Source organism: Callospermophilus lateralis, chromosome 17 (assembly GCF_048772815.1).
Source record: "Callospermophilus lateralis isolate mCalLat2 chromosome 17, mCalLat2.hap1, whole genome shotgun sequence".
In the NCBI taxonomy this organism is placed as follows: Eukaryota; Metazoa; Chordata; class Mammalia; order Rodentia; family Sciuridae; genus Callospermophilus; species Callospermophilus lateralis.
Genome location: NC_135321.1, coordinates 10520645 through 10664823, shown reverse-complemented (window position 1 = coordinate 10664823; position 144179 = coordinate 10520645). Strand labels below are relative to the sequence as shown.

At 35.5% G+C, this 144179-nt stretch overlaps 1 protein-coding gene across 1 annotated transcript; it reads left to right on the top strand.

Moving 5' to 3' along the window:
* Nucleotides 1-22917: 22917 nt before the first annotated feature.
* Cdh7 (cadherin 7) lies at nucleotides 22918-129344 on the top strand. The gene is made up of 11 exons (XM_076836762.2): nucleotides 22918-23127; nucleotides 59656-59950; nucleotides 63714-63833; nucleotides 71187-71354; nucleotides 73684-73871; nucleotides 92091-92344; nucleotides 108627-108763; nucleotides 109977-110098; nucleotides 110750-110867; nucleotides 114315-114566; nucleotides 128851-129344. The coding sequence occupies exons 1-11, from the start codon at nucleotides 22918-22920 to the stop codon at nucleotides 129342-129344; spliced, it is 2358 nt and encodes a 785-aa protein (XP_076692877.2).
* The last annotated feature ends 14835 nt before the right edge of the window (nucleotides 129345-144179 follow it).

Genomic DNA, 144179 nt, shown 5'->3' with positions numbered 1-144179 from the left:
TCTCTCACTATTTAGACGTATTCTCTTTTACTGGTTGTTTCTAGTATAAATGTAGCTTATTAATTTTAAACTGATCTAGGCTTAAATCAGAAAAAAAAAATCTATCAAGCTTTGCCTAACCCTCACTTAGCTTAAACTCACCTCTTGCTTTCCTGATGGTTTTCCTCTATAAATGTCTTCAGCTGACCCTTCCCTGAGTGCCACATCTGGAGTTACGTGTCTCAGTGCCCCTGAGAATTCCTCAGGTGCTATGAGGATACACACACAGCCTATAGGGCATTTGATAATTAGGTGTAACTTAATAAAGACCCAATCACTATTTTTCCCATTGTCTTTCATATAACCATCTTGTAGTCCCTTTTGTCATTATAGCCTGCTTTTCAAAATGACCATGTCTTAATATCGAGTGTATCCAATCTAATCCTCCGGTTTATTGTGGGTAACCCCAATCACTTTGCTCTAAGCTTTTTCCTTCCTTCCCAGTGAATGGAAGTTATACTTATGCCCTGCTGGTGGCTTGAATCACCTCAATTTGTTCTGGCAATCAGAGGCAGCTGCTTCATGTGAAAAGTGTGAGGACCACTGAACATCACATTACGATTGACCTCAAGCTGAATGTAAAAGGCTCAGCCCTTTCTGCCAGGCCAGCAGAGCATGTGCAAACAGATTTGCTGAAGTGTAAAACGGTCCAATGATTTAAAGCAAGGCTTGGTCTCTTCTCCCTCCCTCTCTCTCTTTCTTCCTTTAAAAATGAAAGGGGATAGTGGACAGGCTTGTATAATCTTAGCAGCATCTGTTGCCTTTCACAAGGGTCTTGGCTAAGGACAATACCTTTTCAAAAGGGGCAAAATAAATGATCTCAAGTGAGGGAAGCATGGCCCCGGAGTCCAGCACACAGTGGAGTTCTTTTGTGTGTTCTCTCAGGATGGGTGAAAAGAAAGTGTTTTCTTCTTTTTCTTTAAAGAAATTTCCAGAAAAAGATGTTTTCCCAATTAATGACTAATGAACTCAAGAATTATAGAAGAGTTACATTTCACTCCTCCTTGCTATTATTCTTAAGAGGTAGATCTTAGACTTGGTTAATCAGAAGTGTGAAGGAATTTAAGCTTCATTTTCATTATTCAGTTATTCAGTTATACTATAGCCAGAAATGATAAAAAGCAATTGTTAGTTTCTTTTGTTTAGTTTTTTTATTTTTTTCTTCACATTATTTTCCTTCCTTCCATCCTTTATTATTTCTTTCTTTTCTTTTTTTTCTTTTTTTTTTGTAAAATGAACATATCACATTGATTAATTTTTCCATGAATTTGGTCTGTTTCTCTTACCCTACTTATATGTAAGATAGGATACAAAATACTTAGATATTTATATAGGACTAATTACTTTTTTTTCAAGAAGTGTTTTGTGAGCAGTTTTGTTCGCTCCAACCATGACTTTATTTGCATGAATGAGAGATGATGCATCTCTGTGTGTGTGTGCTTGTGCATGTGCCTGCATTTCATGTTGGCGTTTGGAGACAAACAAAACAGACAGACAAAAGTCCACTGCAATATCCATATTTCTATTGGCGTTTTACATTTATGTAGTTTCATAATTCTTCATGTAATATAGAAATAGATGTAGAGAGGGATGGGGTTGTGTGGGTCAGTAGTAGAGCACTTGCCTCACATGCATGAGGCACTGGGTTCGATTCTCAGCACTACATATAAATAAATCTTCCATCAACAAAGAAATTTTTTTAATTTATATTTAAAAATGTGTAGAGAGAAAATCTGAGGGTATGCGTTTATATATCAGGAGCCTGACAGGTTTGTATAGATTTTTAATACTCATGGCCCTCATCCTATTATAAAAAAGACATATAAAAGCTCTGAAAATATTTTAAGTTTATACAATTTTCTTTAAAAAGCATAAATGGATCTACCCACATTGTATATTAACACATGTTTAAGAATTAATTTTGATTCCCTTTACATTTATTAAAGTGCATATAATGAATTTTATTCCAAAATTCAAATCACAATGCCTTAAAGTATAAAAATATTTCTTTTACTTTAACTGCATTATTACATCTCCAGTGCTAATTAAATATATGCAATTAAAAATATAAAATTTCAATATTATATATATATATATATATATATATATATATATATATATATATTCATTCCTGTGGTTTTCATTAGTGATTTTCAAGCTTTCAAGTATTTAAACTAAAAGTAGCAATATCAAACCAACTCAGTTATAAGATAAGAAGTGGAGAAATACAACAAGATCTTGTGCGATAAACATGGAAGAATATTCTGAGCCTAATTGAAAAAAATTGTATTCTTTAAAGAAATAAATCCTTCCAAACTGGTATTGATTAACCTCTAGATCATCCTATTAGGACTTGGGAGGCTAGAATTAATAGTTTCACAACTAGTTTTCGTAAAATGAGGGGATTCTTGTTTTTGTTTTTCTTGCTTCTAATAAATTTATGAAATGTTGAGTCACTTTGCAAATCCATAGAAATGCCAATCCTGGAAGACTTTAATGGCAAAAGTAAAATGGGGAAATGATCTCGTTTTAAACTCACCTATAATAAAGTAGATGTGTCCCCCTGAATGGGATTAAGAGCTCCAGGTATGGAGAGATGCACAAAGGCCAGTGCTAGGGCTCTAGTCACTTCAGATATATGGTGCAGACACTACTGTGCACAAGAATGATGAGATTAATTATTTCTGATAGTTAAGTAAAAATAAACAAATCCTTAGACGTTGGAATCTGCCTACTTGAATATCTTACCTTCAATATTAGAGATTCTAAACTCACATGACTACAGTAACCTGATAGGTAAATTAAAAAGGAAGGTGACTGCAGTGAGCAGGAGCTTATCTGACCCATCTCCAGGGAATAAACAATCTGCAAGTTCAGTCCTTCTGTACATTAGGAAAATGAGGCCTCTGTGTGGTCACATATTCACCACACTTTACAGATGTTAGAAGGAGAATCTTGTCTGCATCATCTTTAATAATAAAGAATGGAAGCCACTTAAAACATTAAAAAAATAAAAGCAAACAATCAAGTGCCCCAAGACACCTTGTGGGCTAAATTTATCTGCAGGTTGGGAATAACCAAAGAAGGTATTGGCACCTCTTGATTAAATCAGACTAAAACCCTCACAGACCTTATTTGCCATATTCCTCTTAGTATTCACTCAAGCCAAAGATCTAAGCACATTTTCAAGATCAGTTAATGAGCTGGCTTTGAGCAATTACAAAAGATATAATTTAATGCTCTTAATCTATCGGGAAATAACGAGGTGTTGAAGGGAATCAAAATTTTTCTAGCGATAATACAGCAATTTTTCAGTGCTATGTTTTAATAAACACAGTTTTATTAAGTATTTAACTTCTGGATAGAAATTAGATATTTCATACTAGAAATGAACTGAATTGTGAATCAATATGGATTCTAGTACCAGCTGACGTTCTTGTTCTTGTTGTGTATTCTTTAGATTTTATAGTACTCCAATGTTTATAATGTTTACTCCATAGAAGATGACTCATACAATTCTTATTTCCCCAATAATACAAATTATGATCTATTTGGGTATTTCAATTAAAATTTTAGGTGTGATGGAAAGCCATGTTTACAGAATTATTTATAAAAATATGTTCAATTGTTACATTTATGTATTCATTATAGAACAAGCTATAAGGTATATCAAATTAAAGATCAGAAGACCTTAATCAGATTCATATTCTAATTCCTAGAGAAGTTAGGAAATGTAGACAAAAGTCTTTCTGTATTTGAAATGCAAAATAATTATATCTGAATATCTAGATCTGTTGGAATCCTGCTTTGAATTTTGCAGTATGGACACACCTGGCTTTTATAGCTGGGGTTTGTTTCTTACTTGCATACATGAAGTTTTTCATGAGATTAAGAATCAATCCCTTTACCTTTTTCTGAACCTCGGTTTTATCACTGATAAAATGAGAGAACACGCTTAAGTATCTTCAAAGATGTCTTATTTAGGTCAATTCATGCATAAGGCATTGAGCCCAATTATCCTCAGTGTCTGTGGCTTCCTGCAAATTTAGTTTCTTAATGAAGCTCATTAACCCTTTTGGACCATTATTTGTACTCACAATTATGTTTTGAAAGAAATCTTTACACTACGCATTATAACTTGTTTCTGACATTGTTAAATGTCCAAACTGAATAAACATGGCATGAGGATTATTCATTTCTACCAAAACTTATTCTCACACAAATACATTAGGAAATATTATGTTTTATTTTGTTAATGAGCCCTATTTGCTTATGATGTCCCTTATACAGCATCAGTCTGAATTGTGTTCATTTTTATTTAGCCTTTTATAAGGAGGAGACCTACACACACACACACACACACACACACACACACACAGGACTATAGGATTAGAATGACTGTTTTCTGGGTGGGAATGGCATGAAGGAGATGTGCTTGTTATACATTCCTTTCCAATCTTTCATATCTCAAAGTGGAAAGTGGAGACACTTATAATTCACAAGGATAATGACTGCTTCAGAATTCACCTTTGTGCATGAAGTAGTTCAAGTTCATAAAAAGAGGACTGCTCTTCTTCACCATAAGTATCTTCCAGGACAGTGAGAGTTAAATATTTTATTAAGCTTGCTTATCTTTCTAAAAAATTCACCTTCGAAGAAACTTGCTCATTTCATCAAAGCTTTCTTCCAAAGGTAGACAGTTACCTCTCACATTTTCTCCTTCTGGAATTTCCGTTTGAATATGAGTTTAGCCCCAAAGTTGCATACACCAGGGAGCTGTACTCTTGGCTCCATGCAGCTGCTGGAAGTAGGGTCATTCCTACATGCACATTTTATGTGTGTTAGGAGACCACTAAATATAATTGAGTGGCACTGGCTATAAAACCTGCAGAACCCATGGCCAGCCAACTCTCTAGATCTACATGCAGGGAGCAATCAGGTTAGTACTGCTGAGAGCAATGCAGTGGGGGTGGGGGAAGGGGAAAGTATGTCCCAAATACAAACTCAAGTGGAGTAAGTGAGCGCAAGCTTAGGGAGCCCTCTTTCTGTTTAGGTGAGTAGAGAATTATATGAGAATCTCCCTTTGCTTTTAATTTTTTATTAAATAGTTATTTCTTCTTGGAAATTAAAGTTATACAAATATTTTCCTGATTTTCTGCTGCCTCCTCCTATCTACATCCTATTCATGTCCCAAGGTGCACAATAAATGTCCTGTTGGTTGATGCTTTTAGGACTCTCCAATAGTAAATCCTGAACCTCCCTGCCTGCTATTCTCTTACTGATTGTAACCTGATTGCTCTCTTTTACATAGTTACAGATGCACAAACACTTCCCTGAGGTCTTAACCTTGCTTTCCTTTGAAGCTCCTTCAATGTGTGGCATTAAACCTGCCATAGAGCACGCACTCAATATATGTTTGGAGATAAGTTGCATTATTGTAAAATTCCACTTTTTTTCAAAAGATTCTATGACTTATCACAAAGTGATAGATAGAGCAATGTGTAGCAGAAATTTGCATTATTGCTTTTCTCTTTGAAGGTTTTAGAAGGCTTTTATAGAACAACTATAATTCAATAGACAGCATCAGCCTAGCTGTATTATTTCTGACAATTTTGATTTGAGTTGCTTTTTAAAAAGTAATTTGTGTTCCAACTATTCTGGATTCAGAGATACAATTGCACATCAGTAGTATCATATGCTATTTAAATAAGTAAGTGTTCTCTTGCTTTGGCATTTAATACCAAATCCAAATCAAATGTTTATCTGTTTGAGTTTGTTCTTCAGAAAGAAAATGTTGAGGAATTTGATATGTCGCAGCAGAAAATTAAATTTCTATTTTAAAATGTTAACCAATGACCCTCAACATCTGAGAATATTCAAGCCCAGGGAAGAGCCCTGAATGTATGGAGGAGATTGGGATATTAGGAGCAGCCTCATTTGCTGGGCAGAGCTAAAATGGATTCTTTACCTCTGATTCCCATCTCTACCCTGTACTATTTCATTTCTTTGGTATTTTTATAAGTGGTTCAGGGAAGAATATGTTACTTGCAAACTCAGAGCTGAAACAGCATCTTTGACAACACAGACCAAAAGCCTCTGAGAGATCTTCCCTGAGGGTTTCCACTTACCTTTCTTCATGAGTGTGTCCAGTGCTCTTAAGCACTGGGACTCCTTAAAAGGCCTGTTGTCCCCTTCTTTATGTTACAAGACATGAACTGGCTCTCTTAGAGCTGAGGCAGCCACATCTGTCCTTTCTCACCAGTTCTTGCCATCATGCCATCAGACATGTTGCCAGTGTAACAATGTGAGGATATTAGAAGAGATAGAAAAGGGGGAAAGGGCACACTCTCAAAGGAGAGAGCCTCAGGAGAAGGATGGTACACCCTCCTGCCTACCAGTTTTGTTGGGGGTCCCAGGGATGTTCCCAAAGGGTCCTGACTAAGTCAACCTCTTGACCTCTGACTGACAGCAGGAGGATACCAGACTTTCAAGTCTGCACTATGTATAACAAGTCCTGGTCACTTTGATCCATGTTGGCTGATTCTAACTGGATCCTGTTCTTAGAGATTTTATAGTTAGGATGGATTACCCTTACTTCCCTGAGTTCCAGGACCTAATCTGTATAAGGGTCAGAAAAGCAACCCCCCTCCTTGAGGGTAACTTATGTTCTTTATATGGGCCTTTCAGGTGTGCATCTCTTCTGCAGGTAATGTAACGTATCCTATTGAGGAAAGCCAGGCAGAGTTGCAGTTAATCACTTTTTAAAAATGAAAATATGTGGGGGTTAGTACAGTGAGCCCAGTTTAGAGAATTATCCCATTAACCCCATGTTCTCACCACTCATATGTGGGCATTATCTATTACTTACCCAGAGGAACTTTTAAGGAAAATATATTTTTTTAAATTTTGTTAAGTATCCTGCATTTTAAAAATACTTGTGTTTGTTTAATCTGTCCCTTTATTTTGTGTATATTTTTCTTTAAGTATGTTATCCTCTCCAAGTAATTATTCATTTTTTGTACAAAGTTTAGATTTTTAGATAATAAAAGAGGAGTCCTTAATTACACCTAAGAAGCAAAGCTGTGTTAGTTTAGATGTTGGATTCTTCTAATTAAGAATTCTAGGTAGGACCATGGTGACCAGTGAGATCCTGTTGAAAGCAGATTCCATGATGCTACATTGGTAACTCTCATCAAGAAATCTTTGAACCTGATTAATTTTTCTAATTATACACAAGGGATTTTCATATACTGTCAAAGCCACAAACAGAGAATTTTTTAACCCTTATTTCTGAAATATTCTTAACATTTCCCTCACCAAGCTAGACTTAACGGAGCAGCTAGGGGGTTCTTATTCTAATGGAAACATGATCATTTTCCTTGATAAAACACCTCATAGGAGCATTACACATGTGCCTTCAAGACCTTTTATCATGTGTTCCCTATTTGTGCTCCCACACTTGACATTGTGTAGGTGAGGCAATGACAGGTGTGTGGAAATGTATCAGACTTTTGTGTTTTCAAGATAGATTAGGAGGTTCCAGAAGAACTTCACGGTATCCATACCTTCTTTTTTCAAGATCATATAGCAAGGGGGCAGGAAAGTTTATCAAGTTAATGAATAGCTGTGTTGAGTGAGAACCTTAATCTTTTTGAGAGTTTTTTTTTTTTTGTTTTCCTGCCACATCTAAGTTTTCCTGCCTATGGCCCCAGAAAATTTTTGAATACTAATCTCTTTTCTGTTCATAGCTATCAAATACTTGATTGGTATCTTTGGTATTAAAGGAAGATCGGGATCTAGTGAATATGATTTTAATCTAATAAATAATCACATCAGAAACTTCTAACTTGCATCAGATCTTCTTTGGAAGATAAATTATCTATGGAAATGTTTTCTACACTCAGAAAAGCATGAGAGAATAGCATCTATAAGCTTATAGATGGCAGATGGCACAGAAAAAATAGTCTTCAACTGACCACCATATATATATTATAAAATTAATTTTATAAGGAAACATGGATTTTATAAATATCCATTTGCAATAATGGCTTACATTTGTGTATTTGGATTGGATTCCCAAACAATAGGAAGCATCTTTGAAATTATCTGATAACTGTAAAACTTTCCTTTTTCTCATAAAATCAGGTTTTTCTAATCAACCAAAATCATGGGGAAAGCAGAACAGAGATAACCTAATAAAGCTCATCTTCACCCTCACCTGACCACACCTTAAATCTATGGAGCTCTTCCTTTATTTGTTGTTGTTAATGTGTGGCTTCCTGCTAAGAATAAAATATGAATGTCTCCCAGGTGCTAAAAGGCCCTGCAAGATCGGGCTTATGGCAATCACCACAGTAATGTGCATCTCTGTTTTTCTCACTTTGTGTGCTACTTATGCTTTCCACACATAGCTTACCCTTTCCTTTTGCAAACCTGTACCTTGCTCACTCTTCATCAACCACTGTTCCTTCAGATCTGCACAAAGTTTACTCATCCTCATTAATGCTATTTCAGTGAAAGTGCCATCCTCTCATATAGGGACCATTCTTGGCCAACCCATAGAAAGGGTGTCTCTCAGGAACTGCCTGTATTATTCCCCGTCCCTACCATGACCCTATAAGTTGCATCTTTTTGCCAAGAGAAACCCAGAACTTCCTCAATCTTGGACAATTGGATGACAGCTGGTCAGTGTGAGAACCAGAGTCAGCATTTTGGTTAATGAGCTTTCCTCATGCCTTTTAGAAACTGTAGAAAGTATTGTTTAAGGAAACTGTTTAAAACAGAAAGACAGAGGAATGGAGATGCATGGTTCAGGATGAAATTCTGAATTGGAGTTGAACTGTTACATAGAATCATTAAATTAAAGAAAACTTGAGGAAAGGCACCACTGAAATACCTTTTAATGGTATCCAAATATTTTCTTTAAAATAAGCTTGTAAACAAAGATGGTATGAGATTATCCATCACATTATCATCTTCTCCAGTGGGAGTGGCCCAGTCAATGAGCAGTTTACAAACACCCTGCCCAGAGGGTAATGCTGGCTGGCTGGAATGCCAGCTTTCACTTCTTTATTCAAAAACATTTACTATGGGCCAAACACATTGTGTCTTGGTCATCCTGAATACTAGTCTTTATGCTCCTGAGATTTTTAGTACAGAACAATCATAAGAACAGTTCTCATTCCAGAGACCAGCCCATCAGGCAAAAACAGAAAAATGTATTTAATTTTTTTTTAAATGACATGCTATGATCTAGTGTGGCTGAGGATTTTCACACAAATACTTCAAAGAACTCAGGAATAAAGCCAAAATTTAATACTTGGGTATCTGGAGAAAGATAGTGCCCCTGGCAGAGAAGTACATACTTGGGAAAACCAAGCCATTGTTGGCTGTAAGCATCCTGATACTGGATGATCCCTGAGAGTTGGATGGGAGAAGACCATGCAGGCAGGCCAGAATCAAGGGAAGTTTGGAGTTGGAAATGTAAATTTTTAAATGAAGCATTACTGTTAAGTAAGTAGATTAGGATGATAGCTGGAATTCACATGGAGTTTAAAATATGTGGTGTTGGAATTACTAGCATGGAATTCAATACTGAGTAGGTGGGGGGTAGGGTAGAGAATGCAATTAAATGACCAGGAGAAGCTGGATTGGGTGAAGAGCAAACGTGTTTGAGTGCACAAGAAACCTGAGATGCTGACGCAAACAAGCCTGTGCCCTTATAACCAGTATCCAAGGAATCACAATTAAGGGAAGAGGAGGGCAAGTTCCATTGTCAGTGAGCGAAAAAATGAAAAGGAACATACTTGGAAATGATCTATTCACCTTTCCAACCCCTATGACAGAACACCTAGTCGTGGGGTTAAACCAAGTGCCAGAGCAGAGGAAAACAAAGCCTGCTCTACTCAACTGGCCGCGGCGCATTGTAAATAAAATATCAGGCACTCTTCTTTCTTTCCTGGCCTCACGCGGGTCCTCTGTCCCACCCTGGGTGTAAATCATACATCTTGCAAGTTTTGCATTAGAGAGCCCAGCAGGGAAGGACGTTTTCCGCAAGTAAAGAAAGTAGAACTAGGGCAGTCCGAAGAGATTGAAAGGGCAAAACTATCAAGCAAGAAAACTGTAAGTTCTGATTAGTTTTATGACTTCGCCTTCATGCCTCGGGAGCTCAATTGATCAAGGGCTTCCACGACAGGCAAAGCGGAGTGGGAGGGATGAAGCTTGGAAAAAAAATTCTCAAAACTCTCTCCAGCTTCGTGTTTTCAGATGCAAATAATTCGCAGAGAGATGGATGGGCTTCAGCCCCTCCTACTTTCATCCCTCTTCTTTATTTTCCTGCGAAGGAATCCATCTGTACGGATGTGTCAGGAGGGAGGTGGAGGAGGGTGCCCGAGTGTGCGCGCGTGTGTGTGTGTGTGAGTGTGTTTGTGCGCGCGCGTGCCGGCTGAGCGGCTGGCTTCCTCTTCGCCTTCTTTGCCAACAGCCCTCACTGGGTCTCCAGGAGGTACCGAAGTCTCAGTGGCTCCCCGAGCCGGCCTTGGACTGTTCTGACAGCCGGCGCCCGACTGGATCAGCATCACCCTCTTCCGCTCCCCTCCCGGCCCGGGTCCCGCGCGCTCTCTCCTCTCCCGCGCTGCCCTCTCGCCCTCTCCAGGGACGCGCGCTCCCGTGTCGGCTCCGGACCTGGAGTCTGAGCCGCCTGGGCTAACAACCCGCGGAGCCGCTCGCAACCGGCTGAGGCAGACGCACCCGGGAACCCGAGGCCGGGGCAGGGTCCCCGCGCCCTGCGGAGTGGCCTGTGATTGGAGGAAGAGCCTGTGCCGGTGCGGCCCGTGCAGGTGCCAAACGGGTGGCTCCGGTCTGCCCCGCGCGCGGAGCTGCGCGCACTGGGTCCCGAAGCGCCCGCGGGCGCCGGGCCACCGAGCGCGTGTCCTTTCGGATGCAAACGCCCAGGTTCCTGGCGCCTGACGCCGCCGCGAGGTCAGCGAGGCCCCAGGTGAGTGTGTTTGCTGCCAGGGGCTGGGAGAGGCGCCTCTGGGCATATATACGCCTTTGCCGTGAGCGTTTGGAAGCGGGACTAATCAGTGAGCAGAAAGCGGGAGGGGGCATCCATATGGAGTTTTCCCTGGCGTTCCCAAGTTACTGCGTGTTGCCGTGAGACGCTGTTCTGCAAGGCAGGACAGGCGTGTGGACCGAGCTGGGGGCGCTCGGCCTTGAAAGCGTTGTTGACAGACACCAGGTGCGACGCGAGAAGTAGTTCAGGGTAATAGCAAATCCCGTCACTCTCCGGACGCAGAGGCAAAGGCAGGCAGTCTGGACCGCTGTCCTCAAAGAGGAACCCAAACGGGCCTCTCCCTTGACCTCGGACTGATGGGGGCACAACTCCGCGCTGCTTATGCCGCCAGATTCTGCAGAGGTCTGAGGCTGGAAGGGGGTGTGTGCCTTCGATTTCAGGAGTCCTTTGAATCATCTGCGCTAGACACCTACTGCTTTTTGTGAAGGTGGAACTCACCTAAAGGTTGCTTTTCTTTTTCCTGTAATTAGTATTCTGCTGATATGGTGCATCTGCAGGTTTTGCCTTGGCTTCGCATCCGGCTTCCCTTAAGCCTGGCTGTGCCTTAGGTGTGCGCTGGGAAAAGGGTGCCCTGCTCCTCTGAATGCATGGTGGATTTCTTCTTGGGTGCACATGGTTCACGGCTAATTGTTGGTATTCAACCTTCCAATGTGGATTAATGCAAAAGGACCTTTGTTCTGTATTTCTTCATGCCTTAGATCCTTAACCCCTACGGATTTCTTAGATGTCATAGTTCAGGTGAGTAAAGACTAGTAATGAGTTCATTCAGTACTGGGAGAATGAGGAACTGTTGAGAAACCATCAAGGATTGAGTGTCTCAAGATTTTGGAGATATGCATTCTGAAACATGGATATTCTTAAAAGCTGTTTTATTTTCCAAGAATTATTTTGTCTTTTTTAGTTCATTTATTAAGGGTAATATCTATAAGGAAGATTCTTCCTTTCATTATTTCTGTAACCAGACAGGTGTCCAGATCATTTTCATACAGAAGTAGATGAACACAACTTTATATTAAAGGAAAAAGAAAAAGAAAATGTATCATCAATATATGGTCCCTGCTAAATGACACTATGCATTTTTTGCATTTTAAAACATATTAACAGATAAACAGCAGTATATATCTATACCTATACCAAGAGTTTAGGATCAGTGGCAACCTCTTTTTTTAAAAGGAAAGTTTTCATACATATACTGCCAGCAGTATCAAAATAATTTTAAGCATATCTTTATAAATACAGGTTGTTAAGTGGTAAAAAAAGATTTAAGGAAAAAAATAGTTGCATACAAAGATTTCAGTTACTCCTCAAAATCATTTCTTTCTGAAAGAACTAGTTTGACTTGTGTTGACCAAAGCTCTTTTCTTGTTTCTCTATGTAAAGGAGAAATTCACTAAGATTCATTTTCTTTATTTCGAGTTCTATTTGGAAAAGTATGAATTAAACTGGGAAGGCATGAAGGCAGGTAGTCAAGCTGGCAACTTTATAGAAGTCTTGCTTATATGTTACTATTTAATATGGACTGGTTGCTGGAGGCAATTAGGTGGCATTCACTGTTAATAGTTTTATCTGGTAGAGCTAGCTGAAAGTCTGTCTGTGGAAAGAAAAATAAAGAAAACAATAATCAGTAGTACAGCCCATCACCCTGCTAAAAGCCATTAAGGTTTGCAGCTTTAATAAAAGGGCATTGTGCATTTACAACGTGAGATACTATTGTAATTAAGGACTGCAATAGGTTATTAGAATTGTGTTAACAATCAGTTGACAGACTCACAACTCTTCTTAAGTCTACTTTTATTGATTTAATAGCACAGAGCTTTTCCCTTTCTTATAAAAAAAGGTTCTTGTAAAGCACCTATATTACTGCAATTTACCCTTGAATTGACTCTAGATTTTAGTATCCAATGAGGATCAGAGGGTTGGGAGCATGCTGACTTGGCCACTGTTCAGCCTTCCTTGGTTAAAAAATCAAACCACTGTCTCTTCTTAGGCATGATTTCTTTGCCAGTCTCCCCATTATTCAGCATTTTGGGCTTTTAATGTCAAATCTGCTATAAACTTCTCAGAATGCATTCAGATATAAAGAAGTAAATACATCTTTGTGTTGAGTTAAAGACTTTATCAAACCTTTTGGAAATCTTTATTATAAAGTACTAAGCCCCCAAATTGTTTGGTGTTGTGAATATTTATTGCTGAATGATTCCTATCTTCCTGAATTTTGCAATGTTTTATACTTCTTGCTTTAACAGCTTATATCACATCATAGTTCTCTTATCAGAAAAAAAAAATGTTTTTACTTGATTTGAAGGCTTCAAAGGCTTAGCTTAATTTGGGAGTTTCAGAAACTTCTAAATGACTAGCTTGCATTAGTTAATCGCAGAGGGACTGTGGTGAAAGCTTTTCTTCGTTGGATGAAGGAATCAGATCTGTCTTCATGGGATGATAAAGGGGAGCTAAGGACAAGGAAAGAAGACATGTGACCAGATAGTCCTGTGTGTGACCATCTCCCAGCCTCTGACAAGCAAAGCAGATTTAGCTATAACCAGCAATACACGAGTGCCTCCTCTGGGAATTTGCTGGTTCTGCAGAAAGATACCCCTGCAAACACTTCCCCTCATCATTCTGCAAACCTCCTCTCTGATAAAATTACCAGTGCAAATGAATATGCAGACATCTGTCCATACATTCATTTCAGATAATAGTATAGATTTTCATTCTGGTAGAATTTATTTTCTGCTATTTTGCATAGTGTTTATTGTAACATGATGCCTTTTATTGACTCACATAAATCACACCTGACACAAGGTAAATATGAGGGCAAATTAAAATTTAAAATGGATACAGCTAAGATTTCTTGAAAGAACAAAGTATACAGAAAAAGCCCTTTAAATACAATTTTGCCATTTTGCTGTTATATGAATAATTTAGTATTGCTCTTTGTCACTTTGTTTACTTCACAATTTACATTTAATGGTAAAACATTGTTCCCTTCCTCTTTTGTTTTTTCTCTACTCTCTTCACTCATGGCAGAGGTTGTTTGTGCTTGGTTGATATTGATCTGTGATCCAGGTAGAGAAGTTTTCTTTCCATGTTTGTAACCAGATGCACACAACAGGCTATCTGGTTCATTTCCGGGCCCCTGCCTGCATGTTTAGGCCAGTTAACTATGGGAGGTTGTGGTCTGTGATTGTAATGTTATCTGGCCCAGGGAGCTAATGATTTTGATCACAGTTTCTTTACATGAGAAGTCACACATCACAGAGAGTCCCAAGTCTCACTAATTAAAATGTAAAAAATTAAACATTTTAAGTACAAAGGAGAGGGCTTTCATCAGCATTAAAATTATTAAATGTTTGCCTAGCATGTGTGAGGCCTTGGGTTCTATCCTCAGTGCCACAAAAGAACAAAAACAATAAAAACAACTGAAGTGATGAAATCTTTAAATGTTATGCAGATGCCATAGATTAAATAGTAGTATATTGCTATGCTGGAAACTGAAGGTGGCAAAATTAAATCTAGAACAATTATAATGACAATATTAGGTAGAGGCAATCATCTCAAAAGTTAGGATTTACAGTACCAACCCAAATAGCACAAATGGTATGATAGTTACTATTTTGTTGAACAAAATGGCCCTAGAAATCCACTGTATATTCTCAGATCTATTTTCTTTAGTTGACCTATTTCTGAAACATTCACTGGGATATTGTTTAATTTTCAGTGGAAATAGTTAACTTCTTGGGGTCGTATGTAGTTGCAAGTTATTTTTAATTGACAGTGTAAATAAGAATGGAGTAGAAAATTTTAAATTTGGATACTGCTCATTCTTCAATTTTTGTAATAAAAGGAAAAATAAGTCCCCAGATAGTAGATCTTTCCACTCTTTATTTTTACTCTGAACCCCTTGTCCTCTTGAGTGGAATCATGATGAGTTCCTACTTTGAAAATTAAAACTCATGGTCTTCTAAAAATTCAAATATCACATCTACTTTTTTTGGTTTGGGGAAAAGATGATACAATCTAAACCTCACACATTGAAAAGAGATCCATTACCAGAATAAGTAACTTTTAACACTTCACTTATTACATCCAACTATTGATCAACTGCATCAGTAAATCACTGTGTGACCTTGGACATATCATTAGAATTCTGCAGATTTCTTTTTTTTTTCTTTTAAAGAAGGAAGGGGACAGATTAGGTTTTTAATAAAGTCTTTCTCCACTTAAATTTTTTATTCATCTTTTGTTTCACTTCAGAAATGTTCAAACATAGCAGCAGAAGTAAGCAGTTCTTTGTGTGTTTTCTCTAACATGAACATTTATGGGAACCAAACTATTTCATTCTTCAGAGTTCTTTTTACCTATTTCATAGACAATATCTTTAATAGCTTGGCTTGTAATGTCATAGTTGGAAATAAAGTGTGGGTACAGTTCTTAAAAGTCTCCTTGTTCTGGTCCAGTCTTCTCCAGAATTGAAATATGACATATCCTGTCATGCATAGAAGGAGATTAGAATATATCATTTTGGTGTTTCCAAAATTTTAAGTAGTTCTACTTAAAGAGTATGTGAAAGCAAGATCAATTGAGGAACATCAATTCTTCAAAGCTCCCTACTCTGCTTTTTCAAGAGGTTATTCACAGTGAGGATCTCAGTGGTCACAAGTTGCTGCTGCCCAGGGGAAACAAAGGCAAAAGAAGTTCTTTAAAGAAGACATTAGATGAACTAGGAGACAATCTCTGCTGAATTTAGGTAGAGGCACTGAATACCCAAGGAATATTAAAAAAGGTAAAGACTTTTCTTAGACCATACCAAGAACTAGTGAGAAGGTTGCTCTCAGGTAATGACAATATTTTGCAAAGTGCCCTCTAAACTCTACTGAGGAATAGGTCCCTTCCATCTTTACACAAATGTGTTGTTCACCCTTCACACAGATTCATTAATACCATGCTGCTTGTTGAAATGTTGTTCAACCTCAACACAGTCTTGGAAATGACAGTTTCTTCCCAATAGGCCAACAATGAGAATTTTTCCCCCCATTTTGTGGTTATTTTTATGACCATGGTTTCTTGTACTATTGTATCTCATAACTGAGCCAACAAAATATGTCTGAGAGTATCAGTTAGGTTCTGCAAGTGTTCAGCAGTCAGCTACTATAGATTTTTCTGATTCTCATTGCTTCTTCTATTAAATACACTGACAGCCCTCAAATGTCATTCCTGTAATTGCTTTCCTAGAAAATGCAGATTGTTAAATTTGTTTTTGGACATTCCAACTAATCGTGAACTGTAAGCACTTTTAAAAGAAAGATATAACTTCTTTAAATCCATATTACCAATGGAAAATAAGCTATGTGTTAGTGTGGTATAATCTAAGTGTATCTTAAGCAGTTTTATATCTACATCTGATGCAATATTCAGGCAGCTTCTTGTCTAGAATTTAGAGAAACTTTGAGGGTATAAGGTTTTCAATTGTGATAAGGCATTACATATTTAGAGTGAATTGAAATAAAAATAATCCCAACTATTAGTGTCACAAAATCAAAATAGTAATATACCCTCCTTTTAACATAATTAGTAGTTATATATTATAACACAGATTATGTCTACATAGCATATACCACTGTGTGCCTTTTTAAAAAGCAGTCTAGCAAATGAAAATTAATTGTCAATTAGGCATGTTTTAAAAACTACTCCTTTGGCTATGTGTTAATATGTAGTGGCTGAATGTGATACATTTATACTATTGTCATTTTTTATCATGCTGTCTTTAATTTAGATAGAACAGGTTCTAGAAGATTTGCACTTCAGCTGATTAACAGTTGATATACTGATGCATAAAAATTTCTTTTTGTAACTAAGAAACTTTCAGTCATTCCTTTTAAATTTGAAAAAGCACTTAATTAAGAGAATGATGATGACTTGATATGATTTTTAAAAGAGGTTTCATAGACATGTTTAGGGAACTAGAAAATTCAGAAAAATTCTCTAAAACTGATTTTATTTTGATAAATAATATTACCTATTAAGGTTAAATGAATAATAAATAACCTAAAATTACTCTTTGCTACTTTGTTGAACAAAAATAATTGAAACAAAGTGGTAGTATTATAAGTGATTTTATCTCAGATAAATGATGTTGATTTAGCAAATAATGCCTAATTCTTACTACTTTCTGATTTCCTTTTTACTTCAATACACTTAAAATCTCCTGTTTAAGGTTCTGTTTTGTATGCTTCTAGATTAAGGTGCCTTTTGCTGTTCACAGGATTACTTGCACTGATTTTCATTTAATTTTAATTTGGAAAAAATCTGGAAGATATTATAAATTTAAAAAGTACAAGTCTTAGCCTTATAATGTCACAGCAAAAAAAAAATCATTTTAAATCTTCCTTTGATCATTTTTTATGTTAGGTTAGTCTGTAGTCCAGTAGCCCTCACCAGTACTTTTGCAAACATCTTTGGTTGACCCCTATTCAGTTCTCTGTTCAGATATAACCAATTCTTCTTCTCTGTCTTCCCAGGGTTCTAATGTTCACCATTTGTAACTGTCCAGAGGTTGACAGAGATCAGGGGGAGTTACCTCAGCTGTATACCAACACATACTTTTGCAAATTTTTTCTGAACTAGCCATGGTGAGGAGGTCAGCATCCATGTCTCCTGCAGGTCATTCCGCTAAGCCTTCCTACAGTGATGGCTAACACAACACAGCACAGCACAGGGGTCTCTGCCATTTCTGATGTGTCTCCTGTTTTTAACTCCTCTATGTGAAGCTCAGGCACAGAAGAAAGAGAGGAGATGAGCTCCTGTTGAAGTCCAAGGCCAGACGCAGGGCTTTGTCTTTAGAATATGGATTTGTGAGGGAATATTTAACCCATTGTACAATACTGCTGATTGTGACTGGCTCTGTGGCCACATTTCATTTACAAGTAAAATAATGTTTTTATGGTCTCTTATGTATGTTGGCATCTATAAAGGGATAGGAAACCTGTTTGGAGAGGTTATGCAACACATGAGGAAAATTCAAATTCAAGTTTTAGCTACTTCTGGTTAACAACCACACACAAAGAATGTGAAGGTTTTAATAATTCTTCAGGGATTTCCTTATGTGATAACCCAGCTCAGGGAAGGATGAGTTGGGTTGACCTGTTCTACTGACCTTTACCTTGAGAATCAGAGGTTATTTAAAAGGAATCAGGGGTTTGAGGAAGAGTGAAGAAAGAGGACTGCTCTCCTGAGGCCAGACAATTGTTACCATACTGAGTGGGGTGTACATTCCAGGCAGAGTTGGTAACTACCACAAATATTGGTGAACATGTTATCAGATGCACTCACTGCATATCACAATTGTACAGACACATTTTCTAGTTCCCCAAAGTAAAGGGTATCACAGAGGCATTCAATTTTTTTGTTTTGGTTTGTTTGTTTTTTAATCATGTACACAGAGTTATTTAAAATTTCCTGATACAATCTTGTAGACCTTGAAGCAAAATGAAGAAACTTTGGCTCATAAACCTGGCAAATATTTCCTTCAAATGCTACAGAGAAGTTCAATAGGACTATTTTCAAATTACTTGTGAGTCATAAGCGTGGTAGAGTTTCAAAGGAATTAATACATTGATTTATGATGTGGCTAATTTTCCATTTAAGTGTAGTAGATCATAATGAATACAAATATATTTCAAATATTTCCTAAATGTCAATTAAGAGCCTACCTTTTTTCTAGGTGCTATAGATACAAAGGTAGAGTTGGTGCATCTATTCATGGAGGTTTATGTTCATCCTAGTTGAAGGATTTAAATGGCATAATACAGGATTCTCAGTTATATCGCCTTCAAAATTATCATCTCAAAAGATGTCACCCATGGAACCTTCTGCAACTCCTTTCTTTTTATACATCCTAATTAATTTAACGTATCTACAGTCCTGTTATTCGGAAGAGAAATAATCTTCATGAGGCAAGAAAAGTAAATTAAACATCTCTTAATAAAGAGTATGCTACATTTCACAGGCAGGCCAAACTCCTCTTTTACATTCCTATCGCATTCTTGAACTTCTCCACCCTTAATTCTTAGCAATACTCACTTCATCACAGCTTTAAGAGAGCCAACAAAGTCAGTTTTATATAATTGTAAAAATCCCAGAAATATGACATGGAAAAAATCCAGAATTCATAAGATGATTTATTACAGCTCTGTAGTTTTGTAAAAGTGGAAAATGAAATCCCAGAGGGTTCCAAGGTCATGGTTAGCTAGTGATCGAGGTTATAGGATGAAGACCCCTATGATCTTATCCCCTGCCCCAGGTTTTTCTTTGGTTTCCCAACAGTGGATGCTATGAGGGAACTCAAACAAACTTTTCCAATTCAGATACTTTGTGTACCAAAAATAAATTACACAGGACATGCCTTTAAGGAAGAGTCATATTGTTTTTAAAAATATTTTGGTGCCCCTCTGTGTATCCATGTGAGCCTTTAAATTCATAAACATATAATTCTCTGGCATCAAATAGATCTATCTATCAAGAATGTTTTCATTTACAGTAAGAATTTTCTAAAACATTTTATTGATAACATTAGCACAAAGCCCAACTTCACTTAACAAACCAACTTTTATTTTATCCTAACCAGATAGAAGTTCAGAAATATGATGAGAGTAATAATCTCAACAACTCTGTTCAACTGCCTGGGGATGTGCCAAGCCCTGTGGGTGTTCCAGGTGTTCTTGTTTAATCCTGTGAGGTAGATGTCATCATTGTTCTTTCTATTTCCAAGGGGACAGGCTTGAGGTTTCATCCTGGAATTTCACTTCTTGGGACTTTTCATATCCAAGATTGTAGCACAGTTAAGACATTACAGACTCAGAAATTGAATCTCCACTTGGTGCAAATAAAAAGTCTGCATCAATACATGATTATACGACCTTCCCCAATTTTGAATTCCAAAAGCTTATTTGCTGTTTAGTTGTTTTATTAGATACATGTACACAATGAGAAATGGTACGAAGTCTATTGCTCCATACAGTAGCCTAGGTCATATAGTTTGGCATATTGCATTTTCACAAATCTTAGGAACCAAAGCATTTATGTCATTATTTTTAACCAAAATGAAAGTGGTAAAACTGGAACTATATGTGGCTGACATTTTTCTTGAGCTCATTCCAGTCTTCTAATCACAATTCTGAATACCCCGACCTCATCCCCAGGAGCCTGGCTTGCCATATGGTGAAAGGAGCTACATTAACTTACCCTACCCATGCTGACAGCCACACCACCTCATGGCATGAGACACTCCTCAGGACTCCTGTCCCATCACTGGACTAATCCATATGCTAGTGTACAGGTTCTTAGCTTAATTGCCTGCTTGTCTTCTGTAATAGGCCCAGCCTATTTCTCAGACTTCCCCATTATTAGCTTCCAACTTAATTAAGGGCCTGTGAAGCACCCTTAAGGCATGACCCCAAGTTATTTGTTCTTTATAATTCTAATTCTAGAACAACCAGCACTTTTAGAATCATTTCTATAAAGAACAACTTCCTTTTATCCTCTCTTAAAATTTTTTACCTGATGCATAATAACTGTACATATTCATGAAGTACAGCCAGATATTTGCATGCATGTATATATTGTGTAATGATGGAATTACCATGATTAACATATTATCACCTTAAACTTTTATCATTCCTTTGTATTTAGAATACTCAAAACCTTCTCTTCCAGCTATTTTGCAGTATACAATAAATTATTAAGTAGAGTCATTCTACTGTGGTTGGGTGCCAGAATATAATCTTCCCTGACTGCATTTTGTACCTATTATTCAATCCTCTCTGTCCACTTCTCCCCTTCACTTTACATACCTGTAAATGTATGTGTTCATTTTCATGGAGTGCAAAGCCAATGCAGTCTGTTTCTTCCACTTGTGTGGACTATTTATCATGTTTAATAAATGTGTATATATATATATATATATATATATTTTTTTTTTTCTTTCACATTTCTCCTATATGCAGGATTTTATTAATCAGACTACCAGAATTATTTGTTCACTAAGTAACAGTGAAGTTACAAGGAAGTGAGGTTGAGATGTGGAAAACTTACAATGTTAGGCTAGACTATTTTCTGCTGTAAGAGGAAGATACCTTTTGGCTTCATATTCATTTTTTCTAAATGGGGAAGAAAGGCTACTGGGGATTGAATCCAATGGCAGTTTACCATTGAGCTACATCTCCATCCCTTTTGATTGTTTTAAGACAGTGTCTCACTAATCTGATGAGAGCCTTGCTATATTATTGAGGCTGGCCTTGAATTTGCAATTCTCTTGCCTCAGCCTTCCTATTTTATGGGATTGTAGGCATGTGCTACTGCATCCTGTTGGCTTCATTTTCCTAAGACTGTATTTTCTCTCTCAAACCATGCATGCCTATGTGTGCGCGCGCGCATGCACACACACACACACACACACACACACACACACATACACACACGTGATATTCCTTTGCTTTCATCACCTCACTGTGGGCTTATTTTTGGAAAGTAAAATGAGTTCACAAACCAAGGTGAAACATAATGATTTAATTTGTGTAATGATGGAATTATCATGATTAACATAGTACCAACTTAAACTTTTATCATTCCTTTGTATTTTGAATATTCAAAACCCTCTCTTCCAGCTATTTTGCAGTATACAATAAATAAATAAAGTGTGTTGTATTTTGAGGGAATGTATGGAAGTTTATAAGTGATTTTGTGTCCCTTACATAATCAGCATTCTGTGACTGTAATTCATACACATCAGAATGAACAGACTTTTCCAGGCCCACTGTGGAACCTTCTGGGTGCAAGGCAGTGATGGATGGGGCTCACAGTACAGTTGGGTTTTCTAAAACATCCATTGATGAATACGATGAGATCCATAAATGATTATGGAGAAGGCCCTACTGTGCACGTAGCATGCTGCCCAATGTTCAATAAATATGTGTATAATTGCAGATGACTACAGCGAGGCTGCCTCACTTCATATGCTCTGCAGCATACATGACAATGGGTCTGAGGGTGGAAAATGGAAACTGCTGAGTTTTTCAGCTGATCACAATCAAATCAGAACACATCAAAACAGCTGGTGTTCTGTGACTCAGAATCAATCAACCAGTTTCGAATCACCTCATCTTCCTTTATTTCTCTTTACAGTTTCACTGAGAGGTTTAAACCAGCATATGTCCTTCCCATTTGGTTAGATCCCTGTTCTGAGCCTCTTTGCTTTCACATTCTAATACTGAAACTGACTGCAGTATTAGAAAAAAAAAGAAGAAAAGGCTAATGTTAAAATGATTTCTAAAATGATGCTGCTACTACATTTGTGTAAATCAAACCATATGCTCAAGTAAAATGCCCTAGAATAAACATGAAATTTTAAGGTCGTGTTTTGGAATGAAGATAATTCTGCATCGGCAATATTTATGTGACAGATATGGCAACAGTCATAATAATTTTCTAAGCATCCAGTTAATATTTTAATATTCTACACATGATAATATCATGGGACTTCAATATTGAGTTAGTGAATGAAAGTTCAATGTTTCTTGGTTTTGACACAGACTCTTCTCTTTGTTCCGATAGGTACCTATTACACCATTCCTTGGCAAAGACTTTTCAGCAGTGGTGACCTCTTCCAATCCAACACTCTACAAATTATTATCTCTGGACTCCCAGCTGACACCCTGCCGGAGGCAAGAGCTACTAAGCCAACTGGAACTGTGCCTCTTCTCTTGTCAAGGTTTTTTTCTTACACAGGAAAAAGAAAGAAAAAAAAAAAGATGAAGTTGGGTAAAGTGGAGTTCTGCCATTTCCTGCAGCTCATAGCTCTTTTCCTGTGTTTTTCTGGGATGAGTCAAGCAGAACTCTCAAGGTCAAGATCCAAACCCTACTTCCAATCAGGGCGCTCCAGGACCAAGCGCAGCTGGGTGTGGAATCAGTTCTTTGTGCTGGAAGAGTATATGGGTTCGGACCCTCTCTATGTAGGAAAGGTAGGGTATCTAACTTTCAAAATTGTAAATGATTATGGTTAATGTCTATGGTTTGAGTAATAACTTCTAGTTTTTTGATTTGGGAAAGGACCACACAAATCATTACTTCTATGAGAGAGCTTATGAAGTTTTGTTATTAGCAACTATGAGGTGTAATCAGGGTTATCAGGTTCAGTGAAGCCATGATTTAAGGATTGATGCTCTGTTCCTAAATACAGATGAGAAGTGCCAGAGGCCTGGTTTACCCTGATGCTAAACTCATTGCCAACATCAGAACAAGAACGTTCAGTATTCAATGAAGAGCACTGTGTTCTTTTCCAAGTAATTTTCTAGCTGCTTCTTTTGGGATTCTGTGTAAATATTGCTCATACTTGCATTAATGCTTCTCTCGAATTCCTGGTACCTGCAGTTCAGAAACTGAAAAGTACAATTATCAAACCTGGTTACTCCAAATTATGAGCAACTCAAGGCCATTTTCATTAACAATCTTGTTTTCATGGTTCTAGGATTTTTTTCTCCACAGCTTCCTTCCATCTTAATTTTAGTTAGGAGACTTTTCTTTGGGGACCTACTGAACTGGAAAGAACTTCAAGAGAGCATGACCTTTCCCTAACCATCCTCAGATCATAGTTTCCAATCTTTTGAAGTTTGTCAAGATTTCTGAATTTGATGTTTAGCACTGATGAAAGGCTTCTAAGTAGGGCATATCAGCAAGAAATCTATACCTCTGTTTCTACTCTTCACTTTGTCAGTTATATGATTCTGTTCCTCATAAAAGGAAGCACAGATGATGGTTGAACTTTTCTATAAATCAATTTCTCAACTTTAAAAGATTGAGGAGGAATCTTGGTTATTTATTTTGTGGGTTATTTTCCATTTGTGTATACCTTAAGAAAGGGTTAAAATATTTTTATTGATGGCCATCTACAAAAATTAAAGGTATTCCTTATTTTAGGCGCACGCACACACACACACACACACACACACACACACACAAATTTTTCTTGCAGTGCCTTTGTATTACCAATACTGACTGGTACACATTGTAAGCAGAAGGATTTAAATAGATTAATGGTTTCTAGGTTTGTGGATTAGGATTATTTAGGATCAGCAGTAACGTTTTCCTATGCTATGAAAGCATGTGTAAATGCACTTATCTTTTTTTTGTATCCATTCTCCTTTATCAATGGCAGTGTCAACTATATTGTATATGTGCTAAGTTTCCTCACTCTATTATCTTTTAACTCGTTTTATTATTTAAAATGAGAGAGAAGTTATAATGCCATGTGACTGACAAAGAATCCAGATCTTAATCTCATTCACTTTAATGGAATTTAACCAATTCATCAAACTTTTGTCAATAGATAGATATGAAATATTTAGCTAATTTATAAAGTGTCAGTAGCTAGGTGAATGAAGCCATGTTTTGTGACAATATAAGAATTTTAAAACAGCAAAAGTATGTCCATTAATTTGGTTTAAATGGAGTTGTTTGGGCTAGGCCAACATTTAAAAATCAACACAATTTTTAAAATTTTAAAGTCTCTTTTTAAATTTTGCATTTACGCATAATAATTCAGAGTGTTTATATCCAAATAATATCTAGAAGCCAATTTTATAAACATCTTGGTTTAAGTTCCAAATGTACATGAAGTTATGGAGCAATTCATTTGTTATTTTTTAAAAAGAAATTGTATGATTCTTTAGTTAGGTAATCAGAGAAGATACCTCAACAGATTTTTTTTTTTTTTTTTTGTATAAAGAGAGAGAGAGAGAGAGAGATAGAGAGAGAATTTTTTTAATATTTATTTTTTCAGTTTTCGGTGGACACAACATCTTTATTTTACTTTATGTGGTGCTGAGGATCGAACCCAGCGCCCTATGCATTCCAGGTGAGCGCATTACCACTTGAGCCACATCCCCAGCCCAACCTTAACAGATTTTATCTGACAGAAAATTAAGATTGTGTTTACGCTGTGTATGGGGAGTTCAGTACTGCCATTCACAGTGAAATGTTTAGGATGGAAATGGGCAAAATAAAAACAACTTTCTTCATTGACTAAAATGCAGAAAAAGGGAAACAGAATAATTGGGGATGGAGAGAGGTTTTATAGACCAGTGAGACGAATACAGGGCCTTACAGTGATGGTTTCTATTTTCTTATAAAATGGTAACATAGAACTTGAGTACTTTAGAAGCATTAATGCAAGTATGAGCAATACTTACACAGTATCCCAAAAGAAGCAGCTAAGAAAATAAAGGAATTCTTTTTAGGTTGGTGGTCTGAATCATCAGAGGGACAGCTCTGATCACTTGTTTATATAAAATGGGTATGTTTCTGTTGTTTGTTTGGCTGAGGGAAATGATGGCTATGACCACAAGTGTTTATAGGACAGAAAACTAAGTATTGCAGATCAAGATGTAGAGCAGGAGCCAGGGAGAGCATCATGGAAACTAAAGAAGAAACCTAAGTGGTACTTTCCACAGATGTACATTTAACCTAAGTTAATTAGATGGCCCCCCACTTGGTCATCCAGGCAAGATCTATCTATTTAGGTGCTTTGGATGATGTTAGTACTAACTTTAATAAGACATATCAACTATATGTCTTATAGTTCAATTTGATGAAATTACATATATTTAAAATGAATATTGAATTGATAAAGTGTTATTGCTGACTCTGCCACTTCCTACTATTGTATAACTTTGCCTAAGTTGCCTAATGTTACTGAATTTTAATTTCCTCAGTTCTAAAGTGGAGATGTTCATATCTACTATTCAATTGTTACTTAATAACTGAAGTAAAATATTTGAAATATGCATCCAACTAATCTAGATATTATATTTTCTATTTTACTAAATATTGATTATAAATTAACAGTTATGGATAATTCAGTCTGTCATATGTCATTTGTTAAATGTGTGATCCCTTCAGTGAATGCAGGCATGATTTGAGGTATTAAGTAGCATTTGTACTTATTCCAGCTAATTAGAAGAATGATCTGTTTTGGTTGTGCTAAGGAATGCAGTAATCAAGTGTTTATTTATTTATTTATTTATGTATTTTTAGATCTTCAAATTTGGAGACATTAATAGCTGTGGCAAACAAGATCAGTTAAATGACTGTAAAGTTAATAAAGGTGGGCCATTAAGGTATTGAGGTCAATGAGATCACAATATGTATTTTGAGCTTATTATTTTATCTAATATCCTGGGTTGGCATGACATGTGATAACCCAAGCCCAAAGCAGAACAATCCGTTGAATGGGGCCAGAAATACAAAGTGAGAACCAGCCTTGGCAGAGACTTATGGACTGTGTTAGACTCTATGATGTGACCTTTTCTTTAGCTTTCCACCCTTTCTTTTGCTATAGCCTGGTAAACTGCTGACCCTAAATGTACAGACTGAAGGAAAGAGTTTTACACGTGCCCGTGGTTCCCATGATTGAGTTCTGTTTGAATGATTAGTAGAGCCTCATTTGCTCAATTCTTAATGACTGTCTTGCTTGTTCTCCTGTTTTTATGTCAGGATAGGGAACCAAGGTGCCTCTTCTCTGGCTGGGAGTGTGTCCATTGTCTCTGATCTGCTATTTGCAGTACAAGAGGCCACAGTTTCCACCCACCTCATTGCATGAGTGTGCCCTTTCCCACCCCAGTCTTTTCCTCATTTTGGCATTTCTCACTTAGCGTCCCCTAACCATCTGACACAACTATCTATCTCCAAAACCACCCAGCCTCTGTTCCAGGTATGAAGTAGTTTTCGTCTTTGTTCACCGTAATGGGCTTCCAGCCCATGGCTGCGCCCGAGGCCATTACTTTCACTGAGATGTGTACTCTGTGCGTCTTCCGCAGTCTGCTTTCCTCACCATTAATATCATTCTTGCCTTTTTTTTTTTTTTTTTGCTATTTCCCTTTCTTCCCTACTCATTCAAGGAGAATTTATATCTATTACTACAGCAGAAATCAAATACATAGAAATGCAATGTTCAGGGTTTACTTTCTTTTAAATCGAAGCTTGCCTGAAAACGTTGGTGAGCGTTTTCAATGCATTTCATTACAAGCCAGCAGTATCTCTCACCAAGAGGTTCTCTATCTCCTGATATCTGAAGCTGTGTTCAGTGTTCCGGAAAAGAAATCTTCATCATGAAAATAGACTGTGTTAAAAAATTGAATTACAGATTAGATTCCTTAGCTGGCAAATGTTATATTAGATGCATAAAAAGAAAATAATAAATCCCAAGTATTAATTACTTAGGGAAAAACAAATTTGTCATAATAAAATCTACATTTTATGCATTCTGGTGGAAAACAAACAAACAAAATGAAACAAGTGTCCTGCAAATATGTGTATTGCCTACAGTCAGATCAGATCTGAAGAAGAGACAAAGCCAGGCTGTGTGTGCATGTGTGTTTAAGGAAAGTATAGAAAACCCACACCCATAATATCTTTATAACTTGAGTTAATTTGCCAAGGTCCTTGTTCTTACCTTCTTGTTAGCTTGCTGATAGAAGTGTGGAACTCCTGGTGGTTTCAAAAGGAATTTGGACATGGATCAGCTCTGTGGGATGCAAATAAGTTCAGCTTTTTAGACATACTTTCTGGCAGTTATTTTTAGCTCTTAGAATAGTCCAGTGTAACTGTAGGTATTAAACGCATTTTCTCCAGCAAATAATTCAAGATTTTTGTTTTGTTTCCTTTTATCCATATAGAAGGTAGAATATGTCACACAGTACCTATAAAATGAAAGAACCCACACTTATTTCAAGTTTAATATAGCTAAATACATTCTGTGTTATCTTAAAATTACAAATAAAAATTATAATTCCCAAAGACTTCATCAGGCTGAGCCACATAGTGAAGTTGGAGGAAGTGGGGAACTTAGAGTTACATGCCTAATTGTAGCCAAGCTAGATAGTTTAGATTAGGCTCTAAATTTCCAGTTGTATTTGTGTTGATAAAAGTCACTTAAAAACTACCTTTTTTTCATGTTGATGCTAATATATATGCTCCAAAAATAGAGAATAAACTCCAGTATGTACCAATTATATTTTTACATTATATTGATGTTAAATGTGTAGCTATAAAACCAAGACAAACTGTACTGATGACTTAGGATTTGCCCTAGGAAGTGAAGTAGAATTGCTTTGACAAGTTTTATGTGCAGGACCCAATGATACAGAGCCTGAGAACCTGGTGCAGTCCTTGTGACTCCCCAAGGAAAATCACAGAATTAGATAACAGCTGGACAATTGCCCAGTCTTTGTTGGCTTAAGCACATGTAGGCAAGAAATATATTGAGAGAGAATTTTTGTCTTCATCACTTTGCATGATTTATATTATTTATACATCTTAGGATCATTACCAGGGAGAAATACTAGTTTGCATAAATATGCTTAACATTTCATCAAAAAAAAAAAAAAATTCTTGGCATGCTGTTAAACCTGCCTTTGTGTTTTCTTTCTTCTACTTTCCCTCTTTTCTTTCTTCTTCAAATAATTGTGAAATACCTACTTTATGGATATTTTGTGCCATAGTGAAAAGTTAGAAATAAAGATACTTTTTATAGAATTTGTAGTCCAGTTGATAAGTCAAGCAGGCAACCAGAGGGCAAAGAAGAGCAGTAAATTTTGATGCTAAACTACAGCTGTGAGGTGGGTAAAAACAGAGGGATCCACTCGTGGGTCTGTGAGCAAATGTGAGCCTGAGGGTATCTACCTCTGTGATTCCTTTTTATCTCTTATATACAGTCTTTGAATAAAAGAAAAGGAAAGGAGGGGGAGGGAGAGGAAGAGAGGGGAAGGGAGGGAGATTATCTTCTTAGAAAAGTAGGGCAGAGTCTTCTAAAACTTCTCTCAGGAAAGCTTCATATTGCAGGGTGGTCAGTTAACAGAAACCCTTCGATTACGGTCACAGTTTTCTCATTATTTTGAGCAGAGCTCTGGGAGGGTGAGTCTTGATTTTCTTATCTGTCAAATGAAGATCAAATAGGTAAAACTCTAAAACATTTCATTTTCGTGACTTCAGACTTACAAAAAGGAAAATACTATTCCTAGATTTATGTTCCCCAAATGTTGACAATCATATGTGACAATGGCAATAATTGAAACTAGAAAATTGACATTGGTATAATGCCGTTTACTTCACAGTAGGTTGTATTCAAATTTTCCAGTTTTCCCAGTACTGTACTTATCCTGCTGGGAGCCAGACCAACATCACAGCTTTTCATTGTCTTTTCTCCTTAGACTTTTCGAAATTAGAAGAGTTCTTTTGTCTTTCTTGTAGTTCTTGGTGAGTAATTTGTTAGAATATCTCACAGTATGGGTCTGTCTTATGTCTCCTTAATGAACACATTTTACCTGTATTCCTGGTAAGAATATTGCAGAAGTACTGCTCTTCCCTTCTCACCCTGGGGTTTGGCGAGATACTGGATATTGACTCACTTGTAACAATGTTGACTTGGATCACTTGGATAAGGTGATCACTTGGATCACTTGCTAATTTTCTCCACTGAAAAAAGCATAATCTAGAGGTTTTGAAATATTGAAAAGGGTATAAAATTACCCAAGTTGTCCTTACAGATGGGAATAAACACTACCATTTAACCTGATGGAAGTACAGGATGGTTCAAAACTGTCTCTCATCCAGGTTTAGGATGGGAAATGGGTTCATCTGAAATATGGGCCAAATTTAAATCTGTAATGTTGTTAGGAATGTCCATGACTTTCTGTATAAATTGATACTGTTTCTCTAAAGCACATCAATGTAGGATGTCTCAGGGAAATTGATTTGGTTTTTGATTTTTTCTGAACTGTACAGTAATATTCTTTATAGTCCAGGATTACAAGAACATTTTCTACTGATCTAGAATTTAAAAGAAGAGCTTTCCCCCAATTATTTATAACATATAAAAACTGTAATGCATTGTAATGTTGGGTCCCAAATACGTAACCATTATAATTATAAATAAAGCATTATTAAACAATAGGCATTTTATTTATTTTATTTATTTATTTTACTTTATTTATTTTATTAAATAATAGGCATTTAGGATTCTATAAGTTAGAGGAAGTAACAGAAGAAAATACAACCTAAAGTCTCAAACTCAGTATATTCACAGAGTTGAATCAGAACAGCAAATACGATTACATTTCATGTTGAAAAGATTTAGTAATGACAGTTTCTTCTAGTGATTCTTTTTCAGAGACTATGATATTTCTGTTTCATTGTCAATATTAAATAGATCTTCAGAAAGCTTTATGAGTTAGGAAAAAAAGGTGTTTTTTATTAGAGATGAAGTAATAGATACTTTTAAAATAAAAAATAGGTAATAGATACATGTGGAATAAGATGAGTAGGAACGATCATTAAAACTATCATTGAGAAGAGCTAGTGAGCCTATCAGGATGTTTATACCAAATAATTCCCTTATCTTCAAATACTACAATTTTCTAACAATTCAAATTAAAATTAACTCTAATTTGTCTAAAACCCAACCATATTTTGAAGAAAGCTGATAGAATAATGGTGCTACGTTGGTTTCCTTAGCCTGCTGTGACAAAATGGCATAAATCACAATGATTCATTTCTTCCATTTCTGGATGCTGGGCAGGTGCCAGAAGGGTCAGACTCTGGAGAGAGCTCTTTGCCTGGCTTGCAGGCAGCCCCGTTTCTCCACGTGTCCTCACATGGCATGGGGGAGTCTCTTCCTCTTCCCAAAAGGCTGCCAGAGCTATGGGATTAGGGCCTCGATGTCAGGACCTCCTTCAAGCTTGATCACCTCCTGGAGTCCCTGTTCACAGATTCAGTGACTTTTGCAGTTTGGCCTGCAGCATGTGAATAGTAAGGAGAGTCACAAGTCTGTCCAAGTTATACAAACTTATTTCACACACACAAAAAAAAGAGAAATGAAGAGAAAGTCACATTTGACAATAGTTAATTTATTTGGCCCTCTGTATCTGTGGGTTGGGCATCTGCAGAGTTAACCCACCACGAATCAAAGCTATTAGCTACATCTGTACTGAACAAATACAGACCTTTTTGACATCATTCCCTAAGCAATATAGTCTAACCCTGTCTTATATAACATTTCCATGTTATTAGGTATTATAAGTAATGTAGAGATGATTTAAAGTATTTGGAGGTTTGTTTATATGTAAAAACCTTGTCACTTTTTATAAGGAATTTGAGGATCCACTGATTTTGGTGTCTATAGGATTCCTACGATCAAATTTCCCTTGAATACAATTTAACCAGAATACTATTATTTTACATATTACAGGGATAACTACCTATTCCATAGTTCATTTGTAGTAAATAGATGTTCACACCACATTTTCAAAATAGATGATGGAAAATGTCTTCACTGGGGGTTTGAAATTTTTATTCAAGTTTGCTTCACCCAGTTGTAGGTGTCAGTCCAAGAGCCAGAGAATTATCTTCTGCCCTGTCACCACATGAAGGAAAGGGAGAGCCAAGCATATGGAGGATTAAACACACACAAGTGCTGAGGCCATTTATGTTGCCAGTTAGGTTGGAATCCTTGCCTTCTGTGAGATAAATGCACAAGGGTAATTTCTCAAGATGGGGCTGCATTATGGGAATGGTAATTATAGCACCAAAACCGAAATGATGAGAATCATTGCAGCAAGTTGTGTGTGTAAACAGTGCACAATTATCTGATAAGAATGCTTCCCTTAGAATGTTTACTTATCTCCTTAGTTAAAATGCTGACATGTTTTAAGGTATTTAGCTGAAAACACACAAACAAAATTTGGCCAACACATACATAATGTTCAACAGATGTGAGTTTGAAAGATTTGTGATGATCACTAGTGAAATTAGTCAAACCATGCTTAAATTAGATTTTTTCTGATTTGTGAGTCATTTAAGGGTCCACATTGGAGCCGAATATGTATGGAAAGGGAAAGATTACACATTCTGCACTTGGTTCTTTGGAATGAAGAAGAAATAAGATAAAAACTGGCATTTTCTTTCCCATAACATATCTAAGAAACTCTGTTCTGTATCTCACATCTACTCTATTACCAACATAGTTTACATAATTTTGTCGACTGAATCATAACAGAGCTGATTTTAGGTATTTAACTCCTATATCTTACTTGTTCAGGAGAAGCAGATACTGGTGAGCTCTAGTCTTTGGGATTCAATTTATGGAATTCACTTTCATATACCTAAGAAAGTGAAGCCCATAAAAATTTGCAATTCGTATCAGTCAATTAAAAATGATTATTAAAGAAATGAGAATTATCACATTGCTACAGCAGGCAGCATGAGCTTATTTGTACAGAGTGAGTCTTGCACAGAGTCTATAAAGAAATAGAGAGCCATGTCTTCAATAAAAAGTAAGACTCCATTGCAGGCCACATGTACAATGTGGGGGAAGTAGTTTTATGAGGTTGGTATCGGAAGGATGGAATACAGTTTCAACTTGACAATGAAATTAAAAACAAACTTTATTACAGAGGAGAAGTGATCTCTCTCATCATGATAACTCCTGAAAACAGACTTTTACCTGTGGCATAGCAGCTCTGTTCAATGACTGTGGTACAACAGTTGTGGGATGTAATGACCTGAAACAAGACTGTTTTCCCCATTGATTAGATCATTTGTGTGAAACCTGAGCACAATTTATGATGAAAAATAGTCACAAGTGAGTCGGATTGTAGGCCAGGGTCAGAGGAGGGAGAGCATTCCATTCTGTTTCTGATCGAATGTAAATGTCCCTGTGGATAGTTATGATGAAAACAAATATTTGAATGATTACTGTCTTGTTGTGTGTGTGTGTGTGTGTGTGTGTCTCTACATATATATAAATTATATATTATATATTTTCTGAGTGCTGCTTTCTTCACACTCTCTGTGGATTTTGATTGAAGTTGAACTTTGGTTTCCTTGTAAACTCTGAGCACATTAATAACATCAGTACTTCTAAGAAGAAGGAGTAACTTTTAAGGAGTCAAGCATCTTAACTTCTTCAAAGACTTCAATCACTGTTCAGTTCCTTTTCATATTATTTTTCCAAGCAATGTGCTATCTTAGAATTTAGCAAAAGATACAATGCGTATTATATTATTTTTGTCATAAAATGCTCATAAATAACATAATGATTTTATAAAATTATAGAAGTTCCTCTAATATTGAATCTGAATGTTATACTATTATCAAGTGGTAGATAATGTAATCTCATTATTTTATTTTTATATTAGAACCTCTTTGGCTTTAAATTTCATTTGCTCTAGTTTCTTGAAATCAATAACATTTTGCACAATATTCTGGGTGGGTGATAAGGCAGCCTCAGGTCCAGGTCTTAGTGGGGCAGGAGTTCATCTCACAGTTACATGATCTGGGATTCCATGTTGATTCCACCACTTACAAATGATGGGATTTCAATAAATAGCTAACTTTCCAATTTTATCCACCTATAAAATAGGAACAACAACATAAGCTCACAAGGTTGCTGTAAACACAAAGGAAAGAATGAATGAGCATGAAAACCTAAAATGAAGTGTAAAGGGGCAGGAATGTATTTCTGAAAGACAGGGGGCCCCAGGTGGACAGGAATGATGTTCACTCAAGTGCCTGTGTGGACTCTGTGGTGGGGACTAAATGCACCAGGAGCTCACAGAGCTTTGAGCACCATGAATGGTCTTGTGAGGGCATATGAAGCTTTAGGACAACTCCCTCCCATTTTGAGGAATTTGAGTTATACGTATTTGTGAAAATGCTAGAAGGCAGCAATTTGGCACCCCTGCAATTTTAAATGATTTCTTGTAAAGTGGAAGCAATTCATGATCTCAAGCATTTTATATAGGACGTGATTTCCAGAACTGTCCACATATGCTTGTTTCTCAATGTCCTAAAATATGACAATCAGGAGTAAATTTCCACAATTTAAATCTATAGAAGTTAAAAATACAAAAATAAAAATCTAGTATTTTTTTGTTTCTCTTGATATTTGATGTAAATTCCATATTCCTATTCATACCACAAGACATGATTGCATAACTAAAATTATTATCATGTCTAAAGAAAAACAACACAGCCAAATGAAAAATTAGGGTGTGAGGCTAGTTATACAGAATCATAAGTAAAAGGAAGCTATAATGAAATTAAGTATTAATTATGAAAGTCAAAATCAATTTCTCCAAAAATTATTTTCTCCAGAAAAATATTAAACATAGAATCTAGAGTGTCTTCTTTCATAGCACACTTCGAAAACTCCTCTGTATTAGCTACTGTTTGCATTTGTTGACTTTCTCTTCAGGTTTTTGAGCCTTCTCCGTTTTGTGTTGCAAGTTAAAAAATATTTTTTTCATGAATGGTCTGCTCTCCCCTCCAGGCAGAGAGGGCCCATTGTACTGCTGACACCTTGGACCTCTGTAGGGCCAGGAAAGACATTTCCCATGTTACTGCATCTCAACTGAGCCTGATGGGTCAGGGCTGTCACTAGGGTTCCAGCAGCTGATCCACATCTCCAGTCATGTTGGGTCTGTAGGTCCAGAATAGTCCAGTCAAATTGAAAGATGTGGGTTCAAGAGCCAGAGAGGTCTTGACTGAAGGGTGACACCACCCAGACAATGCAGCGAAACAAAATTTAGCTTCCCGATAATTGCTGTGATGTTTCTGGCCATGTTTTAAAGTCATCACTATGAAAGCAGAGGGAAATAAAAGGAAAAAAGATGGGGAAAGGAGTAGGGCCTCTGTTGTGCTTCATGGGAAAGTCAATGCATTAATCACCCACTTCCCTCAAAGCAAAAGATAGTGAGAAGACTTCAGCTGGGTGGTTGATAAATATCAAAGTTACGAGGAAATAGAGGTTGGCCCTAAGGAAGTAAGAGCTTTAGAAAAGTAAAATGAAAGCTTAGTTTTATTTTCTCATAGGGAATTGGAAACAATGTAGCAATTTCCATGTCATCGGACAGTCTTTGGATGGTTACCTAATTCAGAGGCTATAGATAGCAATGAGTTAATAGGTTATGCAGTGAATTAAGAAGAATTTTAGCTTCATTGTTAACTTCCAAGTCAATTTTTTAAATCAGGGAGACCATTATGAATCTCAGCATGATCAGTTACTTTGAAATGACTTAAGTTTTAGTTTAATCTCTGTAAAATGGGTTGAACAACAAGTCTTATACAACAGAGTTCTTATTAGGATAAATATAATAGTACTTGTAAAGCCTCTCATGTTTGATTGATAGAAAGCATATATTAAAAAATTTACTGTTATCATTAATAATAGTGGTCTATATTTTTGCACTGTCTTCACGGCCAGTTTCCATAACTGAACTGATTTAGGTGTTTTCTTTTTAAAGCATATTTTTAAAAACAACCTGAAGTCTAAGGAGAACACAAGCGAGATTCATCACATTGGCACACTTCCTGAGCACAGACAAGTTCTTTACATTACCTTTCCTTGTTCACTCATCTATCACAAAGGGGCAAAATACCACATTTCCCTCATCCACAAAGTTAGAGTCAAACCACAATCAGATAATATTTGCTGAAGTGCTTTGCAATGTATAAGTGTTAAATAGGTTGTTATTCATGGGAAGATCAGATAATAGTTATATTTGTAAAATATTAGGTTAGAAAGAGATTTTGCCCTATATAATTCTTTTTGTAATTATCGATGAAGAATACTTGTACAATATACTTTGGGAATTATAGATGAGTAACATGTATGTATATATATCACAACTGATATATATTTGCATGTATGTCAGAAACATTTCCAGGATTTACCTGCCATGTATTAGCTTATATATTCAGACTTATCAGATTTAAAATCACCCAGGACAGTTTTTCAAACCACAACACTTGAAGAAAGGACCACACACACACACACACACAAATAAAACAAACAAAAAACAACATACAGGACTGTTCCCTTTTCAGATTTTCAGATACTTTTCAAATCTGAAAAGATAGTGAACTATTTGAGAGTTCCCCAGGAGGCACCAGATGCCTGTGCCATTAGGAATCCACTGAAGAAATGTGATGCTGAATGAAACTAGATAAATGGGCTTGCTTTATAATCTCTGTTTCTCAGGTAATTTTTTTTAAGACTATGCCTTAGGTCATAACTTATTTAGTCTGAAGTTTGACTCAAATGTATTGGTATAGTTGGCTGATCCTGTACTTCATTAAATTCTGAACTCAGAACTGAGTTTGACCTATTCATATTTGAGTTTTACAAATGATAGGTAGCATTTAAACCTCTTCAGCTTAAGTATTCAAAATCAATACTGATAGCATTTTAGAATAATGAAATTCAGACTTTTTGAGGGGAAGAAGGTTCAACATATCTTGATAAAATTTAAGTATTTGAATAAGTAGGACTTGTTTTCCGTGTTTTCAAAAAGTTAAATAGAAACCAAATATTTTAAAACTTCAGTAGCCACATCAAAATATTGAAGGAGAGGCCTAAGGTCTTCAAAAGGGGGAATATTGTCAGGTTTCTAAGAATTGCCATTGCAAAGGCCAGTTTGGGTGAGCAGGTTTTCTACAATATAATCAGCAACAAATAGGGAGAATGAAAATCAGAAGTAATTTTTCTCATTTTCTCAAAATTTAAGTAAAATGAAAGACATGACACTGAAATTAATTATCTGGATATGGAGTGGGTGAGGACTCCTTGAAATGAAATTCTACAGGATTAAAAATGAAGGTAATTCTGAGTATTTGTTGTTTTATATATATAACACAACATATATATATATATATATATATATATATATATATACACATATATATATTAAATATATATATTAACATATGTATTCCCACATTACTACATATATATATATATATATATATATATATATGTATATGTATATGTTGTAGATGGATACTATACCTTTATTTTATTTTTGTATGGGGCTGAGGATCAAACTCAGTGCCTTGCACATGCAAGACAAGTATTCTAACACTGTGCTACAACCCCAGGCCTTTTGTTTATGTAGAAAAATAATCATGTTAACGGATTGTATCCATATGAAAACCTCATGAGTTTAGGGCAAGTTCTTTATATTTTTTTTTTCATGAAAATCTTCAAGGTTGTTTGAAGAAAGGAATGTTTGTCCCACTCAAAGTTTAGTAAACTTGTTATATGATCTCTGTAGTAGGGCCATCCTACAAGAACCAAGCAGAGTTCTTTGTCTTTGCAGCCATTATTGCCATCCAAATGATGCATTTGTGTTTTAGCATCTAAATAGAAACATTGGGTTGAGTGGAGAAAATGTATATTCCCACATTACAAGACATTCACCACCAATTCACGTGATTCCCTTTTCCCGTACACTCTGCTGTCTCCAGAGTGAGAATGCTAGTGAGTGTGTGGTTCTCTCCTACATCACTAGTATTTACCAAAGTGTAACTAAAGCATATATTACAATATAGTCATTGCAACTGTCACCTTGGCTGGCCTTTGTGACAAAGTCTACTTAGAGAAGCTGAATTCTGGCCTCACACTTGTCTCAGCCCTCATTATTCCTTATTGAGTGGCATAATGAGCCAGTGAGTAACGCTAATGTGTATTTTTCAAGAACTCAATGGGTTTTGCTTTGTTTTACTTTATGCTAATCTACAACAAAATGACAATTGTACCTAAGGGTCTTTTTCATAATTTCTTATCAAGAACTAGGACCACAATATTTCTCAAAAGCATATGACCCTGAGTTGACAAAGAATTATATGAAATGATGGGCTAACTTACAAAACCAAAACATGAAAAACTGCACAGATGAAACTGAATTCATTATTTCCTCAGGGATAAACACAATTGTTCTTTTTTTTCCCATCAAAACTGGTATGAATCTGAGAAGGAGACCCTAGAGTTTTATACCCTAGGAAACTCAAGCACAGGACTGACACAAGGCACAAGCACAGGACTGACACTGAGTTATGGAGTTTCTCCTCATATTCTGCTCCCTAAACTGCCTTATTTGCCCCACTCTCACCCTGGCTTTTTGGCAGAGGAGTGGTAAGAGGATTTTCCTCCCCAGCCCCTGACTCAGATTTCCTTTAAATTTTACATTTTAAAGAGCACAAATATAGGGGCTGTAGCTCAGCGGCAGAGCGCTTACCTAGTACGTTTAAGGCGATGGATTCGATCCTCAGCAACACATAAAAATAAATAGATAAAATAAAGGTATACTGGCCATCTAGAACTAAAAAAAAAAATTAAAAAGAGCACAAATATAATGTGACCATACAATACAGATACATTATATACCAATATGTGAAAATGTATAAAACTCTTTTTATTCTGAACATTTTATGTATTTAAATGTGACTTTTTAGTGCAAACCGGGGGCCATTTTACCTGAGGAAAGAAATGATGTTGTGCTTATAAGTCAACATTTTAGACAATTTTAAAAGATGATGTTATCAGAAAGCAAGAAACAAAGCAGAATATATTCAATTCAAACTCATTTTCAATTGCCCTTCCATACTTCCTTTTTCTTCCATCTATCTTTTTTTTCCTGGCTGTTCTTTAATCACACCTAAGTAGTTAGCTAACAAATAGTGCAAATGGGTTTGCTGTCTTTTGCCCTGTGGGTTGATTTTTTAATTTTAGCAGAGGGGAATAGGGCTAACACTAGTGTTAAATTTGATCTGAATTTTCTGTTGGGTGAGGGAGTGGTAATGTGGTGTTGACTCCCATTGTATATGGAATTATTCTGTGAAGACACTGTGCACCCTAAAGTGGGTCTTATTAAATCTGAAATTCCAGGAAAGTACAGGGTTAGATTCCCATGAGCCTCCAGTCCCAAGGTTTCAGTGAACTCACCAACCCTTAGCCTCTTCTATTCTCATTTCTGCTTAAAGATGCCTGATTTAGTATAGATTGTTCCTTCATCAATATTGAAGTCACAAAGCTGATTTAGCACTGTGTTTTCTCCCCAAGGTGTATCACAGCCTTTTTGTGCTGAAGTGCAATCGACAGAATTTTGGGGTACACCTGGGGGCCATTTAACACAGCAAAACCAAGAACAAAAAGCAAATAAAAAGAAAAATGTGTCACTGAGACTTCAAAAAGGATAATTGTGTATGGTGTGAGAGCTGAAACAAGAGCCTTGCTCACTTTACCTGGGAATGTGTGAAGCAGGATGCTCATTTCCTACTCTGAGGACGTTCTCAAATGGCCATGGACAAATGCATTTTATTGAACAGGTGATTCTTCAAATAGAGAATCCAAGAGTAATGAAGATTAACTGTATCTGTCTAGCAAACAGAGTAGTCATGAGTCACATTTGGACCATGAGCACTTTAACATCCAGGTATTAGGAAATCAATCCCCCAAATTAAAAATAAAAGATAAAAACAAACAAGATGAAAGAAAACTCGAAATGATGAAAATGAATTATCAGGAAGATAATTTTGAGCCAATTATATTGATAGCTGAAAATTCTGCAGAATTCTAAAACATGACTGATAATCCAGCACATTTACTAAAAACAAATCAAGGTTTTCAACTTATTGCAGGTACAATATGAAGCGCAGTTGCGGGGGAACCATGTTTCTCGTAGAAGTTGAGTTAGGCTTTGTCATTGGTCATTATGACAAAGTTAAGCTAATTCAGTCAGGTACTTGCAGTAACAAATCCCCAAGTGCCCAGTCTTTTCTGTGGAAAATTCAGTGATGCAAGAATGTCTTTGGAAATTGTGAGGACCTTGATGGGACTGGAGAAGCATTTTGAGGAGCACTGATTTTGCAGTGTTCACAAGTGCCTGATGCCATTTATTGACAGTCTGGCTTTGCTGATGGACACCCTGACTAGGGCCAGTTGAGGATCAGCCATCATAGTTGAAACCGATGAAGAATAGGGACTCCAAGGATGTAAAGAATTTGACATTTAGTGGGAGACACGGTTGAAAACAAATAAAAACCAAGGGAGTAATAAATACTTGTACATCTTGTAATGAAGAGTACACAAAAATCCCGGTAAGCTCACTTCAAATGGTAGTTTTAAGAAGTCTAGAGGGAGGTGCAGACCTGAAGAGAGTTGGCACAGGGAAATGGGAATTCTAGGCAGAGGAAATGGACACTCTAAGGCAGGAATTGCCTATTATGTTTGAGGAAATCGAAGATCAATGAGTCTGGTTTGAAGTGAGGAGTGGTTGAGAGTTGGGAGGCAAAGATCAATAAGCAGGTGAATTTTATGACCCATTATAATTCCCATTAATGAAGTGCCATTCAAATATGCTGTAAGTGCTATCAAAATATGCTATAAGAAAATGAAGTAAATAACATACATTTATGTGTGTGCCGTAGAGGTGTTACCAATAGCCTCGTCGATTCCATTCCACGGTATTATTTTATGAGTTTGTTCGTAAAAGTAGTCAGGCAATCAATTTCAGGAATTATTGTTCTAAATCTTAATGTTTAGTCTTTATATCTTCAAAATTCTGTTGTTATTCTTGTTTTTAACCAGAATGCTTAGAACTTAATGTATTGTAACATCATCAATATGTAACAATATGTAACAACATCAACAACATGTGTAAAGAAGTCCTGTGTAGCATCTTTTGACTTCTTATTACTAAATTCTGTCTGGATTTGCTTTTCTAATGTACCCTTACTGTACTCTCTTGTTTTGAGTAATAGTCTTATAAGCCATCATTACTCCCCTCTGGAAAAAAAGTGCTCAGTAGATAGGGGAAAATTGTGCAACAACTGCAAGTTTGATCAGTGGTTTTAGATTGATCATCATTTAACTAGATCTTGGTTAATTTATTGTAACAGCCCACTTGGAAAGCAATACATTTAATTAAGATTCGGTTGAATCCAGTATGTGGCTTCCAATGTAATTTTTATGAAACTGATTGTTAGAGAACCATGCTGTAAATGAAGCAAGCATATGTGACGTGGCATGTAAAATATGCATTTTATGATTAACTGCTCACATAAATAAATATAGTCTTCTATAAAAGAAAGAATGAAACCTAGGTCATATCCTTAGAATATTCTGATAATATGATAGAGAAGATAATTTTTGTGTAAAAGTATGTCTTTTTTAAATGGAAGCATGGAATTAATTGGGCCATAGTTGAGGCAAAATCTTTTCATTCAACAATCATATTCTCTAACTCAGATCATTCATTGGTAGAGGTATATTAGGGATGAATTCTTAGCCAGCAATATAAAACAACTTTATATAAGATAGCAGACAATCCAAAATTCTTGGGGAGAAAAAGAACCGAAATGACAAAGTCAATGGAAAAAAACTATCTAATGATGTTTAGGAACCAACATTAGATACTTTTTTTCCAAACTATTATGTGTTATTTTTCTAGTGGCATTAAAATTTTATACCTCATTGAATACATTGTGTTGGAAGTACATATTAACTATATTCTGGTTTTGATGTTGTTTAAGAAAAAAGTGTGAACATTTTGTAAAATACTTTCATTTAGAAGGAGTTTCTTTCTATACAGAGAATAAAACAAAATTACTACAAAATTAAACTTTTCAATATAGGAAATAAAGTTTGTAATCATAAGTATAGTGACACAATTTTTAAGAAATATGTTATCCTACTAGACTAAATCTTAAATTATATTAAGTATATTATATTAAGTATATTATAAACACCTGTAGTGTTCACTGCACCATTGTGTTTCTTGTATGTTGATTGGTATGTAGAGTCCCTGCCATGGCCCTGAGATGTCACTTAAGTAGGGGTCATGGTGGCAGTTCAGCAGAGTTAAAGCTGTCTATTAGTGTAGGTATAACACAAATTGGTAATGTGCAGTTTCCACTGTAACATTTAACACATATTCAGCTACAGTTTCTACAGTGAATTGCCTTATTTTTTTAATGGAAAATAAGGAAATACTTTAAGCCAGTCTGTTTGACATATGAAATCAGAAGCGTACCTAACATATAAAGTGATAATCAGAGACAGAGATGCGTTTGTGAGGCCCCTGACTGATGTAAAATGTGTGGTTTCTATAGATTTGAATATATAAAAATTCTTTTGAATATTTTATAAAATCATGATTATACTGCTTAAGCCTACCACCTCCCCCTTAGTTTCTGGGTCTTAGAAATGACCCATTAAAGTATGAGGCTCTACATCATAAACTGCATTAGCTTCAGAATAAATCCATCTCTGCCTAGAAAGTCATAAATCTACCCTGAAAATGTTTAATTGAATATATTAATATAATGTCCGTGATGGGATTGGGTTCTTGTTCAAATGATCTTGTAAAATGAGAGTTTAAGGGTGATAACTCTCTGGGTCAGATGATTTCTTTGGTTTCATGACCATCGATGAAAACTCATTATTTCTGACAAAGATTATCACATTTTTATGTGTTTGTACCAAAACGAATTAAGGGTCATAATAATTAGCAACATTTACTGACACATGCAGGCTGAAAGTCAGGCATGAAGCACTTGAAAAATGTAAAAATTGTGTATTTTAAAATTTTTAGTAGAGATTTTACATATGTATAAAGAGCTTTTTTCTGGTAAAATATTTTATCTAATGTCTTAAATTTATTTAATTATACAACATGCATTTAGAAATTCATAGGTGTAAGAAGGATTATTAAACTGTGATGGAAGCAGGTTATCAGCTGCTTTAAAATGTTGCTTTTATTGATCCTACAGCTGCTGCTGAGGGCCATACAGGCGACTAGGGCATCAGTTCAATGAAGAAAACAGGAAGAATGAGGTTTGTGTGGACGAAAGGGGAAAGGAGGAGAGAAGGGGAATGGAGGAAAGAAGGAAAGCCTAACTGTCAGGTTATGTGTAATGTTCATGATGGTAGCTGAAGCAGGCTGGGTAGTGTGAGCAGATATGTTTTGGGTAACATTTGCAGCTTAGAGGTTATGGGGACCATCTGCTGGTTTATTTCAACTAATAAACAAAGCTCCAGTCAGTGGTTACTCGTAGCCTTCTGAAGCCACCACATCAAGAGCCAGATAGACCTTTTGTGCCATGCCACTTCCCAGACAACCCAGAGCATAGAATCCTGAATGCTACTTCTCTGTGTCCTAGATGGGCAGAAAGGGGAGTGGAGATGTCCCTACTTTCACAAGTTGGAAGCCCCCAGATTTTTAGCCAGTTAGTGAGAGTCCAAGTTCTCACTAATGATATGCACTGGATAGTTCTTCCCTATTCATGTTTAGATTTGACCTGTACCTAACTCAGTTTGCCTGGTTGAATCAAACATAGGATAAAGGAAGTACAAGAAAGACACCAATTAGTATCTGTAGTGGTATGGAAGTATGGTATTATGATGCCATAATTTATGATGACATATCATGAATTCTAAGCAAAGAGATGTTCTTGTTCTTCCAAAACAATGAGAAAACACAAATAATCCTCACATTGCCTGATATGGATTTTATAAATGTACAGTGTGTGATTAAGAAAAGAGCATCAAGCCGGGTTTGGGGACATGGGGGGATACTTTAAAGAAAAGATGATATTTCAGTGATCCTTGAAGGATGAACAAGTGTCCCCTCAACACATAGGACAGGAGGTAGGAGTATTCTTATCTCAGAAAGAAGCTCATGTAAAGCTATGGAGACATAGAAATATAATTTGTTTAGTGGTCTGTAAGGATTCAGGTAACAAAGAATATACAAAAGAGGATCAGAAGGAGCCATGAGGCAAGGCCCTGCCTGTCATGAGAGTTCAGGGTGCATGCCAGGTTTCACGTGACTTCTGGTATTGAAGGGGTATGACTAGGTGCTGAAACCCAATTCTCCATGAAATACGGTAATGGGATGAGGATAAAAGGATAAGAAGAATTAAAATTATTTGAAAACTGGAGTAGTTGTGAGATGTTTAACAATTAAATGTGGATGTGAGTATGTTGGGAGAGACTGTGGAGGGGGAAGGAGGTTGTCTCTTGTTACTTGTTGTGATCACAGGGTCAGCCAAGGTAACCTCCACACAGCCAATGATAAAGCCAATGTTTGTGGCTCTGGAGAGGAGACATTGTTTGACTGGCAGTTTGATCCTGTTGAATTTGAAGTGTCCTGAGGGATATCCATACAGAGACGTACATCCATGGACTATTCAAACCTCTAAATATGGGAGGAGGTGGGAAAACAAGTAATCGAACCTGGTTGGTGGTGAGCATGTAATATTTGACGCCTCTCCATGGAGAACTGGCATCTTAGGTGTGGGAGTGAAAAATAAGAGCAAATTCCCTACCATATACTGGTTTGTATGTTCTCTCTCTCTTCTTTCTTCTCTTTTCCTGTCCACTCGAGCAGTCAGAAATGCCGTTTTAGAAACTTGCATTAAATAGTCTTAGGAGTGTGTAGGAAACTTACTGCTATGGGCTGTTTCTGAGAGGGCATCGGTGAGTTGAACAGGCACCAATGAGGTATGGAGTATGGACTGTCAGTCACTGTGCATGTTACAGTATATTATTTAGACATACGGACATAAGAAATTCCAATTATTTGACTAAAGGACTTTCATTTATGGTCTCATGAAATGACTTTTCTTTACATTTTTAATATTTTAAAAAGGATTTAATCTGAATACTATGAATGACACTTGTACATATTTGAAACATGAAACGTTTAAGTGTGCATGCATGGGTGTTTGTATATGTGTCTGTATATATGTACATATGCATATTTGTATATATATTTCAATATTATGAATCTAAAAAGCTACATCTTTTCATGTATTTCTGTGTACAAATTAGTAAAATAGTTTGATCTGGAAGCACTCCTTTTTATATGATGTTCTTCATCTAATAGAACCAACATTATGAAAATCACCTCTTATTTACTATTATGTGGTTTGCAAGCCATGTTCTCTTAAAGTCTCTTAATCTCTGAAGTTGAAGGGACCTTATTATCATGAGTTTGCTCTACATATGAAATAGTAAGCTGAGAGAAAGCTTAACTAACAAGCCCCCAAGCACCCTGGCTCCAGACCATGTTCTCCCTCCCTGGGCCACTCTCTGTTCAGTCTGGTGACAAACATCCTGTGCCTCTCACTGCTTGAATCACACTGGTAACATGGCAGTGCAGTAGGAGCTATGTAAAGAACTGCTTTCTGTTCTTCACAGATGTGGAAAATGTCTTAAGGAATTCTTAACAGCCACATTACATGATAGGATGGATATAGTAGTTTGATGTTTGTTCTGGAATCTGCTCAATAAATCACATCTCTAGTTTCCTAATGTATTTGTAATATGACTGAATGATTGGAAAATCAGCACAACTAGTTCAGCTCCCTTCCACCCTCGTAGTTATATTCTCCAATCCCCCTAGTCCTTCATCTATTTCTCTTCGAGTTTTTGTTTTAAAATGTTGCTCTGACTTTTAATCACATGACATTCGACTGAATAAGTTTATCCTTCCTAGCATGCTAATTTGTTTATACTCCATTTAGATATTAAACTTTGAAAACTATTCCACCTGCAACACAACTCACCCCCTGGATTTCCATAAGAAAAATCCAATCACATCAAGCATTTTGCAATATTTTAAAAAGCATTATTAAATATAAGGACAGCATCCGAGAATGCAATATATTGTTTCCCTTAGCAAAAGCCTATTTTGTCCTTGGCCATTCCACCTCTGATATGCTACCTTGAAGATTTAAAGGTTGCTTTTCCTTTACCCTTCCTCTAGAGCACCCGTTTCATGTCTGTCTTGTCTGTCTGTCTGTCTCTCTCTCTCTCACTGGTATGAGATCATTGGCTGTAATGTGCACCATATTATTACATGCTACAGTAAAAGAAAGAACACAGCCCTTTACTTGTGCTGAAGGATTTTTTTTACAATTTTTTTAACTTTATTATTTATTTATTTTTATGATTTGTATGTGATGCTGAGGATCAAACTCATGGCCTTGCGCATACGAGGTGAGCCCTCTACCGCTGAACCACAACCCCAGCCCCTGCTGAAGGATTTAACAATCATCTTCTATGAGCTGAGTATTCGTTTGACATGTGTGGGTGTCTCACTCTCCATTACACAAACATTTCTTCTACAGAAATAGACCTATAAAGAATATCAAGGAATACACTTACTTACATTTCATTAAAAACAGAAATATTTCTCATTGCACAAAAAGCCTGTAAAATACAGTGTTGCAACCCAGGCTATAAGTAGCCAAGGTTTTTTGTTTTTATTCACGGTGATAATGATAAATGGCTTACAACTCATCACATTATACTTACAACCAAAGTAGTTATGACTCAGTGTGATTGCAACGGAGATAAGATTTTGTAAAGAAAATAAGAAGATAATCTGAAAAGATGTTCTGAAGAAAACACATGCAGTCATGGTGCTAAACAAAATGCTAGTATTTATTGAAACAATTCTCATGTTTCTTTGAGCAACGTGTAATATTTATTGCTCTGTATATTCTTTAAACTTTTATTTCTTCTTCATTTTTATTTTAGATAAATATGAAGCATGAACAATTACAGTAAGGAATCTGTTAGATGTGATTGTGGGAAAGTCCTGGGCATTGTGTTGTCACTTTGCCATACCTGTTGAATTCTTGGGGCAAAAGGGGGAATGTGGGAGAGTAGAGAAGTACTAGGGACAGAAATAGGAGATAAGAACCAAAAAAAAAAAATAGCACATTCTATCAGTTATGCATTGCATCTTTTACCACACTTTACCCTAAGTAAGCAGGATAGCTGTTTGAATGACATTTCAAATTATAATACACAGGACTGTGTTCTTTTTTTCACTGCAGTATATAATAATATGGTGCACATTATAGCCAATGAGCTCATACCATTGGGTGCATGAAATACCAAGCTGCTCTTTAGTATGGAATATAGTAAGGAGCAGTCCATGATTTTGAGCTTTAGAGGGATAGAATTATTGTGGTTGTGTAAGAGAAGTGTATGAAAAGCTTGTGACACTGTGTGTTACAGATGTTCCTGATGGAACACCCATTAAAGAACTCCAAGTTTCTTGTGAAGCACACATTGCTATGCTGCCAGTCTATGTCTGAAATAAATAAACGTTGATTCAGGTCAGTGATAGGTGAAGGGAAGACAGAGAGTCATGGAGTTGGTGGACAGTGGAACATTGAGAATTGGCAAATGATTGGGGTGGAGGTCAAAGAAGCATCAGACACAAACCCCTGAAAATTTGGTAGCTCTCAGATCATGCTTTGCTTTACTAACTGTTGAGTATCTTTATATGGAGGAGCAAGAATGCAAGATCTTCCAGGTTATCTTTTAGGAGACATGGTGGGAGAGGGAATGGGAACACCCAGGTTAATATGGTGAAAAATACAGCCTTGTTGGCAAGACCTAAATTGAGGTCTTAGAAGTTATTAAGAGATTGGGGAAAAACACAATTCCTCTTAAATCCTAATTTTTCCGTGTACAATATAAGGACAGTAATGCCTACCTCAGAAGTTGATTAGAAGAATAAGAAGCCTCTTCATCACAGTGCCTGACATGTATTTATAGTCAATAATTATTAGATGTTACTATTAACCAGTCACATAAAAGTGATATGAACATTAGACAAGCATTGTCAATATACAGAAAAGAACTATGAAGTTAAAGAAAGGAATAGAGGAACTCCATTTTTTAATCAGTAGGGGTCATATTTCAATTCAGACTTGATCAAGTAGGCAGGGAAATTTTCTATGATAATTTCATACAGTATTATATCCAGGGTTAAACAGCTATAATGATTATTACATTGTATATGTGACATATTATAACACATGCTCATTTAGTAACAGTTTTTTTTTATAATCATAAGCAATGTAAAAAATAGATGAATTAGTTGACACCTTTTTTGTCCACAGCAAATGATGTTTTACTTAATGGAAGCAACACTTATAACAGCAGTGGAAGCACCTGCCCCTACTCATGCCCTCCAGGAAAATTTCTCTGTATTAATAGCCTTCTATGGCAGGACTCTACCAGGAAACCATTACCATCCCACACTACTAAAAAGGAGTTTGGGGTAGTTCAAATTGAAATAGAATAGTATATCTAAACCACCTATCCATAAAGCGATAGGATTAAGTAGAGAGAAAATGTATGTTATTGTAAATTTCAGAGAAAGAATATGGGTTTTCTTAGTGTGTACTTTTGTAAGTGGTCCTAATTAGATTTCTGTGTAAGATATGAGCTAAATTATAAGTAAGTACCTTTCATAATATGGCCTTTTCAGTAGGTGTACTTGTCCTGACTCTTGTGTGTTTAGGTAACATATTATATTGACATGCCCTTTAAAGATATTTTGTTCTTGACCTAGATTTTTAAATCAGAAGCTAATTTCTTCTGTTGAATTATGTTAACCAAATTGCAAACACAGATCCTCATTTCCAAAGGCCCAGAAATAAATGCCTTTCTTTCCCAAGTCATTATGAAGCCGACATTTTGAAATCAAGAAAGGAATCTTACAACATGCATCTTTAGGATTTCCTGAGGATAGAACATTCTGAACATTTTCTAAGACACTCATGATTTTCCCAAGCTGTCATGACTATGCAAATCCTGTACTATAATTTTAGAAGTTATTTTATACTAAATCAATACCATAAACTGGAACTTAGCACCCCACCCACGGCCTGTGTCCTATGCAGTTCCCATAACCCACAGTATGTGTGAGGATCTGAGCATGTGTTTACCAACTGAGTGGATAATTACCATTCACCTGTGTTTGTGGGTGACAGCCTTAGGCATGGATAGCATGGGGCACAAGACCTCAATTTTTTGGCTCTCATAGTGTGTCACATTATATAATATAGACATGATGCTTTCATGATTATTCTGTCTTCTAAGTGACTGTGATTATGTTTGTTTTACTCACCTTGAATCCCAGTATTGTGGATTAAAGGAAAGCAGATTAGAGCTCTAATGTTTGGTACTCATTTAGAAAGAAGGGGTAAGGGCCTTACAATTAAATAAATATGGCTATTACGAAAATAATCAAAAACTCTATTACATTTTCAGAATCTGACAGAACTTCATCAGTTGAAAAGTTAAATGCAATTTTGCAAAACTCAATCTTAATCAACAACAATGTTTTTCATTCTCCCTCAACCTGTTCCTCTGTACTGTGATGCAGCCACTTCTCTAGTGGGTACTAGTGGACTTCTGTTAATGTCCAGAAGTATGTATGCAAAGGCAGAAAACCCATAGCCAATTTCTCCCAGGAAACCCAATAGTATCATCCCATGTCTATTATAACAATTTTATTTTTACAATATCCATGCTTGCACTGACTTAATTGTTGACTTTGTTCCATGGTGGTTGTTGCCTAAACATTCCACCCCACTATCTTTCTCCTTTTTTCTTCCTGTTGCTTTAGTACATTTATTCCATTGGTTTATAGAAAATCCTATCCTTAGGGAATGAAAGACCACTATCAAAATTGTTTATGTGCAAAAAATCAGGAAGTTGAGGTCAGAATAGTTGCAGAAATTTGGGGCTAAAAGGGTTCAGGAAAGACTGTTGCCATTTATTCTTATAATTTGCTTAGAGTAAAAGCACCTCTCAGGTCTTCCTGGGTCACCTTGGATGACCTAGGAAGTCTGGTCTTACTACACCTGCCATCTTTTAGATGAGACCCCCACCAAGGGTCCCTGGCATGTGAACCAGGTTTACATTTCATTTAGGAAGCTTTGATGTTCATTGAAGTTATGCCAGAGATTTTCTGAAATATGCTTTTAAAGATTTGCACCTTCTCAGCACGTTGTTGCCAGAAGTCAGAAGACATGTACATTTTCTGTCCTTTGTACCGCGTTAATAAACCTACTTCTCTGATTTTCAAAATGATCTTACCAGTACAGTGGAGGAACATTTCCTGAGATACCCTGTGTTTTTTTTTTCTTTCTTTTAAGTCAGAAGTTCTTATCTTGAGTATATCATGGTTTGACCCAGGGAACTTTTACATATTAAAAATATTCAGAACTTATTATTTCCAAAGGCCCAGAAATAATCTGAGCATCATTCCCTGAAACATAAAATGCTCAGCCTGGGGGTATAGACCTGAGGGGGAATTCATGAAGGTGAATCCCTGGGTTCACTGAGCTAAGGCAATTTTGCTTTTTCCTCTTTCTGAATGATAAACACCACAGAGAATCCTCCTCAACTCTTGGGATGGGTTCCTTTACAGGGTGAAGTTTCTCTATAAGAAAACATTCGGGAACATGTGTAAAATTGCAATATATCAGGTGTCTACTGAAAGGAATATCAGCAGTCTGCCTGGGGTAGTGACTGTTATGAGTTTTGCCACCCTGCGGTGCCTATGTTATCTGCTGCTGCTCTGATCCACACACCTCTAACCAAATTATATAAATGTTGCTCTCAGTCATCATCCTCTGAAAGAGGGAGTTTGGTGTGTGTGAGCACAAGTGTGCCCAGAGAGACTCTGAACTAATCAGTCACTCAGTGTGTGCACATTGCTGGGCAATTTCCACAGGAAACTGACTCCAAGGCAAGGATTTGCCTTTGGGAATTTATCGGGGTGCATTCTGGAACAAGCACTTGTGAGGGAGAAGAGGAGGAGGTAAGAATGGGCAGGTGAGGAAGTCCAGCAGGCAGCAGAGGGCGTGGCTGATCTTCTGTGGAGCTACAGAGTTGAGAAGGCTCTTCAGGACCTTTGCCCACATGTTGGCATCAATTCGGTCAGATTGGACCAGTTTATCCTTATGGTAGAATTGAAAGTTCCTTGAGAGAATTCTTTCTTTAGATTACACAAGTGTTTAAGTTTTTCTTCCCGAAATTCAGACTCCAAAATTATGTTTCCATTGCACTATTACCATTTCCATTTTCTAACGCACAAGAAAAAGTGATGTAAAAGACAGGAAATATACTGCAAGCACATTGTTCCACTGCTTCTGCAAGATGGGAGTGTCTGTCTTCTCCACAGGGTCAGGTAGGAGACCTCTGTGAAGGTCTTACACATGCCCTCTGCAGACTATCTTCTGCTTCCTGTGTCAAGCGTCTTCTAGTTTATTTCTGATGCTATGACAGGAAAAGAGTATTAGAGGATTATTGCCTAGAAGATCCAAATTAATTTTCAGATAAGGTTTATGCAGTGGCCCAATGCTGCTCATTGATTTTTGAGAAAGGGTCAAATTTTCTGTTGTTGGTAGATTTTTATTTTTTTTTCATGTTTACATTTTTTTGAGAATACAGAGGACACTTCATCATGACCTTCTAATAATATCAAATGCAATGAAAATGAATTGCTAAGATAAAAAAAAATCAATCCCTGTGATTTTCATTATTGGTTTGGGGTTTAGCAGACCTTGAGTTCTTTGAAATTGCTCTAACAGGTGCTAAGCCACTCCCTTCAATTTCTGATCATTTCCACTTAGGCAAATGATGCTGTCCTCAGACAGCACTTTCAGTGGTGCTGCGTAGCCTTTCAATGAAGGTTTTCTGCTCCACCTGCCCATTTTCAAAGATAAAATTAACAGTTATTCTCTTGGGCGGGGGCGGGGAGGTGACTTAGATGTTCCCGGGACTTGATTTGGGTGCATTTCTTGGAATTTATCACTAAGGTCAGGTGCTGCCTAGGAGCTCTGAAGTAGCAAGGTAGAGTTTCCCAATCACATGGTGTGAGCAGGAGGCCTAGGCTCTATTTTGTCCTTTGGGATTTGACTCCAGGCAGACTTTTGAGGCCAGGTGGACGTGCTGCATATGGCTTGTAGACAGGAGGCAGAGATCGGGTGAGATCAGTGCTATAGAGTTTCCTTCAGGGAGGTAAATGCTTTTCTGAGTTTCTGTCTCTTGGTCTGAATGTGCCGCCCTGAGCAAGCCTGCCAGGGGCACAGATGTGCAACCTTTTCAGACAAAAGCAAGATCGTTTTCTGTAAGGAATCCAGATAAATCTATTGTACCACTATGTGTAAGCTTATAAATATGGATAGAAAGTTTCATTTCACAAAGGTACTTCCAAAGGCATTATTTCATTTTATCCTCACTTCAGTATTCAAGCTCAAGTGTACATTTACAGATATGGATCTATAACAGGTGAATATATTGGGATTTGAGGATGATCAAGGCAGCACAGGAAGGAGCAGAGTGTAGTGTCAAGTTATATCTGCCGCTCCTTGGTAAGTGACCTTGAAGTTGTACTGTTCTGCTACATGAATGACTGCTACCCCAGTCTGAATACCTACCACAACTGAATTACTATGAACTTTTTTTCTGAGAATGAGAACAATTTGAATAGTTCTTCCTTTTTATTTATTGTTGGTTTTGAAAAAAAGAAGGGGTGAATGAGATTTTCTTGACAATTTTTAATTACCAATGCATTTCCTCAATCATACTTCTGTTCTTTTTTATGCTGTATAATAATTAATATCTAAGCTTCTGAAACCATACATCTTCATCAAAGATGCTTCACAAGTAAATGGTGTTCCATTATCCTGGACCACAATGATGATTATAAATTAGGAACACTTCAGCCGGAAACAAATGCTTCCTACACTTGTTTTCATCTGCATTATTTTCTCAGCAGCTTGATAATTACAAGGCATCCAGTGGCATGTGGAAAATATTTATTAAAGGCATAATGAGAAAAGAAAACTGGTATGTAATGTGTATATTTGAGCAATTTCATTTCTGCCAATTATTCTTCATATCCACCTTCTTTGCTTGTGATGATAATCTTGTAAAAGTTTGAAAAAAGTAAGTTAAACAGGTTTTAACATGTGGAGTACACTTTTAAACTTTAAGGATCAATAACCTGTAATCAGCGAACATATGGCAGAACTTTCAATTTAGATGCCTTGGCTGATATGTTTAATATAAACCTTTCTCAGACTGCTCAAGTTATTGCTCAGTGGACTAATTTTTGTTCTGACATTATTACTCAATTTTTGTCCACAAATACACCAGAAGTGCAAAGCTTTATTTATATAGCGTGTATTTTTCTTATTCCAATGCTCACTTAAAGAAAAAATGAATGCAAAACTAATTATTGCCACCCTTGTCATCCATAGGTCATAGAGGAGAATGACAAAGGCTACAGTCTAATGTAGTTTTATTTTTAGTGTCAAAAATGTTTTAAGTATGATCCTTTTCCAATACTTTCATCTTATGACCAGGATTGTTCTTTGTGACATGAAAATTGAGAATGTTTTCAAAAGACAAAAATATTTTAAAAATTTTAAAATTTCAATATTATAATAATTTATTTTTATGAATTACATTCTGTCATACTATCTTAAGTAGTAGTCACAATTGTTTAGTGGAAGTTCAACGGTAAATGTATTTACCTCTTTCTCTGAAGAGAAGGAGACTAAGAGTAAAGACTCAAATAATTGCTGGAAACCTTGGTGCACACGTGGAATCCCAGTAACTTAGGAGCCTAAAGCAGGAGGATGGCAGTTTTGAGGCTAGATTTTGCAAGTTCCAAGTGAGTCTGGGCAAGTTAGCAAGACGCTGTATTAATTTATTCAATTGATGTTTTACCTCAGTCTGGTAACTGAGGAATATTTCCCATTTTCAGATTTTCTTTAGCAAATGGACTAAAAAGTGTTATGCCAGGTCATTTATATCAGCCTATATTTGATTAAAGAGATATAAGAAAATAATGAGAGCAGCAGTGCAGTGCTGTATTTTTTGGTGTTGGTTTTATAATCATAAATTCCAAAATAAACGTTGGGTAAAATTGTAATGAAGGGCATGGAGAGTCTGGCATCCAAGGACATGCATGCATCTTTCAATGTCTTTGTATATAGGGTGTGTGTGTGTGTGTGTGTGTGTGTGTGTTGTATAAGAGCTGGAAAAACAGAGGAATGAGAACACAAGTCTTTCTCCATGAGGGCTCTGCCTCCTGGGGAATGTAGCCTTGTAAAAGTGAAACGCAGCACACAAGTGTGACTATGAGCATACAGCACCAGGTCTCTGAGCTCCATCTAGGCAGTTTAGAGGATTAAGGGGAACAATTTAGAGATATAGGATGTTTTGATTTTACTTATTTATATATTTATTTATTTTTGCTTTGTTTTACCTAGCAGTATTAAAACACTAAATGTTAGAAATTGAAATAAATCAACAATTACCATCTTACAAAGTGGATTATAGACTTACCAGATTTCATACCAGCACACTGTTTATGGAGAAGGTGGAATATGATGATAAAAAGGATAATTCTTAAGGAGTTTATAAATTATGGAAGGAATTTGCTATGAAAACAACTAAAGTTAAGACTTGCTATACGAAGCATAATTAAATGAATTCTGTCACAGAAATTCAAACGAGGTGCTATAAAAAGATTGGATTGTAAAGCTTCAGTGAGAAGGAACTTGTATTTGGCTGAATTGGATATCAGCGAGTGGGCCAGACGACGAGGGGCATGTGTTGGAAAGGATGCACATGGTTGATATGCTCAGGTCGTGGGGACTAGTCCAAGAGGCTTGGAGCAAAGAATGCACTGTGAGATGTGGTGGACAAGCCAGGCTAGAGAGATGGTGTCCAGGAGGTTGGGTTCCATGCCTAGAAACCCATTGACCACGGGAGCAGTTAAGCATATTTGATGAGTATGCTCAAAATCCAACAGAATGACGATCAAGAGATCAAATGGTCCAGTTACTTTGTAATAACCTCCAAACAACTAGTTTCTCAGCAAAGATTTGCTTCCCACAAGTTCTAAAATGATCCTAAACACTGTAACAGATGCTCCCTGAAATGGGCAGACCCAAGGGGCAGGACCCCTGGGCAGCCCCCCGGTCAGGCCCATGTTCTGGTTCACCCCTGAAGTCCTCTTGAGCCAACCTCAGGAGCAACTGTGAGTTGTTGTCATACCTCAGTATCATGTTTTGTTACTCATCAATGAAGATACTATTGATAATTTTAAAAAGCATATTCGATGAGGGACATTATAGAATATTGTTATATTTAAGGAAAATATTTTCTTACAAGTGTTATGACAGCCTAGACAATGTGAGTCATTAAGAGTAGAGGATAATTGATAACTTTTCTAACAGCCCAAGTGTCAGTTTTCAAAATATTGAACTAGGACCTTAGCTCAGAGAGAAGGAATAAAGGACCAAATATTAGTGGAGAAAACGGGGAGGAGTTCTCTGTCAAGTAGGAGGAGAGGTGACCTTCGTGGGTTATTAGGAAAGACATTGGAAGCCACATATAAAGGTTCCACTGCATTCCTTCCTGTATAGATTGTGAGAGTCCAACCCAGTTTGGTAATCCTGCATTTCACTGTTCACAGTGCTGACAGTGACATGTCGGATTCACACACCAGTTGTGTCTCCACCTCCGCTTGTCTTCTGCCTTATCATGAGGTCGACTCAACTGAGTGGTTCTGTGGTCCTCAATTGTTGATTCATTTTGGAAAAAAAATGTTACTATATTATAAAAAATATTTATTTTGAAGTCACAACAAATATTTTTCAGAGAGTTTAGGAAAGCTGAGTTTTATCTGATGATTAATGAGTAGAGGAGTGGAGTTTTTTGGTTTTTGTTTGCTTGTTTGTTTGTTTGGCGTTTGGTTTTTTGGTTAGTTTGTAGACTAGGTTCAGGATAACATTTACAAAACTATCTGCATGTGAAAAAGGTATAATATTGTGGGTCTCACTCTGCTCCAAATAGAGTTCAAATATTTGTTTGGGGTTGTGCTTTTCATTGGTTTATTCATTCGTTTACACATTGTGGGACTATAGATTTTTGTTTTCCTGTTCATAAGTTTTTACCATGTGGAGTTACACGTTTCAGTTTTGTTTGTAAGATATTGACAAAGATGTGTAAGGTGTGTGTTGTTTGTGTGTGTGTGTATGTATGTGTGTGCCTCTATGGGGACACCTGAGTTAGCTTAAAAATCTCATTGCTATTTCTAAGTTACTGCACTTTTCTTCTTTGGGACGCATTCTTCGTCATCAAGGGGAGAGAGCAGCTTTTCACTAACAGCATGGATTTGATTCCACCTATTAAGAGTAGTCGGATGGTCATAGTCCCACAGATTAACTGTCTGAGTACATCCGGTAACCGTGCATCCATTTTAACATTCCAAAGTTGGTCATCACTTGTAACCACAGATGCTTGCATTCACCTTGCAAGGACAGAGTTTAGACTCCAAGCAATTTTCTGCTTGTGAATTTTGGCAGTGATTACTAGCCTAGTGATTGAACCAGCTGGGAAAAATTGTCAGTTATGGGGAAAAGGTAAAGTTGAGGGCACCTGGAAAAGGATTTGTGTGTGTGTGTGTGTGTGTGTGTGTGTGTGTGCGTGCGTGTTAGAGCAGGGTAAGTAATAGAAAAGTTATGTGATCCTTGAATGATAGGTGAAAAAAGCAGTATGAAGCTTCTACTTTTAAACTCTTCTGTGTCAGTAATGGAGATCAACCAATTCCACCATCATCCAAAAATGCCCCCTGAGAGTCTGGGGTAAAGCTCATATACAGGATTAAGGTGTGCTTTACATTGGAAATAATTTCTGGGGGGTGTCCCTTATCTGGAAAACCACAGGGGCATTACCTCACCCTGCTATGAAGACAGCAATCGTTTGACAGGAATTATTTAATGAATCCTAAAGACTGGTTCTATGAGTGGGATTCCTGAACGTGAGATAGAGATGTAGAGAAACTTTGATTGAAGATGTATTACTAATATTCCTACAGTCATCTGGATGTCCCCTGAGGTTTCAGACTGCCATTATCAATAGCCACTGGAGAGTCACCAGCGATGCAGGAGCCGAGATGGGGGCAGTGTTAGGAGAATGGTGTTGAGACTGAGTTGTGGGACACGTTCATATCAACTTAAAAATAATTTGTCTGTCTTCACACTTGTCTGAGGACTCACTTATGCTGCTGTGGTTTGTTGCATTTACTGTTGTTTACGTAGTGCAAGAAAGGACTCCTCTGGTAAGTCAAAAAGTGTGTTGATGGAAACCAGTGTGAGAGTGATCAGGTGAGAGCTGGCTGCAGGATCCCTGTCCTTAAGATCCTCTTTGCATAGAGTCTTGATGTCCTTGCCACACAGCGCAACAGTCTACCTCTCAGACAGAGGCTCATTGTAGCGAGTGGTGACTTGGACCTTGGATGAGCCTGCCCATTTTCATAATCCCGGTGCTGGGAGAAATCTGGCTAGATGAGCCCAGGCAACGTCCTTTGCTTTTCCAAATCTATAAGTAGCATCGTGTGGGTAGTTTTGAATATTAAATGAAATGCTGTGCTGTCCACAGCAGCTCTTGGGCTGACTGTGGGATATGTTGCTGAGAGATCGAAGACAGTACCCCGAGATGGCACGGGGAACACAGGGTTTACTGACACCTACTAACAGGCTACCAGCTACGGCCACCTGTAACCACCAGCTACATGGGTAGTGCTCTGACTCCTGTCACTACTACGGAGGGAGGACCTTTATAGTCTGATGTATGTATGAATTGATGACATGGTTAGTTTTGTTAATTTGACCAGCATTCCAAGGAGCAATTGCCTTTAGGATAACTTTAGAAAAGAACACTTCTCACAGATGATATCTGCTTCCAGATTCCCAGTGCACATTCCTTAGTATCCCTTAGATAATACTAACAGGACATTCCATCCTGGGTCCATATTCACTGTCCTCTTGACTTGATTAGAGTTTTGGGAATGGAATAGGGCATGTCAGCGACATGGTATTTGTTCTATGAGCTTTTTCACTGCTATGACTAAAAGACCTGGCCAGAATAATTGTAGAGGAGGAAAAGATTATTTGAGGGCTTATAGTCTCAGAGTTTTCAGTCCATAGATAGCTAGCTGCATTTCTTGGGACTCAAGATGAGGCAGAACATCATGGCAGAAGAGTGTAGAGAAGGGAAGGAGCTCACATGATGATCAGAAAGCACAGAGAGACTCCACTTTGCCAGATACAAAATATATACCCCAAAGGGCACATCCTTAAGGACCTACCTCCTCCAGCCACATCCTACCCAGTGACTACTCAGTTAATCCCACAGGGGATTAATTCACTGATTGAGTTAAGGCTCTCATAGCCCAATCATTTTTCCTCTAAACCTTCTTACATTGTCTCATGCATGAGCTTTGGGGGGACATCTATCTCACATCCAAACCATAACAGAATTTGATGTCCCTCTCTTTTCCAAGGATCATGTTATACTATACATAGAATAGTAAGAAAAGAGACTGACACCTAGTTAAGTTCTCATGACCCAATCTATAACAATTCTCATGTTTCTCTCTTCTTAAATTGGAGAAAGACACATATATAATAGTAATCCTGAGAAAGACTTAAGGAAGTTAATTCACAGCACTTTAAGAATATGACTACCCTCTGTGTCAAGCAGATACTTCGCATGACAATCCACCAGGTGACTCCACCCTGAGAAGTTTATAACTCTTGACAGAAACTTATTATTTTATTATTTAGTTCTGACTCAAAATCACAGAAACCAAGGGATAAATCGGGTATTTAAGTATCCTGAAGCAGAGTATAAATACAACAGTTACAGTGGAGTGGGAAAGTCACAGAGATCCATGGTGCCAAAATCTGTGTCTTCCATGGATACCAGGGAAGAAAATGTGCCCACACTTGCCTAAGTGGTGTTCCATATTTTATATTTTTAGAACCTCATCTTTTGAAAAATGCAAATGTAGTCTGTAGGGCACTGAAAAGCCTTGTTATTTGGTAAATCGGGTTTTTACATTCATATTAACAAAAGTCCTGGATGATGGCAGTTATAGGAGATGAAAGATTGTTGAAATGACAGATTGAGTAGTGTGTTTCTCAGGTTATGGAGTTCAGGAAAATGTGTAATTATTTCTGAGTTTCCTAAGGTTCCTCTGTTCAACATAATGTTCCGACATACAGCAGGGACAGTTTCAGATAGAAAATGCAAATCAGTAGGTGCTGCCCCTGCTGCCAAGGCTGGGGTTAATCATGCAAATCTAATGCAGTTCTTGGTATTTCAAGAAAGGTTTTAGTTGAAGTCCCATGCACGTATTGATTTAAAATTCCTACTTTAGAGTGCAGTGTAATCTTTTTTTTTAGCTTCAAATTCTAAAATACAGAACAGGATTTGGAGACAGATTTAGTAACTGGACATCCATCTATATTGGTTAATCATGGAAATGGGGTATGTGTGGGTGTGGGGTTGGGAAGGGAGACAGGGACCCATAAAGAGTGTGGGGTTTTCTAAAAGGCATATTAAATGATGTGTTAGAATTGAATTGACCAATGTTCTCTAGAAAAATCCCTTTGCTTGGAATAGGGATCAACCAGTTATACATGTTTATTGAATGTCTGCTGTGTTCAAAGAAGATGGCTAAAACTGGCAAGGACAGATCAAATAAAAAATAACACTACAACAAGTTCTATGGGAATGCTATAAAATACCTTTGGAAATGAGACTGTTTACAGGAAGAAATGAAATTGTCTTGCTCTCAAGTGCAAGATGACACATTCTAATAGCCTTTCTGCTGTGCACAATAAGCGTTCAGCTTATCTTTCCAAGAACAATAAAATTTCATGTACAGCTGCCTGACATAAGAATTATTTTTACATATCTCCATATAGCTGACTCTCTTGTAAGTTAATCTCATCTCACATGAATTTTTCACCAGCTTCACTCTGATGTTGATAAAGGAGATGGTTCCATCAAATACATCTTGTCAGGCGAAGGGGCAAGTTCCATTTTCATTATTGATGAGAACACTGGGGATATTCATGCTACCAAGAGACTCGATCGCGAGGAGCAGGCCTACTACACACTCCGAGCTCAAGCGCTGGACAGGCTCACCAACAAACCCGTGGAGCCCGAATCAGAGTTTGTCATCAAAATCCAGGATATCAATGACAATGAACCCAAGTTTTTGGATGGGCCTTACACAGCAGGAGTTCCCGAAATGTCTCCTGTAGGTAAGTGAAGACTATACTGTTTTGCTGTGTGGTGTTAGGAAGTTTGTCTTTAAAACTAAGTTCTTATTAGGTGCAGAAAAAAAAGCATATTAGTGTATGTAGAACAATCATCAGTTGCAATGAAGGGAAAAATTGAGTCATGCTAGTAACCAGAAATTCATCATTCTATACATTATTTTATTTGTATGGAATATTAGGAAGTACTGTTTATACTTTTGAATTTTACATATTTCATTTTACATAGCCATCTCTGTGTCTTTAAGAAATATTTAGGGGCTATAGTTCTTTTTCATTTAATATTAATTTATTTTAAAAATGCAATTAATATTATGCTTAAGAAGTTAAAAGCAAAATCCTTGCCGACACAGCACCATAACACTTGTATGGTGATAGGACAGGGTTCCCTGACCAGACTGTGACTCCCTCAGGGGCTGCCCAGGCCCACACTTGGATCAGCTGTCTGGGGTGCCTGTGGTTGGACCCTCATATACCGTCGTGTGACATCACTAACTCTTCTTAGTTTCTCCAAGTGAAAATTGAATGGTGAGTATATAATAATGATAAAATGATCTTCAGCTAGAGATACATAGAAGAACAATGAAGGCTGTGGGAAAGGCCTTTAGGAAGTTCTTCCTTACTGGAAAAATAGCAAGTAAAGTGGCATGTACTCTAGAGCAAATAGTATAAATTCTGGCTTAAATTCCCATTATTCAGCTACTTGTGGAATTGGTTTCAGCAAGGTGTCATTTAAGTGTGGACAATCTTACAAATAAAAAAAAAATAAATAAAACTGGACTAAAGGCCAGTAGAGTTGTATCTGTCCTCTTGTCTTGGGTATTTAAGGAGGATGTTCATTTAATATGTTACAGGAACTTGTAACACATTTTAGCCAATATGAACTGTTTCCTTCTTTAAAGAGGTCATTTCATTCACTCACACATTCAGAGGACACATCAACTATACAGTGGGGACAGAGATTGCAAAGATGTTCTGTGTTTTCTTCGAGGGTCATGATTTAGTGACTCTAAATTTCTGTTCTTGTCAGAAAGGGAAGATTTTTTGAGGCACCCCAGCTCCAGCTGCTAGAGGAATGAGAAAGAAGAATCGTCCTGAGAAATTCTGAACCACAGAGACAGAATCTCACCATAACTAGCGCATGTAGAAGCATTTCAGTGCCCAAACCATACTTTAAAGAGATTCCTGCCCACTGTTTCTTTACAGCAGCAGCAGCAGAAGCAGGAGTGGCAGTAGGATTCCAGGGGTTTTGGAGTAAAGAGAACCACATTTTCTCAGATTAGTAATGTTTAGGAAGACAGAAAAGTTTGAGAGTTTGAGGGATGTGACTCAGCTTAGCAGTTCTAGTTCTTTGGGGCATTTTTGGTGTTAGTGGCTTACTGAGATTTTCTTCTCCTTATAGAATACAGCTTCGTACATTCAGGGTATGTGAACTTCTGTTTTAGAAGCTGCCTTCTGGTTTTGATTATGATGGCCTATTTTAATATCAAATGGCATGCTTATTACACAAGAGACAAGTTATTTTATTTACTTGCTTGAGTCAAAGAAGTTCCACCCCTTGTAGAAGATTATTTTCAAACATCTTTAGAATTCACTTGAAAACCAATTTAAATTACTGGATTAATATGAAAATTCAAACACAGAATAATGGATACCAACATTAAATACGTTTTATAAATGTATAACAAGTCATAGTTTAATGTAGTTTCTAATTCTCACTAAGCATTTATAATAGCCACTAAGTGGTATGGTTTATACAATACAAACTTTTAGAGCTTAATCAGAAATATATAATTAGATATTAACTAATTATATATTTAAAAAAAAACACTAATAAGCCCCTAGCACAGTTCAGTCTTTTCCAGAAGAGCTTATATAAACATGGAAAGTATATTTGTTTTCAAATATTTGTGAATGTGTATGTTTGCTTGTGTTTATTAAATATAATCTATCATGTATTATGTATCAAATTAATTAAAATTTCAGAAATAAATGTATTATTATTCAAAGCACATTTTACTGAAGTTCAGGTTTTCATTACTCTGTTTAAAATTGTTGAATTTTTTAAAATGCTGCCATACACATAACCAAATAGATTGTACACAATTTGAAACAAAATAGATAAGGTAAATTATAATATGAAAAAATGGAGTGTATTTGTAAAAAATGAGCATTAATGACTTTTATAAAGCATTTTAAAAGACAACTGTGAGAAACACATTTAAAGAAGATGATACTTTTAAATTATGTATTTTAGAAATTATCAGCAACAAAATCCTTAAAGAATACATAAAGGAACTTTTCTTTCTCTGTCATGTATAGATTATATAACAATCTACACATAAAGATATAAACTAAGTAAGTGTGTGTCTCTCTAAAATTTTGAAAGTTGCTTTCCAAGTGGGAAAAAAAGAACCAGTTCAGAATATATGTTCTTCATATTACATTAGTTACAGCATGAAAAAATGAAGAAATTTGACATGCAATATGGAAAAACAACTGGTAATGCCACTTTCAAATTACCATACATTTCCTTCTTTGGAAGAGTTCTGATAATTTTTAAGTTGAATGTTTTGTTTTAAAATCTCTTAGTAAAAACAATTTAAAATAAAATAATCATCAAAGAGATAAGGTAGCCATATAATATCCAATTAAATCTATCAAACATTCTTTGTGTAATTAATGAAAGTGTGGTTTCTGCTGACTCTACCCACTTACACCATTAAGATATTCACAAAGATTCCAGCATCTATCAACATCTCAGACTGCCTTTTGGACAGCTATTGGAACTAGTAGAGTTTGTTCTGGATGGAAACTTGCTACCTGCCGTTAATGGATAAGATGCTTACAATTATAGCCCCCTTTGTTCTTGCTATTCCATGGTAACATGCATCCTCAATGGTATTTTTATACCAGACTATTTTCATATCCCTTCATGATTTCAAAGTTTTTATTAGAATTTATTATCTCTCTAGGTTTATATTAATAAAAAAATCAATGTTTCATATGACTTGAAAAAGGATGAATTAAAAATTACAAATAAATCTTTACACCATTTGACCCAGCAATCCCTCTCCTGGGTCTATACCCAAAGGACTTAAAAACAGCATATTACAGGGACACAGCCACATCATTGTTTATAGCAGCACAATTCACAATAGCTAAACTGTGGAGCCAACTTAGATGCCCTTCAATAGATGAATGGATTTAAAAAATGTGATATATATATATAAAATGGAATATACTTAGCAATAAAAGAGAATAAAATCATGGCATTTGCAGGTCAGTGGATGGGGTTAGAGAAGATAATGCTAAGTGAAGTTAGCCAATCCCCAAAAAACAAATGCTGAATGTTTTCTTTGGTATAAGGAGGCTGGTTCATAGTGGGTTAGGGACGGGAGCATGGGAGGAATAGACGAATGCTAGATAGGGCAGAGAGGTGGGAGGGGAAGGGGACAGGAGTTATAAATGATGGTGGAATGTGAGGATCATTATTATCCAAAGTACCAGTAAGAAGACACAAATTGGTGTGAATATACAGTGTATACAACCAGAGATATGAGAAATTGTGCTCTATAGGTATAATAAGAAGTGTAATGCATTCTGCTGTCAAAAATAAATAATTTTTTTTTTTAAAAAAGAAAAAAATACAAATAAACTTAACGTAGAATCTGCAATATTTTGTGAGTTTTTCTGTGTTGCTGCATATGACAGTTTTTAATTTGAGGGTTTCTGGATTGTCACTTAGGGACTTCAGTGGTACAAGTGACAGCAACGGATGCTGATGACCCAACATATGGGAACAGCGCGCGGGTGGTCTACAGTATTCTACAGGGGCAGCCGTACTTTTCCGTTGAGCCCAAGACAGGTAAAAACTGAAACTTAGCACTATTTTGGGTTATCATTTATATCATGGCTTAGAATTAATATAAGCTATTTTTATTAAATAGAGTTGATTACAGACACTATATTATGTTTTTCTAAATATATTGACTTTGATTTAAAAAGTAGAATATTATTCATAAAGGAGTTACAGCCTTTTCAAGAATAGTTTGTGACGTTTATCTGAATTCCCTGAAAAATAAAACAAATGCTATATATTCAAAAATATTTCAACTGCTATCTGCTGTCTATAAGAAAATTTTGATTATTTAAATTTAAGTGTATTCTTGTTTGTTTCCTTTGGTTAATTCACATTGGGTTATTATATGCAGTAAAATTAAAAACTCAAGCAGAAAGATCTCTGCCCAGCAATTGAACAGATAGTAAGTAAGTTCAGTTTGTCATTCTAGAGGCTGGTTTTCTCCGGGAAATTAGTTGAAACAATTAGTTGATCTGATAAATCAAATGAAATTAACTTTTCTTTTTAGCTTTAGAGAAACTTTTTTGATGAGGTGCAAAATTGCATGACTAGAACATTTATGTGACTGGATTATTATGTTTTGCTTTAAGCTGAAATAGTTTTTATTAAATAAGACTATAACAAGAGGGGTTGTTATCTCAGTTATAAAATTATTATTTAGTGTGTTAGGATACTGATTCTATGGATAGATAGCTGTCCATATTGTTGGTGTGTTCCATTGATTATTTTTATAACCATGAAAATGTGGAAATTCTCTACTTTTAGAAAAAAAAATTGTAGTTGTGGATGGGCAGAATGACTTTATTTTATCTGTTTATTTTTATGTGGTGCTGAGGATGGAACCCAGTGCCTCACACATATTAGGCAAGCACTCTGCCACTGAGCTACAGCCCCAGCCCTAGGAATTCACTCTTATAAACAATTCTGCCTTTACAATGGAGTAGAATTCTTTACATATCTAAATTTATGATAATAAATATTAATAGTACCTATGATCCTAAATGAATATTTTAATGGAACAGATCCTGTCTTGCATATTTACAAAAATAGCAATATTAATTCATTCTCAAATCTCTACATGGGGAAATAATGTAAACATCTTTTGGAAATAACATGAACAGAGAGATAAATTTATTTCTGGCCTATTCATTGGAGCTTTTATAAAGACTACAATGCATGTTTTATACCAGTATAATGGCATAGTTTGGGAACCTCCTGGAAAATCTAAGAGGGGAGAAACATTTATAGTTAAGCAAGTATTCTAGGAAAAGTAATGAAAGTACTGAATTCATGATAGGAATTCGGTGAATGTAGAAAGTGTGCTGATGTTTGACTCAATGATGGATCTTAGAAACCTCAATTTGAACACCTACCCCTTCCCTTATATATCTGCTTTTTATCTAATCTAGAAAGACATTGACAAGTTTCTGACAATTTTCTCACAAATTATACACTCTTTCATTATGTAACCTTCCCCAAAATAGCATGTACTAATCCCAAGGGTTAAATATTTTCCTGCTACTAATGAATGGCTTGGGATTTTTAGTTCTGCTGCAAGATGACAGAATTTTCCAGTAGTCCTATGAGATAAATACCTCACCAATTAATCAACAGAACAATATTACATGCCACGATATCAGTCCTTAAGTAAGTTAACTCAATTTTAATTTCAGAACCTAAAGAAATCTCATTTACAGAAGAAGAAGAAAGTCTATTTTTAATGTAGCAATCATGGTAATCATTGGGATTTCTATATTGTGAGCATTTTTGCCCTCTCAGCTAATTCATGCTACACTGAAGGCACTTTTAGGGGGGAAAAAAAGTTGAATCTTTTTTATGACAAAAATGGAAATTTTTCAGTCCTTTAGGGCATGGAGAGCTGTAAATCAAATTTTAGTTAGCCTTCCGTATGGGGTGTCAATCTGCTTCTTATCTATGTGAGAAATAACATTATTTTCCACTTCTCAAAACCTAAGGGTTTTGGAAAAGAAAGTTAATTTTTGACAGGAAAAATGTTGAATGTATGCTAAATAAAGATTGTCAAAAATAGGCCCAGGCAATACCTCCCCATAAGTTTGTTTAACTGTTAAGTAGAAGGTGGCAAGTACTTAAGACCTCAGTGCATTATTCCACCTGAAGCTGTGCTCACTGGCCCTGTGACTAGGAGTCAATTGTATTTTTCACTTTAATTTTTTCCTTCGCAAAACCAGAATTTGAGTAGCTGCAAAATTGTTAACAGTATTGACAACTTACTTTTATAAGCCAATAAAATGGCACCAGAAACAGGATACTGCAGTACTGCAAAGATCACGGTTCTTATCCCTGTCTGCATGACGTTCACAAAGTGATTGGGAGACAGGACTCTTGCACGGTCCATTTATTCTGCGGCCTGTGAAACAATAGATCCCACATGTGGTTCTGTTTGATAATGTGGCAGGACTGGTGAAATGATCTTCCGCCGACAATGAAAAGCAGACACCTTGCTTTAAACATTTTAAGGATTGAAATGTCATCAGCAGAACTTTAAACCAAGCTTGGGGTGAGTCTGACAGATCAGGCCCTAGAGTTATGAAGCCAGCTCTGGAAGAAAGATTGAGTGTTGAACATCACTTGTTATTTAGAAGTTCTTTCTTAAACATGTGATTGGGGACTGTGTGGTTCCCCAGTTATCCCTTGCATACCACTTGCTTTATCATAGTTTTATATGAGTAGTATCATCACCAAAAATCACCCCCCTTTCCAAATATGCCATTCACTCACATCCCGTCCTGTGGGGTATCTTGATATGGATGGGCCTCAGTTTGTGTCAAAGTTTGCCGAAGTCACCTCTCATGATTGTAAGAAAAGACCGTCCTCGGTGACTCATTGATGTCAATTCTGTTAATGGTTCTCTTGTCTTTTTATGACTTTGTTCTATTCTACACTAACTTATGTGCAAAGCAGATAATACAAAGGGTAATACAAAAAATTTAGAAAAAAATCAAAACTATTTAGGAAGAGATTCATCATCAATCAAGTTTCAGATGATATATAATCAACAGAGGTGAACATACACATTTACAAATATTTGCAAATAAATGTACTTTCCACATTTATATTTGTTTTTGTGGCAAAGATTAAACTGCCCTAGGGACCTATTAGTGTTTTTTAAAACATATGATTAGTTAATATCTAATTTAAATATTTCTGAATATTATGCATTGAAAGTTTGTATTGTACAAACCATACTATATCATAGCTGGGGCTGTGTATTACACTTCATATTTGATGAAGTCTACAGATAACTATCAGTCATAGAAGTAGCATACTTATTTTATTGCCTAATTTAGTAAATTCATTTATAATTAGTGCTCTGCTATTTACAATTTTTCATTGAAGGAAAATTTTTAAAAGTGGAAAGCAGATCTTAAACATCTAGGCTCATTCTACTTTCTAAGTTCCTGTAAAAATTAATTTTCAAGATTCTTGAACGTTTATTTTTTTCAAAAGTTGACATTGCTTTGTCCAGGATCTATTTCATCATGCCTCAGTTTATACATTTGTAAGAAAAAATGTTGCTTGACCCCAGTCCATATTCATTTTTGTAAATCTACATATATGTAACAAGTTATTCTGAAGGTATTATTATGAGCATACATGTATTTATATATCTATAAGTGTATATATATATATATATATATATATATATATATATATATATATATACACACATACATGTAGGCATATTTATTTTTCCAATGCAAATGAAGTGTAAAAGATCTACCCAACAAGAATGTTTGTCCTTCACATTCTCTAGATATCCTTTCTACTCTAAGGTTTTAGCTTTTATAATTTTTAAATGTTCAGTGCTTATCAATAGATCATATCACAGAATGAGCTGTTGGGTTTACTATGCTTAATGAAGTGTTCAAACAGGTGCTTTCCTCATGAAAGAAAGTGGCATATAGGATTCTGAATGGATTTTTTTTTAAATGACTGTTGTTACCCAATCAGGATGTGCATAGAGTAATGCTTCTCACCTATAATATAACAACTGATCATTTTGTATTAAAATTTGTAGATGTGTCATTAATAGCAAATTGTTGTATTGCAGTACTTTCCTGGATATGTGCTATGTTTGTTAATATCATGTAACATAACACTTATTGACATAACATAAGGCCAAAGAGGCTAATGTTTGTAATGACCATCACTGGGCTATTTTAAAACCTCAATAATGAATGCTGAAAGAAATTGCATATAGTTAATAAATATACCTTCACCTTAATACCAGTTACATCTATTATCATTCACAGGTGCTCAGTCACACAAAAACTATCATCTTAAAAATAGTTACCAAGAAAACTGACATGATATCCGATAATTTCTGTTAAAAGCAAACAGTCAAACAGCAAGTGATGTGGATTTTTCACAATCTTTTTTTTTTTTTGTACCGGGGATTGAACTCAGGGTCACTCAATCACTGAGTCTTACCCCAGCCTGATTTTGTATTTTATTTAGAGACAGTACCTCAAGAGGCTGGCTGTGAACTCTGGGTACTCCTGTCTCAGACTCCCTAGCCAATGGGATTACAGGCGTGCACCACCACTCCTGGCAGTTTTTCACAATTTGATGTTTGTGCATGGCCTCTTGTCTGTCTTGGTGGTGCTCTTGCAGGGGTTGACTCTTCACTTTTGACCAAGGCTGCACCAAATGGCTTCCGATCATTCCTAGTGCTGACCTTTTGACATTCAACACCTACAGGACAGAAGCATGAGGAAGCTGATGCCTCTGTTAATGCTACAGTTCTCGAACTCTTGGCATGAGTATCGAGAATGAAGGTGATATTGAAGAGAGTAGGGGACACAGATGGTTTTGGGAGTTGTGAGTGCAGATGGCCTAGGTTCTAGTTATCATAAGGAAGTCTTCCTTGGTTAATTAGATCCCTGAGAAAGCTGAGTTTTCCCATACTAAGATTCTCTTTGGAATACTAATTCACTCAGGGTGGTATCCAAAAATGATGAGTTAGCTCTAGTGAGGAAATTCCAATGGTTGAATCCCTACAGTTTGAGAACCCCTAGTCTTTGTTTGCTAGGCTCATTAGAAATCGGAGGCTAATGTCCTTGCCTGTGTATGCAGCATCTGGGCTCTGATGAATGTTTCTCTAAACTGTGGCAGATTGCAGAAGTGGCTCTTGTCTATGTCTCACTGTACACACACTGAAAATTTCAGAAGATGCCATGGTAACAGAATAGGCCTTGAAAACCCATGAATGACTTATAGAACATTAGAGAACAATCAGAAATTTTCCTAGACTAAGAGAAAAAAAAAATCCAGACAATTGTCGAACACTGTAAGTCTGTTTATGTTTTATATGCATGAACCTGGATCACAAGTAAGTGGAAATTTCCAAATTACTGAGTCAGATGATAAATCTATAGAAAACTTATTATTCAGAAAACCTAAAATCTGAGCCAGTCTCTCCAGAAGAGCTAATGGATAGCTTTTTTTCTCATTAAAAAGAGCTTAAATTTACTGAAAATATTATGTGATTATTTATTTGATTTTTAATGCAATATTTATTAATGACATATTATAATATTTTTAACTTTCTTGAAAATCTCACAGATTATAGACATCCAATTAGTCAAAACTCACCTTTACCAGTTCAGAGCATTGTAATAATAATTTGCTCTGTGTATGTGTATGTCTGTGTGTGTGTGTGTGTATCCATGTAATATATTACAAATGAAAATGAAATCTAATGTATAATTGTTTTCTGAATGTAGAAAGCTTGCACTTAATAGTAAAAGCCAGCAAAATTCATGTAACTAGAAATATAGAATTATTAAATGCCTTTATTTAAATTTGGTTTTTCTCCATTATTTTATTATTGTTCAAACTATGTTTAGTAGCCAAGGCATTTGGAAATTGCCTTTGCCACATGAATTAATCTGAAAACTTTAAGGTGATTTTTAGCTTTTGAAAATGTTATTTTTAGGGTCTCTTATAAAGGGAAAATTAAAGGTGTGAAAAATAAGCAAATAACTTGGACTACCAGACTTCTATCCTAATGATGCTTTTTTTTCTTTAAAAAAAAATAGTGCTACCAAGCAAAACTACAAGAGGCTGAGTCTGTAGTGTTTGCTTTGCTAGTTAGTTGAGATGCATAGATTTCTCTTCATCCTAAGAAATTTCAAAATAATAATTCACTGGCACATAATAGTATTGAAAGGAAAAATTGGGCATGTAGAGAAATTTTAAAAAACACTAAAATGGTTAGTAGTACATATTCAAAAATAATTAATCTTAGTATTTTTTTTCACAAAGATGTGATAAGTACATTTATTGGTCAAGTGATGAAGATAATCAGTGTTTAATAGAAAACATTGTCTACACAAAGAACATGATTAACAGTATTAATTAATTAATTAATTGATTAAAAGAAGATAAAAGGTAAAGATAGAGCTATGTAAGTTCTAGAATTACAGAACTTCTAGGTAAAGACTGTGTGTTTGGAGACATTGAATATTAGTAAGGTCAACAGTTGTTTTACCATAGAGTTAGAAATATTAAAGAAGGAACAGGAAATATTCCTAGGATTATTAGGATACAGATAAGAATATTTATGAACTAAACACTTATTCCTGAGACTTAGAGATTATACATCTATGTTGTTTTCATTTTAATTGTGATATTTCAAAAATTAATTGTAAGTAGTGCATAGACTGTCACAAGATTCAAAGGTGGTAGCTAAAGTCATTGTGTATTGCTGTGTTTGCAGCAACAGATCCAAAGTATACTTGTGTATTAGAGTAAGTAACTGTTCAAAAACTTCAACTTACTCAAATAAGTGTAACTTAAATGCTGAAAATATCAATGTGTTGCTGGGGTGTGTGTGTGTGTGTGTGTTTGAGAGTGCTCAGACCTAAATAAGATATGGTTGCTTAAGATAAAAACATTATTTAACTTGGAATCTTGGTAATTGATAGTGAATTTTTTTGTAACTTACTCTAAGTTTTCACAAGGGATAAAAGAGAAGAATAGGATAAGTTCACTTCTATGTACTTGAATAGATAACTTCTCATTATTCTACATAGGGACCCATTTTGTATATTTTAACTGTTATTTTCTTAAATATTTTCATGAAAATTAGATAATTCTCTGCATCTGATATTGAAAAGACTGCATTTTTTTTCTTTTTTATATTATATATATCTGAAATATTTCTTTGGTATTTAGTGTACATTAAAATGGTTAAAGTAAACAGAATGGAAAAGGAACAGCGGAAGAATGACTAGCTCCTTGTGTCGTAGCTCATTGTTAGTATACGTGTGGTACAATTCATCATGCATTTTACTGGGATTTGAAATCTTACAGGAGTCATCAAGACTGCCCTTCCAAACATGGATAGAGAGGCTAAAGACCAGTATTTGCTTGTCATTCAGGCAAAGGATATGGTTGGTCAAAATGGCGGACTGTCAGGAACTACATCAGTCACCGTGACCCTGACTGATGTCAATGATAATCCACCTCGCTTTCCTCGAAGTAAGCCACTGTTTTTTAACTAAATTTCCTTGTAAGTCGCTCTCACTCTCTCACACTCTTTTTCTCTCTCTCTCTTTATTGCATCGTCCTCACATTTTATTTTACCAGGAACACAGTTTTAACCCAGTAAGATGGAATGATAAGAGTCCAGAAGACAAATCATGTCTTTGTATCAATGCTATCATAAATACAAGTTTTCTTTCACTCACATTTGAAATACCAGACAAATGTTGTGTTTTAGTCTTTTTGTCTAAAACTATTCTTTTTAAACATTTTGTAAGTTATGGGATTGTTGCCAATTAGTGATATACTTCATCAATTCTACACGTAAAAATACTGCTTTATTTCTAAGATCAAGAAAAGGAAATAAGAATTTTTTTTTTTTCATTTCTTAGTTTTAAGCAGTTCATGCATACTAAACACTCCTTTGGCGGTTCTACCATACCTGTCTTGTGCAAACATTCAGTGTTTCAGAATAAATCAGTTAAAAGGAATAGAACCACATGCCCTCAATTCAGCTTCTTCGACCAATGCAGCTTCTGACTTATCCAGTAGAAAATGGGGGGGGGGGGAGAGAATGTTCTTCAGGTAGAAGTGTTGTGTATGTGAAAAGCATTTCATCTTGACTCTTTTTAGTTTCCTATTTTTCTTGTTCACATGTGGGATTTCTTTAGAATGATAAAGAAAAAAAATATATATGCAGGCTACAACATCTATGCAGTATCTCTAAAAGGCAGAAGTAGATTCCCAACCAACAGTGGAAGCAAATAATATTAAACAAGGAAGCTTTAGGAGCAACTATGAAAACCAGGTTTTTTTTTTTTCTTTAAATAACACTTCTTTAGCTATTACAATTTCAGTGTTCATATTTTAATGTTTATATTATTGTGCAAGAAACATTGTAATACCTCCTGGTAATTTAAAAAGTGATCCCAAATTTATATATATTTTTAAATGAGCCTGTCTTTAATTGTGGTCTTGACAGCTTATTATGGGGGAGAAGGAAGGAGTTTTAGAAAATGAAAGTAATAATGTAGTTATCTTGGGCTCAAAATAAAATTAACTGCTACTCTTTCCTTTAAACCTGGGATGAGAAGCATTGATACTTGGACTTTTAGTAGCATTAGTTGTCATGCTTTGCCAAGAGCAAGCACGGGTTCTACAGCTTATTAGATGCTCTGCTACTTATTAGAGTCAGGAAAGCCCAGGATATGCCAGTGAGATTTTCAATTTTTGCTGGGATCTTTTCTACAGTTTAATTACTATTCTAACCTTGAAATTCTTGAATTTTACTAAGGACATTGCTAGATGTGTGAAATAAGTCACTCTCAAAAATCATAAGCATATTTTGAAGTCACTTAAAAAAATGATAACTGTCACAATCTTTTGAAAACTCCAAACAAGTCTCAGCCAGAAATAGAATGTAGTCTCTTCATGTGGACACGTCTTCCTTTCTAAAGTCCTCTCCAAGGGAATTTGTCCTCTTCTCTTCATTTAAGTACAAATGCACTACAATTTAACAACCCAAGGGGAATGGAACAAGGGGCCGGAGGCAAGAGAAGTCAATGTTTCCAGAGAAATGGTGAAGAAACATCTGGTTCTGAGCAGTTTTCTTTCTTCCTCTATTAATTTTTCTTTTTTAGTTGTAGGATGTTTAAAAGAATTTATTATAAACACTAAACACTTTTTTAAGTTATTCTTTCTTTTTTTTATTTCTTATAACTGTATGAATAATATTGCTTTGTTCTTTTGTACTACTAATCCCCAAATCAGTTGCACATAAACCCCACAAAATAATTCTTATCCTCAGTAAATTTACAAGCTATGATAAAAATGATCACACACTTCCTTGTCCACTTTTTCTGAAAAAAACTTTTTCAGGAAAAGATATTAAATAAATTCAAATCTTCAGGTGGTAGAAATAGTGAGTCCTGTATTTGCCTGTTAGAAACCAAAGCTATTCGGCTTTTATTTATTAATGTTTATATTAGTTATGGTAATTATTATATTCAATTGCTTAAATGTAACAGTTATGCATGAATCATGTTTTAATTATTTGAAATTTATTTTTATTAACAATAACATATTTCTTCTGCCTTTCCTTAGACCATCTGTTTCTGTTCTCATGTGGTTGTCTTCATCAACTCATGACTATAAGTTTCTTGAGGCTATATGAAAACTCATTTACTTCATATTGTCTTAACATATTTATTGAAAAGCAAAAACAAATTAAGTAAAGTTTATGCAAAAACAAACCAAAATAGGTGTTATTATTATTTTGGTTAGCTTTGTGTTAGGTTTTATTCATTTCTTATTTTGACTTTCACAGGATCTTATCAATACAATGTCCCAGAATCCTTGCCTGTAGCCTCAGTTGTGGCCAGAATCAAAGCTGCTGATGCAGACATAGGCGCTAATGCAGAAATGGAGTACAAAATTGTGGATGGTGATGGACTGGGGATTTTCAAGATATCTGTTGACAAAGATACACAGGAAGGCATCATTACAATACAGAAGGTAATGTTTTCTTTATTTTTATTTTCTATGAGGGAAATGTCACACAGACTACTGAGAAGTCATGTCTCACTTCCTGCAAGGATGCAGTAGACAAACTGTATAGCCATGTGGAAGTAATGCCATTTTCATTTATCCTAAGAAAAGTTATGCACTTACTTGCAGGTGGCAGAATCTTCAGGAAACTTGAATAGCATTTGTAATAATGCCTGTCAATTCTGTTGTCTGGGTAAAACCATAGTACTTTGTATAGCACTGCTGACAATTAAGCACAATGACAAATGTGCTGTATGTTTCTTTGACTATTCCACTAAAAATCCTCAACCTTAACATAAAGCCTTTTATGTAAACTAGATAAAGGCAATTGTTTTCTGTACACATGAAAATATTATAGAAAAAAAAATGGAAGGAGAAAACAAAATAATAAAGACTTGCTATATTAGCAATTATTCCTTTTTAAAATTTACAGCAATTATTCCTTTTAAAATTTTAGAATAATTGCTATATTCCTTTTTTTAAAGATACAGTAATTTTGTCTAATTATCTATCTATCTATTTATTTATTTGGTACAGGAATTGAATCCAGGGTGCTTAACCACTGAGCCACATTCCCAGCCCTTTTTTACATTTTTTATTTTGAGACAGGGTCTTGCTAAGTTTTTTAGGGGCTTGCTAAGTTGCCTAGGCTGGCTTTGAACTTGTAAACCTCCTACCTCAGCCTCCCAAGTCATTTGGATTTACACACATGCATAGTGTTCTTGGAAAATTTATAATAATTTAAAAATTTACATAACTTGAACAATTTGTATTAGAAGAGCATGGATAGCTCTGGAACCTATTTTAATCCTTTAAATAAAGACAAGGGAAACAAAAACATGAACTCTTTAGCTCCTCTTCAATACATGTGCACAATCTTTGACAAATATTCAATTAAGAAAAAAAAGCCCAAAAGATATTATGTGAGAATATGGGCTTTTTATATTAAATATTAGAAAAAAATTTAAAAACATAAAATCAGATCTTTTCCCAAACTGAGATGTTTTGCCAGCCTGACGATCCAGGTGCATAACTCTGTAATTAACAATCCTCAATAACTATCACATCGGTAAAGAAAGTTAAATTTTAGTTTTGTAGTAAGACATATGTTTGATTTCAGGCCAATGGGCAAAATATTTCTGCAATTATTTCCAGTGGACAGCTGCTGTTTTAGCTCAGCTGGTAACAATCTTTGTACAAGTTTTAATAAGTAGAACAGGCCAACTGTTGGTAAAAAACAAATGTTTTGTTTTGTTGTCTAAAATAAAAGGAATGCAATCAGGTACACTGTTACTCAAAGATTTCAAAGGTGCATGTGAAATCAATCTGCTCATGTTTAAGGATTTTTAGTACATATTGGAATTATTTTTATTGCATGCACACATATTTTATATATTTTGATGAAGATGTTATGAATCATCAAAAAGTATGCATTTGGTATGAGATATTCAGTAATAGAAAAATAAAAATGTATTCTCATTCCTTATTATCATTTAATTTAGAAAACTGTTAAAAAGCAAACCAGAAAAAAGAAGACAAAAAATCATTAAATCTTAAAGCATAAAATCCATGAAAAATTATAAGATGAAATTTAATTCTAACTTATAATAACATCAAATAACACAAGTAATTATTATTATAAATGATGATTAATATCAGGCAGATATATGAATTATTTAAATGCCTTATCATATGTAACTTTTTATCATCTCAGAGAGGTATCCAGAGTACAGTAAAAATATGGACTTGTAAAATATCTGACATAAAATAAATTGTTACATGACTTATGATATTAAGGTATTTTTACACTTCACCAAAGTGATATGATGTTGTTAGCATAGTAAGTTAATGGGAAATGTTTATATAAATCACCTAAAAAGAGCATTTTCAAAATTTTACAAACTTATGTTTCAATTTTTTAGAAATGTTATTTCTTCAGAATAAAGGATCACAAAATGTTAATATTATGATTTCTGGAACTTAGCTTTATTATTTCTCAATAACATATAATATGTATTACCTTTTGTTATGATGAAAATTTACTAAGTATATAAAATGTTTCCAAATGGCCAAACCCAAATATATAACATTAGTAGTTTATCTACTTTGACTATCATTGAGCATAGAACTTCTTTGCAAATGCACAAATTAGGGGTAGATATGTTCATCAGGGTCTTCACCTTGGTGTATACTGGGAATTCTCTTTGGGTATTGAAAAGGACGTCTTCCTGTGTCTCAAAAGCACTCCACATTCTATAAGCATTTATGTTAATAAAATTCTTATACTTGATACTAGAGATTCCCCACTCATATATACCAATCAAATGGTGCTTTACAAAATAATACTGAATAATTGTTTATTGAAGACACATTGCCATTATTTGTTTTAATAATTTATTTTTCTGAATACAATAATAAGATTCTTCATAATTAAAAATAACTTATTATTTTCTCTAGTGTTTCCTAACAGATGAATTACATCTAATTGTTCTTTGTTTGCTTATATAATGTCAATGATTTTTTGGAATAATTAAATACACCAGTGTATAGAATCTTAAGTAGCTATGAATGCCTAACATGTGTGAGACCCTAGGACTTGTCCCCAGCACAAAGAAAATAAAAGAAGATAAGGAAGAAAGGAAGAAAGGAAAGAAAGAAAGAAGGAAGGAGGGAAGAAAGAAAGAAAATTTTCATAATTTTACTATTGTAGCATATATAGCCAAAAAATATTAATTCTTAATAAAAAAGAACAGAAACTTAGACTAAGAAATTATCAGTGATTAATTTCTTTCAAATACAGTTCTCAAACTTGTTTTAACTTCGCTCTGGTAAAAGATTGATCTGGTTTCTGTTTTATCTTAAGACTAGAGATACATTTACTATATTGGGGCAAAACCTTTAGATTCTGAAAGTAAAGCCATCTGCTTCTACGGATAGCATGAGCCTGAGACTTGCAGCCTGCCAGGTTTGATGATCTTCATCTTCTGAGTGCAGGATGCAGCATATTGAGCCAGGTGTCAGAATCTTTATTGTTAGAAATGGGGGAAACTGCTACCACCAGCACGACAGAGACCCGCAAGGTCCGCTGGAAGTGCAGATTATTTCTGCATGGGAACGAATGGGAACAGAATCTCAGGGATGTTATTTTTTGCATGCTAAAACTCTTTGGTCTTAGCATTGTTAACTTTACACATTCCTTCTTCCCTTCACATTTTTATGTGTTTCTGAGTAAATAACAGTACTGGGGCTATTATTTGGCATACATCAGCCTGACTCACTCTGACTCAAAACTCATTTATAAAAATTATAATTTTTCATTTTCTGCTAATGCCTATGTCTTATAATATCTAAACTAAACTATCTAACTCATAACTCTCACCTATACTGAAATAAACATTAGAAGTTCCTATAAGAGAGGTTTAAAATAGTAGAAATCACAAATATACTTTTGCTATGGTTAGCAATTTTTTACTTGGAAAAAAAATCATTCAGGCTAAATTTATGTACTATGTCTAGCACTGTACTTAGTCCACAATAATTCAGGTTCATCCTGTTTACAAACCTGAAGTAAGATTCATATTCTAACTCCTTACCTGGACTTCGCAGATCCACTTGACTCCTAGGAAAATTCAGAATGGTATTTACCACATGCATATCCCACTGTTCTCCTGTTACATTCAAACACCTAGAGTGGTGAACACTAAACTATTTAGATTCCTGGAAGTAATAGTGATGTTTTTCGATCTCTTCAGACATGTGCTTTTCCCATACACGTGTGCCCCTTCCATGATGGGAATTGCTCTAATAATGTGATGTTAATATCCCAGTTCTACAGATACCATGGTTTATTTTTTTTACAGATTTAGCTGTGACTGCAAGGATTTGGGTCAATGTCCAAGGCTTTGTAGAAGTATCCAAGAGAGCTCAGGCTCCAGGTGCCAGTCAATAGGTCAGTCCCATTGAGGCTCTAGGAAAGTGGAGATGTCCTGGAGATGGGGTTGACAAGGGGATGTACAGCAGGGTTCCTCAGCATTGCTCCCAGAGGTAGTCACAGTGTAGATTCACCATATGAATTAGCATGTGACATACTGAGAACCAGAACCAGGACATTGCAACTGGAGAAAATGTGAAAGGAAACGTGGACTCCAGGCGAGGCAGGGCAAGGTACCAGGCTCCTCATGCCTCTGTCTCAAGGCTGCTGCTAGCAAACAGGGAGGGGCAGGCACCATGCTCTGCAAGATGGCTGCTAATAAAGATGATAAGGAACTTTAGGAGCAGCGTCAATATATTACATGATGAGTGGAAGATTAGTGCATTTGCTAATTTCTCTTCACCTTTATTCTTGGAACTGTTTGTGATAACCCTAATTCATTTCAAATATTTCACTTCATTTCAAAGGACTGTATTATAATAAGCATCAATGTTTCTGTAAAATGTCACTTCCCTCCTCCCAGACAAATAGCATACTCCTTCTTTCTCCTCCTGCCTTGTTCTCTCTTGCATTTCTCTCACATTGAAAACCTAAGTCATTTTTTTTTTCTGTTTTTGCCCCTTCCTGATCCATAGCATCTGATACTTGTATGTTTTCTTTCTCTCTGACATTATCCTAAGCTTGGTTATCATTGCTCCACTTCTAAATAAACGTCCACAGATCCTTAGCTCATGACCTGCTTCCAGCTTCTCAAGCCCTAAATCCCTCCTTTGGTGGGGGTGGGGGGGTTGTTCAAAACTCAACATTATTTATTTTTATGATTTCATCTAATTGGAAAAGAATCTACTTACACTGTAGAATAAAAGTGATACAACCAAGAGGCAGGAAGATAGTTATTATAGAAAATGAGATCATACTTTCAAGATCCTAGGATAATTTATTAAAATGTGTTCAAATTAAAGAGAGTTTTCATTAATAACAGCTATAAAGTCAGTTAGAATCAATTTCTTCCCTGTACTCACTTTATGACACCCGGAGCTGTGTAAAGAACACCCCTCCCTGTTTCACATCCCTGAACCCTGGATCCTAAAGAAAGGTGGCCTGCATCTCTAACCAAGGCAAGCTTCCCCTTCAACCCAGGGCAGAACCCAATGGTGTATCTATTCTCTGCTTAAAATTTTGTCATTAGGCTTTCTTTGGAGTGATCTTTTTAGAATTAGAGAAGTCTGTCCTTGAGATCTTCTGTCTGAAGTAACAACTCTTTGTGGCTCTAAAACGTCAGGATTTTAAATTTCAATTCTTTTCATCAAGATTTTGATAAACTTTGGATCTACAGTACACCCTAGATAAACATTTCAGAGACCCCCACAGGTACCCGAGTGTGCAAAACAGGGCATGAGTTACCTGAGTCCAGTACTTTCCCGGTACCATGAAATAGTGGAATCATCTGTGAAATTGGAATGGATTTTTTGAATTGAAGTTACAAGAGCGTCTTGACTAAAACTGAGAAATTCTGAAATTAGACAAATACCATTACTTTCCCTCATTTCCAGAATATGTTTACCTTGTTGCCGAGATAAGCAGGAAGATAGTGTGGGCGGCCCACCAAGATGAACCCTTTGTGTGTAGGCCTTCCAGTCCCTTCGGGATGTAGGCAGACATTTATGACTAGGCTGAGAGGATGTTGACAAGATTTTTGTAAAAGACTCTCATTTGTTTGTTCGGATGGTGCTGACAGTGTAAGGATTACTTCACATTTGTATTAGAGAGTTTCGATGTCCATTTGGATACAGTAAATTTTAATGGGATTGTATTTTTACCTGTGGTACCTGCTTGATAACCACTTGGACTTATTTTTCTTCATAGTACAATAAAAATCTTTAGTCCAAATTTTTCATTAGCAATATGTCACCATAGGTATAATGAAATGATTCTAGTTTGAGCAAATTATTATCATATTTTGAAACATTTATGCATACTACCTTTAAATATAGGATGAACTCAGGAGTAGGGAAGAACAACAGAGAAGCAATCTTTATGTATTTTTTTAAAGATGTTCAAACAAACAAAAAAAAATAGACGATTGTGAATGATTACCTTTAAATATGCTTTACTATGTTTTCTAGAAAAGCTTTCCTATGATCAAATGTGCAGAAATCACAAAGATAAATATTTGTACACATAGTCCTATAAATAAGTTTTTCATGATCTGATCACCACACTATTCATTAAGAATAAATGACTATGTAGTATAAATGTGAAAAATGATAATTAAACTGCAGTATTCAACAGTATGTTATAACTTGGCAATTTATGAATGTGTCTATGATAAAATTTACAACCAGTAACATAGGGATTCAAAATTCACAAAGTGTAAACATAAATATTATCCCTCCTGAGTGAAAACTATGTTTTCCATTCCACCTAGAATTCTTTCATTTTACGTTTCTGTGTCATAATTTACAACTTAGGAACTTTAGTCTTTCATGTTTTTCCTTTGAGATGCAGCAATTCTTCCTTTAATGTACTTCAGTTTTCAATATAAAACCTCAGTTGGGATTAAATATGGAATTATTCTCCTACAAAATGCATTACTATAGAGCTAGGGTACAGTAAAAAATGAGCATTTTCAAATTGTATTTCCTATGAAGGATAACCACTAACCAGTCTCTAGCTCATGATAGCCTGGTTTGAGCCTTGTATAGTCACACTATCAAGATAATATGCTTAAGTTTCCTTAAGATAATTCTTCTCTGTTGTCTTCGTAATCTCTTCACATCCATACCCTAAAGAGGAATGAATGGAGTCAAAATAAGGAAACACTCTTATTGACATATTGATAATGCTAGCAACTCCCACTGCTGTGGGTGAAGAAAAGTCTTGAATTGCAATGTCCCTTCACCCTCAGCTGAGCTGCAAGGATCTCTGATACTTGGGGATGACTCACCCGTATTGAAATTTGTCTTTTTCATGCTACTTGCAATAATGAGGGGCTGCTTTTCAAAGTCAGGTGTATGTTTCACTATTTTCAAAACTGCTTCTGATGTGTGGTGGAGGAAAATCAAACCACTGACATTTCCAGTGTACTTTTCTTCCTCTCATTAAATTTTTTCTTTCAAAGCTTTTATTCAATTAATTCAGTTGCTGAAGATGCATATTTCTCAAAGCGGATCAAAATATTGCTCCCTTCTGACAGCAGAAAAAGCATAAATTTTGGATTATTTAAAGGCTGAAATAGATTAGTACACTTATTCTAATTTGGTGGACTGCTGAATTTTTGACTGTGTTTTCCATCTTATGCAGATCACTTTTACTATATAGATGTAGGTAGAACCCCCACATCCATATCACCATTACACACGTATGCTCATGTGCACAGGCTTATAATCTGCTTATTACAATGTAAACTTAACTATGCTAGAATATTCAAGTTTAGAGATACAATTCAGCTTTTGTAAAAAAAAAAAAAGAATGAACATTCTTTGAAGTAAGTTGACATCAACACTTGATAGACATGATCAAAAGACACAAAGACTTTGCTCATTTAGAAGTATTTTCTACTTTCTTCGATTTTGACAGTTATCATAGCAATGTTCTCACAGTATGCGTGTGTCAAAGACGTTTCCAGTGAGTCCATTATGAAATTTATTTGACTTAATGCAAGCCACAGATAACATAAAATTGTCCTTACTTCTGTCTCTTGCCATGGAATATTGATTCCTAGGTCAGTTTCAATGGGTTAGAATCCCATGAAAGAGATATTTAAGAAATAGATTTGAAAGGATTTAGTGACAACGTAAGGAAGGTCAAAGGGAGAATTTAATGACAAAACCAATGTTCGAGTTTAAGTAACTAGACCAATGTTTTTTCCCTTAAATATGAAAATCATCAGCATGGCTGGCAACATGCTACCTTTGACATACCTGCCATATGTAGGAGGTCATGAAGAAATGTGAGAAGCTCAAGGATGAGTCCAAAGTACAACTCATGGCTAGGAATCACTTGCACATGCAAGGCATCAACACTGCAGGAACAACCTAGAATATCAGCGGAACAAATGCATACACTGAGGAAAAGAAGGCTATAGAGATTTCTTGGTCAAAGTTAAAAATTTAAGTTGCAGAGCAGAAAAAGCCTCGAAGAAGGCAATATTTTTTTCATTCTTCCAGGATTAAAGTTTTTTAAGAGAAGTTAAATATAACTGATCAACAAAGCTAACAAATAATAAAGTGAGAAATAACTTTTAAGGAAAAACATTAGAAGAATTCAGTGATTCAAGCTATTCATAAATTCAAAGCCATGTGCAGATCCGACCTCTCCTCTACTGTTTAACTTGGCCATTTCAAGAATATTTAGTGCACTGCCTTTGGGTATATTATCATCCATGCCAAATGCAGAAGTTACCAATACTCCATATCAATTATGTATTGCTCCTTAATAAATATGCCAAAAACCAGTGTGTTAATGTGACAACCTTTCTTTAGTTCATGATTTTTTGAGTCAACAATTTGCTTCGCTCAATAGAGTGATTTTTCTGTTGGTTTTGGGTGGGCTCCCCAGCTACTGGTCAGCTTGTTGGCTCTGCCTCTGTATAGGTGGTGGTCTACCTGGCAGAGCATCAAGGGGCTCTGGACATCTTCCTCTCATCAGACAGTGGCTAACCTGGGCTTGTTCCATAAATGTCAAGAACAGAAGGCACATGGTGTCTTGAACCTGATATCCAAAATCCATACATCATTATTTCTGACACTTTACCTCATTCAAAGCTAGAAAAGGGACATCCTGGATTCAAAGAGGGTACTAGATGCAAAAGAAGAAGCTATAAACTATGTAGACACAGGAATGCTAGTTAAAGAAAATAAGTGGGTTTCATTGTGGCATCTTCATGCATAAGTATGACATATTTGATTAAATTAATTCCCCCTTACCTCTCATTGTCTTCTCTGCCCTCCTCCTCTGATCCTCTGCCTCTATACTAGAAGTCTCATTTCAGAAAAAAAAAAAAAAAAAAAAATTTGAGTCTCAGCTATGCTCCAGAGAGATGAAATGACATTCATGTTACACTTATATGGAATGGCAAAGGGAAGGCTGCATTTCAGGCCTGTAAATTTCCACAATTGTCCCTCCTCCTCTGTCATCCTAACTTAAAGGGTAATTGTTTAGATCAAGATCAATTAATATTTGTCACTGTTGATGAAAATTCCCAGGAAAGCATATGGTAAGCTTTAGGTCATGATCTGAATTCAGCTTCCCTGACACTGTGTGAGCCCTTGTGTGGAGTCACTGGGCACAGTCAATAGGGCATGCTGGGAAATTCAGACCTCAGCTTAATAAGGAAGTGCCAATCAGGTTTTCAATTTGGGGTGGAAATATGGTGATTTTCAAGGCTTGCTTTCTATTTTGTGTTACAAAATCAAAATAGACTAGCTAAATTCACTTTAGGAGGTTATGGTAAATAAAATACTGACCTCCCTAGAACACGCAGGGAACCTGTGAATATTTCACTTCACAAGGCAAAAGGAAATTTTCAAGTATGATTAAGTTAAGGATCTCCAGATATGGATATTATCCTGGATCATGTGATTTGACTCAATATATAATTACAAAGTTCCTCATAAGAGGGCTGCAGGATGGATCTGAGTCAGAAAAAGAAGGCATGGTACCAGATCCAGGGGCTGAAGTGCTGAACTTTGAAGATGCGGGAAGGGGCCATGAGTCAAAAATCCTTGCTGCCTCTGGATGTTGGAGGATTCTCCCCGGTTCTAGAGGAAAACAACCCTTCAATGCTTTCATCTTCAATTTCCACCCTCCCAAACTTTAAAACGACACATTTATCATTGTTGAGCCACTAAGTTTGTGGCAATTTGTCACCATAGCCATAGGAACTTGGTACAGAAGACAAACTGGGACATTTCCATCGGGGTGGAAGCTTACCCAGACAACAGGACATAAAAGAGATTGAAAGACGTCCATTTCTCTAAATATGGGAAAGAATCTGGACGGGCTGAGCCCACCATTCACTATTTTAAAATAGTGTATTATGACAGGAGGCACCTCGGTGATCACAGTTCATCATTTCCCTCTTGGGCTCACCGTTTGCAAGAGCTGGCTTGTTTCTACCTCGGGTCTACCGCGCTGTTTCCACCTTGTTCCTCTGTTGTCCTCCTGTATCCCCTTCTGCTCCATCGGACCTTAGATGACCTGCTTCACGCTCCCCGTTTGTTCTGATTACTCTTAGCGATCTGGGGAAACACACCTGCTGAAACTCACTGCCAAGGTTACTGGCTGCCTGACTATGAGTAGGAAATTCAAACTCCCCCTGACTCTGTTGCCAGATCTGTCCAAAAGATCTGTCCAAACCTGTATCAACATATAGGATTTTATCATGAGTCAGTGAGTCGCGAGTAGTTAATGGGCTAATACTGTAAAAACCCCTACAACAAAGTCTGCAAATGGTAAGAACTATGAAAATATGTGTGATTAATGAAAAATATAGTTAGCAGTTTGGATGCAACCTCTTTGAAATAAGTCCAAATAAAAATATGAAACATGCTTAGCATTTAAGTTGGTATACATAGACTTCGGAAAAAATACATTGGCAAATGGGGTATCATGTTTTGATATCAACTTGAATGCTTTTAAAAATATTTGGGGCTCAAATATCTAGGTTAAAATGCTAATTTGAATACTCACAGAATATTTGTGATGGATACTAGCTCTAGGTAATGAAAAGAATAATTACTAATATTTATACACTTATTTTATTTGTAAAACCTTGAGATAATTTAATGTTTTAGAATAAAAAGAAAAAAAAAACTCTGCAGTTGTTCAAAATGCTTTTGTACCAATTTGCTAATAGCACCAGGCACTCTTTAAGTACTAGCAGTAGTTTGTTTGTAAAATGTGTGTGTTTGTTTATATATTGTCCTGATAGTCAGTTGTGTTAAAGTATAGTTTTGAAAAATGTTAAAATAATGATTTTCTTATAAATGTAAAATAGACATGGAGACACCAGTAACATATTTCGGTCAGTATAAATTTTCTTATGTTTTATTTTAATTTTTTTTCTAGATAATTCTTTTGGCCTCAGACTTTTTGGTTGTTGTATTGAGCAATCTGTGTATCTATTTATATTCAAGACAATTTTCACCTACTACAGATATGTGAGAATAATAATTTTGGGGTCCTGTCTTAAGAATCTGTCCAGTGAGATTGGGATAGATGTGAAAGGATCAGTCCCCCCTGAAATGGACAACACAGAGCTGGCCAGACCTCCAAAATAGTGTTGTAGGATTTCTTCTTTAAATATCATCTTTCCCTTCTCTATAAAAACAATTCTCATACTCATCTGGATGTAAGTCTCATGATATATAAAAATTGCAGGACAAACCCTCTAGTTATTAAAATCACTTCAAGATGTCAAAGCATAGCACGAACTGCCTAAAATTACACAGACAAGGAAGACTTCATTCAAGGCTATGGCAATGGAGAGACAGACAGACTCAGTCCAAATTCAACTCCGCAAGACAGAGAACTGGAGAGTTTTGAAGAGTTGGAATTGGAAAGGAGGCTTAAAGGACATTTGTGTTTTGGGCTTCACCCAAATTGAAAGTAAATTTTGCATCTTTACACAAGAAGTAATTTTATAAGATAACAGGAACCCTCTTTTTAGGCACCTACCCTTCCATGGAAACGGGGTGCCAGGGCTCTGCTTTCCTTGATGATTATGTTTGAAGGTGATTGCTTCTGGGTTCCTGAAAGTGACACTCCTGGGTTATGAAAATGGCAAGACAACTTTTTTTTTTTTTAATTTACAGAGGAAGAATTTTGAGTGACAAGTTTTCTCAAGTAAATTCTCTATAAAAAGGGAGGTCAGAAGAAGCCTGTTTAAGCTTACCAAGCTAGGGGAACATAAGGCATTCTCTGTCATAGCTGAGGGAAGGAAGAACACAAGAGCAGTAGTGCAGTTGTGCATAATAAAGAGGGTGTGCTTTGCTTTTGGAATGTCCTTGGGGATAAATGTGGAGTTCTTATTTTAGTATGTAAATGTACAGAATTATCCTTGCTGAGATATCTTATCCAAGGTTGTAGATCACTTTTAGGATTCTGAAGAGTCAATATATTTAGACCAAAATTATCATAAAATGAGTTATAATACAAGTTCATTTTTTTACTATAGGTATGGTCTCATTTATGACCATTTACCTAGGAAAAAAACAATATTTATATTTATAATCATTTTATCTAGAAGTAAGGAGGATATTGAAAGCTACAGAATGTGCTTAATCTAAAAGATAGCTGAAATCTCCAGTGGGGAAAATAATACTTTTAAAGATGATAGAATTGAGTCTTTGTACGAATTTGGCAACAAACTTAAGGCATGTAGATATGTGCAAGCACACTAACCAGTCCTGATGCTACCAATCTAGGGGTTAGAGAGAACAAAATGAAGAATTTCCAGGGGATTTAACTTGGGCCAATTCCTAAAATATCAATAGCAGCATCTGCCAAAGGTGCCAGATCTAAAAGGAGGTGATATAGCTTAACGGGAGTTTATTTGGCTATAGACCAGAAGCCAAGCTATATGAAAAAAGAAAATGCAGTACAATGATTTTATTCAACAATTTTAAGTTTATGTAGGATTGCAAAAGATAAAAATGGCAAGGGGAACTTTTGAGACTCTGCAATTTCTGGTAGGATTTTTTTTTTCCCAACCAATTAATATTATAAACTGACTTTGCTAAACATCGATCTGGGTTGTTAGAAAGGAAATAAAGATGAAAAAGATATAGTATTTTATTTTTAAAAAACCTTTTTGTTTTCTAACTTTTAAAATTTTCTCTATTGCTGTGGATTCACAGGATACTGCATAGGAACAGGGGGAACCTTCTTCATCTGAGAATTTGTCTTTATTTTCTATTTACCTAAATTCAGCAGAAATATAATAATAATAACAATTATAACACCATAATAAATATGTAACAGCAAATATGTATGCGGTGATCACTCTGTCCACCACTGTGCTAGCTAGCTGTTATACATTTCCAAACAATTTGCAGACCTCTGAGGCTGGTGAGCTAGTCAAGTACATAGACATGATAAGGTATAATCTGAGGCCCTCACTGCTCGGAGATTTGGAGATTCAAGAATGCCTACTTGATAGAGCAGGAAGGAAATGGGTGGTGCATATACATGGCCAAGAGTTCATTTAGTGTCTGCTCCTAAAGATGGACTTCTTGAGGTTTCTCTAGAACTGTTGGCTGTCTTATTTTCATATCAATTGAAATCAACCTATTAGTCCATTCAAGCTGCTATAACAAAAACACCATAGACTAGACATTTAAAGAATAGAACTGATTCTCACAGCTCTGGAAGCTGGGAAGTCCAAAATCAAATTAGACTGAGGGTCTTGTGAGATCTTCCTGAATCATAGATGGCTATCTTCTTTATTTTTTAAATTTTAATTTTTTAATTTGTTCTTATTGGTTATACATGACAGTAGAAAGTACTTTGGCATACTATACATATACGGAGTATAACTCCACATTCTTCTTGTTATACAAGATGTGGAATTACATGGATCGTGTGTTCATATATGCATACAGGAAATTAATGTCTGATTCATTCTCGTATCTTTCCTATTTCCATTTCCCCTCCCTACCCTTCATTCCTCTTTGTCTTATCCAAAGTACTGCTATTCTTATCTAGCCTCATTCCTTTATTGTGAGTTAGCATTCACATATCAGAGAGAATATTTGGCCTTTGGTTATTGGGGATTGACTTATTTCACTTAGCATGGTATTCTCTAATTCCATCCATTGACAGGCAAATGCCATAATTTCATTCTTCTTTATGGCTGAGTAATATCCCATTGTGAATAAGCATCACATTTTCCTTATTCATTCATCTGTTGAAGAGCACCTATGCTGATTCCATAGTTTAGCTATTGTGAATTGAGCTGCTATAAACATTGATTATGCTGAGTCACTGTACTATACAGATTTTAAGTCCTTTGGGTATAAACCAAGCAATGGAATAACTAACTGGGTCAAATAGTGATTCTATTCCAAGTTTTCTGAGGAATCTCCACACTGCTTTCCAGAATGGTTGCATCAATTCATAATCCCACCAGCAATATGCAAGTCTTCCTTTTTCCTCACATCCTTGCTAACATTTATTGTTACTTGTATTCTAGATGGCCACCACCTTCTTAACCACATCCTTCCATGGCAGAATGAGTCAGAACTCTCTGTGGTCTCACTTATTAGGACAATGTTACCTTTTGTGAGCTCTCCATCCTCAAAACCTAATCACATCTCTACCATTCCCTTAGGGGCTAATGTTTCGGCATAGAATTTGGGAGAGACATAAATATTAAACAATCCCAAAGTACTAACTTTGCATTTCTGAAATTCATGTTAAACAGTTGTGCAAAGTGACTTTTTCATAGGTAGCTCTTATTACAGTGTTCTGCTGTTACTGAGATAAGTACATGATGGACATATTCATAAAGAAGGTGATATTCTCTAAAAGATACACTAAGAGGAATGGGAAAGTTATATGAGAAAGAGGGAACAACGGGTGTAATGTGCAGAAATAGACAACATGTCCTTTTTATAGTGAATAGATTATTCCAATTAATCATAAAGCATAGAAGGAAGAGGTGGCCAATCAAGGAGGCCTTGAATGTCACCTCACTCAGGTGGTCTCCTTCAACCCGGGGTTGGCAGAACTATGCCTGCCTGCTTCTATTTGAACCCATTAGCTAAGGATGGTTTTCTATTTTTAAATAACTGAAAAAAAAAAATCTAAGGATGAATGTCTTGGGACTATGTGAAAGTCATGGAGAATTTAGGTGTCCGGGTTTATACATGAAGCATCACTGTCAACTACTGAGCTCATTCCTTTGTATGTGACTGACAGCATATGGCCTACAGGGCCCAATGTGTATAATCCAGCCCTCTACAGAAAATGTTGCAGACCCTAGCCTTAGATATAATCTTATTTTAATACTAAATTTCATCATCTTTGGTGACTACAAGTTCAGAGAATGCTATTTTTTAGTTTGGGCTAACAATATGGCGGACATACTGCTTCTTATCTTCATGTCTCTGACATTGATTTCCTGACAGATGAGAAAGGGACACCCACAGGTCCCACAGTAACTCTGTGTGGCTTCACTGTCTGGACCTTTGGGACTCATGTTTGATTTCCAGGGCTTATTAATCCTAGTTATTGTTTGCTATGGTGGACTGCAAAGCAATATACTTTGATTGAGTTTCCAAATACATATGTAGTCTCCAACTCCATGTAGTTTGAAGCATTAAAGAGATCTGTTGAGACCTCACCTTTCTTTCCCCTTCCTCTTTCTCCTCAAGTGTCTTTTCTTCTTGATATTGATGTTGTTTTTGCATAAGCCTGATAATTAAATCTGATAGTTGGGGAATGTATTACTCACATGGAAATCAATAATGATAAAGATACACAAATTAAAATTTTATTACTAAAAATATTTTCTTCAATTTGTCTAACAATCCTATCCATCATAGCACTCCCCTTTCTGAAAACTCCATCTCTGTTTTATTCTGATATGCTTTGAAAATACTTTTATGTAGCAATTCCTTTTGTCTGCAATCTTGATTCATAGCCTTTCATATGAATTCTTTTATTGCTCTATTTTCATAATAGCTTTTAGGCAACCAATCATTGTGCAAAACACTGTGTTTCTACATGAGCTTGTGGCATCCAGATGTCTGTGTCTCATATTGCCGCCTTTCAGACAGGTTTAAAAAAAAATTAGTTGCTATAAAATAATTGCATTCGCTTCTGTAGTAAATTTTAAATTATTCTTTCATAAGTGAGACAAACTTTTGCTTAAGTACAGAAAGACTTGTTGTCCTTTTTCAAACTGCTGAAAACCTGAAAGAATGTCTTCAAGGTTGTTCTGCATTTCATATTGATTTAAAAGAGATGGCAAATGGGATTTTTTTAGACACTTCTTATTATATATATACACATAATGTTTGAATATGAAATTTTTCTTCAATTAGTCATTTTATAAGGAATAATAAAAGAACAAACTGAGGTTGTTATATAAACTACCAACAAGAATGTTTAGATTTCTCAGTAAGTCCTTCCAAGTAAGTAAGAATGCTTTACTTTAGCTCTGTGGATGTAGCTCAATAGTAGCACAAGGCCCTGGGTTCAATCCCTAGTACTAGGAGTGCTTTGTTTTCCCCACAGTAGTTTCCAAAATAAATGTTGAATTTATGTAGAGGCCCCAGAAAATTTCACTGACCCGGTTCAGTTTATCAAAAGAAGATTTGCCTCAGAATTATCTGATGAACATTATAATGCATACTCGTGACTCATCCTAGTTCTGGAATAAAACCCTCTTGGAAGGGGCTAGGCATGTTAGGAAGAAAATCCTCTGGGCAGAACCAGGTTCAGACAATAAACAAACAAACAAAGGGTGTTTCATGAAGATCATGGCATTTGCTTTATGACCCTGTTTACCATGTGCCCTAGCATTTCTACGTGAAACCTCAGATGAGACTTTAAACATTTTTATTTTTGTCTTTGTTTTCATTCTGGAGAAATTCTATAAATTTTTTTTTGGGGGGGTCAAGAATTAAAATACGTTTGATTTTGTTTCATCTCCCATCTCCCACTTGACTATTAGGTTCTCTGGGCAAAAGGTATAGTTCAATTTTAAGGCTTTTGTGGGCTGAATGCTGCATTCTGTTCTCACCCCCCGAGCCCCCGGCAATTCAGCAAGAATTTATTGAGCCTCCTCTGTTCACCAAAGCATAACAGGTGCTTGGGGTAATAGGGATGAACAAAACCAGCCAGGTTGACAATCTAGTGAAAGAGAGATAAACATACATTTCAGCAAGTGCTCTCTGGTCTGTATATTGTAAACTTTTGTGTATTGATTTATGTGTTTTCCCCTTATATTAATGAGAGATAAGCCATGGAATCTCTTTATATAATATTTGTGATATCATTTGTATGCCCATGTATAATGTGTATCGATACATAAATGCATCACTATACGTAAAAGAATATATAGTTTATATACTATAGTATCTCTTATATACATAATATAATTTATATATACCATTTTTTATTTCTTTAGGTACATTTTAAAATATATTTTGCTTGAGATCATATGTTTCAGGGCTAAGTTGGAATATGCATGCCCACCTATGTGCCCACACATGGTGGGTAAATTTGGATTACAAATCTCAGCATTGCACATTGGCTCATTTTTTTCAATGATTTCTGTCCAGTGACTATAATTAAATATCATTTAACAGTATTTCTTTCAATTTCTTTATTATTATTAATTATTTTTGTTTTACCTCATCAAATATATTTTGGGACAGTCTTTCAGTGGCGAGATTGAGAATGTCATAAAAAGCTGCCGTTCTCTGGGTCCATTGGAGAAAGACAAGGTTATTGTCATGTATTACATGTAGAATTATTATTTTAGTCACAGATGATGCTTCACTTACTAGTCCTTGCCGTCCTTTTAAGCTCCTAATATTTTGTCCCGTTCACCATCTTTAAGAAACATTTTAGCATGCTAATCCTCTTATAAATTTAAATACAGAGTGAAGATTCTGGAATGTAACTGTCAATCATCTAAAAAAAATGAGAGTGTATGTTAATAGAGAAATAATGAAGGTAGACATGACAGGTGCTTCCTGGAGAAGAATCAAATCAACTGGTTTTTTTTTTTTTTGCAACCTGGTCAGCCTCACTAAATCCCACCTGCTGCTGAGGCTGCATACTTGGTCCAGCCTAGCTCAGGATCCTAATGTAGTCACCCTGGTCACTGACCTTATGAACAATGAGAAATTGAAAGGAAAGCTGTTTGTCTTCCTTTTTGACACGTACCTTGAGTTGTACGGATGAATTACATGGTCGAAGAACATGTTTGTATTGATGTCCTGTTGGAAAATAGTTTAAAATCTGGTGGGCTGTCTTACAAATATCATTCTGAAGTTGTGAGTCTGTCCCTGAGACGCACGGCAGCAGAGTGATTAAGTTAGCTCAAAAGCACTTACCATTGTCTGGGAGCCAGGAGAGCACAAGGACTGATTGGCATTATGACTTATTATTTGTGAATGCTGATGGTGCATATTCATGGCAGAGTCCTTTCAATGCTTATTGACATTCATAAATGAAAAGGCTCTGCTTTGCTGACTCTCTAATTGGTAATTTAATTTCTCTAATACCTTTCTTTACAGGAACTGGATTTTGAAGCCAAAACAAGTTACACACTACGAATAGAAGCTGCAAATAAAGATGCCGACCCCCGGTTTCTAAGCTTGGGGCCATTCAGTGACACAACCACTGTGAAAATAATTGTAGAAGACGTGGATGAGCCTCCCGTGTTTTCTTCTCCCTTGTACCCCATGGAGGTCTCAGAAGCTACCCAAGTTGGCAATATCATTGGCACTGTAGCTGCTCACGACCCAGATTCTTCCAACAGCCCTGTGAGGTAAAAGCTCATGTTCTACCATTTTCCATCAGTTTCCTTGTATTCATGACACATGTTCTCATGTTATGATTCTTTTTTTCTTCACAGTAAATAAAAACTAAATATTTAAATGTAGGGATCTGTTCTGATCCTGGTTCAGTTCCATAGCAGCAGAACTGAACCAGGATCAGAGCAACCCAATATTTTAACAATTCCAAAATGTCACCTGACTACCTAAGGCCATTGTTCAGCAGCAGTATTTTTAGGCACCCATTGTTACCCACAAACCATAGCCAGTGTTTTTACTCAATTATTCTGAACCTCTTTCAAAACAAACTGTGTGTGGCTGTGACAAGCATGTCCTAGTTGCAGGGTGGATATGAAAAGGTATAGTGGAAACTATTTAAATTAGGGACTGAGTTTTGAACAAGTCTTTTTCATATTGGTCTATTTGAATATTATTTTATTGTTTATATTTATAAAATAAGACAATACCTTTTCTATTCATAAAGACTATTTTAAATACCCTTCCAATTCTCTTTTGTATAGAATAGGCACATGGTCACAATCCAATAATCTCTTCAGGCATTTCAAAATACCTTAACATTCCTTTTTGCCCCTTTTACCTACAGTTTACAATCTAAGATCTGTCTGTGTGTTTGTGTGTTTGTGTGTGTGCATGTGATAAATGATTCTTATTTTGGGGGGTGGTGAATATTATAAACAACACAGTTGAAAAGAGACAGGTACTGTATTAATTACCTTGGGTTTGTAAGACACTTAACTTTTCAACATGAAAATGTGATTTTTCAAGGCAAAAACTAAATTTAGATTTCATTGATATTCAACAATGGTTAGTGCTTTAGAGTTAAATCTGGACATTACTAAAAGTCGGCATGATATATAATCTACATCACTCTCATCTCCCTTGTGAGATCATTTTATGTATGTCACAGATTAGTTTGCTCCTTTTCTTCTCTTTCCTTCACATTAATAGAGCCAAATACAGAATCCCATGAAGTCAGAGTGTCCCTATCTGTACTGTAAATTGGAGGCAAAGGGATGCCGGTGCTCTTTCATGTGGTGATTTTTAACCACATCTAAGAATGTAGTCTGTCCCTGATACAACTGTGAGTCATAAATGCACCACACAGAGTAATCCCCATAACAGTTCAGCTTTCACTGTCAGCCCATACACCAAGGCATGCTGGTTTGGACAGGCTTGAATTTAGGTTCCTTATACCACTCCTTTTCTTGGGATTACATTTAAGTGTCTGGACCTGTGAACCCTCAACAACAGCAACATTACAGGTACTGGTCAGCTCCAGAGGACTGTGTGACTTCTGTTCAAATCACTTAACATAATGGAGAGAAAGACAGATATGCTTTTCTAAAGTTTTTTGAGAGTCTGATAAAAGAGGCACACTAATATATGGATTGATTACACTGATATTTCTCATCTTGTTTCTTAATTTTTCTTTACTCACTACCTTGTGTAGGAGCTCCCTGTTGTATCTCTTCCAAGAAATTCTTCTTTTGTTATATTTTGTTTTGGAAAAATTCATAGTAATATTGCACATTAAATTGAGGAAAATGAGGAAGAATAGGCCCAACTGTATAGTTACTTACATTTGAGATAAAGTGAGCTTCCGGACTGTTCTTTGTAGCACGGAAAAAGCCAGACTGTTGGTTTTGGAGGCCAAGATCTTCATGCCTTTTATCAGTGAAAGAGTATCTGACTGGCCCTGTCTTTTATCTTGTTTTTATTGTATTTTTTTAAGTAATAAAAGTGACATGAAATTTCAGGTTAGTACTAGCTTACAGCATTATCTCCCAGATAGAGTGAAAGACTTTTTTCTCATATGAATTAGAATTGGGGGAGTGGGGGGGGGGCTTAGTAGGGGGTTGTATATTTCCTTGTTTTTTTGTGGAATTAATTTCTAGACGTATATGTTAAAATACCAATATACTTGAAATACTTGTTTATTTTACCCTACTTCCATAAGGTCAGCATAGCAGGCATTCATAGCTAATATTTCTTGTTTTGGGTTTGTATCTCAAGTATTTCTTCTCCCTTATCCCATTATGAACACTTTACCATTTTATGAAGCCCATTCCATCATTTTATAGTTTATGAAGATGTGCTTAACACTTGTGCAGGCTCTGAAAACTGGTTATCATTCCTACACTGGTATTTTTTGAGTGACCAGGAAATATCAGTTAGTTTCCCCAGTTTCTCTATAAGCCAGCAAAAAGGCAAAGTAACTTTGATGTGTGCTTAATCCCGGGTTTTTGAGATGCTCAAATAATAAAGAGGAAGTTAATGATGCTTCTAAATTGTGAATCATGACAAACATTAGCAAGTATTATCATTTTACATCACTAGTATTTTACTGTGTTTTCATGCCATTTTACTTTAAGGTCAGTAAAGTCGATGAAAGGAGACATATTTCATATGCAACTGTGTTGGGCATTTATATTGAAGATTGTTTGTATTCACATATATTCCAGTATGCAGACAATATTGCATAGTTTGATGGGTGTAATCATGTACAGCACAATCTTCTGAGGTGCAAGAAAAGCTATTTACAGATTGAGATGGAACATGAGTCTTAGCAATTGTGCACTCTGTGCCCCCTACACCTGCAGAATTAGTGTAGTACTTTGAAAAATGGAAAGCAGTGTTTGTTTTACTGTAATTAATTAAAATTAGCCTAATAGTGTTTGAAGTATAAAACAGTCTGGCTTGTTGGATGATTAGTTTTGAAATTATTGGCATTCTTTGTAGAATAACACAGATTCAGCTTATGTCGCTTAAGTCTGGAATATGTACTGTTTCATAGGGCAAAAGACTTGAATTGCAGGTAGAAACATATTTACTTGCCTCCATCAAGGCAAAATTGAGATACTCTTCATACATGATCCCTGCTTGCACAGAATTTAAAAATCTATTTGCTTTACTAGGAATCAGCCAAAATCTTTATGTGACTCTTCCATCTGCACCTCTTGTTTCTGAGAAAGAACCCTACGCCAGTTACACCATAACCTTGTCACACTTTACCACTGTAACCTTGTCATTTTGACTGTTCGCAAGTACAGTAGTCAAGGAGGAAAGATTAAATAATCCTGGAGCCTGCTGTTGGCCAGAACATAACACCACTTGGAAATATGATACCTTCATTTTTATAAATATAGTTTTTTCACTATCTACATAGCTTTTTTAGACCCCTATTTCATGTCACTTAGCTTTCCCTTTTTCCCAAACGGCAACTAAAACTAAGTCAAATACAAAGGTGAAAATTATATGAAATTTGAAATTACTTTATTAAAAGCAAAAGTAGATATTTAAGTTGTGACTCTGCACCATGTACTGCTAGGAGAATAAGAAATTTGCTCCATTTGTGCAAAATGTGTCAAAAAGCATTCCACTGTCATTTAAAACTAATTAGAGCAAATTTTTTTAAAATTTATATATATATATATATATGTATGTATATACATACATGTGTATGTATATATATGTTTATATACATGTATGTGTATATATATGTATTTATATGTCTATATATATCCTATAGACTGAAAAAAAAAGTTGATATTTGAGGGCAAGCATGTTTCTGGCTTAGTTTTTAAGTAGTTGTCTACTAGTTCAGGTAAATTTTGGCCCTGAATACTAAAATTAAGCTATACCTATCCAGATTGCAGACAGATTGTGGTATGTTTATTCTGATCTTTTTGAATGATAGAAACTTTACTCCTATTTCTCATCTAACATGGTAGGAACTCGAAGAGTAGCCTGGAGACCTATACTCATTCTTTATGTCTACACTGGCCAACTGATCAATGGCTTGGCATATATTCATTAATAACAGCTGTGTGAGACACTTGGGAAAATGCTGATAGGAAACAAAAATAAATTAAACATTCCCTCCAACCTCTAGGAACTTACAATCTGGATGAAGTAACAAGATCCCATAAAAGTTGAACAATCTTAGGAGGAAAAAAAATACCAGTGCTATAGCATAGCAAATTGTGAGATGAATCCTGATTACCGGGTTTGTGTTCACTGGACACAAACCTTGGTTTGAAGGAGCAATATCATGAGCAAGGCATTATGGGATGGCAGGGTTTGGACAAGCTTAGAGGAAAGTATGTTTATGTTTTATTTAGCTATATCCTAAGAGCCCAGTGCTCAATTATGAAACCAGCAGAATAATTTCAATAGGCTACAGAGAAAACCCAGAGAACCGATGATAAAAATACCCAAGAATTTGAAATTCATATTACAAATCAAACCAGATGCAAAAAAGTGCAAGTGAAAAGTAACAGTCATCATTTGAGCATTTCTAACAATTTAAAAATCCAAAAACATAGTTAGGTAATATTTACCAATAGGTGCCTACTGTCTGACCTCAGATAAAGTCATAAAATTGCACCAGAAAAGACAACATGAAGTACGGATAGTATGAACACATTTGGGGCATTGAATAATTCAGTGTGTATTTTTTAAGTAGCCTGTATGAATGCACATGTTCATTATTCTAAATAATTTATGAATATTTAGTTTTCTATAAGATATACAGAGAGCTAGTCATATATAGAAAAATAGGGTTAACAAAAAATAACTAATTTAAAAAATAGCAGAAATCAATTCTGTGAGATAATATAAGTTGTGCTCTACTTCAAAATGTTCCTCATTTTAACACAATTACCACTCACTACAAATGTAAAACGAGAGTATATGTTCAGACATAGTGAAAACAAAACAAAAAAAAGTGCTTTTGTTAGATGAATGCACTTATTATGCAGAGATAATTTTCAAAATGTGTTAAGTAGGAAATGTTTAATTTATATGGGCCATTTTTCCTTTTTTTCATTATTTTGTTCAGAATCAAAATAGTGCTCTCAGCAAAGACTTTGGAGTAAGCTTTTGGGAAGACTCCACATGAATGAATTTATTGAAAATTGGGTGTTTCCTGATTAGTCCTATAAGGTATTTTCAGTTCTAAAATACCTATTGAAACATCAGGTTAGTAAAAAGAGAAATCCATAATTGTTTTCATGTAAATCAAGAATTATATATGAGGTTGAAAGAAGGGTGCTCCTACTTGTTTATTTTGTATTGTTCTGTTAGCATTGTTTAATTGCAATCAACAAAAATTGTTCATGATGAACTTTAAAAAAATGGAATATATTGAAATAATTGGGTAAAAATCATAAAATCAAAGGACAAGGTCCGTGTTTGGAGAATTGAGTAGAAAAGTTGCTCTATAAATATAAGTAGCAAGAATGAGCAGCATCTGGGTGCCAGGGGCAATAACTGGAGGAATTACCCTAATCTTTTTTCTGGTGGCCCTGTGTTTGAGAGTCACAATTCTTGAATAAGAGCTTTTTGGCCTATCAGGATATATGTGGCCAACTTTAACACAGAATCTTCTGGGTACCTTGATTGTTCTATCAAGACTGTATGCAATTGAGGCTTATATCCTCAAGGGAAAATTGGGTTGCTGTGTTCAAAAGAAGGGGCGAGAATGCCAACAGGATATCTGCTATTATTATGTACAGACATTCAGTTTATTTTGAAGTAATTTGCTTCTCATTAAATCACTTTAAGGCAAACATTATTATTTTTTCACTACAAATAAACATGCTTGTGGTCACAGTTAACAAACATGGTTCCAGTACTTTAGTGAGACCTATACGAAACCTGGACAGAACTTATTGTATTACACCCAAATGCATGCCCACACACACCTGCCTCAAAATAGATTAAGGTTCTCATTTAAATGAATCAGCTGTTTCTCATGTTCATATTTGACCACACTTATTATATTTTTCTTTCCCATTTTTGGTGTACGGAGGAGGAATTTGTGCTAACATAGCCCACTCACCAAATTAATAGCTGGTGATTAGAGTGTTACTTGTGAATATAAAGAAGACCATTTTAATTTACTTGATGACTTGTCAAATAGTTTCAACAATAGTGGAAGGCATTTACTTAGAATCCATTTTGTAACAGATGTGCAGCATACTTAAGGTACACGGAGTCATAAGGTACTTTCCTGGCCCTTCTGATATTTAGCTATAGAAGAGACCTTGTATGAAAACTCATAAACTATACAATTTTAAATCTGGAAATATGAAATGATTGCCACCCTTCCTCATCTTACAGATGAAGAATCCCAAACTACAAATAGTGAATAAAAACCTCCAAAAGGTAGAATAGTTTCCTGGTATGGGTGAAGATACTGACCTTGAATTCTAGGAGGTGTAGCTTGGAAGTATTTGGTAAAGCCCATGGATCTCTCATTCTGCAGGGTTCCTGAAAAAACAGGGCTTCCAGTGTCATTGGAAGGCTGTTCTATAATGCTAGTAGCTGGTCATCAAGCAATAATACGGTGAAAATAATTGGGAGGAAGGAAACCCAGTACAGGATGTCAACATGAGGAAAGGCACAGGCCTTGGGATATGCACATTTTCATTCATGGATCATCACAATTTTGGTTCATTAGTCATTTAGATAGCAGAACAGAGTGGAGAAAGAAATGATTGTAGGTGGGAGGGATTAAATGCTCATTTCCTGGGAATGGATAATGGAAACATGGCCCAGATAGACATGTCTCTGAATCTTAGCTCTGCCAACTACATCTGGAGAGACACCAGAGTCCCATACTGAAGTACAACAATAAGAGGACCAGCTTGTTTTAGTTAGAAGCTGTGTTTGGCAAGGTGCAACAAAGCTTAATACTAATGGCATACTGAGAAGTCTGGAGCTGTGCTCTCCAGGACTGAAAATTTGCCAGAAAAAGTCAATAAGGGCCTTGGCTTCTTTTGTCAAACACTTATTCTTTTGTTTTGTTGTTTACCTTGCACTTACCAGATGGCTTCCAGATCTCATGCCACTATATTTATGTCTGAGATGAGAGAAATGGGAATGGACAAAATTCAAATACCATGAAAACTATTGACTGTCTTCCATTCTTATTTCATTGAGGTTCTACCCAAAAACTTATTTCACATTTTATTTTATAAAATCTTAGGGAGAAGACACCACATCTACAAGGGAAGTTAGTAATGTAGCTTTTTGGCTAGTCACGTGACTGACTCCAACATAGGTGTGGTCTTTTAACAAGAATTAAGGAAGATAAGGTATTAGGCATACACATAGAACTCTCTCCACTCATGACTATATATATATATATATATATATATATGTGTGTGTGTGTGTGTGTGTGTGTGTGTGTGTGTGTAAACAAGGAAAATGGTGAACTATGTTCTACATACTCAATACATGCAGCAAATGTGAACTCTTAGAAGGTAGAAAGTTTAGGGGAAAGACTGATGAATCTGCTTTGACATATATTGAGCATGCACGTGATAAGGTGCAGGCTTATAGAGCAGTTTACAAAGTTTTAGGAACAGCTTTGAGGGTAGTTATCGAGACACAGAGCTGTATAATAATGAGTTGACAGGACAGCTTAACTACTGCAAAATTAGGACAGTGTTCTCTCTAATTGGCCACTCCAATGCACACTAAAGGGGGCTGAGTATTTTATGATGTTAATCTGTAGAAGCTAGAGGCATCATTGTGAGTCCACACACCATTATAACACCAGAATTTGCATTGAAGTTAGGTTTCTGACTAGGAAAGCACCTGTCTTCCCATATCCAGCTCAGTCTCCAATTAACTAGGCAAAGCATTTCTCAGTGTCCAGGCCAGTGGTTGCAGAATTGCAAATGGTGTGCTCCTACAAATTTTTTGAGGGCCTGTCTTCTGGTTTGGTTCAGCCTGTTCTTCCAGATTCTAAGGCAAAGATAAATTTCTTGTTCTGAAAAGGGCCCATGATTTCTCTTAACAAACGGATTGTTTTCTCAGGAATCTTCCTATGTTAGATAATGCCTCATCCCTCAGTTGTAATTTTTTACATCTATAGATGGATTGGTAGAAATACCTAGCCCTGTTCTTGCCTAAGGAGCACCAGGACTGTTCTGGAGTCTTTCCAAAGTCTCCCATCTCTTCCCAAGTCGGTACCTCATTCTTTCCCTCACACCTGCCCTTATTCCTCCCATTATACTTTACCACAGCAACTCCATGGATGCCTCCAAAATAGGTATCACTTAGTTACTATTTTAAAAAATTACTTGTTTGTGCAGTGATTTCCTGAAATAGTGTCATTGCAGGTGTTTAAAGAAAATGACTGAATATATGAATGAATGAAAGGAAGACATAAAAATTATAATATGTCACAAATTGCCAAATATATACACATACATGTAAATCACACACACACACACACAGCTGTCTTATTCAGTGAGCTGTACATGAGAATTAGAGCTATTAACAGCTAATATAATTTATAACTGGAAGTTTCAGTGTTTATGATTTGGAAATGATAATGATAAACATTTGGATGATAGGAAACTTTGGTTTCCCATACTTTTTAAAATATATAGAGGTCTGGGTTATCTCTATATCCCTAAATGACTAGTGATTTTTCTGTGAGTTGAATAGTGATTTGAGCCTTTTAAGATATTAAATGCATTTTCAACTTAAGTGTCTGCTATTCTAATGTGGGAATTTTTGAGATGATGGATAATTGAGGCTTTATTAATGGCTTTGGTCCTATGAAGAATCACAGGAACTCATTTAAATAGACATATGTCAAATTCAAAGTCTTCTGCCTTTAAGAATAAAAAAGCTCACTTTTATTTATTTATTTACTTATTTTTGCCAGGCACAATGGCCCATACCTGTAATCCCAGCAGCTTCAGCTTGGAAGGTTGAGGCAGGAGGATTTCAAGTTCAAAGCCAGCCTCAGCAATAGTGAGGTGCTAAGCAACTCAATGAGATACTGTCTCCAAACAAGATACAAAATAGGGCTGGGGATATGTCTCAGTGGTCGAATGCCCTTCATTTCAATCCCCAGTACCAAAAAAAAAAAAAAAAAAGGTCTTATTTTTTTCATGAAGATACAAGTACAAGTGATCAATGTCATAATTTAACAGAATCCACAACTCAAGATTTTAGTATTGACTCAATCAATGCATGATTTCATAGGTATGAAGTTAGACTCCTCTTATCAAACATCAATATCAATCCTACTGTTATTGCTGGACAAAATGTATATGAAAGCATATATTTATACATGTGTATATTGGTTGCATGTTTATCTATGAATGAAAGGAAGACATAAATATGACATAAAGACTACTATATGTAGTATATGTTTGTGTGTTTGTGTGTGTGTGTACATATATATATATATATATATTTGTACACACACACACACACACACACAAATAATCCTACTCTAGGTATTATCAGGGATGAAATGATTAGATTATGAGACCTGTAACATAATCACTGGATTGATAATGTGAGTGGACTAACTGGGTGGTAACTGTAGGCAGATGAATTGTGGCTAGAGGAAGGGGTCACTGCTTGCATGCCTTAAGAATTATATGTCTTGCCCCCTTCTCTCATTCTTCTTGCCTACCACCATGAGCTGATTAGCTTTCCTCTACCTGAACCCTTATGCCATGATGTTCCACCTCACCTGAGCTCAGAGCTGTGGAAGTGGCCGAATCATGGACAAAAATAAACTTTTGCCCCTCTAAGCTCTTCTTGCAGGGTATTGTAGTTACAGCAACAGAAAGCTGACTAACAAAAATGATATTATTACACACCCTGAAAACATAAAAAGAGGATATGAGAACACTATGAGCAACTTCACTCCCATAAATCTTACAATGTAGAGAAAATATGACAGTTCAGTTTAAATCAACCGATTTATCAAATAGGGTAAACTTTCAAAATCCACCCAACTTGAAATAGCATTTGTATTTAAACACTTTCTTAAAAAAAATCCAACCCAGCTGGTTTCACTGTCAAATTCTACTAAGCATTTAATGAATAATTAATATCTAGTCTACACAATGTTTTCTACAAAATAGAAGAGGAGATGCATCCCAACTTTTTCATGAGTCCAGCATTATGCTCAATAATCATATGATCATATCATTTGATGCCAAAAAATATTTAGTGAAATTCAAGAATCATTTCTGGTTAAAAACAATGTTAGTAGTCATGCAGGGTTGCACATGCCTGTAATCCCAGCAGCTCAGGAGGCTGAGGCAGAAGGATCACGGGTTTAAAGCCAGCCTCAGCAAAAGCTAGGCACTAAGTAACTCAGTGAGACCGTGTCTCAAAATAAAATACAAAATAGGGCTGGGGATGTGGCTCAGTGGTCAAGTGCCCTTGAGTTTAATCCCCATTAACCCCCCCATCTCCCCCCAAAAAATGTGTTAGTTACTAGGAATATAATACAATGTCTTTATCACAATAAATACCATCTAAATAAATTATGCCTAATATTAGAATCAATTCTTAACAAAGCGATATTTCCCCCACAATTCAAAAACAAGAATGCCCACTCTGCCTTATAGTCATCATATGGGAAGTGCTTTCCTGCACAATAAGGCAAGAACACGAATTAAATGTCATAACAACTGAAGGAAGAAGTAAAACTACCTTTATTCACAAGATATCATTGTTTTTTACAAAAAACAATCCGAAGAAAAATTTTAAAAATCTCCTGATACAGGAAGGGATTAACTGACATTACTGGATGCAGAGTTGACATGAAAAATTAATTATATTTGATATTTTCAAATTGTACAATTAGAAATGAATGACATAAAGAAACCTAGAATTTACAACTGCAAAAATAAAATACACAGGTACAAATTTAACATAACCTATTTAGGATCTGTATCATGAAAAACAGACAAAGGAAAGCCTAGCAGACAGACACATGCTCTTCATGGTTTGGAAGATTCAATACAAGAACATTGTCAGTTATTCCAAAATTAATTCAAAGAATAAAGTAAATTTTGATCAAAATTCCAGAAGTTATTGATATAACTGTAGACAAACTGAACCTAAAGTTCACAGAAAATTCAAAGAATCTGGAATATTCAGATAATTCTAGAAATCAAGCATAATGGCAGGAAAATCAGTGTATCAGATTTCAAGATTCATTCTAGCTCCAATAACCAAAAAATCGTGGTATCTGCAAATGGAGGTGGTGCACATATCAATCAATGGGACAAAATAGATACTCTAGAAAGTAACGCACATAAATATGATCAGTTGGATTTTTGACAAATGTGCAGAGAAGTTTAGGGGAAGATGATGGAGTTTTGAGGATATGACACGACAACTGGATAAGCGTATGTGCATATGGCCTAATTTTACATCTTACACAACAAAACTTAACTCACAATGGTTTATATTTCTAATGTAAAATGAAAAATAATTAAAATATTGAAAGAAAAAAAATATATTCATAACACAGGGGTAGACATAAAGTTCTTAAGTATGGAAACCAGAGCACCATCCTTGGAAGGAAGAGGAATAAGAAAAGGGAAAAGGGGAATGACGAGGAAAAGGGATATACACATAATACCTGTAATAATGTGTGTAATATGCATATACTTGATATATATGTAATATATAATAAATGTCAATACACATTATATAAATAAATTAATATATATATGGCTTTATCAGAATTAAAGTATTTCTAAGAAAATGAAAATAAATTTATTGGGGGAAAGTATATCACTTTGCTAGCAAAGGTTTTGTATTAAGTCTGCATACAGAGCTCTCAAAACTTTGTACAATAGAAAAAAATAACCCGGTTAATAATGGGCAACATATTTGAACATATATTTCCCAAAAGAGGGCCTGCATATGGCAGATAATCACAAGAAAATGTGGTCAGGGTAATTTATCATTAAGGAAATGTAAATTAGAAAGCACCAGGTGGTGAGATGAATAACTAGAACTCTCATCTGTTTCTGATGGGAATGCAGATTGGAGAGGTATGTTGGAAAACATTTTGGCAGTTACCTATCAACATAGGACCCAGTGATCCTATGCCCTAGGGAAAAGATAATGTGTTGAAACAAAACTTGCACATGAATGCTTACAGTAGCTGTGTTTGCACATTGATACCAACCCAAATATTTTCAGTATAGGAGTGGGTAAACATGCTGGCATGCATTCATTTGATGGACTACTGCCCAGCATTAAAAATGCATGGACATTTAAATTAAATAACACAAACCATGGGCACAGTGTTCGTGAACCTCAGTCTTTACGCTGAGTTAGAGAAATCAGTCCTAAAAGGTTGCTTTCTATGATTTCATTATACAATATTCTCAAAAGGATGAGATTATAGTGATGAGTGTTCTCCATGGACTACCAATGGGATGGTATACACCTACAAAGAGACAGCACAAGGGAGCCTTGTGGTGATGGACACCACACTGTGGTGATGATGCAAGATAACTGGTGACTGAATGATCCATGCATGTGGTAAAATTCTCAGAACTGTACACCCCTCCCAAATTTTTTTCTTGTTACTTTAATATTAATGATAAAATCATAATGTAGCTTGTGCTATTCATTTTCCAAATTGTTTGAAGTGATGTAGGAATCTATAACTCTAGGTATCCTAGCTTCAAAAAAGCATGAATCAGTAATGAACATTGGAAAGATTCCTTAGTGCATGTGTCCTCCATGCCATTCACATTGCATCCAGGTGAATGAGACACTATGGAGATGAATCTTCCAGGCCTACTCAAGCATTGGATGGCTGCAGCCCAGCCAACATTTGACTGCAACCTCCTGAGAAACCAAGAGCTAAAAGTGGCCCTACCAACACACTCCCAAATTCCTGACTCAACAAAAAAGAAAAAAAAAAAAGATGTTAAGTAGCCTTTCCTGTTTCAATCCAGCAATTTTACTGCAGTAAGTACATACACATACATGGGAGTGATAGTGATGAGGACCAGGGATATGTGACCTAGTGAGAAAGAAGTGAGCGATTGAAGGAAACGTGCTGGTATTGAAAATATGTCAGTGACATCATTAAATTGAAGGTCTTCATCAGGATGCAGGAGGCAGGGTGCTAGAGTGGCAGGAGCAGGAAGAGGGAGTCACATGCTTGAGTTTCAGTTTCAATAGTACTGCATGGTAAAAGCTCTCAAGCTATGGGTGTGCTCTTAAGAATCTATGCCAGAATTGTGGTAGAGGAACATGTCATAGGAGTCAATGAGACCCAGACAATGACAGCTCAGGGTGTAGTTGAATCAGTTGTTAATCATCATGCCTACACTATGTGTGTTTTTCTGTTTTTTTTTTCTTAGTTTGTTTATTTTATTAATTGTCTTGAAATGAGAACTTTTGTCTTTCCCAACTAGAAAGACTATTGGGGGACTGTGAAAATGATTTTTATATTTTTTAAATTTTTATTTGTTTTAATTTGTTATGCATGAGAGTAGAATGCATTTATGCATTTAATGTATCATACATAGATGGGATATAATTTCTCATTTTCTGAGTGTACATGTTGCAAATCATATTGGTCATGCAGTCACATATATACATACAGCAATGATGTCTGTTCATTCTACTAACCCTCCTATCCCCACATCACCTCCTCTCCCCTCCCTTCACTTCCCTCTACCTAATCTAAGGTAACACTATTATTCTCTAGTGCTCTCTGCCTTATTGTGATTAGCATCCAGATATTAGAGAAAACATTTGGCCTTTGTTTTTTTGGAATTGGCTTATTTCACTTAGCATGATGTTATCCAACTCCATCCATTTCTGGGCAAATGCCATAATTTCATTCTTCTTTAAAGTGAGTAATATTCCATTGAATATATATACCACATTTTATTTATCCATTCATCTATTGAAGGGCACCTAGGTTGGTTCCATAGTTTAGCTATTGTGGAGTGAGCTGCTATAAATATTGATGTGGCTATGTCACTGTAGTATGCTGATTTTAAGTCCTTTGGGTATAAACCAAGGAGTGGGATAGCTGAGTTAAATGGTGGTTCCATTCCAAGTTTTCTTAGGAATTTCCTTACTGCTTTCCATAGTGGTTGTACCAATTTGCAGTCCCACCGGCAATATATGAGTGTACCTTTTTCCCCACATCCTCACCAACACTTACTGTTGCCTGTATTCTTGATGATTGCCATTCTGAAAGGAGTGAGATGAAAGCTTACTGGTATTTTGACTTGCATTTCTTTAATTGCCAGAGATGATGAACACTTTTTTTTTCATATATTTATTGATTGATTATATTTTTTCTTCTGTGAAGTGTCATTTCCTTAGCCCGTTTATTGATAGGGTTATTTGGGGGTTTTTTTGGTTTTAAATTGTTTGAGTTCTTTATATATCTTAGAGATTAATGCTTTATTGGAGGTGCACATGCTAAAGATTTTCTCCCAGTCAGTAGGCTCTTTTCTCACATTATTGATTTCTTCCTTTGCTGAGAAGCTTTTTAATTTGAATTCATCACATTTATTGATTCTTGATTTTACCTCCTGCACATTGGGAGTCTTGTTAAGGAAGTCAGATCCTAGGTCGACATGGTCAAGATTTGGGCCAGCTTTTACTTCTGTTAGGCCCAGGGTCTCTGTTCTAGTGCCTAAGCCTTTGATCCATTTACAGTTGATTTTTGTGCAGGGTGAGAGATAGAGGTTTGATTTCATTTTGCTACATATAGATTTCTAGTTTTGCCAGCACCATTTGTTGAACAGGCTATGTTTTCTCCAGTGAATGTTTTTGGCACCTTTGTCTAGTATGACATAACCATATTTATGTGGGTTTGTCTCTGTGTCCTCTATTCTGTACTGTTGGTCTACAAGTCTATTTTGGTACCAATACCATGGTGTTTTTCTTACTATACCTCTGTAGTTAAAGATCTGCTATTGTGATGCCTTCTGCTTCACTTTTCTTGCTACGGATTGCTTTGGCTATTCTGGGTTTCTTCTTTTTTTAAAATACATTTTATGATTGCTTTTTCTATTTCTATGAAGAATGTCTTCAATATTTTAATAGGAATTGCACTAAATCTGTAAAACACTTTTGGTAGTATGGCTATTTTGAAAATATTAATTCCGCTTATCCAGGAACATGGGAGATCTTTCCATCTTCTGAGGTTTTCTTCAATTTCTTTCTTTAGTGTTCTATAGTTTTCATTGCAGAGGTCTTTCACCTCTTTTATTAGATTGATTCCCAGATATTATATTTATATTTTTTGAGGCTCTTGTGAATGGGTTAGTTTTCCTAATTTCTCTTTCAGTGGATTCATCACTACTGTATAGGAATGCATTTAACTTATAGGTGTTGATTTTATATCCTACTACTTTGCTGAATTTGTTTATTGATTCTAGAAGTTTTCTGGTGGAATTTTTTGGATCCTCTTGATATAGAATTATGTCATCAGCAAATTGTGATAGTTTGAGTTCTTCTTTATCTATTTGTATCCCTTTAATTTCTTTCTTCTAATTGCTCTGGCTAGATTATCAAGAATGATGTTGAATAGAGACAACCATTATTTTTTAGGGAAAAAATAACATGGGATAAGAATACAACTGAGGGCTGGGGATGTGGCTCAAGCGGTAGCGCGCTCGCCTGGCATGCGTGCGGCCCAGGTTCAATCCTCAGCACCACATACAAACAAAGATGTTGTGTCTGCCGAAAACTAAACAATAAATATTAAAAAAAAAAAAGAATACAAGTGAAACAGTAGGTTTTCACTAATATTTAGGTTGCAGATGCAATTTTAGGGGTTCTACTTGGAAATGCCTTTGGCACCCTGATCAAGACGATGAGATATAAAATGGTGAGATATAAAATAAATTATGATCAGGTTGTTGTTATTAAAACCAGACGTTAATAAGTATATGCAAATGGCAAGTTGTCTATATATGTTGTATTCCAGAGGGACCTAGAGCCATGGACAGTGCTACTATCTCTTTTCAATATTTTTCAAGAGCATAATAATAGAAATAATGAACTCAAAGTTATAACCATATACCCAAAGCCACTGTGAAAATAATTATACTGTGGTATGTATTTTTTTTTCATTTTTTTGTATTTGTTCTTTTTAGATATACATGACAGTAGAGTGTATTTTGACATATTATACATACTTGGAGTATGAATTCTTCTAATTAGGATCCCACAACTTGTACATGAAGTTGTGGTGTGTGTTTTAAACTCTTCGCTAGAAAAGCAAAAATATTACAGACACACAAGACATGATCCAAGGGCTATGTGAGAGAAATTTTAAAGATGACATAGATTTATGTTACTAACATGAAGTAACATGATCATGGAGTCAGCAGGATTTAGTGATTAGTTATGAAATTAATGAAATGATTTTAGCAAAGTATCATCAAACATAAATGTTATTTGCTTTTACTTTCCAATTAGGTATTCAATTGACAGAAACACAGATTTGGAGAGATACTTTAATATTGATGCCAACAGTGGAGTTATTACTACTGCCAAATCTTTGGATCGAGAGACAAATGCAATTCATAACATCACAGTTCTTGCAATGGAGAGCCGTAAGTTGTAACGTCTAAAAGTAACTGAGGATAGATGAGAATGAGGGTGGAGGACAGGTTGCTGAAGACTACAACACAAGCTTGAATCATCATAGTTACTTAATTAAGTTGACCAAAAATGAGAAAACTCAAAACTTTCAAGCTGTAAAACATTTGTGTTCACTAGAGAGAGATATTTGCTAATACTTACAAATATGTAAAATATTAATGACATATATTTTCTAATATTTAAAAATTTAGTGAAAAGACAGCACTATAAGATAATGGGCCTGAATGAACTTTATTTTTATTTTTATTTTTTTTTAAAGAGAGAGAGAGAGAGAGAGAGAGAGAGAGAGAGAGAGAATTTTTAATATTTATTTTTTAGTTTTCGGCGGACACAACATCTTTGTTTGTATGTGGTTCTGAGGATCGAACCCGGGCCACACTCATGCCAGGCGAGCACGCTACCATTTGAGCCACATCCCCAGCCCCTGAATGAACTTTAAAGGTCCTCTTGCTTTGGGGTCACAGTTCATACATTTCATTCATGTTGGTAGGGAATTGGAGAAGTAACTTACCATAATTAGTAAATTGATCTGTACACCAAGAAACCTACATTTGAATATTTTGACAACCAATTGTAGTTCCTGATCAGAAAAAAAAATTAAAAACTATATCCATATTATATATATTAGCTAATGCATACGCACATTTTGTACTGTGTATGTAATATAAATTTATAGTCAATTAAAGATAATCTCTAGGTTCAAAGAAAATCAAATTTCATGGTTTGCTGTTCATTCTTCTTTCAACATTTTCCTTTTTGGTGACTACACACACACACAAACACACACACAAGGACATATATACACCCCATATAAGTATACATTGTGTATATACATAGATTACCACATACATATATGCACACACCCATTTGCATGTATTCATATATGCATTTATGCCTGAAGGTATATATATATATATATATACATATACATAAATTAACACATACATATTTGGATCAGATTATCTGTGGCTCCCTTTAAAGAATGTAGAATTACAAGTATGAATTTCATTTGAGTCTTATGCTTCAGAGATGCAAATATTTTTGCCTGATTTTTAATATTAAGTGTTTTTGCTAGTTTTCTGTGGACATTCCCTGAGAAAATCAGCAGGGGAAGAGCAGCTTTTCTTGTAGAATAAATGGTGACACATTTTTCTCATTTACTAGAGAATCCATCCCAGGTAGGAAGAGGCTACGTGGCCATCACTATACTAGACATTAATGACAACGCCCCCGAATTCGCCATGGACTATGAAACCACCGTCTGTGAAAATGCCCAGCCAGGGCAGGTAAGAGGCTTGAGGACCCTGCTTCTTGTTTGTGGTTTCTTTAGGAACACCCAGCAGCAGTGCCTTTGAAATCTCCCAGCTTTAAGATAACATATCATCCGCATGTTTCAGCAAAACTAATGCTTTGATGTGCGGCATACACTAATATGAAAGGAACATGCAAATTCTGGTTTAATTGGGTGACCACAGTTCCTCAGGAAGAAAAGGTAAACTTTATAAAAAGCCCCGCTCAATGGTTCAGGGCTTCAGCTCCTTTAAGGAGAAATATAGCATATTCAGCGGGATTGGGCTGTTCCCCACATTACACGGCAGAGTTTAAGAACCTTGAAGTTCTGAGAATGGAGTGCAGTTCAGTCACAGTCAATGTTCTGTGTCCACATCGTTGTGATGTTTACTGGGATGTCTAATCCATTGGTGCAGCTCATTGCTGAGGTTTAGGAAAAGAAGTTGAAACACGCACTTTGCAAAAGGCTGTGGTTTGTTTTTCAGGGCCCTTTATAGATTGGGTTCAACACAGGTGCATTTGTTGTTTCCCCCAGCTCATTCGGGAAGATGACATTTATTATGATCTGTAAAACTGCTCTGTCCTGCCTCAAGAAATGTAGCAGAGCACACCAGTGTGCTTCCCTGCCTTCCGTTTTCTATTTCTAGGTTATCCAGAAGATCAGTGCCGTGGACAAGGACGAGCCATCCAATGGACACCAGTTTTACTTCAGCTTAACAACGGATGCCACAAATAACCACAACTTTTCGTTGAAGGATAACAAAGGTAAGGTGTTATTGTTGCTAGCAGAGGTAGTGGCAGACTCACTAAGCAAGTGATTTTTTTCTCCCGCAGGAATACAGCTCATGGATTTTTTTTTTTTTTAACAGCAAGGACATTAATTAAAGGGCAATGAGCTCCTCCAGTAATTTTTATCTATAGATCTGCTGCCACAAGGGAGAAGCTGCTATTTAAATCATTTTAGTCCAAAAGCCAAGGGGGAAAAGTGAGATCTATTTTTCTTTCTTTTCTTGTAGACATGTGCTTCCTTATTTGTATATCATGCTTTTATCCAAATGATCTAATATACTGAGGGCCAGCTAACTGCCTTAACAAGGACTATGCAGCATAGATACAAATTGAGTCGGGAGAAAATAATCAGACCTTGCACATTTCCACCTAGATCAATTTTGATTTAATGCTTTCTTCAATAACATCTGTTATTCTTTTGTTTTTACATAAATATAAAGATGTTCCATGAAAATTATAATAATATGTTCATTATGCTAGTCACATAAAGCATTAAAAAAATTAAAGAACTTACCATGACAAATCATGCTTCCTTGCTTCAGAGGTAACCACTCTTAGCCATTTCATAAGTGTTATTTTTAAAATATTTTACAAATACCTGACTTTGCTTAATAATATATTTTGACAACTATAGGAACTTTTAAAGGAAGCATGTGATTATGCTTATCTGGTATCTAATTACAGATTTATATCTTGGGTTTTTGAGGGAAAATATAAGAAACAGGTTTGCTAGTCAAACTGGAAGGACTTACTTTCAAAAGATGGATATTATGAGAACTTTTGCAACAAGCCACAACCCTTTCTGCAGAAAATCCAAACTTAGTCTCAAAAATTCAATCTGAAAATAATAATTTTCCAGATACCAATCTCAATTTAATGAGAACACTCCATTTCCCTTTAGTCATAAAGGAAAGAGCATTCTCTGTAATCCCAAACTCTCTGACTTAATCATCATTGGAAAGCCTCATTCTCGGGTTTGGAGGCTTCCAGTACAAAGACAGATGGGGAAAAACACGGGCTCCACAAGGAGAATGTGAGCACATCCCCCATGTGTCACCATCCAATGCCACCACGATTCTGTGGAGCTCAAGCACAAACATAACTGGATTTATGGGACATCATGCCACACAATTGAAAGTGTCCCCACATTAACTGCATCAAGCCCAGAATCCCCCAGCCTGTATCACAAAGGAAGACATCCAAGTGAAGAGAAAATCAGCCCTTAAATGTTCTTTTCCATCTTGGGGAGCATGCTGAACATAGGGTTCTCTTCTCCCATGGTAGAAATTTCAACTTGTGCTTCTTAATCAATTGTGTATGTGTGTGCATGTGTGTGTCTGCATGTGTGTGTGTGTGATTTTGATGTGTCAGATTACAAATCGACAACTTTATAAAACTTTTCTGTATCAAATGCTAAACACAAATACCATCTGAGTCAAATTTATAATAAGAACTGTTTATTAATATATTAGGTGTATAAGGACATGTATAATATAAATCCCTCAACTTTTCAGGGAGTACCATATCAAATTTTTTCTTGTTTGTTTGTTTCCTAATACTGGAGATTTAACACCCAGGGACAAGCTATACCCACAGCCCTTTTAATTTTTGTTTCTATTTTGAGACATATTCATTTTAAAAAAAAATATATGGTCTCAAAATTATGGCCATATCTTTTAAAATAATAGATTTGTTTATATAAAAAACCACCAGAGGAATATGATAATCAAATATTTTTATTTCTTTATCATCTATAATTGTAGTAAATATCTTTTATGAAATTTAAGGTGAGCCTATTGTTTTGTGCTGTTTGAGACAGAAAGGACATCAGCTTGCTCTTTCACTTGAGTATTATTAATGTGTGTGTGTGTGTGTGTGTGTGTGTGTGTATGTGTGTGTGTGTTTACACCTACTCATGCAGTACTAAGGGTTCATCCCAGGCACTTTACCACTGAGTTACAACCCTAAGTCCTTTTTATTTATTTATGTATGAGTGCATTTTTGATTCAGGGTCTTGCTAAGTTATACAGGCTAGCCTCAAGCTTGTAATCCTCCTTTCTTAGCCTCTTAAGTAGCTGGGATTATAGATGACTGCCACTTTACCTAACCCAACTATTGTTAAATGGTTTCTGTTAGCATTGGAAAAACATATATTTAACTTTTTGGAATAATATATATATATATATATATATATATATATATATATATATATATATACACATATATATATATATAGACACTCAGATAAACACATAACACTGTATATGTACATCCTTTAACATGTTTCTCTATATATTCTTTATACATAGTCTATATACTTTCATACATATGTGAATATATATTTATGTGTGTGTATATATACGTATACACACACACACACACACACACACACACACACACATATACACACTGGATAAAACTATGGTCCTGATTTCCCTTCTTTTGCTTTAAATTTTTATTAGTTACTATAAATTCTGAGAATCCATAAATTCTATAATTAGTTAATTAAGAAAATTTATCTGGAGAAATTGCTAACAAATTAAAAAATCCATTTCTGATATAGAAAACACAGCATGTCATATAAACATATTGATGACTTTTTAAATATTTATAATTACTATAATGTTTAGATGAAATAGAATACTGAATATAAATTAAACAAAAATGACTTAAGTTATCACTGACAACATATTTTATTACATGCAGTTTAAGGAGGTAGAAGTATCTATGAATATTTTAAAAAGAAAACAGTACAATAATTTCCCTACTGAATATCCACACATAGTCCTGTGCTGTGTGCTGACACTTCAGTTGGTGGTGGGCCATATCCATGATGGCTATGTGACAGTGGTCCCATCATACAATATCCCCTAGTGATGTTGCAGCTTTCTCAGTTTGGGTGAGCATGCCATGATGCTCCCCTAAGGATAAAATGACCTGATGTATTTCTCAGAATACATTCTGTGTTAAGCAAAGAACTATTCTATATTAATTTTTAATAAATCCACAGTAGCTTATTTTACTTTTTTCTATATTGAGCTTGGAACTTGTGAAGAAAGGATGGATTGGAAATTTCAGTCATGCCTCATGATGCTGCTGCAAAAAATACTTAACCTGTTAAGGTTTCCACCTTCACTCTAAAAATACATGGTTTGAGATGTTGCACAACTGTATGTAGATTTTTATTGTGTAGAATAACAGAATATGTGTGGGATAACATAAATGTCTTAAAAGGTGTTATATTGGAAGAATGTCTCTCTGTCCAAATGAATTCAGAGTCTTTGAGCAATGGTCTGAAATCAGGAGCTTGCCCTACTTGAGGACTGACACAGGCAGATGGACCCACGGTTAGGGAAGAAGGAGTCCACCGGGAGCCTCTGTCTCACCTGCAACCTGACCACTACCTGACCTTCTTTACCCTAGACAACACGGCCTCCATACTCACCAGAAGGAATGGCTTCCGGAGACAAGAGCAGTCGGTGTACTACCTGCCCATCTTCATCGTGGACAGTGGGTCCCCGTCTCTCAGCAGCACCAACACGCTCACCATCCGCGTCTGTGACTGTGACGCCGACGGCGTAGCCCAGACCTGCAACGCCGAGGCCTATGTCCTGCCTGCTGGCCTCAGCACGGGAGCCCTGGTGGCCATCCTGGCCTGTGTCCTGACCTTGCTAGGTGGGTACTCTGCGCAGTGCCTGCTTCACAACAACAGTGACACTGCACCAGGGCTTTGCTGTGCTCCTTTCTGTCCCTTCAGAGTGTCCACTCAAGCACATATTCAAACACTCTACCAGATGGGGTTTCACTCATTCAATGAAACTCCCTACCTGGCCGCACTGGATATCGTGTATTTAAAGCATAATACAGGGAAAAAAATCAATTGCATGTTCAAAACAACAGTGGAGATATATGCCTCATGCTTGAAATGAATATTTTTCAAGATTTTTGTTTTAAATTCATCTTATCCCACTTACATGCTTTAGAATACTCCACAGAAGAAACACGCTAGACCAAAAGGAACTTTTCTATTTTGTTTTTATAATATGCTTATTTTAGAAATTATGTCCTTATAGGCTACTTTTTAAAAGATATTTCAAGAGGCTTTCTTAAATTGTTTGCAAATTTTAAAAAGAATGATATTTCAGCAATTCAAATATTATAAGAAATATTAGCATATTTAATTGTACTTTTTCATGAATATTTTATTATTGGGTTTAATTAGATTTATAACTCACATTAAAATTTCAGTTGCATAAAAGATTGTGCAGCATCCTTTTAAAAATTGGGAGACTTCCAACATGGCCATTGTATAATGGGTTCATTCCAACACAGCTCTTCTTTACAACATCACTTCCTACAACAAAGACAACAAACATTTAACATTGCACCCCAAATTGTGCTTTGTGTTTTCTTGAGGTTTAATACAATTACCAAATCCATTTATAGCCTGTTTTTTCAAAAGTGTCATTTATAATGGGAGTCAGTATTGTGTAATGCAAAAAAAAAAAAAAAAAAAAAACTATATTTGTGGAGTTAGGCAAAACCAGTTTCTATGTTTTCCTCCATCATATGGGATTTCTCCGTGTTAGTTCCCCTGTAGCAAGGTTCCTATTCAAAAAGCAGGACATAATAGAACTAGTCTCACAGGGTTGTTGTGGAGACTAAATGAGATGATTCATGTAAAGAATAGAGTGTCTACAGCACAGTGAATATTCAATCTATTTTAAGTATTATTGATGAAGCAAACATCCTTGCTCTATTAACCGAACTAAGACCTAGTTACTAATACATTGCAAACAGTCTCATAAAAATGGCAGTTATTATCTTTAATAACTCCAGCTAAACAAATAAATCTGGAAGAAAATAATTAAGCTAGTTTTTTTTTTTTCACAGAGTTTTACACAGGTGGCAAAAACTTTCAGAAATTCATTAGAAATGGCAAGTAATTCCCAGTTAAAGTTGATTATAGAATATAAGTCACTGAAGTAAATTTGAAAACAACAGCAAAAAAAAAAGAAGTCATTGCATACTATTTTTTTTTATTGCTCTACTGGGTTCTAAAATGTAATAATAAAGATGTAAATTGCACATTTACTTATAGTAGCTGAATAACTGCATAAGAATATTTTTTTTAAATCACTGTCACAGTTAAAATGGCAATGTCTTTAGGTTGAAGTTCAGTCAGAAAAAAAAAAAGAGGATAGTACATGGTGCATGGAGTGCTGTTTAAACTGAACCAGTTTGTTAGAAACAGCATACGATACACTGCACTTGAAAGGAATAAGATAAAGCTGCGTGCCCCCAAATTAATTTTCACCAGTAGAGAATTGACTTTTGATTTTTTTCCTTTTAGTTATAAATGGATACAATACCTTTATTTTATTTGTTTACTTTTATGTGGTGCCAAGGATCGAATCCAGTGCCTGAAGCATGCTAAGCCAGTGCTCTGCCACTGAGCCACAACCCCAGCCCAACTTTTGATTTTTTAAAAGGCTGTCTCTCTGATGAAGCTTGCTGCACTTTCAGTAAATATTTTCACACAAGACTTTGTGGATTCTTGCAATTGAGGTTGCTTGAAAATTCTAGTTAGTTGAGAATCATCGAGCTATTACTAAAAATATCTAAAATAGAAATTTTAGTCCTAGATATATTGTATATGTGTTAGTGTCTATAGGCGTACACATAGGATTAGGAGATTTCTTCAAAATGTAGGCAAGTGTGACTCAGCTTTCTGTTAAATCTGAGCATATTACTTAAGTGTTAGGCAATTAGGAACCCCTCTTCTACTTTTAAGGATCAAACTTTAAACTTTGGCTTTTTTTTTTTTTTTCATTTCTACAAGTCTATGAAATGTATGTTAAAGCAGAGCCTTATTGTGCTGAAAAGCAGTTTTGAAATAGGGGCTTTCATTTCTGTAGTAATGCAGTACAATGAGCATTCTCTTCAAATTCCAGCTCAGAATCATAATCACTTTATACTCATAACTTGGTGGGAGCAAATAATCATGGCTTGTGCACTCTTTTGGCTCTGTCTTCACTATTATGGTCTGGATTTTGATATAACAGGCTCTGAAGCCAGTGAAATTGTGTATCCTCAGGGGGGTATAGATAGAGTACACAGCCTGGCAGCCACTTGATTTCTAGGGTACACATGGCTCATTCTTTACAACACTTCAAAAGGTGGTGTGAATCTTATTTCTAGACACTAGGTAATAGGATTGGTAACTCAAATTTCTGAACACATGTTCCAAGAAAAAAATGAAGGGGAGGAACTGGGAATGGTGAGGAAGAATTAGATCATCAAGTTCAATTAAGGATGAAAGTATAAAAGCCATTTTTGGAGACTTTAAAAAACACACTTTACTACATGTCAGGTTTGGATTCAGTTATGTGACAAATCAACGTGACTGTAGCCTGACACAGGGTGATATACTGAATGTTAGCTCTAGAAAGAATCCTTGCAATTGATTCCGGCCCAAACTTCTGCATTTTACATAGGGGCAATTGAGAGATAATGAGGATGAGAATTTGCAAGATTTCATATAACAAGTTCAGGGCTATGATGGGATAAGATGCTAGGTCTCCTTATTCTCAATCACTGCTTTTGGATTAAACCACCAAGGAGATAAACCCTGAAAATACAAAAATTGTTACTCAAATATAGACTTTTCTTTCTTGAGATTTGAAATGCATGTTATTTGAAGTTAGACTTGTCAGTCTTCATGTCCATCTCTATTTTTCTAACTTTTTGGCTGAATTTTTCTCTGACTTCTCTTTCTTCCTTCCTTCCTTCCTTCCTTCCTTCCTTCCTTCCTTCCTTCCTTCCTTTCTTATTTATTTATTTATTGAGCAGTAGGTTTATTTAAGCTTCAGCAGTCCCAGGACTCTAACACAGAAAACTCTCTGGAACTTGGGTCTGGAAATTCTTTGAGATTTATACTCAGTGTGTGATTATAACAGTTACTTTTTGTCCACATACTGAGGTTGGACAGAGTTTACACCAAGAAAATAAAGATAGTATCTTTCTTTACAGCAAGCTTTCTAATTAGGTATATATGACAGCAGAATGCATATAAATTCACTGTACACAAATGGAGTACAACTTTTCATTTATCTGGTTGTGCACAGTGTAGAGTTACACCATATGCACAGTTATACATGTATCTAGGGTAATGATGTTCATCTCATTCCACCATCTTTCCTGCCCCAATACTCCCTTACTCTGACCTCTCTCTAATTTATTTGCTCTTCAGTTCTCTAAATGAAAGAGATGATTAAAAAACAATAGAATGTGGGTTTCCTTTGTCTATAGTGAGTACAACTTGAATGTAGAACAAAATCACCAGATTCAAATTTCATGATGAAGTCATCAAATGTTCTTAATGCAAAAAAATGTCATCAATATCTGACAAGATGCTCTGATATTCTAAAGCTTGAATAAAAAGCATGCCACATGAGTAACAACAATACCGATTTATTTATGTATTTTTATCATAGTTAAATTTTTATTTGTTGACATATACAATTATTTTTCCACTAGGGTAAAAGTGCTTTAAAGAAAAATTTTCTATGAATGACTGACACATAAAATTATTAACTTGGTAACTTTTTAAGAAATTAAGAGAAAGAATTTCAACTGCTTCAGATTAAAACAGGTTTCAGTGTTAAATATCACACATCTATTTGGAGAATATTACAGCTAGTTTCTTACTTTGCACAAAGAAGCCTCTTTGTGCCACTGAATTTACTAAATGAAGTTTGGGATTTTTCCCTATTTGGAGCTTAAGTTCCAGGTAATTGAAGTCTTGGAGCATTTCTTGAAGCTCTTTGCTCATCAGACGCTTTGGGATTAGTTAAACCAGCCTGGCTTCATAAACTCAGGCTTAATGAGGAGTTTGTAAAAATCACAGTTCGCTGGATGGAGTTCAAGCTCTTCCAGTGTGTCTTCTGTGGGTATCTTTACATTTAGCTTTCAAGCCTCTTGTCAGTTTTCTTCCCTCACCCACTGAATGCTAAACTATATTTGGCCTCTTGTTATTGCTTTTGTTTGTGATTTTGTTCAACAGTGAAGTATTTTCTTTATTTTGTCAGTGGTCAACATTACTAATATAAAATTATATTACTGAGAAAAACAGTGGCAGCTCTATGCAAAATATTGATCTACATCATAATCTATAATGAGAGAATATAATGCACATGGTAATTCTTGAGATAATAATGGGCACCAAATGTGTTCCTCATTCCAACAAACGTGAGAGAGAATGAATGAAAAACGAAAGACCTTTCATAAGCTTAATGCTATGAGCTAGGCATTAACCTAAGTACTTTATAAGCAGTATCTAATTTAATTCTCATAAAATGTTACTAGGCAATTATTATTATTATACACAGTTTTTCAATGGGAAAAGTATAGCTTAGAGGAAATGTATACAAAGTTACAGGGTCAATGAGTGTCAGAGTCAGAAACCAAAACCAGGCAAGACTACCTTCTAAATGTTCTTGATTAGGGACGTTTTTTGTATGTTTTCATATATGAAAGATCTATGTATCTCTGGAAGATACTTAGAGGTCTCCAGGTATCACAAGTCTGGACACTGCCAAATTAGAGGCAATAATATCTTTGATATGTTTCACATAGGGATCACTGGTTAATTCTGGGTACCTAATTTATAGTATCTTCCAATGACTTCTGACCTTGAGAAAACACTCTTAGAAATGTCCATGTAAAATCTGAGGTTATATTTTAACACAACCTAAATGCAACATGCATCATCTTGTGCATAAAATAGTCCTCATCCTTAGAACATTTTTATCTCTCTTAACTTAAGCTCAAATGAACTCATTCTCTCACATTTAAAGAAGAAAAACTTTGTGATACTTGTTTATGGGAAATAAAATATTACTTCAGTTTAATTAATCATTACCCTGTCTTGAGACACAGGCAGAATGGACTCCTTGACACAGATCTTTTTGTAATGGCTCTACCTATGTATGGGCTTGTTCTTTGGGGTAGCTGAAAATAGAAATCTCAATAGAAATATCAAATACTGAATAATCTCCCTACATTCCTGCTTCTTTTCCTTAATTGGTACCTATTTTTGTGTATTTCTGAGTGGACTCTGTCTGCCTTCCCTCTTCTCTCTGCCCCATCTCCGTAGTTGATCAATCCTCGATTTTACTTTGTTAGTTTTTGAGTCAGTTCATTTCTTTCCTCTGATGATGCACCTGATTTTGTCTAGGTTCCATCTTTTCCCTCCTGAATCATAGTGACCTCCCCACCCTCGGCCAGATGCAGTCCATCAGAACTGAAGACAAAACTTCCTAAAAGCAAATGTGACTGTGACACATCCCAGCTTTGAGAGAATACTTCCATGACTCCTCATCATCTAAGTGCTGAAATCACAGACCCTTGAAAAGCAAACTGCTGCCTCTCAGTTCAAACTTATTTCTCTCACTCCCAGTGTACTTTAGACAAACTGAATGTACATCGCGTTTTCTCAAACTCACTCTGCTTTCTTTCATGCCCTAGTCTGCTGTGCTCCTTCTGTTTCTCCTGCCTGTCTCCAGCATCCGTACAGAATCCATAGTGGTTTGTTTGTTTTTTTTCTTTGTATTCAAACTCACTTTCTTGGCTTCTGAGTTCAGGTTGGGTGCCTCTCTGGAGAGCCCCATTGCACTGGGGTTTGGCCATCTTTGAGAATCCATCATAGCCAAGCAGCATCCGTCAAGCCATGATTTAACTGCTTTATTGGCTTGTCACCTCTTCTGTCCTCTCCACTGCGCTCCTGCTTTTGAAGGCAAGGGTTGAGCATTATTTTATCATTACACATGGCATTTCATAAATTGCAGATCTGACATATACAAGGTATTCCACACATGCTTGCTGGATAAACCATAAGTGATTTGAAGGTACTCAGTAATGGGAAAGAACATTTGACTTCATTTTCATCACTATTCATAGGTACATTTCCAATGGATCTGGATTTTCTTTTTTTCCTAATATTCTACACATTTATGAAATTTTCCTGAGATTCAGTCTATCTCTTTAACATTTTTGGAAAATAGCTATTTTATAGGTTAAAAGTATTTAAATTATATTTTCAGCTAATAGCCAGGGGAATATATGTGTGCTTGAGGAAAAAAAAAATCAGAAACTAAGAATAGTGGAAATATTTCAGTGGAGATATCAAGGATTATTTCTTATTAGTTTAAAATGCTATAGTTGATATTTAATTTGCCTCAATCACTCATTTGAACTATTTTAGTTACCCATTTTCATTTATTCTTTGTGAATGGAAGTGGTAGTATGGGTTCGAAAGTGCAAGTTAAAATGTTGGCCTCTTGTTCTTGAGATTCTGCATGAATCTCTGATTCTACAGTGTATAGATGGACTACTCCTCCTTCAGAACTTGCTTTAGATGTCACTTCTGATGACATATTTTCCTTATAATAACCAATGCCATATCATCTCACTTTTGGGGGGGTGGGGGTGGCGGTACCAGAGATTGAACTCAGGGACACTTGACCACTGAGCCACATCTTCAGCCATATTTTGTATTTTATTTACAGACAGAGTCTCATTGAGTTGCTTAGCACCTCATGTTTGTTGAGGCTGGCTTTGAATTCTAGGTCCTCCTGCCTCAGCCTCCTGAGTTACTGGGATTATAGGCATACACCATCACACCTGGCTCATTTCACTTTTTAAAACAAACTGGTTTATTTCTTTGCCTGAAACACTTCCAAATCACCAAGTATGCTTAAATACAACCCCTCTGTTTCTCATGGTCCACAAAGCAGGGCATGATCTACCACCTACTTGCTACTCTGAGCATCAGACTCTCTGGTCATTCACTTGCTCAGTAAGAAGAGCTGCACAGCCTTTATTTCCATTATTTTCAAACAAAACATCCTTTTCCTGAAACTTTCTTCCTGCATCCCTTCATCCATAAGCCCCTGCATCACTGTGTTCTGGAGAGTAATGTTCTCACCACCATGATTAAATTAGGCAATCTTCACACTCACAGTTCTCTGTCCTCACACCTGTTTCTTTTGTGGTACTTATCACAGTTTGTAAATATATGTGTTTACAAATTAAAATGCACCTTGGGAGTAGTGATTCCCACCCAGCTTCCCCTTTCTCTCAACAGTATATTCTCCAAGCAGGAGCATAGGGCACTTAGGAGGCAAAATAGCTTTTAATGAGCCCATAGGTATCACTTATCATAATTGTTATTTTACAGCCTCTGATTTACATGTTAAGACCCTCAAGAGAAGACCCAGTATCTCTATTATTCATTATTCTACTACCTAGTAGATAGAACAGAGTAATATCTGATTAAGTAGGGTCATTGCAGTTATATGTAAGTTGATAGTACAGTCTGTGTTTATTTCTGTGCACTCATTCTCAAGGTCCATATGAACAGAAACTATATTGTATAAGTTTGCATTATATGAATAATTCTTTATTTAATAAAAAAATAGTACTTACCATATGTTTAAACACTATAAATACAACACACAATCAATGGAATATCAGGAATTGAAAGCACTTAAGTGGTAGGCAAGGGCAGTGGCTTAGAGAAGGGATTCCAGTCATATTTCATGGGCCACAATATGTAAGCGCTGGAGACTGGAGTATGAAATGAGCAAGTGTTGAAAATAAGGAGGAAATGAAGAAGTTAAGGATGAATTGGCAATTTCTGTTTTGTTATTCCCTTGTTTTATAAAAGAATACAAGATATGAAGCAAATTAGAAGTAGATTAATGAGTTTCAACCTAGAAGCTTTGAAAAATGTGGGCAGAAAATTTCATTAATTAAAGAGGTGATAGTAACAAATAATAAAAAAATACTAATCACAATATTTTAAAATTTATTACATTTTGTAAGTTCCTATATATTCACTATAATAAAAATTGTGAGTAGTTGATTTTAAATATGGCTATCCAGAAAGATGGGAGTGAGACATCAGAGACATGAGCACTGGTAGGATCTTAGGTATCATTGGGCTCATAGAGGAAGAAAGCATGTATAGAATTTGAGGATATTCCTCCAATTCAACTGTGGTTGAGGAGGAGAAAATAAAACCTCTCTTTGTTTTTTCTATTATACAGTGTGTAAGAAGCCCTTTCATATTCTACTGAATGAGTCCAAGTTGGGTGACACCCTTTGGACTTGGTAAAATCGGAAAGGCAGGGGTCACCAGAATCTCCAGGAAAAAGCAAGGAAAACCCAAATTGTTCTGGCTTAAGAGCAATCAGGATAGAAGAAAGTAGGGCTATGGAAGAAGCTAACATTGAAACTAATAAAAATGAATACAACTGAGTATAGAGGAAATACAATTATTGGTTTGAATATCTCAGGAAAATTGTCACCAGTCAATGGTCTCTGTTTTTGTTGAGGATGCAGAGTAAAAGTGGGGAGAACAGAGAAGATTTGAATTGATAAAGAAGAGAGTGGCAGTGTGTCCTTTCTTCCTCATGGTGGTTTCTGATCTGCTGCCAATAAAATTCACTTCATAAAGTGGTTGATCAAATTATTAAAATTTAATTAACACCCAATGACAAAAGTATGACATATTTTTAGTAAGTTGTATATAAATTAACAGAATCAAAGGAGAATGGAGAATTTAAAAAGAATAGAGGCTAGGCACAGTGGCACACGCCTGTAATTCCAGCAGCCTGGGAGGTGGAGGCAGGAGGGTCTTAAGTTCAAAGCCAGCCTCAGCAATTTAGCAAGGCATTAAGCAACTCAGTGAGACCCTGTCTCTAATAAAATACAAAATAGGGCTGGGGATGTGGCTCAGTGGTGGAGTGCCCCTGAGTTCAATTCCTGGTACCCAAAAAAGAAAAAGAATAGAAAGTTATTGAAAGGCTAAACTCTCCTTGCACATTGATGTGCATGATTTTTTACAATAAATTATTGAACTTGTTCACAAACTATGCAGATTTTTTATTAGGTTAATTTTTCAAGTATATGTTTTAGGTGAAGTAATAACTACAGTGATAATAGTCATTTTCCTGAATTTTTAAAATTTTCAATTGGTAACAAAAATTTAGAGAATACCTTAGGACCATAAGCAATTAATATTTTTCCAGTATTTCTGAATCATTTTGTTTAGATTAGCCATCTAAATTAGATTTATTGTGAGTCATCAATATGAACAACATGTCTAATTTTAAATTTTCAAATAAGTTCTTTAGTAAAAGTAAAAGGAAACAGTTGAAATAAATGCTGTCAATATATATTTTTAAAAATTTATTTATTTACTTTAATTAGGTATGTATGACAGCAGGATGCATTTTGATTCATTTTACACAATTGCAGCACAACTTTACATTTCTATTAGCATCACACCATATGTGCAGTCATACAGGTACCTAGGGTAATGATGTTCATCTCATTACACCATCATTCCCCCCCATGCACTCTCCCTCCCCTCCCTCCCTTTTGCCCAATCAAAATTCCTCCATTTGTCCCATGCCTCCCTGCTCCCTATTATGGATCAACATCCACTTATCAGAGAGAACATTCAGCCTTTGGTGTTTTTTTTTTTTAACATAGTATCTCCCAACTACTGTCACTTAACATAAATCCATGAAAATTATCAATATTTCACTTTGTAAAAAACTCAAAGTCTTCAACCTGCATGTATATTTTATACCTAGCAAACATCTCACATCAGAACAGTCACACCTCAAGTGCTGACTAGCCACATGTTACTGGTGACTACCATGTCCACCAGTGATCATTTAGACAACTCTTTTATGGCTAATAAGAAAGTAGGATTGTTACTGAGACCAAAGGGAAAAAAGTACATATAGTTCCAGTACTATTCCTTCCATGAGACTTTTTCTGAGCATCCTGGACAGAAATAAACACTTTCTTATACATATCATCCTAGTGTATTTTAAATTGCCATATAAATTAAAGTATTATTTTTTAAGATTACTATTTATTTATTTATTTATAACAGGGATTGATCTCAGGGGTACTTTTTAATTTTATATTTTGAGTCAGGGTTATTTAAGGTCTTGCTATGCTGCTGAGACTGTCTTTGAACTTGGGATCCTCCTTCCTCAGCCTCCTGAGATGCTGTTATTATAGGCATGCATTACCACACCTGGGTTAAAATATATTTTTTAGCACATAAAATATTCAACTTAATGTCAGGAGCCTTCTGTATATCTGTAAAAACAGTGCCTTGTTTGTATTTTATTTATTTATTTATTCATTTACTATAAGATCATATTTTCTTGTTTTCAAATAATTATCACAGTTCTAAAGTTTATTCTTATTATTTGATTACTGTTTAACCAATTGAACTGTAAAGGTCACTAGGAGATGTATTACATCTGATTTTGCATGCAACATTATGTCATTATTTTTAGTGATTATTATAAATGGTTTAATACAGTTCATTTATATGGAAGTATCAATTCATGAACATCCAACACAATATGTTTCACATGGCTAGATTTAAGCTAGACCTAAATCTTTTCTTCTGTCTCCACTCAGAAATGTGGTCCATAACATTAAAAAAAAAAAGATTACTGATAAAACTCTTAACATGTATAATCTTGTGCTTACATAGGCAGAAAATATTCTTCTTAATACAGGGATTATCTCCATAGTCCCTGAAAAGCAGTTAATACTTGTTCTTTATAAAAGTTAAATTTTATTTTTATATGTGCTCAAGTAGTTAGAAATTAATATTCTCCAAAGTCATTGACATGTTAAATTATCTAACCTTCCAAAACAGTTCACATTTGTTCTTAGCTTCCAGTAAGATGGGGAATAAGGAAAACCTTGTAAAGTATTAACATTTAGGGGCATCCTGCACAATGGCTGATGCCCCCATGGCTGATCTTGGGCTTCTCTCCAGCTACAGACTTGAATAGCAGTGGGCAAGTTTATTAGTATAGCACAAGACATGAATAATCGATGAATACATATGATGACAAGAGTCACTGTAACAATATTAAAGGACAGAGAATTTTGGAATTTCTGTCTATTTGGATGTGGATCTACATTTAAAGAGCGTCCCTTGTCCCGGGATTCTCATCCTCTCTGTGCACTGCCTCAGGCTTAGGCTCAGCCACTCTTTCACCCTTTAGCTACCACATTCACCCACAGTTTTGCTGTCTGGTTGTGCAGCAGGGCTCTCGTTCTCACCTGCCTGCCCTTTCCACTCAGCTCTGCCTCTGCGACACTCCCCTCTCGCACCCCTGCGTCACTCTGGTTTCTCACTAGAAATTCTCAGGGAGTCCTACTTTCTTTTGATTGTAATTACATTTATTCTGAGGGGACCATATGAAAAGTTTCAGAAACTAAAGTGGCATATAAATCTCAAACAATAATTTTACTCATCCATCGGTGTTAACACTTACCTGTTTTTCTTTGAGTGACAATTTCCATTTGTGCTCTGGTTGTGGTCATTGGGGGCTTTGTCTGTCAATTATCATCTCTAAAATTGCTAATACTTTCTATAGTGTTATAGGAATTGCAGACCAACATGACTACAGACAGGTTGTTTCCTGTGTCTAAGAAAACAAGCAAGTGGGAAAATACCCCAGGGAATTGTAGCAAGGATGAATGGCATGTCCTGCATGCCCACCTTCCTTTCCCACCGCACCAGCTTTTCTGTCTCCCACTGGCCTTTAGTACACATGCCTACCCACAGGATTGTTACACCTCCTACTTTGCCTATTATCTAAGCTTGTTCTTTGTTTTTCCTTCAATGAAAACACAGTATTTCCACCTGCCATTTTCCTGGAAGTTTAAATTAATGCTCTTGACAGGCCAGATGATGAGAATGAGAACTGTCGTGTTGCACACTTGGAAAGTACCTGGCACTCTGCTTCCTCTGCTTATACTATTTCAAAGTCTCCTTCTCTCCCTCATCCACCCCATGAAAATTGAAGTCAGCCAGTACAGATAGCTAAGATCAGTTAGTTTTAATTACTTGCCCCAGCTGACATGTGCAAAGCTCTGCTTTTACCCAAGGCCTGCTTGACACCAAGGCCAGAGCTCCTTGTGCTCCAGGATTCTGGTACAGACCTTGAAAACCACAGGACCTTGGAGTGGTAGAAATGCTAATTCTCAGTAGACAAAAAGGGCCAATGCACACAGTAAGAATGTAGGTGAGAGCCAGACATCTTTTGGGAACAGTAAAATAATCAAGCAGTATCTTTTGAACTGTATATCTATCCTTTTGGGAAGCCAGAAGAGAACAAATACACATGTGTCATAAGAGGCGGGCCATAAAAGCTCGGAAATGCTTTTCAATTGCTGAATTGTATACTGCTGTCTACAAAGTGCAAAATTTATGAACAGTAGTTCAAGGTCAAATGGGAAAGGAAAGGAAAGTGGTACCTGAAAAAATAATAGTTGTTTACAAGTATTTCCAAAGAGCTCCAATAAAAACTTCATCAGTCACATTGCTGTTGATGGAAAAGCAAGTAGCAAATAAACACTTAGGAAAATAACGTGATTTAGTTGATGTGAATGAGTTCATTTTACTGAAAATTTAGAAAGTACTTAGCTTTTTCACTTGTGCATGTAGACTGTGCTAGAGGATGAGGTGGGGGCTAAAGTGTGCTTCCTACCTGGTTACGGTATATAGCTTTACTGGATTGCATGCATGTCTTTCTTGGTTTTATATTTTTTATTTTCAAATGCATTTTTAATGCTAAAGTGTAAATTTTATAAACTACTTTAAGCACAAATGTTCCAAGTCCCCTTTTTATTAGTTTTTATATCTAGAACATTTGGGAATTGAACCCAGAGCCTTGCACATGTGAGAGGCAAGTTCTATGCCATTGAGCCACACCCCCAGATCTTCAAGCCCCCCTTTAAAAATGTGCTCCAAATAATAATCTACTTAGTATAGATTTTGGGCTTTCTAGACCTTGCAAATAATACTTAGACTGATGCAACAAAAATTGTTATAAAATATTTTATTTTTAGATAATTAAATATAATTCAATACTTTTTTTTAGTAATTTTTGAATTCAAAAGTTTAAGAACATGTTTTTCTACCTAATTCTAAATTAATTCAAAGAGGCATGAAACCTAAAATATTCTTAGTTCAGGAAGCATTTAATCAATTGTAGCCAGAGAATGCTTCACATGATTATTTTATGCCCATGAAAAATATGGTCCATATTCAGTTTGTTTAAGGTAAAAGAACGTCCAGTGGAGTTACTTTCTTTGCTTTCCAGCACAACCACATGCTTCATGATTTAATATAATGTGAATTTTTACACAAGAACAAAACTGTTCAACATTGAAGGGACAATTTATTTCCTAAACCTGTATTTGGCTGATGCTGAAAATCTACAACCTCTATTCTGTCTCTAGGTATAATGCACAAAGTAAGTCCGACTTCAGAATTTCATACATGAAAGTGGAATTCAATTTATTACAGGGAAGCTTTTAATCTTTGTATATGGCCTGACATGCTGGATTTTATTTAATAGCTGAATTTCATAGACAAGGACTAGGCATGTCTTCAAAGAACCTGACCAAATACTATAATCCATTTCCCCCTGAAATTACAGTTGTTAAATTAGACAAAAAACATTTATGAATGTCACTGTGCCTTTCCAGCAATTAACAAGTTCAAAAAAAAATCCCTTCATGTTGCATGGCTTTGAAATTATTGTATTTATCCTGAGCTGGCCCTTCAATTTGTTCTATCAAACACTTTAGAGGCCGGAGCAAGACATCAATCCTGAACAGGTGTGCAAAAGGGCTTCTTGATGTCTGAAAGTGTTCTATTTTAAAGCCATTTTAGCAATTTTAGCACATCAGCCACTGTGAATTCCCAGGTAAGTAAGAGGCCAATTCATTTCCACGTGAAGGCAAGCAATCTGTGTCACCATCACGGCCCGATGTCACCCTGATGAGGGACAGTCATGCAATTGGCTGAAATTCTCACTTTGCTGTCTCCTTCTTGCAGTGCTGATCCTTCTTATCATAACCATGAGAAGGCGGAAAAAAGAGCCCCTGATTTTTGACGAAGAGAGAGATATTAGAGAAAACATCGTCAGGTACGATGACGAGGGCGGGGGAGAGGAAGACACAGAGGCTTTTGACATGGCTGCACTGAGGAACCTCAATGTCATCCGTGACACCAAGACCCGTAGGGATGTAACTCCAGAAATCCAGTTCTTGAGTCGACCGACTTTTAAGAGCATCCCAGATAACGTTATTTTTCGGGAATTTATTTGGGAGAGACTGAAAGAAGCTGATGTTGACCCGGGGGCTCCCCCGTATGATTCTCTGCAGACATATGCCTTTGAAGGGAATGGCTCAGTCGCTGAGTCACTCAGCTCTTTGGATTCCATCAGCTCAAACTCTGATCAGAATTATGACTATCTAAGTGACTGGGGACCACGCTTTAAACGCCTCGCGGACATGTATGGAACTGGCCAAGAGAGTTTGTACTCATAGCCTTGGAACCTTTACTTGAAATGTACTGAAGCAAAAGAACAAAACCACTACATTCAGAAAGCAAGAACTCCACTAGCTGGAGAAAAATGGTTGTAAATATTTCTCCATTTTTAACTGCTTAGGTTTCCGCCTTGGTGAAGCATATCTTCCTTAGACTTATCCAAGGGACTGCACTGACCACAGACTCTGAGCATTTGAAGGTTTTCTTTCTTTCTTTCTTTTTTTTTTTTTTTGATAAAAAGAAATGCTCAGTGGTTTGTGAAATAGATAGCAACTCTCATATACCTGCAGAGGCACCTAACCTCTATGAGTAAGTGGTGGCCCGTGTTGTCAGTGAGCCAGCAATGTCCTGCATGTACCTTCATGGTACTGCCAGTGAGAGGAGTAGATCGTGATGTGCCATTGAGAAATCCTGGAACTCCTTGCTCATCAAAACCTGGGACAAATTTAATTCACAGCAATGCTTTCTAGCTTGCTATAAGATAGAATTCAAGAGAATTTTATTGCTGTTGGTTAGCAAAAAAATATTTTATTTAGCAATATACAAATTCTCAGAATATCCTTATCAAATGAAAACCCTCAAATAATAGCCACCAAAATTTGATATAAGGCAACATAAACCATGGTTGAGTCAATAAATTGTGAAGTGTTTCAGATAAGAATAAGGTAGATAATTCTTCAAGTTTGCAATTGTTTTGAGATGCTTATGTAGGTATGATTTTTAAAAAGTTGCTGTCTATTCGTTGATTTTTATTATCTCTTCTGATTTGTACAGGAGAATACCTTTTGTTTTTTATTTGACACATGGTGTTATGTTTATTTTGGAGCACCAATCTCCACTAAATTCAGGTTCATCTTTACTGCCTCGTAGTATTAAACTCATCAGAACATACTGGTTTTTCTCCAGTCTGAGCTACAAGAGATGAAGCATAGAAATGGAGAATGTGTAGCGATTGAGCCCTGTTCCAGTTCACATCTCAAAGAGGAGCACAGCAAAAGGACATACAAATTGTTCTTCTGAGCCATTAGAATGTACAAAACAAAACAACAAAACAACATATTGTATTTTAGACAGACTTCAGAGAGAATGAAGATTTTCTTTGATGCAAGATTTATTTTCCAAGGTCATGAGTTCTATATGCTCCAAAGACTTTCAAGAATCAGTTTCTCACCTGTGTTGCTGTAACATTTTGAGTAAAAGACTGAATTTTTAAATATATTTTAAACAATATAGTGTTATCAATTTCAAGTCCATCTTTAAATTATGATGCAAATGTGTCCCTTAAGAACTAAATGATGTATCATTTCTCTGGTGGTTTAGATGTGCCAAAGTGAAGAGGGCAATTGCAAGTAACAACATGTGTTTAAGTTTGAGATAAATGTCTCAAAATAAGAATTTTTTAACCAAAATAATATTTCTACTTATTTTTCCTAGATTAATACTAGTTTAATGTGCATATAACCAAGTGAGAATGGATTTATTTTTTTTCTTACCTTCTCATTTGAAAAATGACCCATTGTCCACTTCCTAATAAATCTACAGGTAGTGAACACTGTGTAGGAAATTGTGTTCTAAAAGTGCTTCTTTCTGAAAAGCAGACACTGGAATCCTGAATATTACTATGTTGATTACACAAAAAGAAACTATGTAGGATTCTGTAAACTTGCAGTCCGAATTTAGAAATGACGTATGTGAAAGTGGCCTTCAGCTTCATAAAAATAAATTATTCAATAAATTTGATTATATGTAAACAGTCCTTTAATTTGAGTAAAGGTTTTTAGATATTGTTTATTCACTAGATAGATAAGCTTCTTGCTGTATTAATATGCATATATATATAAAACAGACCCATAACAGAGTTAAAGACACTGCTGATAACCTTTATTTACATGTGTGAAGTTTTCAAATAAAAAAAAATGGTACGTTTATCCAATCCAATAAAATCAGAGTGTGGTCCAGGAATTATACATATGTTAAATCAGCAAAGTGCTGAGAAAAGAGTTTTGTAACAATCCCCTTGTTGTTTGCAAGAAGAAAAAATAGTTTATTGTACATTTGGATTATGATGTCAAAACTGCTGCTTGTTCCACTTATCACTAAATGAAGGTTTGTATATATTTTAGAAGAGGAATATAACATCATGCACCATGCCTCCTCTCCTTTTAAAATATATATATTTTACCTTTTTTTTTTTTTTTTTGCATTTACCAGTTACAGATGAGGAAAAGTTCAAATGGAAATGATGGTTGAAAACTATTACATATATGCAAGTATATATATATATATATACTTGCACATATGTAATAGTATCAAATACAGTATTGAAGTTAGTTTAATATTATTTTTAGGAATTGCTTTGAGGTAGCTGAAAGAAAAGTCCTTCATATAGGTAAATTTATATGAAGAACTCTAAGGTTAATTGGAATGGTGTGGTGCATTTTTAGCTTTCTTTTTTCTTCTGAAATATAATACTACATATGATTATCTAACTTAATATTTGAAAGACAAGCTTTGTGTTAAAAACAAAGACTGGATCACTTGATTGATGACATCAATCATAAAAGTAATTAAGAGATTTTCCAATAATCTTTTCAGTAAACATCCATTATTTAGTCATTTAAATTCAGCATTGTACTGGAAATAGTGAGAATCAACTCCCAAGAGAGAGTTATGTGCATCTCTCTCCAAGTCCACTCCCAGTGGTATTATTTTGGTAGGCTGATGTCAGCCATGGTGGGAATGTTTAGACAACTGTGGCAGGGAGCAAGCCATTTCTCTTTTTCTGGATCTCCAGTTGTTAAATATTGACCAAGCTACTTATTAAATTATTTCATTTGAAGAAACATCATGAATATAGATACAGTGTGAATGAACAGAACATGAAGTCATGACATGAAAAGAATTTATGCTACAACCTATTACTAAAGATAGATGCAAGAAGTGATTTCCTCATATCAAAACCTTGGGAAGCAATGGCTTAATAACATCAAATTCAGACAATAGTGCAGGGAGTAAAAAAAATAATAATAATGTTTTCCAATTAGCCATACCGTGGCACCAAAAAAAAAAAAAAAAGAAGAAGAAGAAGAAATTCATAGTGTGTAATGTAATATGTAATGTGCATTTTGAACAATTTAACTTCCTTAAAAATTAATCACATTATATTTTTTACTGTCCATTTCAAGAAAATACACCAAGGTGTCTATTCTAAATTATTTTTTGCATAATTTTAAAGTATGGAAATTAAATCTTATTAAGAAAGCAGAGTTGCACAGGTCAAGCCTAAATTATGATACTGATTCACAGTTCAGTTTCTCCTTTAAAGCAGTATTCCAAGATCAGTTAACCTTAACTATAGACCAAAATCAGGGAGGGAACATTAAGGAATAAAAATAGGCTTGTGAAGGCAGTGAGCAGATTATTATATCAGCAATTGCCAGATGGACCTGGCAATCTTTCTTCTTTGCCATGAAGCTGCTGGAACGCAGTTGAGGTCAGATGAATATAAATTACAGGAATAAATGACACTCACATTCACGTGATGACCCCTGTATTCTCACTTTGCCCTCTGAAAATGTTTTAAATTATTTTAAGTTCATGCACAATTACATTTACTATATGGAACATGAGCAGGCCAAGGTAATTATTCTCATGGAAAAAGGATACTTATACAAGAGATGAGCAGTATTTGTGATGTGACCTATAAGCTCCCAGAAATGCAAATGTTGATGGGGTATTAGAATTTATATTTAAATACAAAATCTAAAGGACATTAGAAGGAGTTAAATTAAATAATTTTCAAGAGGCCAAACAATTTCAAAATTTAAAAAAAAATTAAATATTATTTATAAATATTAACCTTCAAATTTTCAATGTTAAGTTCATATCTATTGACTTACAAACTGTTTTAATTACCTTAATTGTCTTTTAACACAATTTGAAGGTTTATTTACAATCAATCTAATTAAATTAAAGTTGATTAAAGCCTCCACTGACTCTTAATTCTTTCTGGTCAGAGATGGCTGGAAACAGATTGAATTTTTATGATAATTAATATATGAGCCAATTTATTTTATTAGTCTGTGTTTATTTGATCTTATGTATACCACCAGTTTTTTTAAGTTATTAACACTACATATTGTCTATATATGTGATGATGTATACAAAATTAGCAAAGAAAGCTAATACAAAAATGTTAGCCAACTTGATATAATAAAGGGTAAGAAAGGATTAATAGCATTTGTAATTCGAATGTAATTGATTTTTTTTTTTTCACATAAGTGGCCTAAGCTCTTGAGAAAAATGTGAGGGATCTAAGGCTGAGGTTGGGCAAGCATAGTAAAGCCAAATCAGGGGAGGATTTTTAAGGCAAAGGACAGGACTCAATGTGGGTGACATTCTAATGATTTGTCATAGTTATGCTATCTTCTATGCTCAGAATTTATGTTAAAAAAAAAGCAGTGCCACAGTGTGTGTGTGTGTGTGTGTGTGTGTGTGTGTGCTTGTGAGAGAGAGACAGACATTGAGAAGTACAAAGTAACTCTAAACAAATGAGTCTAATATCACCTGCCTAATGCTATTATGTTATTGTCATTTGCCAAATGACTGTTAAGCAATAAGACAAGAAAATCTATACTGACAAAAAAAAACTAATTTTTTAAACAATCTAATTTGATTTATATTAAAAGAAAGATTTTTGCAGCAAGGAGAAGAACATTTAGCTAAACCATCTGTATAATTGCCACATATTATTTCTTTTGTATAGCTGTGACTTCACTGTTAACAAAGAATGTGGAATGTAAATTATTTATTGTGGAATGTCACTGGCTTTCAGCTTCTGGGGCATCAGTGTGGCATGTAAGGAATTACCCCTGGTATGTGGTTGTAACATCAGTCAGAGGTTCAATCGGAGCTTGATTTTACTGAGACCTAGATTCCATTCTAACTCTCTACATTTTATGTTCATGATTGCAATTGAGTTAATGATAATCTTATGTACTTCAGATGCTTTTGAGATGATTAACAAAACATACTGTATAATCTGTGAATTACTGAAAAAATGTAAAGTTTTAATATGGGGAATTATGGAAATTATGTGAAAAGGTTGATTATATTTATTGTTATATGCTGAACACAAATAATTTCTGTTTGTTGAAATGTGCACTAAGGGAAAAATACATTCAATAAGAACCCTAAATTGCAAAAATATTTTTAAAAAGAAAGTAATAATTAAGTCGTAAGTAATTTTAATAGTCTCAAAAAGCTGTTACAAGTCTTTAAGATTAGTGACTAAATCAAACTAATTCAATGATTTATAAGAATTAGGATGTCAGTAGAGATAAGCAGTGATAAAGAGAAATCTTTCCCAGTCATGGTGACCACTAATGGGAGTTAAAGGGATTCAGAGGAGCCCAGCCTTGTGGCAGAACACCAGCACATCCAAATAAAGAAGATCATCAAAAGGCAATCACACACAGAATGTAGGAACCTTCCAGACATCTGAGGTAGATAAAGTGAGATTCTAGAGTGCTCATCATTTTTCCCAGGTATAGTGGTATATGTATAATTAATTTATACACTTCTAAGTAATAAATTACAGTAGTATTGATTTCACATAATAAACACACTAAATGCAACACTCTCTTGTTTTGACCACTCAGAATCACTTTCAATATCTTGCAAGATCTAATACATTTTAGCCTTTTATAATGAAGAAACTCTGGGGAACAAAATAATAATATTTACTAGAGATTACTGTTTGTCAGTGATGTTCTGCTCACTAGAATATTATTAGCTAATAAATTATCTTCTCAACTATTAGTTATTGGCTATTTGTTGTTTAGATGATCAGACATAAACACATACATTAATAACTATATAACTAATGAGAAGGATAAGAAAGACTACATACACTCATTCAAATCCATTGATTGCTGAATTTTAATTTCATCATTTAATGTAATTATGCTAAGGGCCTACTTATATTTTTATAAGCACAAATTATATAATTTACAACCCTACTGCTTCATGTTGTATTTTTGTGAGTATAAACATAGTTTTATATGTCAAGATGAGGAATATACTCTAAGTGGTATATTATCAGTATTTTAAGTTATCAGATTTTTTTAAGAACATCATATATATGATAAGAAGCCTAAATTATATAAATTATAATTTTATATATATATATATATATATATATATATATATATGTATATATATGGCTTCAACTGTGTATGTAAACACACATATGTCTATATCTGAGTGTATACACATACACATATATACAAACACATATGTATATATATATATATGTGTGTGTGTGTGTGTGTGTGTGTGTATGTGTATATACACACACGGAGAGAAAAAGAGAGCACATGCATATATACATGCACATAATTTGAGGCTAAATGTTTAGTTGTATATTAAATTGTTTTTAGCATTTTAACTTTATTTATTTAGTTAGTTAGTTAGTTTTCAAGGTAATTATGGCTTTCAGATCCAATCACTACAACGAGATTACCTGGATTCATTGGAAAAAAATACGTCACATTAGTAAAGCTTCTCTTAACTCAGACTTCAGAATTTCTTTCTCAGTATGTAAAGAAATCTACAATTCATATAGGTAAAACATACAGAATAGCTTTCAGTGAAATTATTATTGCATATTTATGAGATTGCACCATAATTATATTAAAAAGAATTTAACCCATATTTTTCAATGATTCTGCTTGCTTAAGAGGCTCTTAAATAAATTGACACAAAAGAGCCTCAAAAATGCTAATTTAATTGACCACTGAATGGATCCTGAAAATCTAGTTCTACTTAGCATTGGAAATGAGACAGGAATTTCTAGGCTAAGTTGGAATGTATGTCAGAATATAAAGAGATCATTGTTGTTCAGGTCAAGCATTATGTTCAAATCAAATACAAATTTGAGATTTTTGAAGCAGCCACAGGAAATGAAGTGCAGGTTCAGAACCACAGAGATGTAGAGGTGTGTACATGGTGAACATCAACCCAGATTTGTGTTTTGTAGAGCTTTTTTTTTTTTTTTTTTAATTGAGAAAGATATCAATGAACATCAACCAGGATGTGTGTTTTATTGAATTTTTTTTAAAATTGAGAAAAACATTGTCTTAGTTCAAGATTTTATAGAAGAAAATAATTTCCCAAGTTTCTGATAACTCCAGACATGGAGAGAGCAGTGTTGACCTCTGTTGTAGCCATTCTCAATTCTGAGGTGATGCCTACCTGACTTCCCATTTAAACATCTTGATTAAATGAGAATTGTTGTAATGAAAGTTTTTGTTTTATTCTAAGTACTTTGTTTTTATAAAAATTAACGTAATAAAATTTTCCATATACATGCAACTTGAAGTTCCAGGAATTCCTGTTGTAATATGTGATATCAATTTTCTTATAAACTTGTGAATTGCACCAGTTAGTCACTGTATCTGCAAAAGTGGCACCGTTTTTTTTTTTTTTTTTTTTAGTGGAGAAAAATTGAAACCTAGAGTAATGGTGACTAATCCAAGGAAATTTGTGATGTAAATGGTAGAAATGAAAAAAAGAAAAAATATTTAGACATTTCCTGCTATATTTCTGTTATCATAGGCCTTCAGGAAATGGTGTTCTGGTTTGGGTAGATAAGAAAGGAAATGAAACCCATTACAAAAGTATATTTATTCATCAATTTAATGAGGATTTAGTTTCTTTATAAAGACTGTTTTCCTGTTCTTCATTTAAAAAATCCCAATCGGGAAAATAACATTAAATTTTTTGTTTCAAAATAATAACCTGGCATTTTATCCATATGTTCCATTTCCTGTTGTCTATTTGGGGTGGTGAATTATCCTAAGAATGGACAATATGGCAGCAATGTGGCAGGCCAGATTTCTGAGGGTCACACATTGGGCACGTTCATAGACGTCTCCTAATTCTTGACTTAAAAGAATGTGAAGAATTATAAGGAAGAACCAAAAATCAATTTCAGAATGTAAAAAAAGAAAAAATAACTAAATAGAGGAACATAAAACAATAGAAAAATCTGAAGCCTATAAATGAAGCTGAGCTGTCAATAAAGAAAGCCACTAACATTGGCCACAGACACAGCCATCACATCCCATGACTGGGTCTGTGGAGGGTATAAGGTACATGGTTTGAGTCATTTAAGGAGGCTTCACCCCTAGCACCCACAGATAATTTAAAATAAAATAGGAATGATTGATCCAACAGCAACAAACACAAAAGGTAAACCATCATGAAGGAGGCAGTCTACAGAATCTCCAAGAACAAAAAACATGGTACTTATCAGAAGTATAAAGCCATATATAGAATGTTCAAAGAAATAAAAAATAAATTAAAATATAAGTAATGATAAGAAGATTATCAATGATAAAATATTTTGCAAAACAACCAAACTGTATATTTAGTAAAGAAAAATTTAATTTTTGAAGCTAAAAACGTAATAGAAAGAACATACATACATTACACATAGGACAAGAAAGTCTTGGTGGGCTGAAAGACAGATTGGTTGAAATTATATATGATGCCACATAGAGAGAAAACATACATAATTTACATGAACACAGAGAACAAGGAGGAGTGTGGCAGCCCCACACTGTAGCCCTGTGCAGTGCCTTGTTTGACTACCATCTCTAAAGGATGGTTTCCCTTGACTGGAGGCCTACTGTGATCCTCCTTTACATCAAGCTATACTCACTGTGCACCACACAGTTTGATTTATTAAGTTTAGTGATCCATCTGACAAATATTGTTAAAAGTGCATTATTTTAATTCCAGCAAAAATAAACTATGTACATTCATCAAAACTTGTGGCATTATTAAAAGTGGACAGGATGTCCTAGCAATTTAAATTAAAGCAAAATAGCTAAATACAGGCTCTGTGTTATATTATTTCTTGTAAGTATGTTTTGACTGATTTCATCTTTGGATATTGAAGATCAAAGTGAATCCCTGTTTTGTTTTGTTTTGTCTTTTCTCTTACGGAAGAGAGGTTAATTTAGATTGGGCAGAAGGAATAAAATAAAAGAAGGACATTATGTAGCATAAATCATAATAGATTTTTTTTCTCTTCCAAGTAGTCTCTTCCCACATCCCGAGCCCCTTAATATTATTTTGTGGATACGTTCTATAGCCAGAAAGTATAGTCAGCTTAGAATCAAGTCAATCAGCTTTCAGGTGACCTATCAGTCACCAGAGAGGACCTCAAGCATTTGGAGGTGATCTGAGATATCCTGTTTTATAAATTTCATAAAGGTGGATGAGCTGTGTTTGCCATCTCATAGTTTGGTAGTAGAGGGATTCTCTCATTTCTTGTTCAAAGTAAAGATTATTGTATTTCTTCTTAAGCATCAAAATAGGGTTTCTGTTGAGTGTGGGTCCTTCTAACTTTTCTTAAAGGTTGTTAACATGGCCAGCATTTTATGATGGGTACACATCCTTTCCACCTAAAGACATTCCCTAATTCTAAGTAATAAACAGATAAATAGGACACAGTCTCCTAGTTTGTGGTGGGACAGTAAAGTGTGCTTCTGCCTGTGAGCATGTCCAAGGGGTCAAAGAAAAAGTATGCTCACATAAGCCTGAAAACTGCATATTCTACTTTCCTTAGTCTGAAAACTTAGACACATATCTAGCCAACAAAATGAAGATAATTAGTGAAATAGTGTGCACACTTTTTAAATGATAGGATTTCTTATTCTGAAAATGCAAGATGCTTTGTTACTTTTGATATATATAATTAGGTCACAAAAGGCTTAAATTTTATAATCACTCCTTAACTGAAATATAAGAAACCTAATTATATGAATTATATTTCACTTTTATTACAAATATTTTCTAATATTTTCAGTATTTCATCCAAGAGGAGATTGAACCTCAAAGAGGTTTGATGTACTGGTCACTGGTTCACAAGCACTAAGTGACAGACAGGATCTTGAATCTGGTAAAGTCCATTTTTTATAAACATTATTATGAGCACTCATAATTTGAAGCCTTCTGTCATGATACTATAATTTTACCTACTAATGAGCATGAATTGGACACCATATATGTAGGCTGCATAAGAAATTAAGACTCATTGTTTTTCCCAATGTCAATATGTGGTGAGTGAAGAGAATATCCTTAAAAAGATGGTCCTTCCAGCCTTAGTGTGTCCAGATGAGAAAATTTGTGAGGTGGACTTATAGTCACATTTCTTTTCTTTTTTAAAAGTCTTATTTCATTACTAATTAACTCATACTAATTTTATAAATTTATTTGCATACTTTGAATAGTTAGTATTTTGAGCTATTTATCCTTACCACAAAGTAAGGATAAATATTTGAAGTGATGAACACACAAATGACCCTGATTCAATCATTGCACAGTGTGTACATGCATAGACACATATTGTACAACTATGGTCATGTTTATGTGTGCAAACATTTGTTAACTTCTAAGTATTAGTTCACCATTATAACAGAACAAATATTTGTACTATATTTATAACATACTATATATTTGGTTTTTTTTTAAAGAGAGAGAGGTAGAGAGAGAGAGAAATTCAATATTTATTTTTTAGTTATCAGTGGGCACAACATCTTTGTTTGTATGTGGTGCTGAGGATCGAACCCGGGCTGCACGCATGCCAGGCGAGCGCGCTACCACTTGAGCCACATCCCCAGCCCCCATACTATATATTTGTATATAGGAATCTGACAAAAACTTCTGATACAAAATTTGGCCAATTATAAAGCTTAAGAATGGAAGAATGAAGTGAATGATTGATGAGTGCTAGAATTAGAAGGTATGATTTTAAATGAACACTCAGTGTTGAACACACGGACTTAAAAACCAATACACCTCCCAGAAAGAGTTAAGAGATAGTTTCCTTATGATAATTGTTATATCTTGAGGTTGCAATTGAACAATGACAGCCTCCTGTCTGTCATATCCTGAGCTACTTCCTTCCACCACATCTTTCTACCATAATTTTCTGCATTATCTCGGGCCCCGAGCTATGGAGTCTGTCCATGGACTGAACTTCTGAAACCATGAGCCAGAATAAACTTTGCCCCCTCTAAGTTATTCTTGCCAGATATCCTGGTCATGCAAACTGTGTTAGGCAGACATTCTTACTCCACACCTGCTCGACATGCTTCTTTATACATGGTTCCTGTATCACCAAACCACAATAGTCCCTGTAATGACATTATTGTTAAGAAAGCTTATTCCCTCAGACTTCATTCTGTATGCTGTATTAGAAAGTCCTGGAGTGGGAGACCCTGTATTTTATGGGATATTTTATGGGATTTCCTTCCTCCTGATCACCAGCAGTTTCCTTAGCTGATATGCCAGCAGGTGCCTCTGTCCAATTTTTCTACCATGGAGATGAACAAGTGAAATCCTTCATACATTAATACTAAAACTATCCAAGGATACAACCTGTCACAGCACTCCATAAGGAAAATCATTTATTTATAAGAAATTCTGAAATACTTGAAGTTGTCTTCTGCAATTTGACTCCCCAAATAAGTATGAATAATATGAATTATAAAATATTAAGTAAAAAAAATCCCTGTCTACCCCATTATAAATGAATGAAAAACTAAAAGAATGGATTCATAAAAATACTACCTTTTATTAGTATGCCAGTGTGCCATCCTGTAAATACTAAGGGGACAGTGAAGCTGAGAAGACTTAAAGGGATATTAAAAAATATGTGCAGTGTTTGGTGATGAACAAATTATTTACATACATTCAAGATTACTTTCCACAAGCAATTTTTTGGCAGGGGATACTAGGTCTTGAAGCCACTGAGCTACATCCTCAGCCCTTTTAGGTTTTGGAAAAAAGTCTGAGTTGCCCAGGCTGGCTTGAACTTGCAATCCTCCTGTCTCAATCTCCCAAGTAGCTGGGGTTATAGGTTTGCATCATTGGTTCTCAAAAGATATTTATTAATTACAAAGAAAAATTATCTTTACAGTGGAGAAATCTCAAAGTCACTATCTTGATCAATTAATGAGCCAGTCTCTAGGATCAGAGAAATCTATTGCCAAATGGCTCCTGATAAGATGGACTGAGAAACATACCACATCACATTTGTGCTATGCCTGACAAGTTAGGGTGGCCTGTTTATCATCAGGGGGAAACATAGGATAAACCCAAATTGAGGAATGTAACACAGAACAATGAGCATGCATTTGAAAAAAAAAAAATATCAAGATCAAGAAATAGAAGGAAAAGCTAAGAAATGTTCCAGATACAAAGAAACTAAAATGAGAAATAAATCCAGTGAACCTATTGTGCATATAGAAGGCAGTTCTAAAAAAAAATGTTTTTATGAAATTTCAACCTGAAGGCCAACATAGTTTTTGCTGAGAAGAAATCCCTTTTTCTTGTATTTAATGATTCACTAATGGAATCTTTAATTACAGTGGAAATAGAATATTAGAGTCAGTATTATCTTAGTTCCCAAGATAAATCAAAATAGGTAATTAAATAAAACCCAGTAAAAGACTTGCACATGGCAGAGAGGATGCATACAATGCTGACTTGGAAGCAGTTTCTATGGTGATTTCCAAAGAGCTGTTAATCACTATTTCTTTTTTCCATAAGACAGTGGACTTTTTGTTGTAAAATTTTAAGACTTTATTTTTTAGGTATAGACAAACTCACTGATGAAATATGAATTGACAATAATCAATTTTCTTATAAGCCAAGTAGTTTTCAAAATAAAGCTTAGTAAAGAACATAATAAATATTAGTACTTTTTTTCTTTGATGTGAGTGACAGAATATTTAATTGATTTGGTAACACATTCACTTAGTAAAAATTCATATATTGCTTTAAAATGAAAAATTTTCTTTAGATACCATTAACTGTGGCACTATGGCTGCTATATCAGTCATCATAAAGTATTCTTAAGTGGTCTATTTATTTTTCATGTACTCATTAAGAAAACAATATGAGCCTTAATGGTTTAAGTCATTGACAAGTAAGCATTCAGTTATTTGCTGTCAAATCTCTTATAATAGAGTCAATTAGAGAATAATTTTTATATTAAAACATTTTAAAGAAATTTAAATCATTATATATAAGCAAAAGTTCAAAATGATCAAGTAGGCTTTTAACAATAAAATGAGAGAGGGGCTTATTTTATCTGTTTCAAAGGCTGGCAAAAGATAAGATGTAATTACAATTTTGTATGTAATTAATGCTGTTAATATCTTTACATATCTTTCACTGGAAAAGCTTACATTATCTCTTAACACTTATTTAAATGATCAATGCATATAATGTACTCAGTGGCTTTATCTTCCTGTCATTCTGCCTTATAGAAAAGATTTAAGATATTCAATGAGCAAATTATCCTCACTTTCTGACAGCATCTAATTCATATCAAAACCCTGCTTTCTTGAATCCTTCCCCAAGTCACTAACACAAGTTCCAATAATATCAGTCTTTCTATTACCATTTTACCAAGAAGCAGAAGCATTCTGCTTTGTGTGTCCTCCTTTGCTGGAATTAGCAAGTAACCCCAGTCTTGTTGAAATACAGATATATTATTGTGCCTTCTGACTACATATGTCGACAGTATTTGTATTGCATAGGATGATGTACAGGTGAGGAAGCTTCTGGAAGAGAATATAGGGCCAAGGAAGGGTAATTCAAAGATGAGAGAGAATTTTAGTTCCAGTTAACTATAAAAAAAAAATCAGTTATGAACACTGAATTTGGCTAATTCGAGGATGAAAAATGCAGTCTTCTATACTTTTTTTTTCTTATTTTTTTTTTTATTTATCAGAGAGACAGATCCAAAGACAACATTTTCTGATAACCTGCTATACTACTACTGATCCTCAAAAGCCCCTTTAAAAACAGAGCATCTTATTCTGAATATGTCCTTTTAACTGATTTGACCCTAAAGATTGTTGTGAGATATCCAGACAGCCTCATTAGTAAAGCTTATATTGATACTCATCATTATTAGACTATTCCAGGCTTAATAGTACATTTTAAGTTCTGGTATATTTGTTCAATACTTTTTATGCTTAAATGCTTGTTTTATCTGAATATTTGCAAACCCTCTATGTTCAGAGATTCTATGAAAATTTGAAAACAGGTCTATTAAATTAAAATTCTTTCTCAAATCTACAGAAGTTCAATATGTGAGACTTCTAAGAAAAATATGGCCTCTCAGGAATTTCAGTGACTGACATTCTAAATATCCATAATTTCTTGAGAGAAGTAAAGCGTTGCGTGACAACTATGTTAATAAAGTAAGTTTTGGAGGAGAGTGTTACTCTAAAGTCATCAGAGCCCACCTGTTGCATAGGCAGAGCATTGAGACAAAGGACAGGAAACTGCCTAGAAGCTTCACAAGAGAAGCCCAGATCCACCCAGGAGAAATACATTTCTACTAAAATAACAGGACATTTCACTACACTGATCCTTGACTCTCTTTGGAGATGCGTTTGACAGGAAATATTCATGATAGAGTCCTTTTCACTTTTAAAAAAAAATGCTGTACACAGCTTTTCCCTTCCTTCTCAAAGAATTTTCCTTGATTTACAGACAATACCCACAGAGAAATTGAAGTTACATTGTGTGATGTTACATTACATTTTACATTCAAGGACATGGTAAGAATTTGTGAATTATATAAGAAGTAAAACTTTTTCTTTTTTAATCTTCTAAGCATAAACATAAGCTTGATCCCTGTTAAGGTTTCTCGTACATATTTCCTCCCAAGGCTAGGGATGATGATAAAGGGATTAAAAAGATATTACTTTAAACTTCTAGTACTTATACATTTATTTTTATAT

What these genes read in the sequence shown, in the direction of transcription:
- Cdh7 (XM_076836762.2), top strand. Translation starts at nt 22,918, where the DNA reads ATGAAGTTGGGTAAAGTGGAGTTCTGCCATTTCCTGCAGCTCATAGCT. An exon ending in ACCCTCTCTATGTAGGAAAG is followed by an intron (nt 23,128 to 59,655) that starts GTAGGGTATCTA and finishes ATTTTTCACCAG; the next exon opens with CTTCACTCTGATGTTGATAA. An exon ending in AAAATGCCCAGCCAGGGCAG is followed by an intron (nt 110,099 to 110,749) that starts GTAAGAGGCTTG and finishes TTCTATTTCTAG; the next exon opens with GTTATCCAGAAGATCAGTGC.